The sequence below is a fragment of the Girardinichthys multiradiatus genome, chromosome 13 (assembly GCF_021462225.1).
Source record: "Girardinichthys multiradiatus isolate DD_20200921_A chromosome 13, DD_fGirMul_XY1, whole genome shotgun sequence".
NCBI classification, from domain to species: Eukaryota; Metazoa; Chordata; class Actinopteri; order Cyprinodontiformes; family Goodeidae; genus Girardinichthys; species Girardinichthys multiradiatus.
In genome coordinates this window covers 35,732,149-35,847,665 of record NC_061806.1, presented here as the reverse complement: position 1 = coordinate 35,847,665, position 115,517 = coordinate 35,732,149, and the positions used below count along the sequence as shown (strand labels likewise).

Here is a 115,517-nt window from a genome sequence, read left to right as displayed (position 1 = left end):
AGTGCATTGTCATCCTGATACACGGCACCACCTTCAGGATACAATGTTTGAACCATTGGATGCACATGGTCCTCAAGAATGGTTCAATAGTCCTTGGCAGTGACACGCCCATCTAGCACAAGTATTGGGCCAAGGGAATGCCATGATATGGCAGCCCAAACCATCACTGATCCACCCCCATGCTTCATTCTGGGCATGCAACAGTCTGGGTGGTACGCTTCTTTGGGGCTTCTCCACACCGTAACGCTCCCGGATGTGGGGAAAACAGTAAAGGTGGACTCATCAGAGAACAATACATGTTTCACATTGTCCACAGCCCAAGATTTGCGCTCCTTGCACCATTGAAACTGACGTTTGGCATTGGCATGAGTGACCAAAGGTTTGGCTATAGCAGCCTGGCCGTGTATATTGACTCTGTGGAGCTCCCGACGGACAGTTCTGGTGGAAACAGGAGAGTTGAGGTGCACATTTAATTCTGCCGTGATTTGGGCAGCCGTGGTTTTATGTTTTTTGGATACAATCCGGGTTAGCACCCGAACATCCCTTTCAGACAGCTTCCTCTTGCGTCCACAGTTAATCCTGTTGGATGTGGTTTGTCCTTCTTGGTGGTATGCTGACATTACCCTGGATACCGTGGCTCTTGATACATCACAAAGACTTGCTGTCTTGGTCACAGATGCGCCAGCAAGACGTGCACCAACAATTTGTCCTCTTTTGAACTCTGGTATGTCACCCATAATGTTATGTGCATTTCAATATTTTGAGCAAAACTGTGCTCTTACCCTGCTAATTGAACCTTCACACTCTGCTCTTACTGGTGCAATGTGCAATCAATGAAGACTGGCTACCAGGCTGGTCCAATTTAGCCATGAAACCTTCCACATTAAATGACAGGTGTTTCAGTTTCATTGTCCAACCCCTGTAGTTCAACGTAACCGGCCACTAGTTGAACATTTTAATATTAACACTTTCAAACAAAATAGAGCCCCTTTGTAAAAGTAGTTGGTAAAAGTGTCACTGGGGCCACTAAACGGAATGGGCCCAGTCGTTATAAATCTAAGAGAAAAGAGGACAGCTGTCAACGACTTGTAACAAATTCATTCAATCCCAGCATTATTAAATAGAAATTATGTATACTAGCCCTTAAATATGCAGATTAATTGGACATAAAATTTTAACTAGTAAATTTGTAAACATTTTGATCTATACTACTTAAGTCAGCATTTTAGGCAAACTACTTGGTTGACATTTTTCAGTTGCACAGTCTAAGAAGATTTTTTTTAAAAAACATTTAACTAGCCAATGATCATTCAGGTCATACTAAATAACTGATAAGGTCAAAATTAGAGTTACTAGTAAAAATATTTTTGCTGACATTGGTGAATTTGGAATGTTAAAATGCTGTAACTAGTCAACATGTGTGCATAGTAAGCTTTGCTAATGCCATGTCTCTTATAAACTAGAAGGCTGTCTAGAGAACCTTTTAGGCTGTATGATTTCAGCTCAACTAATACGCAGTATACCAATACAATAAATAGTTAATTAGTTGGGCCATAATATTTTTAGCACAGGACAAAAATAGTAAATGGCTTGTACTTGTGTAGCACTTAATCAAGTCCCCAGAGACCCCAAAGCACTTCACACTACATTCAGTCATCCATTGACACACTGACAGCAGTGAGTTACATTAACTGAAACACTAGTTAGCAAAATAATCTAACTGTTCAACATGTCCAATTATGCAGCATAGTCACAACCTAGTAGATGGATCAAGGATAAATACAGAAAGGCTTGCCATAGATCTAGCATCAGGTGTTTCTCACATGAATAGTACTCTGGAAGAGCCCCTTTTGCTGCCTCCCCTCAAATGATTAAAATCCAAGAAATTAGATTTTGGGGCAGGATAACATGCAGTGAAGCATGCAGAAAGCAAGTAATCTTAAAAAAAAAAAAACTTGATCAGGGCACAACTAAGTTATTTTATATAGTGCTCATCTTCCCTTTCTAATGTGCCCCATACCAAAAACTGATACTGGTATGTAGGTTACACCTGCAAAAATGACCCTGGAAACAGAGCTCTTACTAGCTACCTATTTAAAAGTTGAATAACCATTTATAAATAGCAGAATGTATATTTGAAACATAGGGATTGTAAAAATGCTTTTACAGTTCAAGCACTTTTCAGAAACTCAACTGTGGTAAACATTTAAATTAATTTTATGCACTAAAGTTTTCCCAACACAATTGAATTGCGTTTTGGTGTACATTTTTAAGTCCAGCGGTTCTTTTGGCTCAATTTAGTCAAATTAAAATGTTTAAAGATATTGGGTCAACTGAAACCAAATATTGTACATATTTGTGACAGAGCAAATCTGACATTACTTACACCCAGAAATGTACAAATTTGAAGCATTTTGTAGTTAACATTTCTGTAAGAACTACACTAAAAGCATCAAGTTTTAGAGTGCCATTTAAAACAGCTTGTCGAAATTTTTGTTTTCCTGAATGAAAAGGTTTAGGCCATCATTTATAGAGTAATTTAATTATTTTATTGTCATACTGATCAGAGAACAGACGGATTAGATCCTGATCACAAATCAGGATTGCAAGGACATATTTCAACACTGAAGCATATTCTGCAAATTAAAAAAAATAAATAAATAAATAAAAAATAGAGTTGAGACAGAAGTTAGTGAAGCAAATAAGACCAGAGCAACTCATAAAAAAATTAAAATTAAGAGCCACGGCTATGAAAAAAAAAACTAAACAAGCAAATCTATATTATCGATGAGCAGAGCAGCGGTGTGAAGGACTCAGAGCCATCAGAGCAGCCGCAGGTCTTTTGAGCTCCTTAATCACCTGCAGACCCAAAGCCTTAACGGGCTGCAAGCTGACCCGGGACCGACCGGTACCCTCAGGTCCAGCAGCAGCAGCAGGAGGAGGAGGAGTAGTTCCCGCTGGACCGCCATCGGGTTCCGCATCGTTCACAGTCACTTTAACGGGTCTGTTCCGATGAAACAGGGACTCCCTCCGGCTGGTGTTTGGAGTCGTGGCCAACACGCCGCGGAAGCCGTAAGGTGTGGTGACCTTCGGTACGTGCGTCAGCGACATGGCCGCTCGCGTCGTCGGGTCTGCGTCCGCACAGTCAGCGGCGGCGTGGTGAGGACGACGGCCCCGCGGAGTCCGCAGGCGAAGCCGACGCCTGGAGGAGGCGCCGGGGTTAGTCGGGGTCCCGAGCGGGCTACTTTCAGTTTGGTCCTCATCGTCGTCTTCTGACAGCAGCCTTGAGCGCTCCGAGGAGTTCCTGCGGAACATCGGAGACGCCAGGAACGGACTGCGAGAGGAGGGGATGATGAAGCTCGGGATCCGCTCCGGAGTCAGAATCAGAGCCCGCAGGGAAGCTCCGGATTTCATCGCCGACATGACCGAGGCTGGAGACACAAGGAGACGGATAACTGACCTCCTAGAGACAGAGCTTTTAAAGTTAAGACTGAACTTTGTTCCAAGATTTTCAGAGGAGAACCACAATTTTTATGTTTTAGAAAACGAGAAGCAAACTTTTACAGATTCTTATATTCCACACAAAAAAACAAACAAAAAAAAAAAAACAGACAGGAACTATAAATGTAATTCTCTGCAGAAACTAACAAAAAAAAAACTGCTAGTCATCGGTCACATTTGAATGAAAAACACAGCTCAGTTTGTCTATAGCTTTTGGTCAAACGTTAAAAGCCATTGAAAGGCCTACAGAACCTCTGGTTATGGACTCACAGTTTGCAGAACCTCAGGTCTCTGTAATTGATTGACTCATACCTGCAGAGATCACAAAATACACAACTCTAGATGAGAGGATTGCTTTGACATAACTGGACCTGCATGGTGTCGTTTTTATAAGCAGCTGCAGGTGAGGTCAATCAAACACTAATCAGAGGGCTGACCATAACCCAGAGTTCAAATCAACTGATTAAAACAGTTTGACTGGACTCAGCAGGACAACAGATGGTGGATTCCTTTATCATGACTGAGTTCATTTTAAAAATACCTCACCTGCACAAAGAGCAGGGCCTCCACAGCTGTCATATGCACGTATTACTTTTATTTTATTTTAAAATCAACCTGTTTAAGATGATGAATTATGAAGTATTTTTTAAACCTTATTGTAAACCTGTTTCAAACTGTTTCATGTTGAAAATTAAAACATAAATAAAAACTTCAGTCTAATCAATAACGTCTAATTTGATTTCAGTTTGTGACACTTAAAAATTACATTAGAAATTTTGAAATCTCTTTGTTAGATGTTCAGGAAATATTTTAACGGATGCTCAGGTGCCTTTGTGTTTCTTCATCCTCATATTATAAGCACTTTTTTTTTCCAGACACAAATTTCCTGATGTTTATAATACAATTATCTACTGTTAAAGTAGATATCTACAGAGTTAAGCCACTTTTATTTTCTTCAGCCACATTTGAGGGTTTTCAAGCCTGATCAGCCCGTTTAAGGTCATGCCACAGTATGTCAATTAGCTTTAAGTCCAGACTTTGACTAGGCCTCTACAAATCTATTTTAACCACTCAGAGGGGGACATGCGGGTGATCTTTGAGCCATTTTCCTGCTTCAGGTCATAAACTCACAGCTGGACATAATTTATGGTTTCATCAGTTGCAGCACGTTACAAAGATCCTGTCCACCCCATACCACTACCACGTTTAACTGTTGGTATGTTCTTTTTCTGAAATGCTGTTTTACAGATTTAATAGGATGCACACCTTGCCAAAAGTTCAGCTTTTGTCAGTCAACAGAATATATTTTCCATAAAATTAATACAGAATAAGCTCAGGATGTTTTCATGACAAATGTTAGATGAGCCTTTGTGTTATTTATGCTGAGCAGTGGTTTGAAACTCTCCTCTGGATGCCATTTTTGCCCGGTCACTTTCTTATTGTTCAATCAGGAAAACTGGTCTAAAGTAAGTGAGGCCTGAAGTGTTTTAGATCTTGTTCCAAGTTCTTTTGTGACCTCCTGGATGAATTGTGGATGTGTTCCTGGAATACTTTACCCAGGCCAGTCATTCCTGGGAAGCTTCATGTTTTCTTCATTTGTGGATAAAAGCTCCCAATGCAATCGCTGGAGTCCCAAAGCTCTAGAAATAGCTTAGTAAGCCTTCCCAGACTGATAGACGTTAGTGTTCTCGAGTTTCTTTAGATCAGAGCATGATGTGATGCTTTTTGAGATCTTTTGGCCTACTTCGCGTTGTCAGATAGGTCTTATTTAAATGAGTTTTGTAATCAGGGCTAGATGAGGCTAGGGGATTTTTCATTTGAAAACAACATAACATTCACTCGGGATATTTTTGGCTGACGTCAACAAGTGTTTGACAATTTGAAGCAAAAAAAAACTGCAACAGAAAGAAACTGTATGGAGAAAATATCTTTTCACACCCCTTTTTGCAGCTTCCTGGAAAGCAACTGATTTTGATAGGTTGAGACCGATCCATGAATGAAAACAAATATAATTGGATGTAGGTTTAACATCATTACACAACAATGCCCAATAAGACTTAATTCTTCAGCAATCATTTTAGTTTGTGAGCCCTTTCGCACAGCTTCTAGGCAGATAATCCGGTTCCAAAGACATGCATGAATAGATAAATGGTCTCTGCAGATCCTCTACAAACATCATCCATTTATTATTTTGCACATCCTGTAAAAACAGCTCTCTGCCTGAACCAGTTAAGGTTTCTGCAATGACATATGGTTGTAAATAAAACTCTGGCAGAAAACTTCTGCTGTTTTCTGACTTGGCTTTGGAAAAGTTCAGTTTCAAAGATCCTAAAAATGCAACCCTGTAAAAGATATTCGACAATAAAAAATACTTTTGTTGATCTACATTGGTTTCATCATGTTTTTACCAAAAGTCAGAAAAGATCAGAAGCTCTGGATAAAAATCAAACCACATTTGAGATTTTCTTTTGTACACAACAATAATACATTGAAAGGTTGTGGAGATGCTGATTGTGTTGCCGTTGTGCTTATAAGCAACCCCCACTTTACTTTCCAACCCAAACTCCAAGTAACAGACAAATGAGACCCTGAAACCATCATTTGTTTTTATGAAGAACTCATCTGACATGAAGAAACAGATGAAACCTTTTTACTGCAGTGAGACAAACAGGAAGGAGCTGCTGAAAACAGCAGGAAGTCCCAAGTCCGCGCCCTTCCAGGAAAAAGTACAGGGGTCAGTCTCTTCATGTCCACTGTTTAAAACCAGACCATTTGGATCAAGAGTTTGTGGTTTCTGCACCCAGTGCATCATGGAAGATAAGCCCACCAGAACAAAACCCAGCAGTCGCTCCTCGTCTCCATGGGAACAACATCAATCTCATCATGAGGAAGTCGGTCCATGACATGGATTTAAAGTCCCACCTCGGTGGCTCCTCCGGGGTCTGAGCGACTTGTTGGTTGGCGGGTGTTTGTTGCCGTCTGATTGGTCAGAGGGTTTATCAGTCGCTGTCGGAGCCAACCGCTGACGAGCCTTTCCGCTTCCTCTTCGGAGCTTTGGGCTTTGAGTCTTCCTCCTCCTGCAGCAAACAATAATGTTATAACTACATGTAACGGAGGTGGCTCCTCTGTAGCCGAGCCCGTTTTTCTAAACTGAAAATCAACGGCCAGCTTTCAAAAAAAAAAAAAAAAAAAAGGTTAACAGATTTAAACAAATATTCGTTCATGTATAAAACATAATATAGCTGGTTTAGACAAGCTCAGCATGCCCAAATAAGGTAATCAAAATCTTTGTGTCTTTCTAGAATTTGAAGTATATCTCAATAAATTAGAATATCATCGAAAATTTTTTAATTTCATTAAGTTCAAAGAGGGAAACGTTTTAGGTAGATTCATTACATAAGGATTATAGATGTCAAGCTTTATTTCTGTTAATTTTGATGATCATGGAATACAGAAAATAAAAATCCATAATTAAATTTCTCAGAAAATGAGAATATTCCATCAGACCAATAAAAATGTTTTAACACATAAATATTTTTTACACAACCACGATGAAGACTAATGTCTTGATGGTTGTTCAGCAGACAGCCACTAACATCCTCCACAAGGAGGGCAAGGTACCGAAGATCAATGCTAAAGAAGGTGGTTGTTCAGAGTGTCCTAGCGTATTTTTGGAAAGTTTGGTGGAAGGAAAAATGATGGTAAGAAAAGGTTCACATAAAACCAGGATAACTGCAGCCTTGAGAGGTTTGTTGAACAAAGGTCATTCTAGAATTGGAGAAGCTTCACTAGGTATGTCCTGCAGCTGAAGTCAGTGCTTCACGAGGCACCATACACAGATGTATGGAGGACATAGGCTGCAAGGATTTCATCGAGTATATCAGACAGGCTAAGAAGAAAAAGTACTAGACTGTTGCTCAGTGGTCTAAAGTCCTCCTTTGAGATAAAAGTAAAGTTTGCATTTCATTTGGAAATCAAGGTCCTAGACTCTGGAGGAAGAGTGGAGAGGCACACAATCCACGTTGCTTGAAGTCCAGTGTGAAGTTTTCACAGTCAGTGATTATTTGGATTACCATGTCATCTGCTGGTGTTGGTCGACTATGTTTTATGAAGTCCACAATCAATGCAGCCTACTACTAGGTCAATTTAGTGCAATTCCTGCCTCCATCTGCTGACAAGCTTTATGGAGATGCTGATTTTCCCCTTAGGACTTGGCAGCTGCCCACACTGCCAAATGTACCAATACCTGCCTTAATGCTCATGTTGTCTATGTGCTTGATTGACCAGACAACTTGCATGACCTCAACCCCACAAAGAATCTATCCGGTACTGCACAAAAGAAAATGAAAGACACTAAATCCAACAATACAGCAGCGCTGCTGACTGATCGCCCCCATGCCATGCTGCAATGATGAAGTAAATCATACAAAAGGACTCATAACCAGGTGTTTATGCATATAACGAAATAGAAAATCATTCACTAGGCTGGCACTAAACATTCTATATTATAGGTTTTATGTAATATAATTACACTAGATGTTTTAAAATTTGTTTAGATGCACCAGCGTTTATGTCCGTGGGCAAAAGATTGTTGCATCTTTGTAAAAATACATTTATATAAAAGCTAGTTATCTCGTTTTGATTATTTTATACAGAGTTTAAAAAGAAACCTGTAAATCTGTTTGTATCGCCCCACCACTGATGGTCCTACAGGCATCATCAACTGGGACAAAATAATTTTCATACTTAAACAGCTCAGGCTGGACGTTAATGACGTAGCTTTCGTGTTGATACTCACTGAGGCACTACTGGAGGCACTCTCCTCCTCGTTGTTGGTGGGCGGAGCTGCTCCTTTCTTGGAGCGAGGCGACGAGGCCGGAGCTTTTCTCCGAGACTTCAGAGGCTTTGCCTGAGAGTCCTCATACTCCTCCGCGAGGGCGAACAAATCGCTGAACCTGCAGAGGGGAGGTGGTTTCAAAGCATCAGTCATCAACAGCCTGTGTAATGTCATGATTACTGCATGTTTTTCTATGCGTACCTCATCTTGTGAACTTCGTCACAGCTGGCCTGAACGTGCTGCAGAGCCTGAAGGATTGGAGTCTGAGTGAAGACTGCAAGGAAAAAAGTGAAAAAGTCTCATTGACCTGGGCAGGATCAGTGATTGATCAGTTACTCTTTGAGTGCATGTTTGTGCTCACAGTTGTTCTTCATGTTGCTGAGACTGAGTCTCAGATTGTCCAAGTGCTCCAAGATCTGTTCCAGGGTCAGCTGAGCCATTTTACTGCTCGAACTACGAAGACTGAAAACAGACAGAGAGGAAACTGTTTTACTGTTATGCTGAAATGCATTTTCTCCAAAAGATGCAGTTTTACTCTGGAAGTCTTCATTTTCCACTACAGGCAGGATTATAAGCTGCAAAACATCCCCATGTGTCCATGTTATATTACATTAACAAGGCAAATTAGATCCCCTGCTTTAATGAGATACAGTCCCTTGCAAAAGCATTGAACTTTTCCGTACTATTGATTTATTTTATTTTTATATTTGAATGAGATAGACAAAAACAGAGAACAGATCAAAACTGAAGCCAAAGGAAAATGATAGCTTTCGAATGTTTCACAGATAAAAATCTGAAAAGTGCGGCGTGTTCTTTTGCATTCAGCCACATTACTCTGATGTCCCTAAATAAAATCCAGTGCAACCAATTTGGGAGTCACATAATTAGTAAATATAGTCCACCTATGTGTATTTTAATCCCAGTAAAACTACTGGGAAGGCAAGGAGGAAGTCAATCAGAGGGGAAAGACTCATGGTAACTGTGGAGGAGCTGCAGAGATGTACTGCTCAGATGGAGGAATCTGTCAAAAGGACAGTCATGCAGTCCCTTATGGTGAAAAGGTAACAGTGGTAGCTTCATGCAGTGAGATTGCTCTACCTGAGCAACGCCAGAGGGAAACCTGTAAGAGGCTAACTGGGATGGAGCTTCACCATCCAGCAGAAAAACAACTCTAAATATGCAGCCAGAGCTACAATGGGATGGTTTAGCCCAAAGCATACTCATTTGTTAGAAAGGCCAAGTCAAAGTCCAGGCCTAAATCTGACTGAGAATCTGAAGCATCATTTGAAAATCGAATCTGAATCTGAATGAGCTTGAGCTCTACTGTAAAGAAGATTGGGCAATACTTTCAGTCTCTTTCTGTGCAAAGCTGTAAAGATGACCCAAAAATATGCAGCTGTAACTATAGCTCTATAAATGTACTTTTTTACATTTAAACTATGTATAATTTTCCTTCCACTTTACAAGTATGCAGTCCTTTGTGTTGGTATAATCACATAAAATCTCAATAATATACAGTGAAGACAAAATGTGGCAATGTTCTAGAGGTATGAACACTTCTGCAGGGCCCAGTATGGGCCATTTGTCTCTCAGTTCTTTAGTCTCCCCACCTCTGTCTCTTGCGGGGCTGGTTGTTGTTCTTGATCAGCTGAGCCTTGATGTGTTCTCCCAGCGTGTCGTCGTATTTTGACGCCCAGTGTCGGAGGATGCTGGTGGTGAACTGGTCCTCGGGGTGACAGGGACGACTCAGGACCATCTTTACCATTTCCTCACTTGGCCTGAAACAAGAAGAAAGACAAAGATGTTCACTCAGGCAACAGGGTCTGTGGGATAATGTGAAACCAGGTTTTTTGGGTCATACTTTTCTCTGCGAAGCTGCAACAGCAGACAGGACAAGGCCTCTGGATGTTCTATGAAACAAAAATACAAAAGCTTGTAAAAAACGTGTCTTAATCTCATTTTTGTGGCTATTAATGACAACGTTTCGGTAGCCACCTTTATATTTGAGGTGCTGGAGGATGGGGATGATGGTTTCCAGGGGGATGCTGTGGGCCAGAAAGAGCTGCCAAGTGCTGTACTGTTCAAAGGTTTCCCATTCCAGAGATTGAACTGAAGATGGGAGAGAAACAGAACATGTAGACAAACTGGAGTCCACAAGCCAAGATGAAGAAAAAACACACTCTAAATATTTGTTCCTTACTGAGGATGTTTAGAACCGAGTCTTTCCGGAACATCACCAGGTTACCCATCATCACATGACACATCAGCTCCTGTAACTGAACACAGACAGACCGCATCCAGATTAGTGGGAACCCCCGCCTCACAGCGGCAGAAACACTTTACTTGGAACCAGTTGCTGTTACCTGCATGGAGTCAATCACAGCTACAATCATGTTGAGCAGCTCGCCGCTTCGCAGAGTTTCATCTGGAAACTAAACAGAGACGTTTAGTCACACTGTGTTCTGGCTCTCAAGGACAAAACCTGGACAACATGTGGGGGAGGAGAGTTCAAAACGCCCTCAGATGCACAAACATTTCAGCTCTGTGGATACTTTTCTGAACAGAGAACCTTAATGAAATAATCCAAACTTCCAGATTTTGACAGACTCAAACTTCTGGAGTTCTCAGATTTTTACATTGATTTAAAAATAGTGAAGGTGACAATTCATTTTTATAGTTTACAGGCTTTAAATTACGAACCTGGAAAGAAGCGAGGGAGGAATGGAGTGAGTGAGGGAGGGAGGGATGGAGGGAGGGAGGGAGGTAGGTAGGTAGAAGGTAGGTAGGTAGGTAGGTAGGTAAGTAGGTAGCTAGAAGGTAGGTAGGTAGGTAGGTAGGTAGAAGGTAGGTAGGTAGGTAGGTAGAAGGTAGGTAGGTAGCTAGAAGGTAGGTAGGTAGGTAGAAGATAGGTAGGTAGAAGGTAGGTAGGTAGGTAGGTAGGTAGGTAGAAGGTAGGTAGGTAGGTAGGTAGGTAGGTAGAAGGTAGGTAGGTAGGTAGAAGGTAGGTAGGTAGGTAGAAGGTAGGTAGGTAGGTAGAAGGTAGGTAGGTAGGTAGGTGGTAGGTAGGTAGGTAGGTAGGTAGCTAGAAGGTAGGTAGGTAGCTAGAAGGTAGGTAGGTAGGTAGGTAGGTAGGTAGGTAGGTAGAAGGTAGGTAGGTAGGTAGGTGGTAGGTAGGTAGGTAGGTAGGTAGCTAGAAGGTAGGTAGGTAGGTAGGTAGGTAGAAGGTAGGTAGGTAGGTAGGTAGAAGGTAGGTAGGTAGGTAGAAGGTAGGTAGGTAGGTAGGTAGGTAGCTAGAAGGTAGGTAGGTAGGTAGGTAGGTAGAAGGTAGGTAGGTAGGTAGGTAGCTAGAAGGTAGGTAGGTAAGTAGGTAGGTAGAAGGTAGGTAGGTAGGTAGAAGGTAGGTAGGTAGAAGGTAGGTAGGTAGGTAGGTGGTAGGTAGAAGGTAGGTAGGTAGGTAGGTAGCTAGAAGGTAGGTAGGTAGAAGGTAGGTAGGTAGGTAGAAGTTAGGTAGGTAGAAGGTAGGTAGGTGGTAGGTAGAAGGTAGGTAGGTAGGTAGAAGGTAGGTAGGTAGGTAGCTAGAAGGTAGGTAGGTAGGTAGGTAGGTAGAAGGTAGGTAGGTAGGTAGAAGGTAGGTAGGTAGAAGGTAGGTAGGTAGGTAGAAGGTAGGTAGGTAGGTAGGTAGAAGGTAGGTAGGTAGGTAGGTAGGTAGAAGGTAGGTAGGTAGGTAGGTAGGTAGGTAGAAGGTAGGTAGGTAGGTAGGTAGGTAGAAGGTAGGTAGGTAGGTAGAAGGTAGATAGGTAGGTAGGTAGGTAGAAGGTAGGTAGGTAGGTAGGTGGTAGGTAGGTAGGTAGGTAGGTAGCTAGAAGGTAGGTAGGTAGGTAGGTAGGTAGAAGGTAGGTAGGTAGGTAGAAGGTAGGTAGGTAGGTAGCTAGAAGGTAGGTAGGTAGGTAGGTAGGTAGGTAGGTAGGTAGCTAGAAGGTAGGTAGGTAGGTAGGTAGGTAGAAGGTAGGTAGGTAGGTAGAAGGTAGGTAGGTAGAAGGTAGGTAGGTAGGTAGGTAGGTGGTAGGTAGGTAGAAGGTAGGTAGGTAGGTAGGTAGGTAGGTAGAAGGTAGGTAGAAGGTAGGTAGGTAGGTAGGTAGCTAGAAGGTAGGTAGGTAGGTAGGTAGCTAGAAGGTAGGTAGGTAGGTAGGTAGAAGGTAGGTAGGTAGAAGGTAGGTAGGTAGGTAGAAGGTAGGTAGGTAGGTAGGTAGGTAGGTAGAAGGTAGGTAGGTAGGTAGGTAGGTAGCTAGAAGGTAGGTAGGTAGGTAGGTAGGTAGAAGGTAGGTAGGTAGGTAGAAGGTAGGTAGGTAGGTAGGTAGCTAGAAGGTAGGTAGGTAGGTAGAAGGTAGGAAGGTAGGTAGGTAGCTAGAAGGTAGGTAGGTAGGTAGAAGGTAGGTAGGTAGGTAGGTAGCTAGAAGGTAGGTAGGTAGGTAGGTAGAAAGGTAGGTAGGTAGAAGGTAGGTAGGTAGGTAAAAGGTAGGTAGGTAGGTAGGTAGAAGGTAGGTAGGTAGGTAGGTAGCTAGAAGGTAGGTAGGTAGGTAGGTAGAAGGTAGGTAGGTAGGTAGAAGGTAGGTAGGTAGAAGGTAGGTAGGTAGGTAGGTAGGTGGTAGGTAGGTAGAAGGTAGGTAGGTAGGTAGGTAGAAGGTAGGTAGAAGGTAGGTAGGTAGGTAGGTAGGTAGGTAGCTAGAAGGTAGGTAGGTAGGTAGATAGGTAGCTAGAAGGTAGGTAGGTAGGTAGGTAGAAGGTAGGTAGGTAGGTAGGTAGCTAGAAGGTAGGTAGGTAGGTAGAAGGTAGGTAGGTAGGTAGAAAGGTAGGTAGGTAGAAGGTAGGTAGGTAGGTAGGTGGTAGGTAGAAGGTAGGTAGGTAGGTAGAAGGTAGGTAGGTAGGTAGCTAGAAGGTAGGTAGGTAGGTAGGTAGGTAGAAGGTAGGTAGGTAGGTAGAAGGTAGGTAGGTAGAAGGTAGGTAGGTAGGTAGGTGGTAGGTAGAAGGTAGGTAGGTAGGTAGGTAGGTAGGTAGGTAGAAGGTAGGTAGGTAGGTAGGTAGGTAGGTAGAAGGTAGGTAGGTAGGTAGGTAGGTAGAAGGTAGGTAGGTAGGTAGAAGGTAGATAGGTAGGTAGGTAGGTAGGTAGAAGGTAGGTAGGTAGGTAGGTGGTAGGTAGGTAGGTAGGTAGGTAGCTAGAAGGTAGGTAGGTAGGTAGGTAGAAGGTAGGTAGGTAGGTAGAAGGTAGGTAGGTAGGTAGCTAGAAGGTAGGTAGGTAGGTAGGTAGGTAGGAGGTAGGTAGGTAGGTAGCTAGAAGGTAGGTAGGTAGGTAGGTAGGTAGAAGGTAGGTAGGTAGGTAGAAGGTAGGTAGGTAGAAGGTAGGTAGGTAGGTAGGTAGGTGGTAGGTAGGTAGAAAGGTAGGTAGGTAGGTAAAAGGTAGGTAGGTAGGTAGGTAGAAGGTAGGTAGGTAGCTAGAAGGTAGGTAGGTAGGTAGGTAGAAGGTAGGTAGGTAGGTAGAAGGTAGGTAGGTAGAAGGTAGGTAGGTAGGTAGGTAGGTGGTAGGTAGGTAGAAGGTAGGTAGGTAGGTAGGTAGAAGGTAGGTAGAAGGTAGGTAGGTAGGTAGGTAGGTAGGTAGCTAGAAGGTAGGTAGGTAGGTAGATAGGTAGCTAGAAGGTAGGTAGGTAGGTAGGTAGAAGGTAGGTAGGTAGGTAGGTAGCTAGAAGGTAGGTAGGTAGGTAGAAGGTAGGTAGGTAGGTAGAAAGGTAGGTAGGTAGAAGGTAGGTAGGTAGGTAGGTAGAAGGTAGGTAGGTAGGTAGGTAGAAGGTAGGTAGGTAGAAGGTAGGTAGGTAGGTAGGTAGAAGGTAGGTAGGTAGGTAGAAGGTAGGTAGGTAGAAGGTAGGTAGGTAGGTAGGTAGGTAGAAGGTAGGTAGGTAGGTAGAAGGTAGGTAGGTAGGTAGAAGGTAGGTAGGTAGGTAGGTAGGTAGGTAGCTAGAAGGTAGGTAGGTAGGTAGGTAGGTAGGTAGAAGGTAGGTAGGTAGGTAGGTGGTAGGTAGGTAGAAGGTAGGTAGGTAGGTAGGTAGGTAGGTAGGTAGCTAGAAGGTAGGTAGGTAGCTAGAAGGTAGGTAGGTAGGTAGGTAGAAGGTAGGTAGGTAGGTAGCTAGAAGGTAGGTAGGTAGGTAGGTAGGTAGAAGGTAGGTAGGTAGGTAGAAGGTAGGTAGGTAGAAGGTAGGTAGGTAGGTAGGTGGTAGGTAGAAGGTAGGTAGGTAGGTAGGTAGGTAGGTAGAAGGTAGGTAGGTAGGTAGGTAGGTAGGTAGAAGGTAGGTAGGTAGGTAGGTAGGTAGAAGGTAGGTAGGTAGGTAGAAGGTAGGTAGGTAGGTAGGTAGGTAGGTAGAAGGTAGGTAGGTAGGTAGGTAGAAGGTAGGTAGGTAGGTAGGTGGTAGCTAGAAGGTAGGTAGGTAGGTAGGTAGGTAGAAGGTAGGTAGGTAGGTAGAAGGTAGGTAGGTAGGTAGAAGGTAGGTAGGTAGGTAGAAGGTAGGTAGGTAGGTAGGTAGAAGGTAGGTAGGTAGGTAGCTAGAAGGTAGGTAGGTAGGTAGGTAGAAGGTAGGTAGGTAGGTAGAAGGTAGGTAGGTAGGTAGGTAGCTAGAAGGTAGGTAGGTAGGTAGGTAGGTAGAAGGTAGGTAGGTAGGTAGAAGGTAGGTAGGTAGGTAGGTAGGTAGGTAGAAGGTAGGTAGGTAGAAGGTAGGTAGGTAGGTAGGTAGAAGGTAGGTAGGTAGGTAGGTAGGTAGGTAGGTAGGTAGGTAAGTAGAAGGTAGGTAGAAGGTAGGTAGGTAGAAGGTAGGTAGGTAGGTAGGTAGAAGGTAGGTAGATAGAAGGTAGGTAGGTAGGTAGGTAGAAGGTAGGTAGGTAGGTAGGTAGGTAGAAGGTAGGTAGGTAGGTAGAAGGTAGGTAGGTAGGTAGGTAGGTAGAAGGTAGGTAGGTAGGTAGAACGTAGGTAGGTAGAACGCAGGTAGGTAGGTAGGTAGGTAGGTGGTAGGTAGGTAGAAGGTAGGTAGGTAGGTAGGTAGGTAGGTAGGTAGGTAGGTAGGTAGGTAGGTAGAAGGTAGGTAGGTAGGTAGGTAGGTAGAAGGTAGGTAGGTAGGTAGAAGGTAGGTAGGTAGGTAGGTAGGTAGGTAGAAGGTAGGTAGGTAGGTAGAAGGTAGGTAGGTAGGTAGGTAGGTAGAAGGTAGGTAGGTAGAAGGTAGGTAGGTAGGTAGGTAGAAGGTAGGTAGGTAGGTAGAAGGTAGGTAGGTATGTAGGTAGAAGGTAGGTAGGTAGGTAGGTGGTAGGTAGGTAGAAGGTAGGTAGGTAGGTAGGTAGGTAGAAGGTAGGTAGGTAGGTAGGTAGAAGGTAGGTAGGTAGGTAGGTAGAAGGTATGTAGGTAGGTAGAAGGTAGGTAGGTAGGTAGGTAGGTAGAAGGTAGGTAGGTAGGTAGGTAGGTAGAAGGTAGGTAGGTAGAAGGTAGGTAGGTAGGTAGGTAGGTAGGTAGAAGGTAGGTAGGTAGGTAGGTAGAAGGTAGGTAGGTAGGTAGGTAGGTAGAAGGTATGTAGGTAGGTAGAAGGTAGGTAGGTAGGTAGGTAGGTAGGTAGAAGGTAGGTAGGTAGGTAGGTAGGTAGAAGGTAGGTAGGTAGGTGGTAGGTAGAAGGTAGGTAGGTAGGTAGAAGGTAGGTAGGTGGTAGGTAGAAGGTAGGTAGGTAGTTAGGTAGCTAGAAGGTAGGTAGGTAGGTAGAAGGTAGGTAGGTAGGTAGAATGTAGGTAGGTAGAAGGTAGGTAGGTAGAAGTTAGGTAGGTAGAAGGTAGGTAGGTAGAAGGTAGGTAGGTAGGTAGAAGGTAGGTAGGTAGGTAGAAGGTAGGTAGGTAGGTAGGTAGAAGGTAGGTAGGTAGGTAGAAGGTAGGTAGGTAGGTAGAAGGTAGGTAGGTAGGTAGGTAAGTAGGTAGCTTGAAGGTAGGTAGGTAGGTAGGTAGGTAGGTAGGTAGGTAGGTAGGTAGGTAGAAGGTAGGTAGGTAGGTAGGTAGAAGGTAGGTAGGTAGCTAGAAGGTAGGTAGGTAGGTAGAAGATAGGTAGGTAGAAGGTAGGTAGGTAGGTAGGTAGAAGGTAGGTAGGTAGGTAGGTAGGTAGGTAGAAGGTAGGTAGGTAGGTAGAAGGTAGGTAGGTAGGTAGAAGGTAGGTAGGTAGAAGGTAGGTAGGTAGAAGTTAGGTAGGTAGAAGGTAGGTAGGTAGAAGGTAGGTAGGTAGAAGGTAGGTAGGTAGGTAGGTACCTCAGAGTAAATGGAGGGTGTGAGGTAGCAGAGCAGCCGGACATCGTCCTCCTGGCACGCCTTCATGTCCATCATTAAACACGTGTGCAGGTCACCGAGTGCCGTCGCCTGAGCAAACGACTCATACAGCATCATCTTGCCGTTCGCTGCTTTGCTGTTGGTGAACACAGACAGATCACATGTTTCACATTAACAGGCTCATGTTGGATATGTTGGATTCTGCTGAGTTCAGGTTAGAGGTTAGAGGTGCACCAAGGGAAAACAGTTGGTAACCACAATATTTTCGTTTTCATACTGAACCTCTATTTTATGTCAAGTCCTCTTTTAAACATGCAGTGCAACATTGCCTCTGCCCCTAATATAAATAACTACTAACCACTCACAGCAGCAGAGATTCGAATCGGCTAAAATTGCTCTCAGAAGCTCAGCGCTTTAAAAAAAAATGGAGGCTGAAAATTGGCCACAAAAATGTTGATCAGTACATCTCCAGCTCAGATGTTACACACAGATCACCTGGCTTTCAGGTAGTACAGCAGGTGGTATCCGATCTTTGGCTGCTTCTGGTAAAGTTCTGCCAACATGTCCAGCAGTACTGAGAACCCACTGTTGTCCTCCTGCATGGTAACCAGGTTCCTGAAGATCAGGCAGACGGGTTTGCAAACAGATTCCTCCAGAGACCTGCAGAGAGGAGCAGGGCAGAGAGTTTAAACAGACTGGTTGCTACGTACAGCCATGGCTTGTCAGTTACGGGCCTTACTCTTCAGTGATCTCCTCAGGGAGGACCTCCCCTCTAAAGTGATCCTTAAACAGTTCAGCCAGACAGGAAGCCAGAGCCGACATCTGCTCTGTATCAAAGTCGTCCTGAAACACAAAGAGGGAACCATTTCACACAGATTCTACGTTAACATAAGAACTTTACAATGAGGCCATTGTTGGTCTGAAGCAAAGTTAAGCCCCTGCTGAGAGTCCCATCTGCTAGAGGCAGGAAGCTACAGCGACCACTATAGTCTCTCTTTCACTGCGAACATCTGTCTAAAGAATCCAATGACATTTTGATTATTGGAGTAAAAACATTTGTTTGAGTGGATTACGTGTCAAAGTGAACTGACCTCCAGGATTAGATCCACGATCTCCTGCATAACCTCACACTGCGTCTCTGTGTCACTGAGAAGAGGACAGTTTGCTGTCATAAAATCCTTCTGGTGAAAGTCGTACTTTCAGACTGAAACTGAAGGGGGCGTCCTTCTGATCTCACCTTGTCTTTTGAATCTGCTGCACCTTCTCCTTCATGGTGTCATCTAATTGGTCGAGCCAGGGCGTGATGTCGGCAGGCTCCTCCACCACTGCCTCTTTGATTGGATGGAACCGAAACTCCCTCTTCTTTCCTGCACAGTGATTGGTCAACGGTTAGAGTGATGCAATGCACAAGTAACAGGTGAGCATCTCCTAGGTGGGACTAAAACAACCCAGTGTAGAGATTAGAAGAAATCCCATAACTACTGGATTAAGCTGGATTAAACCAGAGTTTTACTAGTTAAACTAGTTTAAAGGAAATGGTTCCACAACTGATTTAAAAAGTCTTTCAAACCCATTTACCAGACCTAACTAGTTAGGATGATGTGCCGGTTTGTTCAAATCAAACCTTTATTGTTGACTTCATCCTCGTCATCACTGAAAGCTGCTTCCGTGTGGTCATAGCAACCCTCCTCCTTGTCCAGGACGTGATTGTCCATCTCCATGGAACCAGCCTCCTCCATCTTCACTGCAGGACGCAGAAACATTTAAGATGTTTTCAACCTGCTGTAGCTCAGGTTTCCTCGTGAGTTTTATTGTGAAATGGTTTGAAAGGTGTGCACCATATGGTTGGGTGTGTGTGTATATGTGTTACCTTCGGTGGGAGGGGATGGCGGGCTGCAGAACTCGGGGAACCTCTCTCTGAGCATTGATCGAAGCTCTCGGTCCAGTTTTGGATTATCAAACAGTGGAGCAAGGTGACTGAGAGACAGAGACCAATGATGAGTTATTACAATCATCAGTTGTAGAGAGGAAAACATGTAGATATTCTAAATACTGCAGAGTGTGGTGTATCTCTTACGCCAGCACCCTCTTCTCCATGATGAAATTGAGTGAGTTGAACACGCCCTGACGGACCTGAGACTCCAGCGGAGGGAAGAAGTGAGGGATGATCTGAGGAATGATGGACAAAACAAAGCGGGTAGAGAAGAGGAAGCAAGGAGGAGCTGTGTTACTCAGGAGAACCTTTTGCCCACAGCTTAATTAACCTTTTTCAATCTGAGGTGATTTATTTGTATTTTAGTATTCTGGTTGCATAATACCCTGCACATGAAGTCCAGCAGTGTGGCTGTGATGGCAGGATGAGGTTTCATGGAGTGATGCATCACCAGGATGGCTGGTTCTGAAATAAATCAAGAAGGTCAGCAGTGGACAATGTTTGAACTCCCATTTCAAACAAGTTGCACACTTCAGTGGATTGTTCTGAACAGGTCAGGTTTCTAAACTGGACATTTTAGGTTTGGTTTAGGTGGGCAGTGCAGCCAATAATCCCTTTTTTAACTGGGATTGGTGATCAGCAGGTCAAATACTGAAAATGTTATTTACTTTACCACATTCCTTAAGTGCATCAAATTAACATCCTCCACCATCTTTGATCTATGAACACATCCTAGTAAACAGCATGTACTTTAATGCCCTAAAAATAAGATAAAGGTTAGGAATATATGCTTTCATGCAATAGTGGGAATAATAATTATTTAATTTTCAGCTGGATTCAAAAATGCAACCTCATTCACAGAATCTGCAGCGCATTTTTTTTAAATGTGCCAAAGAATCAGCAGATCAGACCTCAAGGAAAACAAAAGTCTGTATCAGCCATGAAAAACCCTGATTGATGCTTCTCAACAATCAGGAAGTATAAGACAGAACAGGCCTCAACTGCACCGTCTCTGTAAGTCGTGACGTTGTTCATGAAGCCAACAAGGGGACGGCAAATTAGACTGAAATTAGTGGGTCAAAGCATGAAAGGTTTAGGGGAACCTGCTTTAAATACTGATGTGCGACAGATGGTAAAATAAGGAACAGAATCAGAACTCCTTGCAGATAAATGTCTACTCTTGTAGCATAGTGTATGGCTTTGACTTTGGAACAGAGGCCTATTCTGGCGTTCAGACCTGGTTTCAGCATTCAGCAGCAAAAAGGGTTGGAGTGTGTTTTATTGTTACCTATATTCATGATGCTGTCTTTCTCTGGGTTGAAGAACAGCCAGTCGTAAAACAGAGCCAGCTTAGCGTTGGAGGCTGCCACATTCGACTGCAGAAAAGCAAACCAACCGATTAAAAGTCAGTCCGTTTAAATAATTGTCACTTTCACACTGAGACCCTGGGCTCACGTCCTCTTACTGTGCAGGTGGTGAGCAGCCAGCCAATGATAGCCCAGCGCGGCAGGATATCAGAGCTCAGCACCTCATTGGAGGGATGGACAACCCCGCAGATGTATCGGATCAGATCGCAGCGCAGCGATTGGCTCTCCGCAGTGGACAGGTACTGCCTCTGAAACCAGTCCTGGTACCGCTTCTGCTGCCCAAAACGCACCTGAGCACATGTTGGGACACAAATTAATGAGTCAGAGGTGGACAAAAAGAAACACACCTGAGTGAGACGAGTGAACACACAACCACATGAACAATGCCTTGCAAAAAGTATTCATATCGTTCTGTCAACTTACAGCCACACACTTAAAAGGATTTCATGTGGTAGAAAGCAGGACATAATTGTGAAGCTGAAGGAACATCATACATGGGTTAATAAGAATTTAACATATACTTAAAAGTGTGGTGTCCATTTGGTTCAAGCTAGTATGGCACACAGAAAACATGGAAACAGGAAAATATGTGGCAGAAAACAAATACTGCATGTCACCCTGAACACTTCACCCCCATGATAAAATATGGTAGTGGCAGCATCATGCTGTGGTGTTTCTTTTCTTCAGCAGTGACAGGGAGGCTGGCCAGAGTTGATGAGAAGATGGAAGCAAATAAACAGGACAATCATGAATGAAAACATGAAAGACTAGAAACTTGGGCGGAGGTTCACCTGGCCTAGTCAAAGGCCAGATCTGAAACCAAAAACTTCGGTCTCTAGATGTGCAAAACGGAAAGAGACTTGCAGCTGTAACTGCAGCAAAAAGTGGTTCCACAAAGTCAGTCATTTTCTACCGCTTATTCCATAGTGGGTCGCGGGGGAGCTGGTGCCCATCTCCAGCATTCTATGGGCGAGAGGCAGGGTACACCCTGGACAGGTCGCCAGTCCATCGCAGGGCAGCACACAAACAACCACACACACACACTCATTCATACACCTAAGGGCAATTTAGAGTGACCAATTAACCTAACTGGCATGTTTTTGGACTGTGGGAGGAAGCTGGAGTACCCAGTGAGAACCCACGCATGCAGGGGGAGAACATGCAAACTCCATGCAGAAAGATCCTCGGCCGGGAATCGAACCCAGGACCTTCTTGCTGCAAGGCAACAGTGCTACCAACTGCGCCACCGTGCAGCCCACAAAGTATTGAATTAAAAAAATAATCACACCCCACTTTTCAGATTTTTAATTAGTTTCAAAACCATGTATCGTGTCCTACTTCACAATTATCGAATCACATAGAATCCCTATTAAGTACACTGAAGTCTGTGGTAGTAACGTGACAAAAAGTGAAAAGGTTCGTACAACCAGAATTTGCTTTTTACCCTGGAGGTCATGAACAGCAGCTTAGTCTCCATGTCTGGAGTCAGTCGACAGGCTAGAAATTTACGAGACGTACGAGCCGTCAGAAGCTGGAGGATTCCTGCAACATGGACATCACCCACAAATCCAGAAGTTAAAATATTACCACAAATAAAACACGAAGAGGTAACGTTAGACCGGCAATGATCCAGGTAGCGCAGCTGAGCTCACCTGTAAACTGAGGGCTGAGAACTTGCGGGTTGTGCAACAAGTCTCGCCACAGCAGCTCCATCTCTGGGATCCGAGCGACATTTTGTAGCAGACGAACCAGATCTCTGCCAATGATGAGGCACTCCATGAACTACAATAAAACAAAGAGACAGGGTTTCCAAGGTGATCTAAGATGAGACCGTAACTCTCTTCCTCTTGCTTTAACGACCTTTTCTCTCAGCATGCTAATGCAGAAGTCCACTTCTTTCTGACGCAGAGGCAGCAGGTTCGGCGCTCCGTGATCGACAATCAGACGGAGGTAGGTGTACACCGACATCGCTATTAGCATCCCACTCTTCAACACCCACTCCCTTCAGAGTACAGAAGATTCAGCCACTCAGTAATAAAAATGTCCAACCGTTTCACCAAAATGTAAGGAATGGATGTGAGTGAGATCTACTTTTGCTCGAGCAGGATGTCCAAGACGCTCTCGGCCAACCAGAGGTTCTTCGTGGAGATGTCTCCACCTGTAGAACCAAGCAGGAACATTAGAATACACAAAGTGCTCGATTTTTGAAATTAAAGAAGTCTGTTTAAGTCTTACCTGCGATCTGTTTCAGAAGCGTCATAATGACGCCGTCAGCCCCAATAACACCACTCTTTACCAGCTCTCTGACCAGCCACACCAGCTGCACACAGAAACCCCTTCATTAACAACAACACCATCACCCTGAGGACTTGGAGACAGGTTTGGATATATCGACGTGTTTCACCTGTGTTCTAGGAATGTCCTGCAGTTTGAGAAACTTCTCCATCAGGATCTGGTTGATTTTTACCAGGACTATGTTCATCCCATCTCTGTTAACCAGTGTCAGATCTCTGTAACACTGTTCCAACAAACACATCCGATGAGAAGGTTAATTATGCGGCAGTTACAGTCATGTTAAAGATCCAACACAAAGTGGTGACTCACCCTCTGGGCCTGGGCCGGCTCTGTGAGGACCAGGGTGAACAAACCCAGACAGACCTCCTCATGCTGCTGCTGGCCTTTACACACCTGCAGAACAGGTGCACAGGAATTAGTCGTGTCATAATGCATCTGTATTACAGTGAAGGGCCACATATATTGGCCTTTCAGGTAAAAGATGTTCAAGAAGTCCTAAAATAAACTCCCATTTCACTGCAGTACCATAATTTCACACTGAAAGCTTCAGAAAACCCAACCCTTACTTTGACCACATGGCTTCAGTGGAGAAAAATGTCCCACATTAATTCTCTAAAAAGGTTGTCAGGGTCTTTGGAGGAGAAACAGGCCCACAGCATCATAGATCCTCCATTGTGTTTAATAGTTAAATGAGGAGCTTCTCCTTGTATTCATCTGTTGTTTCGCATTAAACCAACCAGGATTGACTATTCCAGTTAAAGTCCTGGCAGATGAACGTATTTACGTTTTTGATGTACACTGCACACTCCTAAAGAAATGTCACGCACCAATATTTCGTTGGACCGCCTTTAGCTTTGACTACGGCACGCATTCACTGTGGCATCATTTCCATAAGCCTCTGCAATGTCACAACATTTGTTTCTGGCCAGACTTGTTTTCATTTTTCGCCAAGATCTTGTACGGATGATTGGAGAGTCGGGCCACTATGCAAATTCTACTCCAGCACATCCCAAAGATTCTCATTGTGGTTAAGGTCTGGACTATGTGGTGGCCAATCTATGTGTAAAAATGATGTTTCTTGCTGTTTCGTGCTGCTTGAACCACTCTTGCACTATTTGAGCCCAATGAATCCTGGCATTGTTGCCTTTGGAATGTGCCCAAGCCATCAGGGAAGAAGAAAATCACTGATAGAACAACCTGGTCATTGAAAATATTCAAGTGGCTGACCTCATTCTTGGGGCACATGAATCTAGATGTGACCATCTTAAGCAACCCCAGATTACAGCACTACCCCACAGGCTTGTAAGGTAGGCGCTAGGAATGATGGGTGCCTCTGGAACAGTTTAAATCTGGACTCATCAGACATGACGTTCTTCTATTGCTCCAGAGTCCAATCTTTACGCTCCATTGAATTTTATCCTCTGTGATCAGTATCCCTTCAGTTCCCTTCACACTGTGAATGGAAATGCTTTTACTTTCACTATCGAACAAATCCGTGAGTTCTGCCGTTGTTTTTTTTACAATTTGACTTTTAACATTATAAGTCACCGATCTTGATCATTCAAAATCGTTTTCAACCACATTTCTTCCGTGAAGATGATGGTTCTCCACTATCCATCCAGTTTTTATAAAACTGCATAAAAACAGTTCTTAACCCAGTCTTAGTAGTTTTAGCCATCTTGTTTCATTTGCTTGATGCAAGCAAATTATTTCACCTTTCCTAAACAGATGAACATCTTTTCCATAACCGCAGGATGCCTCTTCCAACATGATTAACTTCAAGTTGCCAGTTTTTGCTGCAGTTTTATAACAGTAAGCTTTTGAGAATATTTCTCTTCCTGTAGTATCCTCCTCAGTGTGTAAATAAAACCTGCTTCTCTTTGTGCCCAAGTGCACGGTAGCTGCAAGAAATAGGCCTCTGTGTCACGACATATTTTTACCACAGAATAACAGAAGGAAATAAGTTCCTAGAAACTCAGATGAACTTCAGTTGAATTTACTTTAAAGGGAGCTTAGGGGAGTTTTTAAACACATTTATTTAAAAATGAGCATCAACGTCATGTAAAGCATAAGACCAGACGCCCACGGCTTTCAGGCAGTTGTTTTAAATAAGAGTAAGAAAAGGCAACAGCATGAAATACCACAGACTTCGCAGATAACCGATACAAAACACTCTAAAACACAGTTGCCATAGTTAGAAGTAACAGACGCTTGTATTTAAAAAAGAAAACTCAGATTTCTTTTAAGGTTTTATGTAAATAACATAAGCAAAGTATTCACAAATGAAAGTTTTAACAGTTTGCGCAAGGCTTGTTGGACTAGCTGGTGTCTTAATACCAGTATTGTGTCCTTCATGGGAAAGTTGGTGAAAGCACTAAAGGTAACATTTACATTTGTTGAGATAAAGAGTGTTTCTTACGTTGGCAGTGAGTGCATCATTGGCCTCCCTTTCTGACAGCCCATTGGTCAATGCCTGGACGATACCGACACATCGTTCCAATCTCTGCACATAAACACATAAAACAAACATGAAAATCATCCAATACACCAACACTGACTTCTTTATTTAGGGTCTGCACATGACTGAGTGATAACGGTGGAGAAAATCTCCCAGTAAGGTAACAGAAAAAAGAAGCTAGCATACGCTAGGGGAGTAACTGCCATAGAAGGTACCAAGGTTAATTGGTGCTTGACTTCAGTAGAAAAAAGACCGCTGAAGATTCTGTACTGGAAATCCAAAGCTTTATACAAGAAGGGCATGAGAAGATGCTGCTTTTTGAGGAATGTCTGATCCTTTAATGTTTAGTTTATCAGCTTGTTTCTATCGGAACAAGAGATAAATATCAACAAATAAGGAACAGCTCAGTACTTATGGCTTAACCTAACCTGCCGCGTCTCCACCTCCTCGGACTTTTAGGGGTCTGCAACTCCAGTCCTTGAGTGCCACGGTGCTGCAGGTCGTGGATGCAGCCGTGCTCCTTCTGTTTCAGGTGTGGTGGAACAGAGATGCATCCAAAAGATGCAGCATAGTGGCACTCGACGGCTGGGGTTGCAGACCCCTGGGTTAGATGAATCATAAAAATTAATAAAAAGGCTCTAAGATACAAACACTAAACAGAACAAAAACATACCACTCATTAAAGTCCTACAAAACAGAGTAATTAACAATCAGAAACAAAATAAGATCATATTCACTTAGTTACTGACTACAAAGCCGCTCTTTCTTTCTGTTACCTTACTATGAGATTTTCTGGACTGCTTGAGTTTAAATCAGAGCTACAAATTATACATAAACACAATTTTTAATCACAATATTACACAATGTTAAAATCAAACAGATTTGATGGGATATTAAATTTCAAGCATCATGCATCACGCATATCCATACGAGGTCAAATGGATGAGCTCAAACTGCACTTGATGCCCTTACTGATGGAAATGTATAGTGGGTAAGATGCTAAAGCCTACAGAGATGGGTGGAGACGCTGTAATCATTAAAAAAAGAAAACCAAGAAAAATTGTCATTCCAATTTTTAAAAACCGTTCTGCATTTACATTTTTCCTCATAGATTTCAGCCCTATTCTAATGCCAGTCGGAGTTAGGTTGTAATGCTGGAAGCAAGGAATCTAACATCTGACCTTCTGTACAGAGGAGGCTGTTAGTCCCGGAGGAGTTTTAAGTAAAGCCTAATTACAATTCCCACTAGATGCTCCACGAGTTACTGAACAATTTGGTAGAAGCACAAGGTCACTACGCACCTGAATAACCTGTTCGTGTAGGTATTTAAAACTAATTTTGAGGTTGGAGAATTTAATAAAATGTTCAACTTTACCCTTCTGTGGTGGCTAGAGCACTGTTCCATTATGTGCTTTGTTATGTGAGCAGCAGCAAAGCCAGTGACACAAACAAACTAAATTAACTGGTAATAAAGGGTGGCTCCAAAACTGGCAGCATGTTAGGCACAGCCCAGTAGCCGCAGACAAGAGACAAGAAGGTTTTAAAATAATCACAGTTTCAAATTTCCTCGTGTTTTACCTCAAGTCATTACTACACTCCAAGTATTTTTTTTATAGGCTGCCCAAGAAAGTACCAGAGTTACAGGAGTTTTCACTGACTTTAAGGAGCTAAGAGTAACATAACTGCCCCTAAATCCACCTGTTACTGCACCCTGCAGGTCAGTTGGCTGAAAGATAACCCGGCTGTTTGATTTCTGCTAGCGAGTATCTCAGACAGTCATGGTGTGAGAACTAAAGCAGCAATACTCGTCACTCTTACCAAGGTAATGCCGTTTTTAAATTACCCTTGAAAAATTATGAGCGGCATGTCTAATCTTTCACCTGATACCAAGAGCATATGTGTAGTAAAAAACTTAAGACAACAGCAGCATTTCAAAAGCTAATATTCTGGGGTAATTTATCTTGCAATTTACACTACAAGCTGTAAAACGATTCTATAAAAAAATGCTTAATTTAATTGTTTTTTTTAGGTAATGACATGAAACATTTCATAAATGATCTTTGATTGTTTTGTCTTTTAGTAGGTAAAATAAATGCCAGTTAACTGTTTTTCCATACATAAAAAAAGTTATTTTTATTATTGTAGTAAATAATATTGTAGCAACTTAAAACAGCAACAGAGAATATTCTGCCTTGAAAAAGACATTCATCTTGCATTTATGTTCAATACAAACTATATAGATAAACACTGACAATAAGATAGTTATTTGTAATTCTTTATGGAATCTGGACCTTGTCTTAGGTTATTATTAATATGCCCATAAATTATCAGTTATGTTTTGGTGAACAGGTTTAAAACATTAACTATCAGACTATTTGGGTGACGTCAAATATTCTGCTAAAAATTCAGTTTTACTGGACTATGATTTCAGCTATAATAAAACAAAACAAATGATAGTATGGGTATGTTTACAATATTATTGAAAATTCCTGAAAATGCAACCCGCAGTTGCAAAAGAAAAGCTAAGCTGAGGCGGTGGCACAACGCGTAGCTTAATCACTAATCAACTGGCTAGAACAGAACCAACCACCGATTTCTGCATACTTATTGTATATTTACTGGTAAGCAGCTGACTTCGGACCAAGTAGAGAATCTGACTATATAACCAGCCAACATTAGACCGGGACAAGTAGAGAATCTGACTATATAACCAGCCAACATTAGACCGGGACAAGTAGAGAATCTGACTATATAACCAGCCAACATTAGACAAGTAGAGAATCTGACTATATAACCAGCCAACATTAGACCGGGACAAGTAGAGAATCTGACTATATAACCAGCCAACATTAGACCGGGACAAGTAGAGAATCTGACTATATAACCAGCCAACATTAGACCGGGACAAGTAGAGAATCTGACTATATAACCAGCCAACATTAGACCGGGACAAGTAGAGAATCTGACTATATAACCAGCCAACATTAGACCGGGACAAGTAGAGAATCTGACTATATAACCAGCCAACATTAGACTTCCAGACCTAAAGTGCAGAGTTGTAAAAGGGTACAATATTCTATGCAGAAAGCAACTACTGCATACAAATCAAAACAATAAATACATGTTATTGATGTAATAATAATAATAATGAGAATAAGAAGAAGAAATATGTAAGACAGTACAAACGTTTGTCACTGGTTTGAAGAATCATATTATAGATTTTAGTTTTGAATATTCGTTTTAATACCATGATACTGCGGTATTTTTACTCAAGGTAATTATAGGGCTTACAACTAGTGCAGACTGTACAATTATGAAGTGAAGCAGTTGTCCATCACAAATAATCATGACCATCTTTTTCACCACACACAAGACATAAATAATATTTACTGTAAATCTGCAATCTGTTCATCGATAACAACATCCACTATAGGCTAAAGTCTAAAAAGGAAAGTATAGACACCTATCTTTGGTAACCCAACTGTCGGTGATTCCTACAGTTATTTTAAGTCATAAAGAATATTTAAGAAGACAAACCTTAAACATCAATTCTTGGGGTCTCAACAGTTCTGACATGTGAAACAAGGCGCATGCGCAACTGTCACATAGGTCTCATCCATATGTTTACGTAGCATTAGCATGCTAGGATATATGTCATGAACTTATAGACTTTAAATAACAGAAGCAGCGTCTCTAAGTGACCACATGCCAAAAACAAACACTACAACTCCATCCCATTCAGCTTCATGTCTTTAACAATGTGTCTACACACCTCACAGGTCTATATCTCCAAACTACCGCTGCTAACCTTCAGCTAGCGATGCTAACTAGCTTGTTAGCAGCAGCACTTGATAAAATGGTTCCATCATGTCTTTGTACCTTTGGCTTTTTTGTACAAATTTCATTTAATCGACTCTCTTATACCTCCGTTTTGTCCCGGTTTATTCAGTATAGATTCCAGTATCCAGACAACCAGCCCTGATCTCCCTACCTCTTCCAGCTCGTCTTTGGCATCCAGCAGGGTGGAAACCAGGAGCCGGCCCTGTGGCTTCGACTTTGCCGGTGCAGGCTCCATCTGCTCCCGCCGCGCCTCACCGGGGCCCCGCGGAGCTGCGCTGGGACTACCGTTTCAGCGATGATGTGGGTGTCTGTATCGATGTAATGGAGGGTCACGGGGGCTGTGGCCCGGGTCAGAGTCTCGCTGTGAATCACTCAGGCCAGTTAATATGTGTTTTTCAAACTTATGTGGAGGCAGATTGGAATATCAGTCCGACTCCGTAACACCGTCCGGCCACAGTAACATAACGGACATCCGCACAGACAGAGCTGGGCTAAGGGGCCTGAACAACGCGGCCCAATGACCAATCAGGTTATGCGTTACGCTGAGTGACGTCAGTAACAACCAATAGCAGGCCAGAGTATCAGGAGCCAATCCCTGCAATACTATCCAGACATTCACCTGCATGGAAACCACTTTACCTTGTTTACAAGAAACTTACAAAATTAAACTTGTAAGTATATTTCATTTCCCTGGCAAAGATGCATAGAAAAGCTTAAAATTCATGTACCTTTTATTAAAATATTATCTCATACGGAAGAAAACAAAAAACAACTCTGGTTTGAAAACATTTATTCATAGGGGAACAATATCCATTTAAACAAATGTTATTTTGGGAGAATCACAGGTTTTGTACGCTTAAGAACCCTTTAAAATGAATGTAAATGAAGCACTTTTTATTTTTATTTTTATGGTAATCAAAGTCTATAAGTTTTAATAAGTAATTGCGTCTTTGGGATTTAAGTAGGACATAACAGAAAGGCCATTTTGACAGCCACAATGTCCCAAATTGATCTTGTCACCCAGCATAGTGAGCAGAATGGTAAAGGAGTTAAATACAAATCTCCAAAGCCCCCTGTTAGGTGACTGCAGGGTGGTATCTTGGTATCACCAAATCTCCAGAACAACCATTGAATGTCCTTCCATCACAAAACTGAATAGGTAGAGTTTGCCGTGTGCTACTAGGACATAAGCTTTGATCTGTTGAGACTAACAGTAAACATAGGTATGAAACAACGAATTGATAAGTGAAAAAGCACCTCATCCACCTGTTAAGTATGGTGGAGGATCTGTGATGCTGTTGGCCTGGTTCTCTTGAAAGGCTCAGGGGACTTTTTTACAGTGCATGGCAACAAGAACTCTTTTATAAACCAGGACATTTTAAATAAAAATCAGGTGGCCTTTGCCAGTAACCTGAAAATGGGCTGTTACAGAGTCTTTCGACAGGATAATGATTCAAAAGATACGAACAAATCAACACTGAAATAGTTCAGACACAAAATTTACTTTATCTTATAGTTATTTAAGTCCCCAGACCTAAATTCTTTAGAAAACTCATGGGGTGAGTTGAAGAGAACAGAAAAGAGGATCCATGACTCTGGACAATCTAGAGAGACTGTGTAAAGAAGGGTCACAGATTTCTCTCTCCTAATGCTCCAGCCTTTTTATAGGAGATGACTTAGGCTCTCCTATTCTCAATTGGGGGTCTGTTGCACTGACAATAATTTTGCCACCAAGGATGATTTTTTAAACACTTTTACCCTGAAGCAGGTCAGCTCTAATGGAGTAAGGGCACTCAAATTTTTTTCAAATTTTCTATTATGCTATTATGTGCATACAATAAAATAGGAGTTTATTTTAAGACTTTTCGCACATTTTTACTAGTGGTGCTAATAAATGGGGCAGGCAATGTGTGTAAAATATATTGCAATACACTTAAAACTACACTATAAGTCCTATTAATGAGTTTCACATATGTAAGTAGCTAAACACCATTTAAAACTATTCTTAAACTGATGATACTTTAACTATATACGTTGTTTTTCTTGTGCACTGTTCCAATATATGTTTATTGAATCTTACTGCTCTTGGTCTTGTGAATCAGAAATCCTGTTTTATATTTTATTTATATATTTTACTGGTTACCTGGTGGAACTTAGGTGTTTCTCAGCATTTTTTTACACCGAAACTTCAAACTTACATGTAAAATTCTGCTTTTTGAAATAATTATTTTGTCTTCTTCGTCATCAATGTTTTGAATTGCTTGGTAATAACCTTTCCATTTATACACCGGCTTCACACAGGGGTGCAGCATGGTGGTGGCAGCATCATACTGTGGGAATGCTCTTCTTCAGCGGGGACAGGGCGGTCCGAGGTTGCAGGGAAACTGGACTGAGCAAAATTCAGGACAATCCTGAAAGAAAACTTGTTAGGTGCAACAAAACACTTAAGACTGGGACCGAGGTTCACCATCCAGCAGGACAACAACCGTTAATATATAGCCAGAGCTACAATGGATTGGTAAGGATTAAAGCATATGTCATGTGTTAGAATGGTCCAGTCAAATCCATACTTAGGTCCAATTAAGGATATAACACTGATTTTCACAGACCATCTCCATCCAGTCCAACTAAGCTTGAGTTATATGGAGAAGGATGGGCAAAACATTCAGTCATTGGTAAAAGGTGGTAGAGACATAACACAAAATCTTAAAAAGACAAAGGGGTATGAATACATTTGTAAGATACTGTATACCCGCATCTCAAGGGCAAATGTAAATCTCCAAATAACATCAAATGCATGTTTTTGCACGGTGGGAACAAAACAAACTCACTCATGTATTGGGAAAAACACAACACAGAAAAGCACCAGGAGACATGAACAAAAGTAACAATACCAATTTTATTTTGTATTTACACAACTTACTTTTGGATGTTTTGTCTTACAGTGAAACATTCACCATGTCTGTAACAGTTTTTTTCTGCAGTTTATCTCTAGTGGAACCAGGTTGGATCCGTCAGTGAGTAGCTGATTTGTCACTTAAATGGACATCAAGCAGGAGAAACAGAAAGTGTTTGACTCTCAACCGTCAGCTCTGTGTCAGTTCTTTTCATTTTCTCCCAGTAGCCAGTATGTCCTCATGCGTCCTTTGCCCTTCACTTCGATCTCCCCTCTGAGTTGTAGCTGGAAGCAGCCAAACTCCTGCAGGACCTGACGAGTCGCCTCCGACACGTGAATCTTTAAGGCTAAGAGGACACAGATATCTGGAATTAGATGGCTGAATGAAAGTATTCCCTCTCCAATAATCCCATTTCTAACTCTGTACATCCCTGACTCATTTTCTCACAGCTCATGACCTCCCTTCTGAAAGAAGGCAGGAGAGACATGCAAGGAGGAAAGCGCCAGTTAAGGAAATGATTCACCCCTGTTCCTCGGCTTTCATTCAGAAAGCAGTCAATCTGATGCACACATTGCAGATGATGAAAAGACCTTTGCAAAAGACTGATGTGCATCTTTGTTTTGAGCTCCTGGATTTTAAAAACCGGGACACTCTTCTGAAGAACTAAAGACCTTTTTTGACTCTCGTGGCATCAGCCATCTTCTATGGTGTAGTTTGTTGGAGCAGTAGCTTATCTACAGCTGAGAGGAAGCGGTTAGATAAGCCCATCAGGAAGGCCAGTGGTGTCCTAGGATGCCTTCTCAATCCAGTGCAGGTGGTGGGAGACAGAAGAACAATAACATCACTGTTGGACAATGTCTCCCACCCCATGAATGAAGCCGCTGCAGAACTGGAGAGCTCCTTCAGTAACAGACTGCTGAATCCTAGATGCACAAAGGAGCTTTATCATAGGTCCTCTTTCCCAGCAGATATTACACTTTATAAACATCATTGCTCCCAACAAACTTTTGGTTTTCATATGTTTTCATATGTTTTACCTTTGTGTGTACCTGCATGCTTCCATTTGCCTTTTATTTTGCTTCTGGTACACATGAATTTCCCCACTGTGAGACAATAAAGGATATTTCTATTCTAATCTATTCTTATGTTGCAGCAAATCATTTCAAGCTTACGTAGAGGAGAACAGAGGAAAGGAAACATTAGGGTTAAAATTACAAATATGAGAAAAATGTGTTGAAGTCCAGTCCTCCCTGGCAGGTTTCAGGCATTTTTTCTTATTAGAAAAGATTGGAAACTCATGGTGTCAACCCTGATAAGCTAATTAACTCAAAACACCTGGAAAGATTTCCTGAACCTCTACATGGTCTCTCAGTCTGGGCCAGTACGCTACCCCAGCATGGTAAAGAATGCTACACCCTCCACAAGGGTCCAATGTCAACTGATTAATTAATGAGTAACAGCTCTAATGGGGCATGAATGGTAAATGGCCTGCACTTGTATAGGTCACCAGAGACCCCAGTGTATGTATGTATATATATATATATATATATATATATATATATATATATATATATATATACACACACACACAGGTGTTGGCCAATGAAACTGACTGAAACACCTGTCATTTTAGTGTGGGAGGTTTCATGGCTAAATTGGACCAGCCTGGTAGCCAGTCTTCATTGATTGCACATTGCACCAGTAAGAGCAGAGTGTGAAGGTTCAATTACCAGGGTAAGAGCACAGTTTTGCTCAAAATATTGAAATGCACACAACATTATGGGTGACATACCAGAGTTCAAAAGAGGACAAATTGTTGGTGCACGTCTTGCTGGCGCATCTGTGACCAAGACAGCAAGTCTTTGTGATGTATCAAGAGCCACGGTATCCAGGGTAATGTCAGCATACTACCAAGAAGGACGAACCACATCCAACAGGATTAACTGGAGGAAGCTGACTGAAAGGGATGTTCGGGTGCTAACCCGGATTGTCTCCAAAAACATAAAACCACGGCTGCCCAAATCACAGCAGAATTAAATGTGCACCTCAACTCTCCTGTTTCCACCAGAACTGTCCGTCGGGAGCTCCACAGGGTCAATATACACGGCCGGGCTGCTATAGTCAAACCTTTGGTCACTCATGCCAATGCCAAACGTCGGTTTCAATGGTGCAAGGAGCGCAAATCTTGGGTTGTGGACAATGTGAAACATGTATTGTTCTCTGATGAGTCCACCTTTACTGTTTTCCCCACATCCGGGAGAGTTACGGTGTGGAGAAGCCCCAAAGAAGCATACCACCCAGACTGTTGCATAACCAGAGTGAAGCATGGGGGTGGATCAGTGATGGTTTGGGCTGCCATATCATGGCATTCCCTTGGCCCAATACTTGTGCTAGATGGGCGTGTCACTGCCAAGGACTACCGAACCATTCTTGAGGACCATGTGCATGTAATGGTTCAAACAATGTATCCTGAAGGCGGTGCCATGTATCAGGATGACAATGCACCAATACACACAGCAAGACTGGTGAAAGATTGGTTTGATGAACATGAAAGTGAAGTTGAACATCTCCCATGGCCTGCACAGTCACCAGATCTAAATATTATTGAGCCACTTTGGGGTGTTTTGGAGGAGCGAGTCAGGAAACGTTTTCCTCCACCAGTATCACGTAGTTATCTGGCCACTATCCTGCAAGATGAATGGCTTAAAATCCCTCTGACCACTGTGCAGGACTTGTATATGTCATTCCCAAGACGAATTGACGCTGTATTGACCACAAAAGGAGGCCCTACACCATACTAATAAATTATTGTGGTCTAAAACCCGGTGTTTCAGTTTAATTGTCCAACCCCATACACATACATACACATCTATCTATCTATCTATCTATCTATCTATCTATCTATCTATCTATCTATCTATCTATCTATCTATCTATCTATCAATCTATCTATCTATCTATCTATCTATCTATCTATCTATCTATCTATCTATCTATCTATCTATCTATCTATCTATCTATCTATCTATCTATCTATCTATCTATCTATCTATCTATCTATCTATCTATCTATCTATCTATCTATCTATCTATCTATCTATCTATCTATCTATCTATCTATCTATCTATCTATCTATCTATCTATCTATCTATCTATCTATCTATCTATCTATCTATCTATCTATCTATCTATCTATCTATCTATCTATCTATCTATCTATCTATCTATCTATCTATCTATCGATGTATACATACACTGCTCGAAAAAATAAAGGGAACACTCAAATAACACATCCTAGATCTGAATGAATAAAATATTCTCATTAAATACTTTGTTCTGTACAAAGTTGAATGTGCTGACAACAAAATCACACAAAAATCATCAATGGAAATCAAATTTATTAACCAATGGAGGCCTGGATTTGGAGTCACACACAAAATTAAAGTAGAAAAACACACTACAGGCTGATCCAACTTTGATGTAATGTCCTTAAAACAAGTCAAAATGAGGCTCAGTATTGTGTGTGGCCTCCACGTGTCTGTATGACCTCCCTACAACGCCTGGGCATGCTCCTGATGAGACGATGGATGGTCTCCTGAGGGATCTCCTCCCAGACCTGGACTAAATCATCCGCCAACTCCTGGACAGTCTGTGGTGCAACGTGACGTTGGTGGATGGAGCGAGACATGATGTCCCAGATGTGCTCAATCGAATTCAGGTCTGGGGAACGGGCGGGCCAGTCCATAGCTTCAATGTCTTCATCTTGCAGGAACTGCTGACACCCTCCAGCCACAAGAGGTCTAGCATTGTCTTGCATTAGGAGGAACCCAGGGCCAACCGCACCAGCATATGGTCTCACAAGGGGTCTGAGGATCTCATCTTGGTACCTAATGGCAGTCAGGCTACTTCTGGCGAGCACATGGAGGGAAGAAATGCCACCCCACATCATTACTGACCCACTGGCAAAACCGGTCATGCTGAAGGATGTTGCAGGCAGCAGATCTCTCTCCACGGTGTCTCCAGACTCTGTCACGTCTGCCACATGTGCTCAGTGTGAACCTGCTTTCATCTGTGAAGAGCACAGGGCGCCAGTGGCGAATTTGCCAGTCCTGGTGTTCTCTGGTAAATGCCAAGCGTCCTGCATGGTGTTGGGCTGTGAGCACAACCCCCATTTGTGGACCTCGGGCCCTCATACCATCCTCATGGAGTCGGTTTCCAACCGTTTGTGCAGACACATGCACATTTGTGGCCTGCTGGAGGTCATTTTGCAGGGCTCTGGCAGTGCTCCTCCTGTTCCTCCTTGCACAAAGGTGGAGGTAGCGGTCCTGGTGCTGGGTTGTTGCCCTCCTACAGCCTCCTCCACGTCTCCTGGTTTACTGGCCTGTCTCCTGGTAGCGCCTCCAGGCTCTGGACACTACGCTGACAGACACAGCAAACCTTCTTGCCACAGCTCACATTGATGTGTCATCCTGGATGAGCTGCACTACCAGAGCCACTTGTGTGGGTTGTAGAGTCCGTCTCATGCTGCCACGAGTGTGAAAGCACCACCAACATTCAAAAGTGACCAAAACATCAGCCAGAAAGCATAGGTACTGAGAAGTGGTCTGTGGTCCCCACCTGCAGAACCACTCCTTTATTGAGTGTCTTGATAATCGCCAAAGATTTCCCCCTGTTGTCTATTCCATTTGCACAACATGTGAAATTGATTGTCAATCAGTGTTGCTTCCTAAGTGAACAGTTTGATTTCACAGAAGTTTGATTCACTTGGAGTTATATTGTGTTGTTTAAGTGTTCCCTTTATTTTTTTGAGCAGTGTATATACGAGCGTGTACCCCTGGATTGGAGGAGACCCAGCGGAAGACCCAGAAGGGTCTGGAGGGACAATACAGGTACTTCTCAAAATATTAGCATATTGTGATAAAGTTCATTATTTTCCATAATGTCTTGATGAAAATTCAACATTCATATATTTTAGATTCATTGCACACTAACTGAAATATTTCAGGTCTTTTATTGTCTTAATACGGATGATTTTGGCATACAGCTCATGAAAACCCAAAATTCCTATCTCACAAAATTAGCATATCATTAAAAGGGTCTCTAAACGAGCTATGAACCTAATCATCTGAATCAACGAGTTAACTCTAAACACCTGCAAAAGATTCCTGAGGCCTTTAAAACTCCCAGCCTGGTTCATCACTCGAAACCCCAATCATGGGTAAGACTGCCGACCTGACTGCTGTCCAGAAGGCCACTATTGACACCCTCAAGCAAGAGGGTAAGACACAGAAAGAAATTTCTGAACGAATAGGCTGTTCCCAGAGTGCTGTATCAAGGCACCTCAGTGAGAAGTCTGTGGGAAGGAAAAAGTGTGGCAGAAAACGCTGCACAACGAGAAGAGGTGACCGGACCCTTAGGAAGATTGTGGAGAAGGGCCGATTCCAGACCTTGGGGGACCTGCGGAAGCAGTGGACTGAGTCTGGAGTAGAAACATCCAGAGCCATCGTGCACAGGCGTGTGCAGGAAATGGGCTACAGGTGCCGCATTCCCCAGGTCAAGCCACTTTTGAACCAGAAACAGCGGCAGAAGCACCTGACCTGGGCTACAGAGAAGCAGCACTGGACTGTTGCTCAGTGGTCCAAAGTACTTTTTTCGGATGAAAGCAAATTCTGCATGTCATTCGGAAATCAAGGTGCCAGAGTCTGGAGGAAGACTGGGGAGAAGGAAATGCCAAAATGCCAGAAGTCCAGTGTCAAGTACCCACAGTCAGTGATGGTCTGGGGTGCCGTGTCAGCTGCTGGTGTTGGTCCACTGTGTTTTATCAAGGGCAGGGTCAATGCAGCTAGCTATCAGGAGATTTTGGAGCACTTCATGCTTCCATCTGCTGAAAAGCTTTATGGAGATGAAGATTTCATTTTTCAGCACGACCTGGCACCTGCTCACAGTGCCAAAACCACTGGTAAATGGTTTACTGACCATGGTATCACTGTGCTCAATTGGCCTGCCAACTCTCCTGACCTGAACCCCATAGAGAATCTGTGGGATATTGTGAAGAGAACGTTGAGAGACTCAAGACCCAACACTCTGGATGAGCTAAAGGCCGCTATCGAAGCATCCTGGGCCTCCATAAGACCTCAGCAGTGCCACAGGCTGATTGCCTCCATGCCACGCCGCATTGAAGCAGTCATTTCTGCCAAAGGATTCCCGACCAAGTATTGAGTGCATAACTGTACATGATTATTTGAAGGTTGACGTTTTTTGTATTAAAAACACTTTTCTTTTATTGGTCGGATGAAATATGCTAATTTTGAGAGATAGGAATTTTGGGTTTTCATGAGCTGTATGCCAAAATCATCCGTATTAAGACAATAAAAGACCTGAAATATTTCAGTTAGTGTGCAATGAATCTAAAATATATGAATGTTGAATTTTCATCATGACATTATGGAAAATAATGAACTTTATCACAATATGCTAATATTTTGAGAAGGACCTGTATATCCCATCTAACCTGGAAACGTCTTGGGATCTCCCAGAATGGGCTGGAGGATGTTGTATGGGAGATGGACGTCTGAGTTTAGCTGCTAGACATGTTACCCTTGCAACCCGATCTTGAATACATTGAAGACAATGGATGGATGGATGAGTGGATGAGGGGTTGGTTGGATGGATGGATATAGTGTAAAAGCATAACTGCAATACATATGTCGAGTTGTTATGTAGGTATGAATATTTATGAATAGTGTAAACTGTGTACCATGGCGTGTATATAAGGTAGGTTATATAGGGACCGGATTTAATAAACATTTACTTCCTCCTACTTCTTTTTGGACAATACATAGAAGAAATCTATTTTATCATATATAATCTAATAGATAGAGACTGACATGGTTTTTTTATCATATCAATAAGATGGTTTTACATCATGTTTTTTACTCCCTCTAACCCCCAACCCTGGAGAATCTTTATCAGCATGTTTGGTTGTATGTTTGAGATAATCAAATCTAGTTTATAGAAATATTAAAAATAAAAGAAATGTAATACATTTATTCATTGAAATTCATCATCAGTGAGCAGTTCTTCTGCTGCTTTAGTCAGTATAACTGGTATGACACAACCAGTCTATTGTCAGGGTTTACTTGATGAGCTGCAGTGACAGAATAAATAATTTCATGGGTCACTGTAACACAGGAAACTAAGCAGAACATAAACCAACATAAAAATGACTTGAAATACAGTTTTTAAACAAATATTGATTCTACTGTCCCAGTCGTTACAAATGTGACATTCTGTTAGTAATATAATCAATTCTGTTAATCTTCTACATAAAAATATCTCCCCTGTTTTCAAGATATACGGATATATATTTATTTCCAAGATATATATTTTATATAAATAATAGCTAGAATAGTTTACACTTTTAGAGAAGAAATATGATTATTATTAGCTGCCACAATTAATAAATTAAAGTCTGCTAATAAAAGTGATTTATAAATGGGTTTTGAATTGTTCTGTGTGAATTTTGTCAATGCTGCATTGTGCAACAGACAAAATAACCTTTATAAACACATTTGCATGATTATATTTATGCAATATTGCTTCAACCTTACATGACAATAATGTGAAGTTCTGAGAACCTGAGATTTTGCCGTTTTAGAAGCATGCTGCCGATCTATGTGAGATGTCCTGCAGGTCTTACCCTCTCCTGTGGACTCCATGCGTGACGCAGTGTTGACCGTGTCTCCAAACAAACAGTACCTGGGCATTTTTAAGCCAACCACACCTGCACACACAGTGCCTGGACAAAAACACACCAACATATTAATGCATTTGAGTAGTGATGTGTCTTTGTAGTTTAATGCTGTTTCAGATGAGCGTCCTGGGTGCAGCTGTACCACTGTGAATGCCGATGCGAAGCCGGAGCTGCTGATCGGGCCTGTGTCGAATTTTGAAGCTCTTGACTGCGTCCAGCAGAGCCAGAGACATTCGAGCAACCTCCCGACCGTGTTGTTTACCGTTCCTGACCGGCAGACCTGAGACCACCATGTAGGCGTCCCCAATCGTCTCCACCTGGAGAGACCAGATGAAACTAATCTTTTAACTACATTTAGCCAGACTGGTTAGTCCTGAAAGAGATGTTTATATCGAAATATATTTTTTACCTTGTAAACATCAAAGTGGTCAATGATGGCATCAAAGCATGTATAGAGATCATTTAGCAGGGTCACAACCTGCAGGTAGACACAAATGCAACTCAATATCTTTTCAGTTATTTCAAATACAGTTGCAAGACCGAGGCACTAAAAAAGTTGTGTTTTCATTATTGTATATAAGACAAGTTTCAGAAAAGATATTGTCCTGCAGTGTTGACTTCTGGAAAAAAATGTCAAAATGTGAAAAATTATCTCAGTTAAGGATAAGAAATATAAATATGATTCAAAAGAACAAGGGGAAATTTGTTAGCTTGCAAAAGTATTCACTGACCTTGAATTTTCCACATTTTCCCATATAATAACCATGAATGAAGTTTGTGGTTGTTACATTTATTTTTCAGGGGATTTTATGTCTCTGGATTTTATGATGGCCTATCGCACAGTACTGCATAACTGTGAAATTGACTGAAAATTGAAGGTAATTTTGTTTAGATTTTCTGTAAATATTTTTTCATAGTTTCATAGTCTTTCTATAGTTTCTCATTTAGATGTAGGTCTGAACTTTGACTGGGCCATTCTAACACATGAACATGCTTTGGTTAAAACCATTCCTTTCTTCCAGCCTCTAACAGCTTTTCCTCCAGAAATGTTCCAGATTTAGATTCCTCCATCATCTCTGTCCCTGCAGGATTAAAGCATCACCACAGAATGATGCAGCTACCACCAGGTGGTGAGTGTGGAGACTGTGGAGATAGTCTGCATGTAGGCCAAGAAATTCAATGCTGGTGGAAAGGTTAATTTGGGTCTGATTGCTTTTGCAAATCAAGTCTGAGGTGTAGTTATAACTTTTACACCACTAGATGGCAGCTTGATTCCGCTCTTCAGATGTTTTTCTTTCATTCTTTCCAGTTGAGCAATGATGTATGGTTTCTACCAACCTGCAGTGGTGTGCTCTCAGCAGACAGAGCGGTGAAGCCGATGATGTCGCTGAAGTAGATGGTGACCGAGTCAAACGCTTCTGCCTGAACCGACTCACCTCGTTTCAGCTGGTCAGCTACAGAGCTGAAACCCAAATGCATTTCAGTGGTATTACAGTAGCTGATGTTTCTGAGCTGCAGTGTTAAACTGTTGTAGAAACACATTATACACAGTTTAATTGAGATAACTGTAAAGCATAGTTACTGTGGTAGTATCTGGTACAGTAGCGCCTCGGCCTTGCGTTTCTCCTCGTTATAGGCTTGAGTTCGTTCCTCCACCAGTTCCTCCAGGTTGTTGGCGTACTGCTCCATACGAGACAGCAGGTTGTCCAGGATGTTGGAACCATAACCTCTAAAGAAACAAAATCCCAAGAACATAGAGCATGAGAAAGTGATAACGTGGGCTTCGCTGTTTGAATTTTTCTGTGATTTCTGATAAATTTTACATTTTAATCATAAAAGTCACTTTAATTTCATAAGGAAACCCAATTTTGAACTTTTGATTTTAAGATTATCTTCTTGAGGTCACACAGAAACCAAACTGCAACTGGCTACATTGTTTGTAACGATTAGTAAATCAGTTGACAGCGGAAACCTTTTTGGCCGTGGCTCAGACGTAAATATTTACTGTTCTCCTAGCTTTTTGTGATTCAAAACTGGTAAAAAAAAAAAAAAGAAAAAGAAGTGGTAAAAGAAAAAAGAAGTAAAACACATACATTTTCCTCACCACTTGACTTTCCATTAATATACATGGACACAGCACTTTGAACAGCAAGCTGCTTTAGCAGTGACCTTTTTGTGGAGGAATTTGTACATTTAACAAACAGCGGTATTGCGGTATAGTATTGTGTGAGAGAATTGTTCACAACCACAACAGCCTGGCCTCTCCTCCTCCTCCTGCTGGTCATTAGTCTGGTCACACACTGATGTGGGATGCCATACCATTCTTCACCCAATGTTTGTAGCAGGTCAACCAGTGTGGTTGTGTTGGTCAGACTAGCAGGAATAGCACGGCCAGGCTGATCTTGCAAGTGTTCAATGGGATGAGGTCATCCTCAACACTCCCTAATTCTGGAGGTAGCCTTTGATAACCCCTACTCTGTGGGGTTGAGCATTAATTCTTGGAGGATAGAGTTTGGTCTCTAAAGGTGGAGATATGGGATTTCGATTGGTTGCAGCATCTCATGTCGATATATATATATATATATATATATATCTAGATGCACCAAAATTGCCTCCAATGATGACTAGCCCGATTTTCCAGCGAGGGACATGTTGTCCCACACCATCACATGCCCTCCACCAAATGCTATTTGGCATTGGGAGAGGGGATTTGGCAAGTCTTTTTTATGCTCACACACCACACGCCCAACTCTGCTGCTCAACCTTAAAATGCATTTTCTTCATACTAGTAGCACCAGGCTTTTGAATAATATAAGATTTACTGCCAAGAAGTATTGTTACAACATATATACGAATAAAATTGATCAAACACAAATTTCCTTCCTTTTTATGTTAAGTTTATATCATAGTTAAACTTTTTAAAGTCAGTCAGTCAGTCAGTCATTTTCTCTACCGCTTCTTCCATAGTGAGTCACGGGGAAACTGGTGCCTATCTCCAGCAGTCTATGGGCGGGAGGCAGGGTACACCCTTGACAGGTCGCCAGTCCATCACAGGGCAACACAAACAACCATGCTCAAACTCATTTACACACCTAAGGGCAATTTAGAGAGACCAAATAACCTAACAGTCATGTCTTTGGACTGTGGGAGGAAGCCGGAGTACCCGGTGAGAACCCACACATGCATGGGGAGAACATACAAACTCCATGCAGAAAGACCCCAGGCTGGGAGTTTAACCCAGGACCTTCTTGCTGCAAGGCAACAGTGCTATTAACAACGCCACCGTGCAGCCCAACTTTTTTAATTGAATTACTGAAATAAATCAACTTATTCTAATTTATTCAGATGCACCTGAATAGAGAAGTTATGAAAAATATAATTTTGTTTACCTGTGCTGCTTTCTTAGGAGAATCTTTATGGTGTTAAAGTCAGGCCTTTCACTCGGCTCCTCGTTCCAGCAGCGCTGCATGAGGACCCCGAGCTCCTCGCTGTGACTGTGGAAGCAGAGGGAGGGACGGAGGGGAGGGACGCCACCCTGAATCACTGCCTGGATGATCTCTGTGAGTGTTGGACAGAGGGAGATCATGTTATACAGGTCCTTCTCAAAATATTAGCATATTGTGATAAAGTTCATTATTTTTCATAATATCATGATGAAAATTTAACATTCATACATTTTAGATTCATTGCACACTAACTGATATATTTCAGGTCTTTTATTGTCTTAATACGGATGATTTTGGCATACAGCTCATGAAAACCCAAAATTCCTATCTCACAAAATTAGCATATCATTAAAAGGGTCTCTAAACGAGCTATGAACCTAATCATCTGAATCAACGAGTTAACTCTAAACACCTGCAAAAGATTCCTGAGGCCTTTAAAACTCCCAGCCTGGTTCATCACTCAAAACCCCAATCATGGGTAAGACTGCCGACCTGACTGCTGTCCAGAAGGCCACTATTGACACCCTCAAGCAAGAGGGTAAGACACAGAAAGAAATTTCTGAACGAATAGGCTGTTCCCAGAGTGCTGTATCAAGGCACCTCAGTGAGAAGTCTGTGGGAAGGAAAAAGTGTGGCAGAAAACGCTGCACAACGAGAAGAGGTGACCGGACCCTGAGGAAGATTGTGGAGAAGGGCCGATTCCAGACCTTGGGGGACCTGCGGAAGCAGTGGACTGAGTCTGGAGTAGAAACATCCGGAGCCACCGTGCACAGGCGTGTGCAGGAAATGGGCTACAGGTGCCGCATTCCCCAGGTCAAGCCACTTTTGAACCAGAAACAGCGGCAGAAGTGCCTGACCTGGGCTACAGAGAAGCAGAACTGGACTGTTGCTCAGTGGTCCAAAGTACTTTTTTCGGATGAAAGCAAATTCTGCATGTCATTCAAGGTGCCAGAGTCTGGAGGAAGACTGGGGAGAAGGAAATGCCAAAATGCCAGAAGTCCAGTGTCAAGTACCCACAGTCAGTGATGGTCTGGGGTGCCGTGTCAGCTGCTGGTGTTGGTCCACTGTGTTTTATCAAAGGCAGGGTCAATGCAGCTAGCTATCAGGAGATTTTGGAACACTTCATGCTTCCATCTGCTGAAAAGCTTTATGGAGATGAAGATTTCATTTTTCAGCATGACTTGGCACCTGCTCACAGTGCCAAAACCACTGGTAAATGGTTTACTGACCATGGTATCACTGTGCTCATTTGGCCTGCCAACTCTCCTGACCTGAACCCCATAGAGAATCTGTGGGATATTGTGAAGAGAACGTTGAGAGACTCAAGACCCAACACTCTGGATGAGCTAAAGGCCGCTATCGAAGCATCCTGGGCCTCCATAAGACCTCAGCAGTGCCACAGGCTGATTGCCTCCATGCCACGCCGCATGGAAGCAGTCATTTCTGCAAAAGGATTCCCGACCAAGTATTGAGTGCATAACTGTACATGATTATTTGAAGGTTGACGTTTTTTTGTATTAAAAACACTTTTCTTTTATTGGTCGGATGAAATATGCTAATTTTGTGAGATAGGAATTTTGGGTTTTCATGAGCTGTATGCCACAATCATCTGTATTAAGACAATAAAAGACCTGAAATATTTCAGTTAGTGTGCAATGAATCTAAAATATATGAATGTTAAATTTTTATCATGACATTATGGAAAATAATTAACTTTATCACAATATGCTAATATTTTGAGAAGGACCTGTAATAGGTTTGTTGTTGGGGGAAGGACTATATTTTGAACTCTCATGATATAACTTGTTTTGTTCTTCCTGTGCAGCACTTTGGGGCAACATGTTTGTTATAGAGGGCGATATAAAAAACGCTGGCACTGATGTTAACATTCTGTTTTAGCTACAATATTTGCAACTCTAGAGGGAACTAGATGACCTGTAAAGCTCCAGGTTCATGTGTTTGACCAGTCGATTGGTGTATGACAAAGTGTTATGATTCTTAGGTGTTTGGTGTCTCTCTGTCTCTGTTTTAATCATTTCCTGTTGTCTTTGTTCTCTAAATCTTTTTTATTAGTGCATTCCATGTGTTTAGTTTCCTAGTTTATTTTTATGTTCTTTCTTACGTCTAGAATTATTCCTGCTGGATCTCCGTTAGATTTTGTCCCCTGGGCTTCTTTGTTTCTCTATTCAGCTCCTCTGTGTTAATTAGTCTCCCTCCCTCAGTCTCCCTCCTCATCTTTTGCCTCAGGTGCTCTAAGTCATCCTCTTATTAACACAGCGGCTTCTAATGTCATTCTCCACACCTCCCTCAGCATATAAACTCTCTGTTGGTCATTGTTCTCCACTGGAACCTCCTGCTCATTATTTCACGTTATTCTCCCCGTTTTATTGCCTGTAATTCTTTCCATGCTTTATGTCCTGTTCTCCTCATGTTCCGTGTCCTGTAAGTTTTCTATTTAGAATTAAACATCTTCAGTGTACTTATTCCATGATCCTGCCTTCACCTGGGTCCTATTCCAAAATCACACTTTGTGACACAAAGCCCCTTTTTGTCTTAAATCCAACAGATTGACCTTTTTTATTTATTGGGATTTCCTCTGTTTCACCCATTTCTTTTTGTTGCAAACACTACAAGTTGCAGAGATTGATTGACATCATACAATCTCATACAATATAAGTCTGTGTTTGAATGGAAAGGCATCCAGTTGCATCTGGCTATATAAAGGGTAAATAATACTATCATTATCATATTACACCAATTACAGTCCTAATTAATAAATTAGAATATCCGTTCCAATGAGTCTGGTGTGTCAGATTAAAAGTATCTTTTCAAAATAAGCGTTAAGCAGGTATTAAACATACTATTAATTAAGCCCGAATTTCTGTATTAAAATGTTTTTTATTGGTCTGATGTAATATTGTGATTTTATATTATATTTTCATTACCTGTAAGCAGGAAATAATCATAATTAAAAGAAATAAAGCTTGAAAACATCTGTCTGTGTGTAATTAGTCTATTAAATGTGTTTCACTTAGTGAATAGAGTTAATGAAATAAATTAACTTTTCAATGATATTCTAATTCATTAAATGGGTCGTTACAAATCTCACTATATTAATTTCAGGAAATTTAGGCTCCAATTTCAAGCCTTTGCTTTCTTGTAAAACCTGCAAAAAGCATTTGATGATTCAGATTTAAGGTTAGAGGGACTTTGTTAAAGTGAGAATCTTAAAGTGAGTTTTCTCTGTCCTTGAAGCTGACCAGACAGCAACATGTGTATTTCAGAAGTCAAGATAACACCTGACACCGGCGGGGCATGAGCTGATGAGTTAGTGACATGCCGATGGCGGCGGCACATCAAGCTGCCACGTAGGAATGTAAACAACACGACGCTTTCATCACATTTGTGTTTTAGCTAAGAGATTAGACATCGGGCTCCGCTCGGGTCTGCCTGCAGTTCAACACTGACCTTTGGGAGAAAGGGAGTGCGAGTCGAGGTAGAAAACTCCCTTTAGTAGAGCAACCTCCTGCAGGATCACACCAAAGCTGTAGACGTCCCCCCTCTGCGTCCCGCTGGCGGGTGGACACTCTGTCCTCAGGAGCTCAGGAGCAGTCCACAGGTTTCCTGTCCAGTGATTTAAACAGTTAACTTTGAATTGTTTTGAAAAATTTGGGATTTTTTACAGTGGCCAGCAAAAGTATTTACACCCCCTTAGACATTTAGTCACTTTACTGAAAGTGAAAAGTGTGTAACACTTAGCCCTCCATCTAAACTTAATGGCAGAGCAACGAGAGCATTATTCACAGAAGCAGCTATAAGGCCCATGGTAACTTTGGAGAAGCTGCAGACATCCACAGCTCAAGTGGGAGACTGTGGACATGAAAATATCAGTATTGCATGCCATATATATGGCCTTTATGGAGGAGTGGCATGTAGAAATCTGTTGTTGAGAGAAAACCAATAGAAAATCTGTTTAAAGTTTGCCACAAGCCATGTAGGGGACAGAAAACATGTGGATGAAGGTTGCTCGGGTCAGATGAGACCAAGATTAAACCTGGAAAACACTATATGTGGGGGGAAACTAACACCATAGTGGTAGCAGTGTCATGCTGTGAGCATGCTTTGCTTCAGCAGGAACAGGGAAGCTGGCCAGAGCTGATGGGAAGAAAGATGGAGATAAATGCAGGACAATCCTGGAAGAACCTTGTTAGAATCTACAGAAGACTTGAGAAGAACAAACAGGGCAGGAGGTCCACCTTCAAGCAGGGTTATGATCCTTAACATACAGCCAGAGCTGCAATGCAGGGGTTAAATTAAAACACATCCATGTGTTAGAATGACAGTGTTTTGACAGCGCTCTGCCCAGTCTGACCAAGTTTGAGGTATTCTGCAAAGAATATGGGCAAAAATATTTTTCAGAATTTGTAAAGCTGATATGCTCCTACAGACCTGCACCTGTAATCACAGCAAAAGGTGATTCCACAAAGTTCTGACTCTAATTGTAAACAATTACGCACTACTTTGTGTTGATCTATCACATAAAACCCAAATAAAATGGTTTATTCATCCCTAACCAAACACAGCTGCATGTATTAAACACATTAAGTAGGTGAGCATATGTTTGTGCGTTTTTCATACGTGCATAGTAGGCGTGTGTGTCCTCAGGGAAGCTGCTGGTCCGGAGACTCTGCAGTCCATAGTCTGTAATCTTCAGCACAAACCGGCTGTCCACCACACAGTTGGATGACTTCAGGTTGCCATGGGAGACAATGACGCTGTTGTGAAGGAAAGCCATCCCCTGAAGAGAAACAACCAGACGAAACAATGTTTCTGATTGCAAATATATGGCAGAGATGGGAAATAAATGCGGGATGTTAATTTGGAACGTGATAGATGAAGAATATGTTTCATTAGTGAAGTCAAAGAATAAATGCTGTCAGAAAACCCACAGAAGCTGAAACAAAGTACTAATCATGAGGCCTTTTGGACTGGGATTAAATATTTTTCTCCATTTGATAGAAAAACAGGTACTCGTACTCGTCATCATACGCTTTATCCGGGACCGGGTCGCGGGGGCAGCAGACTCAGAGACGCCCAGACGTCCCTCTCCCCAGACACCTCCTCTAGCTCCTCCGGGAGGAGCCCAAGGCATTCCCAGGCCAGCCGAGAGACATAGTCCCTCCAGCGAGTCCTGGGCCGTCCCCTGGGCCTCCTCCAGGTGGGACGTGCCTGGAACACCTCCCGAGGAAGGCGTCCAAGAAGCATCCGATATAGATGGCGGAGCCACCTCAACTGGCTCCTCTCGATGTGGAGGAGCAGCGGCTCTACTCCGAGCCCCTCCCGGATGGCCGAGCTCCTCACCCTATCTCTAAGGGAGTGCCCGGTCACCCTACGGAGGAAGCTCATTTCAGCCGCTTGTATCCGGGATCTCGTTCTTTCGGTCATCACCCAAAGTTCATGGCCATAGGTGAGGTTAGGAACATAGACCGACCGATAAATTGAGAGCTTTGCTTTTCGGCTCAGCTCTCTCTTCACTACAACGGACCGGCACAGCGCCCCCATTACTGCGGCAGCCGCACCGATCCGTCTGTCGATCTCCCGCTCCATTCTTCCCTCACTCGTGAACAAGACTCCGAGATACTTAAACTCCTCCACTTGAGGCAGGAACTCCCCTCCAACCTGAAGAGGACAAGCCACCCTTTTCTGGTCGAGAACCATGGCCTCGGACTTGGAGGAGCTGATCCTCATCCCAGCCGCTTCACACTCGGCTGCGAACCGGCCCAGTGCGTGCTGTAGGTCTTGGCAAGAGGGGGCCGGCAGGACCGAGTCATCTGCAAAAAGAAGGGACGAAATCCTCTGGTCCCCAAATCAGACCCCATCCGGCCCTTGGCTGCGCCTAGAAATCCTGTCCATAAAAGTTATGAAGTTATGCAGTTATGAACAGGACCGGTGACAAAGGGCAGCCCTGCCGGAGTCCAACATGCACCGGGAACAGGTCCGACTTAATGCCGGCAATGCGAACCAAACTCCTGCTCCGCTCGTACAGGGACCGGATGGCCCCGAATAAAAGGCCCCCGATTCTATACTCCTGGAGCACCCCCCACAGGGCATCACGAGGGACACAGTCGAATGCTTTCTCCAGGTCCACAAAACACATGTGGACCGGTTGGGCAAACTCCCATGAACCCTCGAGTACCCTGTAGAGGGTATAGAGCCGGTCCAATGTTCCACGGCCGGGACGAAAACCACACTGCTCCTCCTGAAGCCGAGATTCGACTATCAGCCGGACTCTTCTCTCCAATACCCTGGCGTAGGCCTTACCAGGGAGGCTGAGGAGTGTGATCCCCCTGTAGTTGGAACACACCCTCCGGTCACCCTTCTTATGTAGGGGGACCACCACCCCAGTCTGCTAATCCAGAGGCACTGTCCCCGTCCGCCACGCAGTGTTGAAGAGGCGTGTCAACCATGACAGCCCCACAACATCTAAAGACTTGAGGTACTCAGGACGGATCTCATCCAACCCCGAAGCCTTGCCACCACGGAGCTTATTAACCACCTCGGTGACTTCAGCCTGGGTGATGAAAGAGTCTAACCCCGGGTCCCCAGCCTCTGTTTCCACCAGGGAATGCGTGATGGCAGGATTGAGGAGATCCTCGAAGTACTCCTTCCACCGCCCGATAATGTCCCCAGTCGAGGTCTGCAGCTCTCCACCCCCACTGTAAACAATGTTGGCGAGGCACTGCTTCCCCCTCCTGAGGCGCCAGACGGTTTGCCAGAATCGCTTCGGGGCCAACCGGTAGTCCTTCTCCATGGCCTCACCGAACTCCTCCCAGGTCCGAGTTTTTGCCTCTGCCACAGCCCGGGCCGCGGCACGCTTGGCCCCACGGTACCCGTCAGCCGCCTCAGGAGTCCCACAAGCCAACCACAGCTGATAGCACTCCTTCTTCAGCTTGACAGCGTCCCTTACTGCCGGTGTCCACCACCAGGTTCTGGGATTGCCGCCACGACAGGCACCGCAGACCTTACGGCCGCAGCTACGGGCGGCAGCATCGACAATAGATGCAGAGAACATGGTCCACTCGGACTCTATGTCTCCAACATCCCTCGGAATCTGGTCAAAGCTCTCCCGGAGGTGAGAGTTGAATACATCCCTGGCTGTGGGCTCCGCCAGGCGTTCCCAGCAGACCCTCACTATGCGCTTGGGCCTGCCAAGTCTGTCCGGCTTTCTCCTCCTCCAGCGGATCCAACTCACCACCAGGTGGTGATCACTGGACAGCTCAGCCCCTCTCTTCACCCGAGTGTCCAAAACATGCGGCCGAATGTCTGATGATACGACAACAAAGTCGATCATTGACCTCCTGCCTAGGTTGTCCTGGTGCCAAGTGCACTGATGGACACCCTTATGTTTGAACATGGTGTTCATTATGGACAATCCATGACTAGCACAGAAGTCCAATAACAAAGCACCACTCGGATTCAGATCGGGAAGGGCATTCCTCCTGATCACGCCTCTCCAGGTGTCACTGTCGTTTCCCACGTGGGCGTTGAAGTCCCCCAGCAGAATAATGGAGTCCCCGGGAGGGGCTCTATCCAGCACCCCCAACAGGGATGCCAAGAAGCCCGGGTTCTCCGCACTACCACTTGGCCCGTAGGCGGAAATGATAGTCAGAGACCTCTCCCCAACCCGAAGGCGCAGGGATGCGACCCTCTCATCCACTGGGGTAAACCCCAACACGAGACGGCTGAGCTGGGGGGCAACAAGCAAACCCACACCAGCCCGCCGCCTCTCCCCGTCGGCCACTCCAGAGTAGAAGAGAGTCCAGCCCCTCTCGAGGAGATGGGTTCCTCTCGACCTCCCGCACAAGCTCAGGCTCCTTCCCCCCCAGCAAGGTGACATTCCACGTCCCTAGAGCCAGCCTAAGCATCCGAGGATCGGGCCGCCGAGGTCTCCACCTTCGTCCGCCGCCCAATCCTCTTTGCACCGGAAAAACAGGAATTAAAAAAAATATATATATACTTTACGTACAAGCACAGCTCAAGAAATATCGTTAAAAAGTTTCAATATTTTCTGTCACTCATTTCTGAAAATGAAACCCATATATGTATTATTTTTGTAATTTTGATGATAACTTACAGATCATGAAAACCCAAAATTATGTGTTTCGGGAAATTAAAATTTTAGAAAAAAGTTATAGCATATTTATAGAAAATTGAGTGGAAGGAAAAAGTGTGGCAGGAAATATAACTGCAGCCTTGAGAGGATTGTCATTTTTAATCCATTTAAGAATTTGGGGGAGCTTGACAAGGACTGGACTGAGACTGGGGTCAGCACATCAAGAGCCACTATGCACAAACGAATGGGCTGTTGTCAAGAAGAAGGTGAAAGATACCAGACCCAACAATGCAGATGACCTGAAGGCTGCTATCAAGGCAACCGGACTCAGCAGACTTTCTATGAATTTACTCTGTGAATAACCAGCTCCTTTGGCAATAACCTTTTGTGGATTCCCTTCCTTGTGGAGGATGTCAGTGACAGTCTTCTGGACATCTGTCCATTCAGCAGTCTTCCCCGTGACTGTGTAGCTCACTGACTGAGACTGAGAGACCATTTAGAGGCTCAGAAAACCTTTGAGGTGTTTTGAATTATTAGCTGATTAGAGTGTGAAACATTGAATTTCCAATACTTAACTTTTTTCAGTATGCTTAAATTTTAAGACACTGAATTTTAGATTCTTGTTATCTGTCGTAATCATCAAAATTACAAGAAAAAACGGCTTGACGTATTTCCTTTTATGTGTAAGAAATCTATATAATATATGAGTTTCAATTTCAGATGTAAGTGACAAAAAATATAGAAAAGTTTTGCGATACTGAAATTTTTTTTAGCTTTATTTGTATGCTTTATAAATAACTATTATTAATGTTCAGATGTTATACCTGTGATTTTATTTTTTTTATTCCTCTAAGAGTTGTTATACCACATTTTGTCTGCTAGGGGTGGTAGAACAGATAAAGTGCTGTGCGATTGATAGTATCTGTTCTCACTCCACTCGCCCAGCAGCACTCTCGTTAATCTCGACCCAGGTCGTTACCTTGACGATATCAGTGATGAGAGAGTATCTGAACATCCAGTCCAAAGTGATGCCATCGCTCTCCATCAGGTCCTGGAAGACAAATACACACACAGATTGTTCCGGACTCTATATCTACAGTTTTAACTTCATCTTTACTACATGTGGGCTCATAAAACGGCCCCGACAGCTAACAAGTGATGCCCCGAAGGCGATGCTGGGAACTTAAACAAGCACGCCCACACAGAGGTAGTGCCATCAGGGTCATATCTGGCATACAGGATGTTATTTCTGCTTCACTGCACTCATACAGCGAGCAGAGAAAGGTCCTAAACTCCATGAAATTAATGCAACTCACAGCTTATCTGAGGACAGACACAGTTTTAAAGTAAAACGTTTTAAGCGAGTTTGAAGATAGAGCAGTTGCTCATCCAAGCAGGAAAGCAGGAAATAAAAATTATTTCCTTTTCATAAAAAACAATAAAATGTTCTGAAATGAAACTGACTTCATCCTAAATCTTCAAACTGTAGACATGTCTTTACTTTGACAGCTTTTGTAAGCAGTGTGGATATTTTTGCACGCAGTGGAAACACTTCTGAGGGCGTTTTAGCGAGGGCATCTGCACGAGGACGACGCAGCTTTCAGTCTCCTCGCAGATGTTCCACCATGGTGCTAAAAGCATCTCCATCCTCTCAGGGCAGAAAATAACTTAAATTCAGCGGTCATCTGGCAACAACCCAAACCCCACGCAGCCCACAGCAGCTGTTGCTAGGTTACGTTGCCGGCAGGTTGCTAGGTTACAGTGCTGGGAAATGACTGTAACTGTGCAGAGGACTTCTGGATAGCCAACAGGAGCTGATGGTTGGAGGGGCTGGAGTGGCTGGTCATAATGTAAAAGAGTGTGATGCGGGGATGATGATAGGTAACTGATAAAGAGGCAGAGATGTTTCTACAAAATCTTGGATTTTGAACAGTGGATAACAAGTGGCAAAGTTTAACACCACTAATGTCACCTAACCTGACCATGGAGCCTATTATGCAGTGAGGATGTCAGACCTACAAAACAATGTTCAGCACATCTAAAAATCAAATCTTGTAGAAACAGGAAACCACTCAACCAAAGACACTGATACTCTGGGATTTTTTATATCAATTAAAGCCTCTTGACTGACTTTTCTGTAAAATCAGTCAAATCACCTTAGATGCACTTAGTGAACAAAAGAACAACAAGCCATGGTCGGATTTTCAATTTATTTTGCTATTTTGTTGTAAATAGTTTTCTGTTCTCTCAAAAGCTTTTAAGCTCACATGCCTCTGGTGACATCACATAAGGCAGTGGGGTCCAAACCTTTTTCCGCACAGGCCATAAAAACGTTCATTTTTTTCATTAAAATGCACAAATAAATTCATAGGGATATATATTTTTACCTGCTCAATAATAAACTAAACATGCAATATTTTTATTAAAATAAACGTTGCCTGTCTTTTGTAGAAAACGGGTCTGTATATCATTATAAATCTGAAACAGAAAGGTGTATGATTCTCTAATTTTTATTTAGTTAATGTTTTCTACTTTCTTAGAAAATGTTTAGTCTTTTATAAGCAACAAAAACCAGGATTTTGGTCAGTCTTTCATCGAGAACATGTGCTGTACAGGTCCTTCTCAAAATATTAGCATATTGTGATAAAGTTCATTATTTTCCATAATGTCATGATGAAAATTTAACATTCATATATTTTAGATTCATTGCACACTAACTGAAATATTTCAGGTCTTTTATTGTCTTAATACGGATGATTTTGGCATACAGCTCATGAAAACCCAAAATGCCTATCTCACAAAATTAGCATATCATTAAAAGGGTCTCTAAACGAGCTATGAACCTAATCATCTGAATCAACGAGTTAACTCTAAACACCTGCAAAAGATTCCTGAGGCCTTTAAAACTCCCAGCCTGGTTCATCACTCAAAACCCCAATCATGGGTAAGACTGCCGACCTGACTGCTGTCCAGAAGGCCACTATTGACACCCTCAAGCAAGAGGGTAAGACACAGAAAGAAATTTCTGAACGAATAGGCTGTTCCCAGAGTGCTGTATCAAGGCACCTCAGTGGGAAGTCTGTGGGAAGGAAAAAGTGTGGCAGAAAACGCTGCACAACGAGAAGAGGTGACCGGACCCTGAGGAAGATTGTGGAGAAGGGCCGATTCCAGACCTTGGGGGACCTGCGGAAGCAGTGGACTGAGTCTGGAGTAGAAACATCCAGACCCACCGTGCACAGGTGTGTGCAGGAAATGGGCTACAGGTGCCGCATTCCCCAGGTCAAGCCACTTTTGAACCAGAAACAACGGCAGAAGCACCTGACCTGGGCTACAGAGAAGCAGCACTGGACTGTTGCTCAGTGGTCCAAAGTACTTTTTTCAGATGAAAGCAAATTCTGCATGTCATTCGGAAATCAAGGTGCCAGAGTCTGGAGGAAGACTGGGGAGAAGGAAATGCCAAAATGCCAGAAGTCCAGTGTCAAGTACCCACAGTCAGTGATGGTCTGGGGTGCCGTGTCAGCTGCTGGTGTTGGTCCACTGTGTTTTATCAAGGGCAGGGTCAATGCAACTAGCTATCAGGAGATTTTGGAGCACTTCATGCTTCCATCTGCTGAAAAGCTTTATGGAGATGAAGATTTCATTTTTCAGCACAACCTGGCACCTGCTCACAGTGCCAAAACCACTGGTAAATGGTTTACTGACCATGGTATCACTGTGCTCAATTGGCCTGCCAACTCTCCTGACCTGAACCCCATAGAGAATCTGTGGGATATTGTGAAGAGAACGTTGAGAGACTCAAGACCCAACACTCTGGATGAGCTAAAGGCCACTATTGAAGCATCCTGGGCCTCCATAAGACCTCAGCAGTGCCACAGGCTGATTGCCTCCATGCCACGCCGCATTGAAGCAGTCATTTCTGCCAAAGGATTCCCGACCAAGTATTGAGTGCATAACTGTACATGATTATTTGAAGGTTGACGTTTTTTGTATTAAAAACATTTTTCTTTTATTGGTCGGATGAAATATGCTAATTTTGTGAGATAGGCATTTTGGGTTTTCATGAGCTGTATGCCCAAATCATCCGTATTAAGACAATAAAAGACCTGAAATATTTCTGTTAGTGTGCAATGAATCTAAAATATATGAATGTTAAATTTTCATTATGACATTATGGAAAATAATGAACTTTATCACAATATGCTAATATTTTGAGAAGGACCTGTATTGAATGGGTGCAACCATGTCTGCTTTTTAATAAAATTTGCTGAAGGTACAAATAAATAAAGCAAAAAAAAAAGTTAATAAAATACGAATACTTTTTGTTTACCTAACATTTTCAGTTAGTCTACCTGTATCAACTGCCTGTGCTAGCAGGCCAAATTTGTACTATTAATGAGTTGTAGTCAGGGGCCACACAAAATCATACCAAGGGTCACATGAAGCCAGTGGGCAGCCCTTTCGACACCTTTTTGTTTGTTTTTCCACTTTATTTGCATGTTTTTTTGTTGAATTTGACTGAAAAGAGTAATAAAGTTTGGAGTAAACCTCTTGGTTAAATTTAACTAAGTTACACTGAGTGACAGGAGAGTATTAACCTGTTGCTGCTTATGTCTTATGTGGCTAATTTATAGCCATCCAAGCAAATATTTTCTTAAAAGACAGAAAAGATTCTGTTTAAATGTCATAAAGTAAAAGTTAAAAAGATCACCTAGTTGAAATATCTAAATCTGGTTGAAGAGTTAATCCCAAGTCTGTCGACATTTTTGTTTAGGGCAAATTTGAACAGTACATATGAGCTAAAAATAAAAATTTTTAAATATTTTTCTTTGTGCTAAATAAAGAAAATGACCCAAAATTGCCATTAAAAACATCTCCACGGACACATTTGGACGGAAGTGTTCTGCGTCGATATTTATGGCTACTTATAGAGATAATGATGGATGAAAGATGCGTGTTGATAGCTGATAGATGTGATGGTTCTGTCCACTGGGTTCATCGGTGCAAGGGTGGGTGAGCCTCACCTGAAGGCTACCCCTGGGGCAGTACTCTGTGATGATGCACATGTTTGATGGATCGAGGCAGGCACCAATAAAACGAGTCAGATGTTCGTTATGAACGTCTCGCATCTGCAGAAAACAAGAAACTCAAATCACATTAAAGGCAGCAATAGTAGGATACTAAAGTCTAAAAACAGACGCTGGGTTCTCAATGACTGGATCCTTACATGTTTCAGCTCAAACAGAACCTTCCTCGTCAGCTCAATACGCTTCTTGCTGATATACTTGATCGCTGCCAGATTACCCTGAGGGGAAGAAAATCTTCATGTTCATCTTCTTATTCATGGCAGTCTAACTATGCGTTGACCTACAGCATTATAGGATATGATTGTTTTAATGTGTTGTGACTGTCACACACCTTGTAGTATCCAGTTTTAGTGTAGATCTGAAAGTTTCCTTCCATGGTCATCAGCGAACCATAGTTTGATCCTTTCTGAAGACAAACAACCGTCAAAAATTTAATCATTATCTGCACGAGTAGCACAAGTTGTCTGAAATTACAGCCAAATTCTTCAGAACTAAGAAATGAAGGTAAATAAACAACAAAACCAGTTCCTAGTAAAAGACAGTTTTAACATAAATGTGCAAAAAAATACATAAATTGCTCTAATTATGACCTATTTCAGAAATACAAAAAAATATATACACAAAAAACAACATTTATAACAATAATTATTATTAATAATAACCCAAAATAAATAATATTATTTTTTGCATGTTTATATTAAAATTTACTGAATATTTTAATAACAAAACAACATTCTTCATAATTCCTCAAGTGGATCAAAATTTTATTTTACAACCATCTGCCCAGAAAAACAAACTTTTTAAATGTGGAGATTGAAGATGCAAGATAAAATCTGAATACAAAGCCCAATTATGGACAATAACCTGTTATATCCCATGATTAATTATCTTTATTATCAAGTCCTTTTATTACTGTTTTTTATGTAACTATGGTCTTCAGTTTTGACTTATAAATTAGTCTGGAATCAAATACAAATGTACATTTTGTCATTATGGGCAATCTTGGACAGACTTTTTAAATTAAAAACTACAATAAAATATTTTTAAGAATAATATAACGTAACAGATTATGCCAAAACTGAAGGGGTGTGAAAGATTTTTGGTGGCACTACATTAAGGTTAACCAGAAGACGAAGTCAAGATGTGAAAACAAAACTTTCAGACTGTGACGTTTGAGTACAATAAAAAAGGGGTCAACCCTAAAACAGTTAGCATTTTACCAGAGACATGGTGAGCCTGCTGCAAGTTCTTCTCATGGATTTTTCCAGGTTACTCATCTGGATGTCGTCCCAGGAAACTCTCCACAGCTGAGCCGCCAGTTCGCTCTCGAGCTTCAACTTCCTATTCAACAGACAGGAGGACAGGTGTGTGTGCGTGTGTTTGCAGTGCCCAGACGTATTAGTGTGTGTTAAAATATAAGGGGAAACACTGAGAGAGGTGACAGGAGAGTTTACCAGAGAGAAAAGACAGAAATGTAGGATCTCAGCGATTTCCAAGGTGAAATCTATTTTTGACACAGACTGTGCTGTGCAGCCACTCAGATGAACAATTTGAACAAGAATAATGAACGGCATTGAGATATTTTTTACTAAGACACAGCTTATGGTACTCCTCATACATTGTACAGTGAGCATGGTGGATAATTATTTTTTCTACAGAAGAAAAAGCAAATATTAACCCCAAATTAGCTCAAATTACACAACAATTAACTGCATATTTATTGTTATTTGCTCTATAAACTACTCAGGTCATTTACCTAAAAAGTCACCAACAACCCAAATATCTTGCTTGACATCTTTATTAATAAGCATAAACAAAAACAGCAAAATCACTAAATGCAAGATTTATTAGGTTTATTTTTTTCATAAACCAACTTGCTTAGTCACTATTTAGAAGAATTTTATGGGCAAAAATTGCATCAGAAATACTGTACACTGAAAGCTTTGCAGTTTTGTCAATAAAGTAAAATTAAGCTTAGCGAAATTATAGAAAATAATCTGCATGTCTTTGTAAAAGTTTTGTATTTGAGATGATGAAGTTGTGGTTGGGTCAGAAACTCTTCCACCTTGAAGCACAAAAGACAAGTCATTCTTTCTGATCCACAAAATGCAAAGTAAAAGATTAGCACTATAATGCACTCAGTGAAGCCAAGGAACACAGAGCATAACAGAAAGCTGTTTTTTTTTTTTTGGACCCAGGCCTAATTTTAATATCCACCTGAAGTCTATTACGGCATCAGCTCGTTATAATCTTAAAAATGATTGCAGAATGAAGGACTACCACTCAAAAAAGGCTACAAAGACACTAGCTGTGTGCTTTTACTTTTAGATTTGTTTACTGTAATGGTGTCTTTACTGGTCTTTATAAAAGAAAATATAAAAAAAATCAGGCAGTGCAGTTGATCCAAAATGCTGCTACCCAAGTCCTGACCAATTGCAAGAAAATCAGTCATGTCTCCTCAGTCTTTTAATCGTTGCTAAAGGTGAGGCAGCATTTAGTTGTTATGCCTATCAATTCTGGAACAAACTCCCTAAAATAAAAAAAATTGCAGAAACATAAAGTATTTCAGTGCTTTATCAGGTTATTTTAATTGATTTAGGTTTTTTAATTAGTAATTAAATGTTTTTCTTGTTCAATGCTTAAATTTGACTATTACTCTTCATGTATTTCTTGTTTTAATGTCGCTTTTACCTCTGTTCAATAACCTTTCTGTAAAAGACTTTGAGTCAACTTGTGTTTAATTAGTAAATGTAAATGCAACAAAACAGTCTCTCTTCTGAATAGATTATTTTCCAATCAACTTTGCATAAATCCAGAGGAAGATGCACAGGGCAGCTGAGTTATACACAGATTTCTGCTTTGTATCTGTAATCAGATGGACACAAACTGCACAGAATTAAATCTCAAATTCAGATCTACGCTAGCACAAACCGTAATTTCTCAAGCACTTTATTCCATAATTTTACAAAGCTGAAATCTAAAGTCCACAAATGAAATCCCTCCCTCATCATTATTTCCTACTTCTTTCCCATTTCATATAATATATATATGTATGAATAAAAATAACCACTTATTACAACAAGATGATCCATAAATTTTAACAAAGATATTCATTATCTGCCACAAACACACATCAGTATCAAGATCATATAATTACAACAATGATGATAATTTCCAAGTAAATTGTGTCTCAATCTATAACAAGAAGTGAATTTTGTATTTTCTAAACGTGCACATGCAGATGAGGTCAGCTTCCAACACTTGTCATAAAAAGTGCTGACATTTTTAGAAAGGTCAGAACATCTTTTCTGTTAAAAAGGCAAACATTCAGGTCCTTTAAAATCCTTTTTTTAAACATTTATTCTCCACCCTCTGACTTTGGGCCTCCTTGTGATCTCTCTATTAATGACAGACAGAAGGAGAGAGAGAAAAAAGACATACAAAAAAGACAAAGGAGGATGTGTGAAAAAGTAAGGAAGTGATAGAGGACAGGAGAGAGAAATAAAAAATAAAATGGAGAGAGAAAAAGAGAGAGAGGTGCTGTGAGAGACTGATCTGCCACAAAATTTTTTCCTTTCTATCCTTGTGAGAACCAAAGTGAGTTTCTAAGTTTGAGAATCTCACTGACTGACAATGTGCAAAAGTGTAAAAGTCTTTGTTGTTCGGTTTCCAGTCACAAGCAAAGGAAACCTTAAACAATCTTTTAAAAAGCTGTAAATCAGACACTTTTTAATTCATCAGAGCAAAGCAAATAAACACAACAGCAAGAGCCACCAGATGGTGGCGGTAAAGGAAGTGTTGATTGGGTCTTTAAGTCTGTAAACGCAGTAGAAGAAGCAGAAAAACCAACAAAAATATCATGCAATACCTTTTCATCTTGTGTATTTCCACACCTTGAAAGAGAAACTAGTTTATCCTCTTTAGGTAAAAGTACTCTTAGTAAAGATCCACTGATCAGGTCTTTTCTGACCAAGGCTGATTTCTTGTTTCTTTAAGGTCTAAACTTCCAATTCAGACCCATTCCAGTTTTTTTCATATAATACCAAAGAAATACTACATTTCCCATGATAAAGGTAGTAATTTTAAGTCTAATAGAAAAAAAGGATTTACAAGATGTTTGTGGCCCTACCTAATATATTAAAATGAATGCACAGAAACATGGCTAATAAAGATAAGTCTGTGTGTTGAACCTCATATTTTCCATTTAAGAATACATAAATTTGTGAATAAAAATCGTATCCTGAAAAAATTGCATGAACTTCCTTTGCTGGCCAAATTTGAACCATTCTTGATCTGTGGTCGGGGGCCACATAAAGCTATTACATGGGCTGCAAATGGCCCCTAGGACAAACTTTGCAAACCCCTGTTCTAATCCAAAGATTGCACTGTGCTTGAGTAACAAAACGAAGACGGGTTTGTTTGGTTCTGCTGAGTTCAGCTTTTGCACAATTTGATGGAGTATTGCTTTCTGCTGGCTCTGCAACACCAGAGCCCAGCTTGCAATCTTAGAGGATTTCAGTGCCAACTTGCTCTTTTGTCTGTCAATGCTTGGAGTTGCTCCTGAGAGGCATTTCCTACTTTTAGTGAAGCCAGAGACTAAGAAGCATTTTTTTAGTATTAGTAAAACTGCATATTTTAAAGCTGTTATTGTTTTAACTTTCTGATTTCCATTATAACATATCTAGAAAGACTCTGGTGAGATTACTGTTTCCCACCTCAGTCAAAATCACAAAAATAAATTACAAAATTTGTTTAAAATTCTTCCTAAACAGCTATCTTATCTTATTTGGCCAGGTTCTTAATACAAATTTTTTTTTTTTTTTTTACATTTTCTAAATGAAAATCAAAAACTAAAACGCAGTGGACACCTGGATCCTTTAAGTGCGTGTGTCTCACCTGTAGATAAAGATGGTGATGATGACGAAGATAACAAAGACAAAACACATCACCATGGCAACCATCTGATGCATTGTAACTGTACCTGTGTGGGCGGGAAGAAAAAGCAGCCTGCATCAGCATGGGAAGAAGACACTTTTCATATCAAACGGGGAAAATAGAGGTCTTTGCAAGGAGCAGGATCTTACACTGACTCTACAGCCACATAACGCTTTATGAGAACATTTAGAGTGTGTTCATGCCTAAAATTTGTTTCTGTGTCTTTGTTTTTTCTTATATGTGTGCTTGCTCATGGTAGTATATATATGTCCATCTGTATAGATGTCTTTCAATATACTAACAGTCACTGAGTGCCTTGCTGAAGAATCCGTAGTCTTCAAACCCTTCCTCACATTTTGCTAAATTAGAACCACAAATTTTAAAAGATCTTGTTGAAATTTTATATGATAGACCAACACAAAGTTGTCAATTACTGTAAAGTTCAGCTCAGATGGAACAAACTGTTGACTGGACAACTGTTAGACCTCCACTCCACAAATTTGGAAGAGAAGGGAAGCATGATTAAAGGAAAGCCATAAGAAGTCATGTTTGCATTTTGCAAAGAGTTCAGGTGGCCTGCCCGGAGGCCGTCCCCGGCAGACCCAGAGTTCAGGCAGCCGGCCCGGAGGCCCAGTCAAAGTCCAGAGTTTGGGGCGAAACCTTGCTGTTCATAGCTGCTCTCCATCTAATTTTGTTAATTAGTTTTTGCTATTTTGCAAAGAAGCATGGGCAGTAAATTGAGTAGATGATCAAAACTGGTAGAGACACACCCCAAAAGACTTGGTGGTGGTTCTACGAAAGTACTGACTCAGGGGGTTCAATAAAGATTTAGGCAACTCTTTTCAGAAACAATGAGTCCTTTCACTGTGTGTTGGTCTACCAGATAAAATCTTAATACAATAGACTGAAGTTTGTGATTGTAACATAAACGGTGATAAATAATGTCAGTCGGTCCATCTTCAACAGGTTGAATCCACATGTGTTTACAGTTAATATTTGAGGCAGATTTCTATATATATGTTGTGGACTGTGTTCATACGTGTGAGGCAGGCTGGGTTGTCGTTCTTTAAGCCACATTCAGGGAGATCTGGTGGTGGCGAGCCTCCGGGCCACTGAAAGTTCAGACCTTCCTTCAGGACCAGCTGCTTAATGCCGCCTTTATACACAGACACTAGCTGAAAATACACAACAGCAATAATCTGGATTTACATGCCAGTCTAACACAACTCCACTACTCTCTAGTTTACTCTCCAGTTTGTGTGTCTGGTATTAGTGTCTTGTTACATTCAGTTACTTGTGATATAAAATGATTATTATCTCTTTCTGCATCATATTAACCATTAGTTAGAGGAGCTACCTGGTTTTAGATAGCCCTGGATTATATAAATTCAGCCTCAGATGAAAAACAGCACATGACATGTTGCATTATGACATAATCTAAGCCAGGGGTCCCCAAATGCAGTCCTCTAGACTACTTTCCTGCAACTTTTAGATGCATCCCTGTTCCAACACCCCTGAATAAAATGGCTACATTTGGTTATCAGCATTCAGGCATTCAGCTTTACAGAAGTGTGGTAATGAGCCATTTGTGCATTCATTCTGTCTCATCAACACAATGCCAGGGTGGAAAGATATCAGCGATGATCTTCGAAAAGCAGTGAATCTGTATGATGCATTATTCTACAGTAAGAGAGAACATTCAGTAAGTAGCCAATTCTGCTGCATAATCAACCAAAAATGCATTTATCACTGGTGTTTCAGTGTGCTCAATATCAGCATTGCAAGTAACTGCTTTCACTACAATTAATGTCTGGCTTTTAAATTTCTAAGCACATACCACGACTATATTTGGCAGATCATATGGGCCCTCATTGCCCTGTTTTTACCTAGTGCAATTAAGATGATTGTAGTAAATGTTGAACTCTGTTTGTCTATTACGTTCTGCATATTTTCAAGCATCATTCATCTCTAGTACAAATTATTCCAGACCATTACCAATGGTCTACAACTTTATGGGCCTCAGTCAGGAGGTTAAATATTAACTTATATCCTAACAATTGAAAAACCCCTCAAAAGGTATAAGAAAGGAGAAAAAGAATATGACAGCACCACTTATGTTTGCAAAGCTGAATCAGAATAAACAAAAAGGATTCTGAAACAACATCCGTTGGAGAGGTAAGACAAAAGTAAAGATGCTTGGCAATAAAGCACAGAATCCAAATGAGTGAAAATCAAACTTGCAGTTGCAGTTGTTGAGTCAACCATAAACTCATTTACGTATCACAGTGTTCTGGAGTCCAAAGGATCCCAAACAGAAAAGCAAATTTACAAGTAAATGGGAAGAATCAAGGTTTTACAATGTCCCAGTCAAATTTAACACCTCAACTTGATTGAAATGCTGTATATAGACCTTATACCTCTACTGCACTAGGACATGCCTTTTATTTTAATGGTGTAGAAAGAAACAATGCCACAGGAAAACAATGTCTAGCATAACATTTTTACACATTTGACCCACTTGTGTTCACAATTCAATCACCAGGCCAGGCTGCCATGATTTTTTATTTTTATTTTTGGTAATGCTGAAAAGCTTCACAAAACAAGCAGCGTGGACCATACATGACATGAGTAGTGCACATGTGCTCCAGTGCAACAGCATCGATGCTGCTGAAACTCAAATACTGCAGCACTGACCATTCCAGACGCTTCACTCCCCTCTGCATGCTCAATGCTTGAAACCAAAAGTGAAACTGACTTACTTTCTGGTTCCTTCGATTAATAATTTTCTGACAATTTTAGGGAACTCACAGCAAATTGAAATTTAATTCCCAGACCAGTTGATCTTTAAGCATAGGGGGAAAGAAAAACAAGACCGTGACACCTCAGCAAAACGAATATATCCTAGTCTGACCTAGTTGAATAATATGATTCCCGCAGCATGTGCCAGAATACATAGCAAAATAAGAAACCGCAGCTCAAGAGATCTGAGCACAAATGAATATCTGCAAAACACAAATTTATTTTAAAAATGCTGTAAAGAGGAGTAGACCAAAATTCCTTCGCAACAATTTGAAAAACTAATAAGGTCACCCAGAGCAGCTAAATGTGGACTTACAAACGATTATATTGTAGGGTCGATTGCATTTTGGTTACGTTTTGGTAAAATAATATGTCATATGCTGGTCTTCATCTGAAGATAAATTTATCTCATTTAAAGAGCTGTGAAAGAACCCCATGGGTGTTATGTCCTGGTGTAAAACTAACTAAGCCTGGGTGTTGGGGCAGACAAGACTGCAAAGTGTTAAGACAAACACCAATGTTGGATTTTTCTCTGTATGTTTTTATCTAAACAGGAAATTCTTTCAATGTTTCTCCTTGCTAAAAATTGCCCAATACCCTGTCAGGTTTTTAATATGATGAGGTATATCAGACAGAGGCTTGAAATTCCCTTTTAGGTAATAAGCAACATGTTTCAATGATAATCTCACTCTTAAGGCATAATGTTAGAGCGTGAAGTTCAAAAACTACTGTCATTAGTTAGTGTTTACCTCACACACCAATAATCCCTCCAATTATTATCCTAACAGACCCAGAACTAGTTTGAAACAACTCCTGCTGCCTTAGTCTGACCCAAGCTGCAAATTCACTCTCATCCTGCTGATTTTTAGTCACACTGGAAGCATAATCTTTAATCAGGCTTTTTACCTGAAACTCTCCAGAGTCTAAATCTGTCATGTCCCACACAGCAAAGTCCATTTCTCTGTCTCCAAGCTCGTCCATCTCCACCACTCCTGAGACACCTGTAGAGATATCACATGTTATCGTGAAGTTTCTGTGGGTTATTTTTCTGACAAATCGTGTTTTCCATGTACCAGGGTCAGTGATTATTTGTTTGCTTTTTCTCCTGAACATGTTTCATTATTAAAGACAGTTATTTGTGTTGTTTAAATAAAAAAAAAAAAAAAATACAGAGTGATTAAAAACAGTTGGTGCTTTTTTTGAATAAAATCCAACAAACTGACAAAAGCCAAGAATGTGACTGAAAAAGTTATGAGGAGGAGGAGACTCTCGGCTTTCATTTGTGAGGGTGGGAACAACCGTAGCATCCAAAAAAAGTAAAAGAAAACACAAAAAAAAAACACATTTGGAGTTAACATTCATCATTTTAATAAACAGGCTGGTACTGATTCCAGATGTCCTTTGCTGCATAAATTACCCCTTTATTCTGCTCATGTTTATTTATTGCATTCAGCTGCACCCCGAGAGGAAATCTACACCTGACAATCTGACTCATGTGAATGTTTTGGTGTGAGAACTTTGCATTTTTTACACAGTGCTGGCCAGTAAAACCTAACACCTGATTAATTACTTTAAAACAGATACAGCAGAAAAAATATTTTAGGTTTTAAGGCACAGATGGATCTTTCATTTCAACAATGACCCCAAGCATACCACCAAATTAGTCACAGCTTAATAAGGACAACAAAGTCAATGTTCTTAAAAGGCCACAATGCCCTCATCTCATTCTCATATAAATTTGTGGGCAGAACTGAAGGATGTGTGTGAACAAGGCGGCCTACAAACCAGACTCAGTTGCACCAGTCCTGTCAGGAGGAATGGGCCAAACTTCCAGCAAACTATTGTGAGAAGCTTTTTTAAATGGTAATGCTGCTAAAAACAAAGGGAAAGTATAAATAGGAATCATTTTAGTAATGCTAACTAACCTGAAGCAGGAAGAATTTTGTCTCATTTAATGTTAGAAAGTGAGAAAGACTAAAGGAAATTCTCACAGTGAGATAATTAAACAGCAGCATCATTCTGCCTGGTTTAAAATCAGGATAACTATGGACCTAATAAGCTTCAGGCTGGGAAGTCAATTAGAGGTGTCAGTCAATAGGGTTTCAGCAGCTTTCTTCCCCAGGATAATCAGATACTTTATTTTATTGTGTTACAGTCACAGCAGAGTTTATTAGGAAATGTATTACCTTTACAGTGCTCTTTTAACAAAAAACTAAACCTTTTGTGGATTTGCTATGTTCTGACAACAGATTTATCAGCAGACTTATCAACTAAATAGTTTTTCTGTGTATTCCTTCTAGTGACTGAATGAATATAAATCATTAATATGAATCTGAAACTGAAGTCAACTTCCTTGTTTGTGCACACAACCATGGCGAATAAAGTTAATAACAGTTATTCTTGAGATTTCTTGAGCCTCAACAAGCTCTTTACAAGACCAGCTGGACCTGATGTGTCTTCCAGGCGTCTCATTTTTGTCCCATGTGTAAGGACTAGGGAAGCATGGGGGTTTAAAGTAAAACAAGGCCCTGTTACCCTTTGACCTGGCAAAGCAATTAGTCGCAGAGCAGTTTCTTAGAAATCCTTACACTTAAACTGCGAATGTTTAAATGAAAACAATTAAAAAATGCTAGTTCATTCAGATAAAGTCCAACTTTTCATGACCCATTTAAAGCTTTAAGTGGCATTTCTTATGTTGTTTCTTATTTGTATTGTAGTTTGTACATGAAATAAATTTCCTATGCGATAAAAGAAATAAACGAATTACCCAAGCAGGAAGGTAGCAGAACATTTATTTCACGAGTGACAAAAGTGTTCAGCAATATCTCTTTGTTGGAAATATTTGAACTGATGCACATCATGTGTCGCTGGTTTGTTAGTGCCCCTTAGAGCTCCCTCTACTGGGCCACATTGTCAAGTACTGCAGTCACCTTGTTGCTCCTGTCCAGCATCATCCTAAATTCAAACAGCTTCAGTCTGTCCAGCTCTGACGCACAAGACCCGTGATTGATGGCCGCTGACTTTCAGTGTGTGTTGGTAGATAAAAGCAGTTCAATCTAATAAAGAGCAAGCAGAGTGGCCTGTTTATCAGCGCCATCGACACACTGAAAGATACACTGAAATGACAAGGCTGTGTTTTCATGGACCTAAGTGTCTGAGTTCTCAGTGTGATCCTGGTTTTTATTATATTACAGTTCAGGTATAAATTTAGCTCCTATATATGGGATAAATTAAATGAGTTTTTGATGCAATTATGGTAAATACCAGTTTCAGTTTCCTAGTGTACAAACTATAAATATAGGTATCTACAGGTTAAATATAATCATCATTGGCTTGAATGTCATGAATTTATACTGGCTCAAATATATGCATACACTTCTATGATTATTAGATGAAATGTCTGTTAGCACATTGCACCTCTATCATTACTATCATAATGCTGTCTGGAAATTTGACCACCGTTTTTGGAAGAATTGGTAGAGCTCATTTAGGCAGGATGATAGTTGCTGAATTTGTGGGTTTGGGAACTCAGTTCCAGAAGCTTAAAGTATAAAACCAGGAAAAAGAAAGAAATGACTATAAAATGCCAACATTATTATGAGAGCTTTTTGTTTATTTTCTTCATACAGGTCCCAGCATTGTGGCTGCATAAACATATCCGCGATCACAGCCATGAATAATGACACAGTGATCAGATTAGTGGTTCTCTCCAGCTGAGTCCGTGGACATTTCTCCCACACCTGGACCCCTCCCCCCTCCTCCTTACAGTCCTGTATTGATCTGCATTTCTTGTTTTGTGCTCTTTTGCCTCTTAATGTGAGCTATCTTTGTAGTTATGTTGCTATAGGCCTGGACTACTTTTCATCACTATGCTACTTTCTCCTGCTACTCTATTTTTATGCATTATTTGCAATTATCATTGCTATTACCTTATGTTCTCTATCAATTGAAAATCCATTTCACCCAGTGATTATGTGTTTCTGAAAAGGAAACTGACTGGCTATTTTTGTTTATATAAATGTTAACCTCTGTTTTATCCTGTAAGTACAAAGGATCCTGAGCTTCTCTACCACTAACTATTTGTACTTTCCTTTTTTTTCCCAGTGAAATTTTTCCTGGACCACTGTATTTAGTGTGTCTGCTTTCTGTCTTCTCTACCCTCAAGCATGTGCTTCTTCCTGTTAAATGGGAGTTGTTCTTTCCTAGTGACGCCACATGCTTGCTCAGGATTGGGGATTGCTGCAGAGTCAATGACTCAGTGCAATCGGCCGGGCTTCGTAGATAACGTTTTTTTTCCCAACTTGTGCTTGTACCAGTTGTACTGTATAAAATTAGGACTTAACTGCACTGTGTGCAACTGGTTCTCAAACTGACTTTATGGGTAGACTGTACTGGGCTGAACTGAATTCTATATAATTGGATATGTCTTTTAAAGTCACTTAAGATTACAGTTGTTTTGAATTGGTGCAATAAAATTAATTGAATTGAATTAAATAGAATTTTTGAATTTTTTGTTTTCTTCTGGTGCTTTTTAGCATACAGTTCTGCATTGTGCTGTTTTCTTGTCCTCTATTTCCTTTTGTGTTACCTTGATATTTTGCTTTTTCTGTTTTGGTTATTTACCTCAGATTTGTCGTTTCCTGTTCTGTTCAATGACTTTCTTGGTCTTTGGATCCTCCTGTGCCTGTTTGCTTTGTGGTTCTTATCAATGAAAATGGATAAGTATGGGATAAGATCGCTGTCAAAAACAATGTGTATGTAAAGATGGAAATATGTGCATATTAGTCAATAGTTGTACATAAGTAAAATCCACAAGAGGTATTGTGTATTTTTTCTATAAGAATACAAAATAAAATGTTACAGCTTCAAGAAATTACAAAGTTCAAGTTTACAGTTGTGGTTTATTCTTTATGAATACAATATGATAACAGTTTGTGAATACAATTTCTTTTCTATGAGAATACGAATTTACATCAGCGACTTGGTGTCACGTGATCTCAGGCTTGTTAGTGGAGCACAGAGCTAGTCGATTCGGGTTGTGTATGCGCTGTCGCACTCCTCACCACTAGTAAACGTAATGCCAGGATTGGATGACGGAAAAAGGTAATGGGAGATAATTCAGTCTGAAAGGAATATTAGGAACAGAGGGGAGGGTTTCTTGGTCCGTCATCTTGGCGCTAGTGCTGCTTCTTCTTCTTCTTCTGCTGGCGGTACGCAACAATTTCAGAGGTACATACCGCCACCTACTGTACATCATTGTATAACTCCACCCACTATATTCTATGTTTTAGTTTTGTATTTCATAAAAACAAGAACAATGCTTTATTTATAATACTCTTGATTTCCCCCCCTATCTACCCTCTGTTCCTAATATTCCTTTCAGACTGAATTATCTACCATTACCTTTTTCCATCATCCAATCCCGGCACTACGTTTATTAGTGGTGAGGAGTGTGACAGCGCATACACAACCCGAATCGACTAACTCTGTGCTCCACTAACCAGCCTGAGATCACGTGACACCAAGTCGCTGATGTAAATTCGTATTCTCAAAGAAAAGAAATCGTATTCACAAACTGTTATAGCATATTGTATTCATAAAGAATAAACCACAACTGTAAACTTGAACTTTGTGTTTGTAATTTCTTGAAGCTGTAACATTTTATTTTGCATTCTTATAGAAAAAATATTCAATACCTCTTTTGGATTTTACTTATGCACAACTATTGACTAATATGCCCACATTTCCATCTTTACAGACACATTGTTTTTGACAGCGTTCTTACCCCATAGTAAAGAAAACCACAAAAAGCACACAAGCATTTGAACTTTCAGAATATGTTTATCTTGTCTCTTTTCATTAATGTATTTATATTTAATTCTCTTGTTTGTCTCACAGATTGTTAGTTGGTTCCCTCTCATTGTCTCTGAGTTTGTGGACACCCAGTTATATGTCTCACAGTGTTGGCCTGACTCATGCTTTTTAGCTGTTTGAGTTAAGAATGATGAAAGCTGTTATCTGTTTGTCTTTTAAACATTTCACAAACTAAAACAACAGAGGAGTTATTTCTTGGAGGTTTGACTCAACATCTAAATCTGACCGACTGAGATGTTTTTTATGGGCCATAAACTTCAGGTCGGATTCAGCTGCTGCTTTGATAGATCACATTCTGTCCCTATTATTTGTTCAGCAGTTTTTCTTTCTCTGTTTAGTGTTGTGGTGAAACAAGAAGTTATTTCAGTCCCAACGTCCAAATTCAACAAACGCTATCTATTGCTCTAAGGTTTTTAGGCAAAAACTTTTTTGACAAAATCTAAACAGAAGAGACAAACGCCCTAAGAGGATGAGATCAGGGGAAACATTTCCGATAATATTTAATCTCAAAATTGTCGTCTGGGTTATTTTTGTAGTAAACTGGATCAAACAAAAAAGTTTAAAGTAAGACAGAGAAGCTGTTATCACACTTTTTCCTGTCGTGTCAATGTAGGAATTTAAGAGTATTGTTAGAAAAACACGGTATCCATAAAAATAGATTTAATGAACTAGGAAATGGGGAGTTAATTTTAGGTTTGGGGTGACCAGTTTGTGTGGGTATTACACAAGGCCAAATCAGACAAATAAAATACCAAATTAAATTAAAATCCACTATTTAAAAGAACAAATATCTTAATAAGAAAGCTTCTGCGCTTTTTTAACAGTGAGGAAGATGCTTACTGTTTTTTTAGTCCAACTAAAATGATTTCACAATCAGATCAGGTTTCTATCTGATGGTACTAAGACTTTGGCACAAGCTTTTGTTAATAACTCATTATTTAAGTATGTCTAAAACTTGTTGACATAAAGTGAGTAATAAACCTGACTAACAAAAGGAAATTTTCCCTGAGGAACAGTCAGCCTTCGGCTTTCATAACTGTATTTAGTTTAAGAAAGTAAAATAATTGTAAACAACACACACATCCTCGGTTTTCCTGTGTCAACAGTGTCAGCAGTAAAATTAGGCAAAACATTTTCTCTTTGTTTTTATACTTGCAAACTGTTTCCTGAAGCTGTTAGGAGCTCTGAAAAAACTTCCTGTGTGTGCTAACAATGTAAGGCGTTCAGCCTTGACCATTTACCTCAGACTGATTCTGATCTCCAGAACATGGGCCTGGGTCTGCCTGACATTCATGGTTCTCCACAGTGAACCACAAAACCTTCCTAACTTTCTTTGTCCGTTATGCCAAATAAAGGCTGAATTATTGACCAGGCAGAACAGAGAAAATTGAAACTTTTTCTTAAAATTTCTTGTGGTGTGACTTTCCTGCCGTGGTTGTTGGTTTGGGCCTACGACATCCTGTTCCCAGTATCAATGCCAGCTGGTACAAATTTATGCTGCATCTCTGGGCTAACACACCAACTCCCTGCTGACACACATCACAATCGTGAGAATGTGATGTGTGTCAGGCTCAGATTCCCATGCTGACCTTCTGAGAGCTCTGGGGGGTCCTTATAGGTCTTGGGCACTCAGTAGTTAATCAGCTGCATGATTGATGGGTGGCAGAGAGAAGCTGGCTTCTCTCAGGTCATCCTGAGCCAACTTCAGGCTTTAGAGGATGTTTTTGGTTCTGACTCAGATCTGCTCCAGTAAAAACAGAAATCATAAAAAGACTAAATTACTATATTTGGGAATTTTATCATGCGTTGAGTTTGCGACAACTCATTATGATGATTGAAAAAATGTATTAGACCTCTGTCAAAAGTTTTTGTCAAACAAATATCATGCTAGTAAATGTTTTTCAACACAGTATAGTCCAATTTTTGTTAACTTTTAATCACATGTGCTTTGTCTCAATTTTATCAAGAGTTTGGATGTAATAATTACACATAAAATTAATATGTCTGCTTATTTAACAAACTGACATGGCGTTAAGGAATCTGAGTTTTATATTCTAGGTTTTTACAAGGCTTAATATATATATATATATGTAGTATATAGTATATATATATGTATATATATATATATATATATATTCATATAAGTAACTACTATTTAACTAAAATCTATTTTTAATTTAGAGGGATGGTATTAAATGTTATTAATCACAGCAATACAACAAATTAATATATAATATATAAAATACAGATACGTATAACAAACTTAAGATAATGTTTAAGTAAACTTAGCTAAAACTCTGCTAAAAGACAAACAAAAAACATGAGTCTTAAGTATATATATAATATAATAAATGGTCTCAGTTGCCGTCAGATCCGCAGGAGGGTTAGTCTACAGGCGAGGGCCTAGAATAAGAAAACGATACCTCACAGTGGGCTTTTGTTCTTACTTTGCGTATTATCTAAAGACCTTTTTCAAACGAGCTGATTTGGGTTGCTTATATCATGAAGGACATCTAAAATCAATCCTAAATTTTACAGTTAGCCTAATCATGGATTTTAAAATTGGTCTAAAGTGAACTCTTTTCCAGGTCTTCTTTAGACTTTATGGAGCTGAATTTTGTAGTAGTTGTAGAGGGGTTACATTCTTTTTTAGGATGAACAGAACACAGGCTATTGCATTAATCTAAATCTGTTAAGATTTTTAATGTGATCTCAAGGTTTGTAGTTTTACTCTAAGTTTCTCTCTCTGCGTAGGCCATTGCCAATTAATAAAACATAATTTTTTTGGGATTGAGCTGAAGGCATGGTCGTTGTTAACATCGAAATATCTAAAATATACATAAAAAGTGCATTAATTAGCTGTGGGTCTGCTTAGCTATGAAAATTAATGCTGTGTCTCCTGATGATCTTTCCCAGTGGCAGCATGCATATATCAAAAAGTATAGCACCCAGCACAGATCCTTGGGGAACTCCATGTCTCACTTTATAATGTGTCACAGTTTCACAAAAAAATGTTTTGTCAGAAATTATTTAAACAACTGAAGAACAATTCATTGTGAGTGTATTAAGTAATTTGTTGTGATCAACTGTATCATAGGCTGAGAAAGGAATCAGTATTCAAGGAAAGACGGTTAAACGTTAAAATATTGATATTAGATGCAAATCTAAATCCAACTGTGGATTGAAGTTTAATTTTAATTGTTCATTTCATCCAAATCCAAATCCAAAGCTGTTGTAAACACTGTTTTCAGTCCTGGTTTAGTGGTACCAACATTTTCTGCACATCTGAGAGTTTGTTCCAAAGCTGAGAAGCATAAAAACTAAAGGCTGCCTGAGTCTGGTTTAGTTTAGGTCCTGGGAAAACTGACCAAGTAGGTGTCTAAAGAGGGGTCTACATGGTTCATACTTAACAAGCAAGTGAGAAATATTTTTCAGCCCAAGACTGTTAAGTGCTTTATAATAAACCAACAACAGAATTTTAAAATTCATTGTTTAATAAACAGGGAGCCAGTGCAGTGAATATAAAGACGATAGAGTTTGAAAATGTCTCATGGGGCTACGTGGAGTAATGAAGAGATGCACAAAACCAAAGTAGCAACAGAAACCCAGATGAGACAGACTTTCTTCTTCATGTTTTTTTTCTTCTCGATCAGTGCAACACTGCCCACGAAACAAACCGTTGCAACTGCATAATTTTTTTGGTGCGGCCTAAAAAAACCTCTGTGTGAAAGCAAACCAGGCCAACTAAAGGTGTGAATTACCAATCCCAGGACCGGACCAGCAGTGTGAATGCACCCTGAGTCTAGTTGAGTACTGATCTCAATCCTTGCATTTTTGAGGCCAAAAACAATTATTTCTGTCTCATTCTGGCCCATCAACTAATTTTTATGATGGGTCAGAACCATATTTAGGTCAAGTACCGATGGTTTGTTCAGATCCAGGTTTTTATCTGAGAACATTAACCAACCTAATGAATGTTATCATTGTACTAATACTGGACCTGAATCATGAGTAAATTACAAATCAGTCTGTAGTTATTTAGTATGAAGGCATCAGATGGGGTTTAACAACAGCAGTCTGATACGAAATCCCCTTATCGGAAAATGTTTTTCCAGCCAAAGAAATAAAAAAATGGTGCAGATATTGGATCTGAAAGTTTTCTGTTTTAATTGTGAGATGGTTCTGCTGAGCCTTTCAGCATCAATCAGGACAAAAACCCCTCTAATGTCTCCTCACCAGCTGAGAACGAGTGCAAGGCAGTAATATCTCATTTCTAAAGCTGAGCAAAATGCAACCTTATGTTCAATATTGTCCTTCTGGTGTAGGCAGAACTCTTCACGTTTTAAAGTGATGAAGATAATAGTATAGCGGAAACAGGTTTAATTAAGCTGTTGAAAACTGAGAAGACCATTTTTTGGATTGTTTAGTAATTTTTATGTGTCTGTATTTCTTGCATCATCAAATAACCATTTTTTCTTCACGGTTGCATAATTCTTTTTCCCAGTATTTCAGTTGCTCCATTCAGTTACTCCAGTGTCACAGGTTGTTCTCAGGTGCTTACACTCAGGCAATCAGTCTCACCGGTTTCTTGTTCATACACTACACGATGTACTATCATGTTAGGGTACGAAGACTGGACAGGAACTGAAAGGAAATGTTCAATGTGAGACACTTTACCTACACTCTTTAATTTATACATGCTGCCACTGTGAACGATCAGAAGACAGAGCAACTGAAAGACCTTAAAAACAGTTGGTGAAAACACTTTATCAGGACTCCTTTAAAGGATTACGAGAACGTTTGGAAAATAAATGACTGCTCTGTACTACATGAAATATCTATAATGGTGTTAAAATTCATTCTTTTCAACACATATGTTAAGTATTTCATGTATGACAAACATATAATTATTCAAACATGTTTTTTTGTGAATAAATGTGTGAAATTAAAGGTATATGTTGCTAGTAATAATCTCATAAAGTGCAGCATTTGTGCAGCTATATTTTAACACAGAGGAGAAAATGAGATGGATATTTCTGCTCTCTGTGGTTTTCTGATTAATAACACACATTTTCAAAGCAGACTGTTCTTGTCCAACACTGTGCTCTGATTGGTTCACCATTGACATTACATTCCTATCCAACCGCCAAGTCTGTCCAGAACAGGCAAACATGAAAACGAGAAGGATCACCTGAGAAGGTCCTGTTCCACATCCTACGGGTCACCAAATCTCCTTTGGGTCTCTTGATGGGTCCTGGTCCTGTTCTCTGCTGGCTCAAAGTCTCATTCAGAGCCTGAGAGTACAGCATCACTCCATCGTAGAAACTTGCTGCTACCAGGTTGTACTAAGAGGGGCACATAGACATGTCAGGTTAACAGGATACATCTGCTTGACATCCTCTTGCATGCATAAATCATGGTAAATGTATTTACCAGAGAGTCTTTGATGGTGAAGTTGAAACTTTCTTTTGCATCTCTTTTCAGAGTTTCAACAAACTGGAAATACTCTGGGTTGTGGGGCTCCATGTATGTCAGCACCTTCACACTCTGACAAGAGACATGCAGGATCGTATATTGATGAGTTGCAAACCAATCAATCAAGTCAGTGATTGTTTATGTACTTTCTTTGGAACAGAAAGTTTCCATTACTGTCACATAATTGGGGGAAAACAAAACCAAGGAAACCCTTGTTACTTAAAATGGAATAAAAGCTTCAGTGGCTTTAAAGTGTTGATAATCAGATCATTTGATAAATTGATCTAGAGCATACAGATGTGTGTTAAGTCAATGTCAAGTAGGAAAGACATTAGCAATGACCTTAGCAACTGTAGGAAAGGTTGTAAGGTCAATTCCAAGACATTTGAAGCCTCTAATTCTGCACCAAGAAGTTTTATGCACAGGGGGAAAACATTTAATGCAGCTGCCAAACCTCTTAGATGTCACTGTAAATTAAACAGTCAGATCATGCAATGCTAAGAGAAGATGACACTACAGATCAGATACTACAGATAACTGAAGTTAGCAAGGTTACATCTGAATGAATCACAGTGTGATACTACAGTATGTCATTTCGTGAGATATGACTCAAATAATTTTTTTTAGCCAGAAAACTGAACGCTGCAAATTAAACAACTCACACCAACTGTCAAGCACAGTGGTGGAGGGGTGATGATGTGGGCTGATCTGTTGAACTGATCTGTATAGCAACTTATAAACAGAGTCAAGTCTGAGGCCATCTGCCTGGAAGGTGAAGTTTGGCTATAACTGGGTTATCAACATGATCCCGAAGAAAGGTGTAAATCTACAACAGAAGGGCTGAAAAAGAAAAGTCTCAGGATGATGCAATGGTCCAGTCATAGTTCAGTCCCCAACCAGACGGAAATGCTACACCGGGACTTTAAGAGAGCTCCACGGAAACATTTACTGTATGTCGGCCGATGACAAGGTTGTAAAGAAGAGCCTGGCCAAAATTTCTCCAAAACAGCGTGAGATAACAAAAACATACAGAAAACAACTACTTCAAGTTATAGCTGGTAAAGGTACTTCTACAAGCTGTTAAATTAGGGCTGGACTTAGTTGTTCGTATAATTGTACATCTTCTACAACAAAGCTGAGTTTTCCTAGCAGGGTTTTTCATTTTAGTCATAGTCGCATAGAAACAATCTTATCTGTAAGTCAACAACAGGAAACAAACAACTAGAGAACATCAAACAAAAAACAGAAAAACTCCTCACCCTGAAGGCCAGTTTGGCTGCGTAGTCGTCCTGATCTCCTCGGTACCAGGGCCTGGCGGATCGTCCACCACCGAGGCCCTCAGCAAAAAGATCAATGAAGAAGAAGACAAAGTTCTCCAGGTCAGCCCCCTCCTTCCAGAACTGGACCATCAGATTCCTGAAGATGTCCAGGGGGCAGCAAACGTACACCACTGCCAAAGAGAGCAAACTGACTTCATTATGAGGAGAATGAAGATCCTTTTTACAATGCAGAAACCTTTAGCCACTAAAGAAAACTTGTTTTCTCCATATTTTCCAAATGGGAGAAAACCAACCTGGAAACAGAATGTGGGATTTTTCATTGTTATGCTTTTGTTCAGCTTAATCCTCTTCAACCACTTTAATTATTGTCATTTAATTTGCGTTTGCAGTTATCCTGTCCTTTTTTGTCACTGTGTTTCTGTTGTATGAACCCTTAAAGCTGCGTGTGACTCCACTTTCTGTCCTTTTGATCAGATTTAGAGGCTCGCTCTACTAGCTTTGTCTTTGGAGTTATTTTGTGCTTTGTGATGATTTTTATTTGTTACACTCACTTCAGCTCTTTTCGAGGCTGTTAAGACATTGTCCTAACACAGAAAATATGGCACTCTCTTTACAAATATTTTCTGTCCCCTTAATTGTTTTGTGTGTTTCTACAGACATTTTGCCTTAGTGTTAATTTTCAAGGTATTGTTTATAGTAGTTTTGTGTCTCTTCATGATCATTTGGTTTTCCATAGCTGTTTTCTGCAGGCTTTAATACATCCTGTTCCATCTGTTCCACTTTTAAGCTGTTCTGATGCTGTTCGGGCGTTTCCTCACATTGCACTCATCTAGCCTTGTTGTGTCATTCTCAAACACATTGCCGGCCACTCAGTGCTTCAGGGCCCAGTTTGACTCAAGCAGATTGTAAACCAGACTCAGTCTAACAGGGCTCATGACCTCAGCTCTCCGTCTCCATGGTGATAATCAAAGAACTCCCTCTAACGAGCTCAGTGGCTAGACAGGACACACTCATCAAGGACGTTGTGAACGATACTTCAGCATAGGTGTAAACTCACCTTTCAAGACACACATAAGTTTCCTTAGAATTAAAAACATGTTCATAGGAGACTAGATGGATTGTTTTTGCCATTACAGACCCTGTTTTATTTACTATTTCACAGTTCAGTTCAGTTCAGTTCAGTTTTATTTATACTGTGTAAAACAGGTATATGGTGGGGGGGGGGGGGGGTTGCGACCCTTGCCGGTACTTGGATCGGATGGGGGGTGATGGTGGAGCTGAGCTGGTTGGTGGTTCTCCCTTGGCTGATGTTGCAGTGTTGGTGATGTTGTGTGTGTGTTTGCGGGGTCATGGTGGGGGACAGTCAGCCCCTGGTGCACGCCACTTGCCAGGGACTGCTTTGCGGGTGATTAGATCACATCTTGGTGAGGTTGGGGGGGGGGGGTCTATTGTGGGCACGGGGCTCGGTGGTCTTGTGCCCTCGCGTCCAGTTGCTTCACACACCAGGTCGTTTGGGTTGTGCCCTGTCCTAGTCTGGGCTGGTTGCCCCTCTGGAGTATCAGCACCCGGACCTGGGAAAATGGAGTGTGTATGGGGAGTGAGGAGTGAATATACGGCTTCTATTTTTGTGTGTGTGGGTGTAACTGTCTGTATGTCTATGTCTGAGGGAGGGAACGTGTGATTGTGACTGTGTGTGCCTGTTGTTTTGTCAGGTTTGGGTCTTGGGCCCCCCCTCTCCTGGATCATTTCAGGGCTCCCATCGGAAGTGGGCCCTATTTCCTCCCCGACACACTCCCTGCCGGTGACTGGTGCCTCTACCTGCTGGTGTGTTTGTGGTTCTCGGTGTCTGGGCCTGGTTGCTCAGGTGTGTACCGTCTCACTCCCGGTGGCTAACATTTTAGTGTGACATTATGCAGCTGCAATAAACAAGTGAATTTAAAACTTTTTACACATCTTTGCTTTTAAGCATACACTGCACTTTATACTGTCATAGCAAAGGTACTGGGCAGAAAAACAACAAAAAACCTTCAGAAATCCCAGAGGACTGTTGTTCAGTGTCACTTAAAAAGGCTGCCAGAATAACTGGCTCCTTGAAAGAAAAATATAAAAGGATCTGGAATGGTTCAAAACATTCCCGCTGCACTGTACGGTATTTTTTTTCCACCAGATAACAAAATATTAATCTTGCATGAGAACAAGTGAAAACATCCTTCCCGCACTCTCCCCAAACATTTGAGCTAGTCCTGTTATACCACATTCTGCTTAAATCTGGACAGACTGAAAATATCTGCCTCCCCAGTGTCACTCAAAGTCCTACAGTGAAAGAAAAATTGCCCTCCCCAGCCCGCTCCACTTACTCCCCGAGGTGGACTCCATAATTGCGGGCAGCGAGTTTCACATGTGAAACCCAGAAACTTCCACAATGTTTGTCTTTAGTAAACTGTTTTTAATAAAACTTAAGAAAAAAAAAAAGAGTTTGACAGGGGGAGACTTGTTGCTCTGACACAAGCACATGTTTCCTGTTTCCATGGCTTCAGAGGACATTAATCTGACTTACACCTATTTCTGAAAAACTTTCTCCAGTCGTTACCATAACTACCACTTGACTAACCCTTTCCCCAACCTCAACTAAACAATAAATGTCTTCACTTTAATATGTTTTGATATACGATATGTGGAACCGAAGACACTTCCCCATAATGTGGCTGTGTAAACGGATTTGCATCCCCGCAACATGAATTATATCTGCCAAGCGCACAGACACACACCGAGGGGTAATTACTTTGAGGACGTCCAACATTGCCGAAGGGCAGCAGCTGGTGTCGGTTAGAGGAAAGCAGGAGCAGTTAGCGAGTCTGTGATGATGTCACGCCAAACATCAAACTGCACCCAGTATGTTTTGGTCCTGCTGGGGTCTAAATGGTTATTAACACTTCAATAACATCTGAACAGGATTTACATGTAAAGGTCTTGATAATATGCACACATAGCAGCAAATTTATTGCAAAATTGTAAAAAACAAAGTCCAGCCAGTGTTTTATTTAGCCACACACATGGTTATTTATATGATTTAGAATAAGGTTTTATATAAAATCTTAAAATACCTAATAAAACAAATGTTAGATCATGTGCCTGTGCTAGGACTGTGTTCAGCTGCAAGTAAACAGAAATAAAAGGTGTGACATAAATGTAGTGAACTAATGTTCAGAGGATTTACAGTGTAGTGACCAAGAACACCTCAGATTTGACCCTTCACATACATTTACAGTGCTGAGAAAAAAATATTTCCTCTTGCATAGATTTGTTCTATTTTTGCTGTTTTTGTCACACTTTTCAGATCATCAACAAATTTTAATATCAGACAAAGATAACTTGAGTGAGAACAAAAAACTATTTTCAAATGCTGATTTCAGATGAAAAGCTACACAATGCACCCTGGTCCTATATAAAAATATAATTACCCCCCTTGTTAAAGACATGAATTAACTGCAACTGGTTCAATTTCAAGAGCCACGCCCTGGTCTATTTAGTGTCACACATGTAAAATTAATAATCAATTAAATAGAACCTGTTTGACATCATGGCGTAGGCTAAAAGATCTCAAAACGTAACATGTCAAGGCCCTGATCTAAAAACATTACAGAACAGCCATTGCCATTGATCAGTCTGGAAAAGGTTGCAAAACCATTTCTGACTGGGATTCCAGTGAACCAGAGTGAGAGACATTATGCACAAAAGAAGAAAACATAGTGCAGCAATGAACCTTCCCAGGAAAGACCATCTGACCCAAAATTACTCCAAGAGAACATCAACAACTTATCTTGGAGGTCACCAAAGAACCTAGAACAACATCTAAAACACTTCAGGCTTCATTGTCCATAGTTAAGGACAGTCATTCTGATTCAACACGAAGAAAGTATAGCGTCCTTGGAAGAGTAGCCAAAACAAGACTTTTGTAAAAATATTCTGTGGAATGACAAAACTAAAGTGGAACGTTTTGGAAGGTGTGCATCCTTTTACATGTGGTGTAAAACTGATACAGCATTCCAGGAAAAGAACATACCGACAGTCAAAAATGGCTGGTTTGCTGCTTCAGGACCTAAATGGTTGGCTGTAATTGATGGAACCATAAAATCTGCTCTCTATCAGAAAATCCTGAAGGAGAACATCTGGAGAACATCAGTTTGTGACCTTAAGCTTAAGTTCACTCGGGTTATGCAGCGGGACTATGACCTGAAGCGAATGAGCAGGTCCACCTCTGAATGTCTTAAAACAACAACAAAAAACAATAAAAAGGAAATAAATGAAGGTTTTGGAATGAACTAGTTAAAGTCTGGACTTCAACTAGATTGAGATGTTGTGGGATGACCTTAAAGGGGTTCTTCACACTTGACCACCGTCCAACATGCCTGAATCTAAACAGTTCCCAAGAAGAGTGGACCAAAGTTATGGTGAGAAACTTGTTCCATCAGAAACTGAATTTGAATTACTCTGACTGAATTTGTATTTGTGCATTTTGAAGTTAAATGCATGAATTTCACTAAACTGAATTTTATGGTTTGAAACTGAATTCGTTGCTTTTAAAATGTATTTCGTTGTATTAAAAATTCAGTTTGACTACTTTCACTTTCAGGTCTGTAATTCAATTTCAGTCCCAAAATTCAGTTTTTGGTGTCACACATCCGGGTCCTTGAGGATAGGCACAGATTAATCAAACACATATTCATCGATTTACGTTTCACATCAGGTTAAACTTCCTTTACGGCATGTTGAACAGGAGCAGTGCAGCTACATGAGCTTAGCGGATGTCAATCATCTAGTCAAATGAGTATCTATAAGAAGCGTCATGTAAACAAATGATGGTCAAACAGTAACACTTATGCTACCTGTAGCTATTAGCTAAACATGCCAGATTAGCTTAGTTTGCCGCCGGTGTTACGTTGGTCTGCGTTTCTCTTGCCCTTACCTCAGCGTCACTTATGTTGCCTAGCAACCGCGTTAGCGTGAAGCGCAGAGCTGTGAAGCCGAACAAATGGAGCCTGAAGGTTAATAACGCTAAATAACTACAGGGTTTTTATTTACCCTTTTACATATTGCTGATGGCTTATAATGCTGTTTTGTTTTAAAATGTTATAGTTTTATGATATTGTTCATTATTCAGCCAATTAAAATGTTGAAAATATTGTTTATGTTCATAGATATAAAAATCTAACACTAGATAAAATACATTGATGACAAATACCATTTGTTTAATTTATTTGCAAAGCTTTCAACAAGTTAAACACTAACATATTAACTTTAGGAACAAAGTTTAAATGAGTTTATTTGCAGAGCATAATAGTAATAATAATAATAATTATTATTATTATTATAAATAAACCAAACATTAATATTAGATTTCATCTGACTGAATTATATCTGTTTAACTTCCACCCATTGGGGAAACCCAGCGGGAGTTTGAAAACAATGTGCCAGGAGTCAGCTGTTCTCTCGGGGTTTAGCGCACCTCAACCACCCGGTCAGCTGACAGCTAGCGAGGCGAGCGGCTGCTGGAGCAGCGGACGAACACATCGACGCATTTGTGTAATTAAACGATATCTTCATAAACTGATCAGATATTTTAGGTTTACACAACTACATTCTCGTCTAAAAACATTGTAAAAGTTCAGTTGTTTCACAGAATGCGTAATATAATTTTATTCACAGCTTTTCTCTCTCCTCCAGCCTTTGCTACTTCCGTTTGAACGATTTACTTTGACCCGCAATGAATCATGGGATAGGGTGAGCCACGGAGGATACACTGGACCCATCTTTCAAATCTGGGGATAAGGACGCATTTGTTGGAACCTTGGAGATTGGACAGCATTCGTCGCCTCATCCAGGACGTTATCGGTCTATAAATGCATCCTTCAACAGAATGCAGTCCTAAATTTGGACACAGCAATAGTGAATGACATCCATGAATCAGAAAATCTGTGTTTGATTAATCTGTGGCTTCAAGAACCCGGATGTGTGACACAAAAAACTGAATTTTGGAACTGAAATTGAATTACAGACCTGAAAGTGAAAGTAGTCAAACTGAATTTCTAATACAACGAAATACATTTTAAAAGCAAATTAATTCAGTTTCAAACCATACAATTCAGTTTCAGTTTAGTTAAATTAATTTTCAAACCAATGCATTTAATTTCAAATTACACAAATACAGTTTGAGCAATTCAAATTCCGTTTCTGATGGCACACGTTTCTTCCCATACAAAGCTCCTACTCAGTGATGCATAAGACTCAAAAACATTATGGTAGATGTTGTCACTAAGAGCGGCACAACCAGTTATTTGGTTTACGTACAATTACTTTTCACAAAGGGCCAGGTTGTTTCAGATTGTTCTCTTCCCATGATAAATAGATTTTGTATTTAATCAGGTTATCTTTGCCTCATAATACAATTTGTATGATGACCTGAAACATTTAAGAGTGACCAAAACAAAACCCAAAACAGAAAAAATCTGTTAGGGGGCAAATAGTTTTCCTCAAAACTGTATTTGCGTTTTTCAGCTGAAGTATTTAAAGCATTCCCTTTATACCTGAATTAAAAAGTAATGTAGTTAAGACAAGGGTAGAGCTATGCATTTTCTTAAATAAAAGTAGTTGAATTGCCTAGAAATTCTAATATTTTATGTGAATAATGTATTGTTTTCCACAATACAATGTAATATTGCACTGCTAACATGTTCACAAGGTGGTAAGGTAATGGACCAAGGTGTTTCCCCAACACCACCAAGCAGGGCTGCTATGTTTAACACAAAACCTGCCAAAACACAAGACAAACTTGAAGTGATTCTGTTTGTTTCTGCAATTGCAGTTTCTTTGGAAAGGGTTACAAAGCTGGGAAAACTATGGCCCTGAGCGAGCAGCATTGTTAAGATATTGTACACCTTTAAAGTTATGTTGTTATGTATTGTTTGATTGGATGACTGAACACAGCAGACTTAGTAGTAGGGTTAGCAAAGGCATGAGCTGAAGGACATGAGTCAAGCCTAACTTTGCTAAAGCAGCAGCAAAGAACATTGTATTTTTTCATGAGCCTAATATGTTTTAATTCTTATACTCTGTCTTTGGGATTTTAGTCTGTAAGAGGTGATATATGAATACAATTTATTTGCTTAATTATGATGTCATTCCTGTTAAGTGGAAGTGAAATTACATTTGGGGTTTTTGTACAAATAAAACAGTAATTTTTAGGTATTGCCAGATTTTCAGTTTTCTTTAAATCTGGACTTTGACTGGGCCATTCTAACACATAAATATGCTTTGATGTAAACCATCCTAATGTAGCTCCGGCTGTATGTTCACATCCGTTGTCCTGCTGGTAGATGAATCTCTGTCCCAGTCTCAACTCTTTTGCAACCTCTAACAAGCCTTCTTTCAGGCTTGGCCTGTCTATTCATCTCCCCATTGCCCTCCCTGGTCCAGTTGAAAGAAAAGCATCCCAACAGCCTGCTGCTGCCACCACCATGTTTCACCATGGAGATGGTACATTTAGAATACTGTGTCATGTTTTATTTGCTCATCTGATCAGTGCATCATCTTTCAGGTGTTTGCTGGGTCTTCTACATGGCTTGTGACAAACTGTGTATGGGACCTCTTCAGGATTTATTATAACAATAGCTTTCCTCTGGCCATTCCTCGATAAAAGCCAGATTTGTGGAGTGCATGTGTAGCTGTTCTGTGAAGAAAATCTCTGCTCTGAGCTGTGGATCCAGGAATATTTGCATAATAATCAAATCATTCCCAGTAAAATTGAATGGCATTTGTTGTTGAAATGTCCAAATAGAATGTAAGGTTGAAGCCAGTGTGTCAGCTCACTGATTTAACCAATTTGTATCAGATTATCAGGTTTCATGTTGGAATAAGCATTCATACATGTGGTTATACATGATACCGTAACTTCTGCAGTTACTTCACTCCGTGACGGCAGCGGCATGTTTCACATCAAATAAACAGAGGATTAAAGGGACAGATTCCTTTTCCCTCCACATTTAGATCCTGATTACTTACAGGTGCAAACAACAAATGCACTCACATTAGTCTTCCCAACAGAGGGGATCACCAGGAAAATACACTCAACTGATTCTGTTGCTGAGCTAAAAACTGAAACTTCACACAGAGGTCCAGCCAAACTGTTCTGACGATGCAGGAATGTCCTCCTTACAATGCAGGAATGTCGTCACTCCCGAGGCCCTAAACTGAAATTACTGCCAATAAATGCTGGATGTAAAACAAAACAAAAAAGCACACAAACTCAAATGGGCTAACAGATATAAAACTGAGGTCAGTCATTAACCACTACGTAGAAAAATCAAGCAATAATTAACTTTCATTTACCGGCATCAAGGGAGGGAGAGAGATCCAAAACAAGGGAGGTTGAGGAAAGTACGACAGGAGGAAACAAAGGGGAAAGAGCACATGGGAGTGAAGCGGAATCAAAACAGGGAAGTCAATGCTGGACCTAGAAAGCTCATGCAAACCCGACGGATGAGTGATCATAAAGGAAAAATGAAAAGAAAACAGGGAAAAAGTAGAGAAATTATGAGGAGAAAAAGTCTTATTTTACTTACTATCAGATAAAGATAACCTGAGTAAATACAAAAAGCAGTTATTAAATTTTCATTTTATAAGGAAAAAAAGCTATTCAAACCAGCCTATATATGAAAAGACTATCATCAAACTACTACGACTCTTTGACATCATTGTGGAGGAAATTTGTCCCCAATTTTATCAATGACATGCTTAAGGTCATGCAACAGCATCTCAATCACATTTAAGTCTGAACTTTGACTTGACCACATTGTCCTGCACAACACCCCCCAAATGTTCCTTAGTGATTTTCTGGCAGAGAGCAGAATTCATGGTTCTATCAATTACAACAAGTCGTGCAGGTCCTGGAGCAGCAAAGAAGCCCCATATCATCACACTCCCCTCCCCATGTTTGGCTGTTGGTATAATGTTCTCTTTGTGAAATGCTGCGTTGATTTAACACCAAATGTAATGGGACACAAACATTCCAGAAAGTTCTACTTTTGTCTCATCAGTCCACAAAATATTTTAAGTCTTCCAGATCATCAAAATGTTTTTGGTAAATGTGAAACGGACCTTTGTGTTCTTTTTTGTCAGCAGTAGTTCTGGGCTAAATTATGGACTCTGACCTTAACTGAGACAACTGAGGCCTGCAGAGCTTTAGACATTGTTCAAAGCTCTTTTGGATAAGTCGTTGATGTACTCTTGGAGGACGTTTGGAGGCTCACCACTATACAAACTTTTCTCCATTCATGGACGATGTGGTTCACAAATTTTCTTTGTGACCCTTTCCAGGCTGACTTTGTTTCTCATCTCTTCTTGAATTTATTTAGATTGGGTCTGTTGTGTTGCTTTGTGATAGATTTTAGCCTACTTCATGTTGTCAGACGGGTTCTGTAATTTCTTGATTAGGTGTGGCTGGTGAAATTTAACTCAGCCTTTTCAAATATATATGGTTAATCATGGTTATCGTATGATTTAATAAAGGTGGGGCAATTACTTTCTCACATAAATGTTGGTTTGGACAGCTTTTTTACCTTAATAAATGAAATTGTTATTTGAAAACTGCTTTTTGTATTTACTTGCTTGTTGTTTCATTTGTTTTCTTTTAATGACATGAAACATTTAAGTGTGTAAAATCAAAATATGTACATTAAAGAACTTGCTGTTGATTGATATATAGACTGAAATGGGAGTTTTTAGTGTTGAAGCATTCAATAAATAGAATAAAATAAATAATATTTTGGAGTATTTATCCACTGGTCAGTTCAGATCAAGCAAAAATCTGCCAGTTTTCCATGAGAAAACCATAAAAAATAAAATAAAAAATAAACATAGGGAAGCCGATTTATCCAAGAAATACGAGGGTCAATGAAAAATAAAACAGGAGGGAAATGAAACCAGTGACGAAAGCAGTTGAAGCTTGCACATTGCCATGATCATGAATCTCCAGGACAACAAATCAGTGAAAGAGTGGATTAAATGAAGTAATGAAGAGGAAGTTCCAAGACTTAAGCAAACAGTGAAAGCAGCTGGAGTGTCAGAGTTCAGATGCCCCGAAAGATACCTAGAGATAAAGCAGGAAGAATAGAAAAAGGAAGCAGACCTCTGCCGTTCTCTCGGATCTTTTGGACCACCAACTTATAGTTGATGTCATTCTCCAGTGAGTAGTCGTAGGTGCTGATGTTCTGGATTCTCAGCAGGTCATACACTCCCTCCACAGCAAAGTAGTACGGCCTGTCGTCGTTGCTGTCCTTGTTGTCGCTGTAGACAAGCATGGCATGCCGCTGCCACCCAAATGTTTCCTGGATCTTCAAACTAAACTCACCCAACTTCAGATGTGTGGGGCCCGTGTTTGTGACTGCTCCATAAGTTTTAAAGCCTATGGCACGGGCCCCAGCAGTCACCATGGGCACATCCCAGTGGGTGGTGAAACGAGCAACAGGTGAAGAAGAGTAGTCACAGCCTGGACCAATGAAAGCCCAGGGATCGTGGGCTAATTTCAGGTCAACAGCGACCAGTGGTGCCATTGAATCCGAACAGTAGCCAGCGTTGTTCTCAGAATTGCCATGAACCAGATGTAGCTTCAGACCTGGGAGTAGCCAAGGGTCACAGTTCACCCGCGAGATTGCCTGGTTGAGGGCTGGCGCCACCCGAGGCCACGACCATGGATAATCCGTGTTGGTCGTAGGCAAGATAGCTGCAAGAGTGACCTTCTGACGGTCATCTGTCATGTTGCCAGAGGAGAAGGAGCACCCATCGGATTGGATGAGAGGCACAAAGAGGAGGAGCAAGAGGCGCAGCCAGAAAGGCATGACGACGAGGAGTTTGGTAGCCTAACAGAGAATCTGCAGGGAACAGATAACACTTTTTAAAACAACCTATTAGACAACCAATGGGGAGAAACACAACACTTGGATAATCCAATATTTTGTTATGCGTAGTGCAGAGTCTTAAAATGTTCTGGTGTTCTGAATGAATTATACATTTAATAACAGAAAGCAGCCATTCTGAATAAGCATTTATACATTTATACCTTAACTAAACAGATTTGGAATTCACTGATGCGTTCCAGCTATTTTAAAATGGCAATAAAGTCCATCTCTAGACAGGCAAATCTGACAGAGACATGCCTCAAAAGCCTTGGTTTTACAATGTACTGACTCACGAGGGCTGAATATAAATGCTTTTAGATTTTGACTGGTAAAGAAAATGTAAAATCATGTATCAGTTGCTTCCCCATCTCACCTATGCATGCTTTATCTTGGTGTATCACATAAAATCTCAATAAAATGCACTGAAGCTTGTGGGATTGTGGCAATGTGACAAAACGTGAAAAGATTAAAGGGGTTTAAATATTTTTGTCTGATACTGTAAATTTTAATTTGTCTGCTCCTTGTTTTATTACTAAATAGACTTATTTCAGTTTTAAAACAGGCTGCCAGACAAGTGAAGGGGGGGGAAATGCAGCCTGTACAAGGTAAAGAAAAGTCAGTTCAATAAATATTTATGAATAAAATAGTTTTACCTTCAAAAATAGTTTTTCCATCCTGTTCACTTCTTTCTCTAAATAGAAAAACCTGTTGCATGGATAAAACCTATTTTTCTTCTGCCCAAAAACCGCTCACTCCATGGATCAAATTAGGAATGCAAACTTTCTTGTGCTGTTGGAGTAAATCTAAAGCGAGTCTTCCTCTTTTCTGAATGAATTCAATATTTCAAAAATAATGGCTGCTCTTGAGGAACTGTTGCAGCATATGGGACCACAGCCAGTGTTTCCATGTGGGATCTATAAAGTGTTACCCATTAGCTCCATGTGGGACCCATGTGTGTTTGAGGGTCCACAGATATGGAACTAATGTGTGCAAGGGAGCTGTTAACCTGCTAATTGCAGGTTAAACAGAAGGTCCGACCATGTTTACTGTTTGAGTAATGAGTAAACGTTTTCCAATGAACTGAGATGTGCAGAATGATGAAGATTTAATGTGCCGCTCTGTGAATCAGTGAAACACTCAGATGTTAAAAAAAAAAAAGCAGCAAAGATGCAAAGAGACCTGAGGACCACATATGGATGAAAACAGTATACTGTTGTTGCTTAAATGTTCACAGAGTTTAATCTGTGACTCACTGAGGCTGGTGGTGCTTGTAGCAATTCAGAAAATGTTAAAAAGACCATGATGTACCACAAGCACTACAAAGAGTTTCTGAAAACTGACTTTGCTTTTGGAGCTGCTCTAAAACAGCAGAACAGGTAAAACAACCCACGTTTTGAATAGGGGGACTGAAAAACCTGAGGATAAGAAATGATTAATTATACGTGTGATATGTTTTTATCACAAGGAACACCAAAGCAATGCATATGCGTGTGTGTTTGTCATGCAGTAGGTGTGTGTGTGTCATTGTTCTCATGCAAGATTTCAGTCTTATATAAGTCTTGCGAAACAGCAACAGATCAAACAGGACACAAACCGCTGAGGTAGTTTTTCTGATTCATCTTTATGTTTCTTAGATGTCAGTTCAGTTAAATAAGTAAGAAAACAGCAGCATGCACATCTGGGAGGAAGGTCATTCAAATTCCAAAAGACAAAAGGAAGCAGTGTTTATTTGCAGAAGTAATAGTCTTTCTCCAGTCACTGGATTCCAGGTTGAAACAAAAAGTTAAAGAAGTACAACTGGAGATGAATGAAGTGGATTATGACCTGATATGAGTGAGATAAGAAACATTAAGACAATTAGATCTTTGAACAAAAGATGTTTATCTATACAATGGGAATCATTTTAATGAAAGAACTGGCCTTAATAATAATAATAATATCATATTTCAGACCCATAGAGCCTATAAATATAAATGAGATGAAAAATAAGAAAATCCTAATCAGTCTTTTCCATGTTTTTGAACGCAGATGAGTATTTTTAAAAGCATCTTAGGGCAAAAAACGTTGTTTGTAGAATAGAATACAAATACCTTTTACTGTCCCTCAGTTGCAAAATACAAGCATACCAGCAGCAAAGTGATGGGCAAGTAGAATGCGGTAAAAATATTACAGAAAGTAAGAATGAGATACTTTAGTCTAAGGGCAAATTCAAGGCAAAAGAAACAGAATACTGTGCAGTTATTCAAAATAACATGCTCAGATTCAAAGAAATGTGCCACTAAGTAGGATAATTACAATCAATTTACAACGTGTACATGTATATTTGTGCATAACAAACATATTCTTAAAGACAGGAAGTGAGTACCTAAAATGGATGATGATCCATCAGCTGCAGTGATTATTGAATATTGTACATAAGACATGGACTGTTTTCTGGTTAAAAAAAATACCTTTTATTAGAAATATGTCAGATGGACATGTGGGCGGTAATTGGTGACTCAGAAAAGAAATAGGAATGCTCATGTCACAAATACAAACAAGCAGGGAGTAAACAGCAAGACCTCTGAGGTGACTGCTGCTGTTGTTTGTGAGCATAAAGTCTATCAGGTAAAACAATGCTTACATAGTTTTTTTCCCCTACTTTTTATATTTCCTATCTCCATTAAAACTCATCATCAGATTTTGACAGATGACATCTAAATTAATAACTGCTCTCTAAATTATATTATTGCATGTTCAGCCACGATAATTAGCTCGGGCTACAGATGTTTATTTCTTTTGTTTCTAATCCAAATGAACGAGAGTGCTAGACTGCAACTGCAACTGATTATATAACAGTATTTTAACTTCCCTTCCATCCACCACATGTGTGGCATTAGCTTGAAGTGACTTCGCAGAGCTACTACAGTGGGCTTTAGAGTTTGAATTGCTGTAGTGCAGTTGAACCATCAGGAGTAAAACAGACTGATTATGTGGAGAAAAGTGAGACTTGCACAACCACTGGATAGATCTTAAAAGTAGACCAGGAGTGCCCAACTACAGTCCTCAAGGGCTACTATACTGCAACTCTTAGATCCAGCCCTTCTCCAACACACTTGGCTATTCACAGTGGCACAGTTACTGGGATGCTGTGCACATCATGGTAAAAATGCTCGTCAGATCTGGAGCAGAAATTATGTTTGTCTGAATGATGCTAGAATTGTAGTGTTTCACAGTTTTTGCCACAAGAGGTCACTGTGGTGAGCTACAGGCAGACTGGGCACACCACAAAGAGCTTTTGTATCTCTCCAACAGGTGTTGGTTTGTTAGCTCTCCAATCTATGGCTCTCAGACATTTCTCCTGGCTTCCTCCTCCTTATGGGATAATTCAACAATCAATCTTTACTCTATGAACACAAATTTGAGCTGGATGCTTCACTATAACCATTTTATGTTTTGGATGGGTATTCTTTTATACATTGATGCCTAAGTTTGGAGTTCCAAAAGTAACATCCCCATTCTTCTGCAAGAGGACTGAGCAGGTGGAACATGAACTTGTGAGTTTGTGTGAGAACAGGTGAGAGTGTATGAGATTTAAATGCACAAACCACAAATTACTCTTCACTTACATTCACTTACATTAATAGTATGCTCGCTAGGCACATACAGGTCCTTCTCAAAATATTAGCATATTGTGATAAAGTTCATTATTTTCCATAATGTCATGATGAAAATTTAACATTCATATATTTTAGTTTCATTGCACGCTAACTGAAATATTTCAGGTCTTTTATTGTCTGGAGAAGGGCCGATTCCAGACCTTGGGGGACCTGCGGAAGCAGTGGACTGAGTCTGGAGTAGAAACATCCAGAGCCACCGTGCACAGGCCTGTGCAGGAAATGGGCTACAGGTGCCTCATTCCCCAGGTCAAGCCACTTTTGAACCAGAAACAACGGCAGAAGCGCCTGACCTGGGCTACAGAGAAGCAGCACTGGACTGTTGCTCAGTGGTCCAAAGTACTTTTTTCGGATGAAAGCAAATTCTGCATGTCATTCGGAAATCAAGGTGCCAGAGTCTGAAGGAAGACTGGGGAGAAGGAAATGCCAAAATACCAGAAGTCCAGTGTCAAGTAACCATAGTCAGTGATGGTCTGGGGTGCCGTGTCAGCTGCTGGTGTTGGTCCACTGTGTTTTATCAAGGGCAGGGTCAATGCAGCTAGCTATCAGGAGATTTTGGAGCACTTCATGCTTCCATCTGCTGAAAAGCTTTATGGAGATGAAGATTTCATTTTTCAGCATGACCTGGCACCTGCTCACAGTGCCAAAACCACTGGTAAATGGTTTACTGACCATGGTATCACTGTGCTCAATTGGCCTGCCAACTCTCCTGACCTGAACCCCATAGAGAATCTGTGGGATATTGTGAAGAGAACGTTGAGAGACTCAAGACCCAACACTCTGGATGAGCTAAAGGCCGCTATCGAAGCATCCTGGGCCTCCATAAGACCTCATCAGTGCCACAGACTGAATGCCTCCATGCCACGCCACATTGAAGCAGTCATTTCTGCCAAAGGATTCCCGACCAAGTATTGAGTGCATAACTGTACATGATTATTTGAAGGTTGACGTTTTTTGTATTAAAAACACTTTTATTTTATTGGTCTGATGAAATATGCAAATTTTGTGAGATAGGAATTTTGGGTTTTCATGAGCTGTATGCCAAAATCATCCGTATTAAGACAATAAAAGACCTGAAATATTTCAGTTAGTGTGCAATGAATCTAAAATATATGAATGTTAAATTTTCATCATTACATTATGGAAAATAATTAACTTTATCACAATATGCTAATATTTTGAGAAGGACCTGTATAATGCCATAGTAGGATAGTGTGGTCACCTCTATAGCAAGCCGTTATTATCATAAATATGACATTAAACATCTCTGTACTTGTTATTTTTGGACAATAAAACATCAATCATTTTTAACAGGCAATTGATTATCAATTGAAATAGATATTAGCATTTGATTACACAAACACAACCTTCAGAAAGACTCATTTTATTTAGTCCACTGCTGTATTTTCTTATTTTTTGTTTATTTTTTGTATTTTTGTCTTGTATTATGCCTTAGCTTATGTTTTGGAAGTTTCATGTTTAAAATAACAAAGGATACATTAAAAAGATACAGTATTTATCAACTTGTATATGACAGCAGATGTCATCAAAAGGTTGGATTCCTACAAGAATTTAAATCTCTCATACCAAATGTCATACCAAACTTTATTGTTAAACTGGGTGTGATTAAGACAGGAGCAGAATTCCCTAAAGATCAGGGATCTTTTGGTTTTGTCTGCCCTTCCAGTGCATTGATTGAGTGAAATGCCCCAAAATGTAGCGGTTGAGCACTAACAAGACAGCCTCTTGATGATAAAATATGTATGAAACGCCACCACGTTATTAACGCCACCGTTATTAACGCCACTGTACACCGTGCGCTGAGATTCACAACCTGATGTACGTAATAAAGAAAAGGTATTTACGGATTAGAACAACGCGTTAAAATATGAAATTATTTTTGGTACTAATGGCATGCCATACACCTCTGCATCCGAATGCGTCCTGTGTGTCTGCATGTCAGGGTAGAACTCAGCACCGAGCACAGAGAGCAGAGGATTGTCGAGGCAGGTCCATGTAAGGCAGAATAGTGGCGATCACAGTGTTGAGAAATTAACAAATAAGTTCATTTTATTTGTTTTATAAAAGGACTAAGTATAGATCTGTTTTATGTAGGATATGTTACCTTAAATAACTTCAGTTGCGATCCACAGAAAGAAATCTGATATTATTATTAATTTAGATGTCTCACACATACACACGCATGCACACACCCACACATATATGTATATAACAACACACCATCCCCATTGTGAAACACGGTGATGGCAGCATGATGCTGTGTAGTCAATGTTAATGGGATGTAGCAAAACATAGCAATACTACTGAGATAAATGCCTGCGATCTCTTCTGATCATGAACAATCACGTGTTTCTATTTTATTCCAACAGTTCATATTTGTTATGTCCAATCTGGAAAACATACAGAATTTTCTCTGCCTGCGGAAATGCGGGAATTTTAACCCAAACACCCTTTTTAATTTGGCTGTTATAGATAAGGCATTGATAAGGGTAATAGAAAACAATTATAAACCAGGACAGAAGAACATTAAGAATTTGATTTACATTCTGTAAATGCCTGATTGATTTATTGCTTTATCAGGATTAAAACAGCTGTTTGGCCTAACTTTAATTAAACTAACAACTGTAATTAATTTTAATTGCCTTCAATGAGCTTAAAAATGTAATTCAAATCAAAATCCGTCACTCTGTATGAGTTCGGCTGCTTGAAATGAGAATCGTGCCTCTGCGGCTCTGAATTCTGAAAAACAGTCGGTTCTTTACCTGCTCGGGTCCTCAGACCTTCTCTTGCTGCAGCTTCATATTTTCCAGCACCCAGAACAAGAAGAAGAATTTGAAGGAGATGTTTCCTCAGCAGCTTCCAGACCAGTAACAGAGCTTCAGTTTCAGTGGGGACCCGCCGGAGGACCGAGCCCTGCTGCTGCCAGCACTTTTCCGGTCCAGCACAATCAGGAAAAGAGAAAAAGGTCCCGGCAATGTCCCACCTTCCTCACGGCCACGCGCGCACATGCACACATTTCTCTTTTTCAAAGTGGGGGCACGTAAACAGGGCACGAGGGCAGAGAGAGTCCTGAGTAAGCGTGTGCGTGAGCGTGTCCGAGTCCCACCCGTGGGTCTGCAGAGGGGACCTCCAGTCCTCTGAAGAAACGCTCGCTGATTGGTTCCGATGCTTCTTTACAATTAAAAATGAGTTACACTGAGCGGCACCAGACGGCCCAGCAGGCAGCTTGCTGTTTGCTTGGGTCCAATTTAGTAAGTATAGCTGGTGTGGAGGATTTTTATGGGGGGACACGCTGTTCTGGAGCCCCCTTGTGATCAGCTGCACTCCCAAACACAGAACAGCTGCCTTTCCTGGTGTGAGAATATTCTGTGCTCCCAAATCACACCCAGCAGACAAGCATGTCTAGAAGAGACAAAATCAGCCAATAAAGACATAAACTAAGAGCTTAGGAGTCTCTTGGTATAATTAGAAACTCACTGGCTGCAGAATATAACTAAAACGTTTATGCTGATTAATTTAATCAGATCTGACTGGTCCACAAACTGTTTTAACCCTTTTTTCCTTATTTGTTTTAAATAGATTTTTTGGGGGGAGGAAAACAACATTAAATACTTTCCATTGTGTTTCTGATCACCATTCACAAGTGTCTTAAAGTCAAGTCAAGTTTATTTATATATATTATAAACATGAACACACACACAGACAAAACCCAAACATAAGTTTTGTGACGGGCATATTTTAAATTCAACAATTTTTATCCCAAAACATGATCCAAGAAACCTTACAGGTTGGTCATTTGAGGGTTTTTATTGTTAATGCATAAAAGGTGTTACAGTGGAATTTGTAGCAAGATGTATTTTTTCTTATTAATTAGAAGCTGTTAAGATCAACTATGTCACTGCAAAGAAGCTCATAAAGAACTTAAACTACACATAAATGAATGAATGAAAGGTAATTTGAACACATGAAATCAATAAAATGAAAAAGAGGAAAACATGTTCAAAAGGTCACAGTTGAAAGTTTTTGTGATGTAAAACTGAGATCATAAGTCATTTTAAAGTCTTTTACACGTTTAATGTGACTTATAGGGTTACAATTCAGCTGTTTTATTTGCAGGAGCTTGTGAGGACATCTCCTGTCCAGAGCCGCTTGCAGGTGACCCCACAGATTTCTGCAGTTTTGGATTCTGGATATTTTATTCCACAACTTTAATTTGCTTTTGATGCAGCCTTTCCTTTCTCTGGTTGCATGGTTGGAGTCACAGTGATGCTGAAACACATGCATTTTTTTCCTCATCCTCAGCTTCCTAGCAGATACCCGATTATTGTAGGTCAAAAGTATTTGGACCTCTTCCTAATTACATTTAACATGACGAAAACCTCAGTTCTCGTTAAAGAATAATCCCACAGCATAATGCTCCCACCACCATGTTTGTTATGTTCTTTTGGTGATGCTCAGTGTTGCTTTTTGTGTTAACATTCAGTACATGTTATGCATACCCATGACCATAATGTTCAAGTTTTGTTTCATCAGACCATAACACCATCTCCCATGTGGTTCTGGGAGATTTTTTTTCAGGCCTGGGTGTTGTCTAATGGAAGATGTGTTGTTTCTCATAACCCTTCTCCTGGAGACGTATGAAGAATATGTCACAAGCAATGAGCAGTTTCCAGGAATACCTGCAGCTCCTCCAGTGCTGCCGTCAGCCTCTTAGGGGCCTTCCTGACCCATTTCCTTTTTTTTTTTTTAATATAATGTTTTCAAAAATACCAGTTTGTCCCCGTTCTCTTGTTCCCCGAATCTTCAATGCTGCCTTTACTTAGCCATGGTATCTATATACAACGAGGTGGCACATTTTTGTACCCTTCTTTTGACTGATCCATTTATGAGATCCCTTTGGTTCTTTGTAACTTCTCTGAGAAATATAGCTTCAGCTAAAAGACCCAAATGTCAAGAAAAATCCAACCTGGACAGCTGAACTTTTTTTTTTGCTAATCAAATTCCCTATTGTTGATACAACCTGTAGGTATAAACTTAAAATGGCTGTGAATGCTCATATTAAATCAAAGTATTGGTTTAAGGTTTTGCACACATACAGAAAAAGCTTTTTTATTATTTACATTTTTTCTGCACAGATGAACAGCATGTATACTGTAGTAAATTAGTGTGAAAAACGTTTTTTTTTTACTTCACAAAAAATAGCCGTTTTAACCCCTGTATGTATATTTTCACTGTATGTTTAATTTTTTTTCTTATAAATGCAAAACATAATCCATTGGGTTTAAAACGGTCAACATTTTTGAAACCAAAATCCTGATGAAAGCTTTTAAATTCCCATCCTGACATACTGCTCTAAACACGATGCGGTCTGTGAAACCCAGCGATATGTTTGTTTTAATTTCTTAGATTTAGTTTCACCGAGACGGCTGAAGCAACATGTTAACATTCCTGATGTCTTCAGGTTTAATGATTCAACAACCTCTTATTAGACTTTGACCTTCTTCTTCTCTCAGCTCGCTGCAGGTCAGAGGCCATGCTACAAGTTGCCGTTAACCTCACCCCCCCAAAACAAACGTGTCCTCTACTCAGTGATGTTCTGAATGTGCAAATCCTGAAGCAACAATTAGGTTTATCGTCAACAGAATGTGGAGTCAACAAAAACTGTGGCATAACTGTGTGTGTTGTTGTTGATAAAGTTAATGTACAAGACACACACACATATGCATGACCCCCAGGGTGAGTGCGTCTTTGAACAGGATACACCCGGTGGACCAGGAAACCACTTAGTAACACACACACAAACTCTCCCTCCTCTGTACCTCTTCCTGGAAATGATCACCACCCACCCACCCACCCACACACGCACACACACACACACACACACACACACATTAAAGCACACACACTCCCTGCCCTTCACTCTCAACTCTCTTGTTAATGAAAAGACTCATTTGAGCATGTGTATGTTTCTCTTGTCTAATGGTATGTGTTGTAATCGAAGTGTCGACTCAGACAAACACTAGGGGGGGTTCAAATGAAATGCCTCCACAGGCATCCAATTAACAGAGGCTTTAGAAAGCAAATTAAAGAATGCAAAAGTCTTCACCCCTGTACATGCACACCGCTAGCAGTCACAAAAGTTTGTTTTGCACATTTTAAGTCAGGTGGCCGAAGAGATCGGAGAGTTGGGGAGAAGGTTTGATTCCACTTCCTGACTAATTTACTTTTGCCAACTCTATCTTGCAAACGTTCTCTAAATCCATCAGACTGTAAGGGCATCTCCAGTCCACGGCCCTCTTCAGGGTGACCCAACAAATATTCAGTCAGATCTTGTTCTGAACGCGTGCTATGACACTCCAGAACTTCCAATATTCTTCTGATGATGTCATTCTTCATGCTAGTAATAAAATTCTTTGAAGTTAGGTGTTTGTTAGTTCATCAACCATGAACAGGTGGAACACATAGTTCCACCTGAAGAAAAGTAACCCCAGAGCATGATGCTGCCACCACCATGTTTCACAGTGAGTAAGGTGTTCTTTTGTACTCTGCTATTTTCTGGGCCAAACGTAAGTTTTGGAATTGAGGCCAAAAAAGTTGTTCAATAAAACATATAACATATGTCCCATTTAACCTCAGCAGGGTGTTTTCTTTGAAAGAAAATGCTTCTATCTTGAACTTTAGTTGAGAAATACAGAAGATCGTTGTCACATGGAGAACACAAGCAGCACTTGCAGGAAATGTTTGCAGCTCCTTTAATGTTGCTGCTGGCCTCTTGGCAGCTTCCTGACCAGTTTCTGTCTTGTGTTTTGATCACTTTTTGGAGTTTGGTTCATCCTTGGGTATAATATCCAGATGTCTTCAGGTGCCACATTTATCTGTTCAAACAATTATACGCAAGAACAAAAAGCATGGGAATGTCTAGCCATCAAGGGAGACGGGTTCTGTGTCCCAGAGATGAGCCTGCCGTAGTGGAAAATGCACTTAACCTTGATACAAAAGCAAAAAGACCTTGTGAAGCTGCTGGCTGAAGCTGGTAAGAAAGCGCCATTATTTACAGTGAAATAAGTTCTGAAGTGACATTTGCTGAAAGGTCACTTAGTGAGGAAGAAGCTGTTACTTCCAAAGTAACAGGAAAAGCAAAATTTGAGTTAGCAAATGCACTCAGGTACAAAGAACCAAATTTTAACCCTTCTGCCGTTGCCACTACACTCCCCCATGGTCCAGACAGGAGCCCCATATATTACAGCCATGACAACAAACCACTCCAACCTCTTTATTGAATTGACTACTAATAAAACCCAAAAGACGTCATCAAGACTCTGCAATCACTATTTGTAGTTTTTACATTATAGCGAGGTCTTCATCCAGTATGGAAGCACCCTTACTAACAACGATGCTTGCTTCAAGCATGTAAGCATCCCAAACACCATCAGTGTGAAACATGCAGCTCTTTGCTGGTGTAAGGCAATCTAAATGCTAAATTGGAAGAAACATCTCTAAATTGACTTGGGTGCCCTTCTGCAGAACCAGTCAGCAAATATACAATGCAGACCTTACATTCCTCCCTAGGCCTTTGACGAGCACACCCATACTGATTGTTGTGAAAACACCATCGCAGATTAGTGGTGGGTAAGTAAACCCACTGGTTGCAATAATCCACAGGTCAGTCAGGTAAGAATGACAAGAGATGTCAAAGGTTGTTGTAACTGAGCCTAAATACCTGGAATTCCACACAAACCTGTTCAAACAAAGGAAACTGTATGAGAGGCGCAACACAGGAGAAACAAAAATAAGTCAAAGAATCTGCAAAAATCACGTACATATAAATAAATTTTAAATCCAGACACACAGACTCACACCTAGGGGCAATTTACTCTTAAATTAGCCTAACATGCATGTTGTTGGGGAAAAAAAACTAGAGTACCTGTAGAAATCCTAAACATTCACACAACCCGCAGCTAAACATGGATTTGAACCTAGACCATTCTTCCTGGGAGGCAGCAGCGGTAATCACTGCTATGCCACTTCCATAATGATATCAACATTTGTTGTAATACATTTTATTTATTTAGACACAGCTAGGTTGTGAAGACATCAGTCCAGTATGGAGATGGTCACACCTTTCCAGACTCTGTTCAGCTCCTTCTGGGTAATCTTAAAGCATCCCAGGCCAGACGGAACATTTCGTGATTCACAAAGAAATCAAAGCAAATCAATCCACAAATGAAGTTATGGATAAAAGACTCAGTAATGACTCTTTAAAGTCATCTCAGTTGTGGTTTTGACCCATTCTCCCAAACAAACTGCCTTCAAATCTTCTGGGGGTTCTTTCTTTGTCAATCTTCAGATCTTTTCATAGATTTTCAATTAGACACAAGTCAGGTGATTGACTGGACCATTCTAGCAGCTTTACTTTCCTTCTCTGAAACCAATTAAGCATTTCCTTGGCAGTGTGTTTCCAACTATTGTCTTGTTTGGAAATCTACACTCATTTCATCTTCAGATTCTTATCAAGAATGTCGCGGTCCAGTTCTGCTTTCATCCTTCCTTCAGTTATATGAAATCTGCCACATGCCATTAGACAGCCCACACCATGATGTTCCCACATTCAAATGCCACTTTTGCCTGCTGGTTTTGGGAGGCATGTGCAGAACCATTCTTCCTCCAAAGACATCCAAACAGTTCAGCTTTGGCCTCATCTGACCAATTATACATTCCCTGTATGTAACTGGCGTGTCCAAATCTTCTGCAGCAAACCTTAAACTTTTTTCTTCAGCAGTGGAGTCCTGCTCAGTGAGTGCGCATAGAGGCCGCTGTAGTTTAGTGCATTACTTACCGTTTCAAGAGTAAAACTGTATCTGTTTCTTGTAGGTCTTTCTGATGATCTCTGAGTTCTTCTTGGCTTGTGGACAACCGTTTTATTCTTTTGACTGCGCTGTCAGAAATCTTATGAGGGGCAACCAGCAGTAGCTTGTTCATGGTGAAAGGATGGTTTCCACTTTTGGATTATGGTTCTGACAGCGCTTACTGGAACATTCAGAAGTTTGGAAATGCAGCTTTAACAATTACCATAAGTATGTTTTGCATCAGGTCAAATTTATGTGTAAAGGTCTCTTGCCTTTTACCAATCATACAACCCTATACAATACTTTGGTTATAATAAAACTTTTTAACAGCCATTAGTTAATATTAAACCAGCTGATATTTGCCCATGGCAGAAGGAATGCTTTCTAAACACCAACAGATTTCAGCTGTTCTTTTTTGGCATAACCTTTTCTTCATGTGTAACATTCCACTTTAAAATACATAGCCATTATTTGGATTGTTACAGACAGGTGTGCCATTGTGCCTTCTAGTTTAATCCTTCTTCAAATCCGATTATTTATCACTACACATTAGTGTTATGTGATCAGGTTTAGATTCAAATTTAGCTCCATACCTTTCGACTGAATCCAGTCGCAATCAGTAAATTACTGACCATAAACAATCAAGTTTAAAAATTAAACTTTGCCTTTTACGATGTCTAAAGTGGAGGGAAGTAAACCAGTAACTAAAGAAAGGGGGGAGGATGTGTCCGCACAATTAAAAGCCGAAATATTTTCTCCCCTGTTCCCAGTTTACTGTGGATGAAGTAAATGTTGAAGGGCACTACAAGCTGTCTTTACCTTCAACCACATACAACACAGAACTAATAATACATTATTTGAGTTAATTATATGATTTTTTTAAAACTTAAATGAAATTGTTTCTGTGATTGTCATAAGGAAGTGTTACAGGTACTGTGTGGTATAAAGGTAGAGGTTCAATTTAAACAGTTCAACTGTAAATGCGGGCTGCACAGTGATGCAGCTGGTAGCAAGAAGGACCTCGGTTCAAGTCCTGACCTGGGGTTTTTCTGCAAGGAGTTTGCATGTTCTCCCCATGCATCTGTGGGTTCTCTCCGGGTACTCCGGCTTGCTCCAACAGTCCAAAAACATGACTGTTAGGTTAACTGGTGTCTCTAAATTGCCCTTAGACGTGTGTGAATGCCTATGTGTCCCTGTGATGACCTGGTGAACTGTCCAGGGTGTACCCCACATCTCACCCAATAAACGCTGGAGATAGGCACCAGCTTCCCCATGACTCTGCACAGAGAAGCAGGTATAGACAATGGATGGATGGATGCACTTTAAATGCTGTAGTGACATCTGGTGGAAAGATCCATTACATTTGTTTTCCATATTATAGTCCGTTGGTTCATACTTCTGTTTGTGCTCCATTGATCCAGACGTCACTAGTTCTTGAAAGGAACAACATGATCATTATAATGTAATGCAAAGTTTTTACACATGTAATATTTTATCAATGACTGAGACAACAAAAGGAGAAATAAGCCTTTTGGTCATGTGTCTACAGAAACATTGCACCACTGTGTAAATTATGTTCTACACAGTACAAATCAAACTTTCTAAACCATTTCATAATTATTTCAGTCTTTACAGACGCCAAAAACAGTCGTCACAGCAAATGAATATTTTTCACATGGTTTGTTTTCTTGTCACTTTTTGTTACATTGTATCAGTGAAACATAAAATACATCAACATAGAACAATAAAAATTGTCTGACCTTATTTACAATGTTCTCTTTTGGGTAAAAACATCTACATTACAGAATGTCTTTATAAATAAGGACTATATAAATGAATCAAATAACTGTTGACAATGCTTATGACATTTCTGAGAAAGCAAAAACAAAAGTTAAACTCAATAAAAGGTTAAATTCAGGAAAAACATAATTGATGGTAAAGATGTTAAACGTTTATCACAAAATTCCAGGAAAACTACTAAGAAAAGTTTTCAATAAATTAGGTAAAGTTTAATTTTTCATTTTATTTCTGTTTCTTTCGGCTTAAAACTCTCAATAATTAATGCGTTTTTCCTTTTTCTGTAAAATGTTAATGCAATAATCTGAAAATAGTCCTAAACAGGTTAAAATTGTGCCTTACTTGGTAGCCTAGTTCTCCGGTTCACTCATTCTTTTTGGTTAATTCCCTTTGTCTCTCACATGATTCCTGTTCACCAGTTTATAAAACCAGTTTGAACTGAACTGGTTCTCTACAGCTGGATGAAGCTTGGCTGAAGACCCTCCTGCCTTCTGATTGGCTCCCTGCTTTCGTGGACCAACTGGTGCACCTTCATGTGGACATCCCGGGAGCGTTTCTCCTGGTAACTTTTCCCGCAGACCTGGCAGCTGTAGGGCTTCTCTCCGGTGTGGGTCAGCAGGTGTTTCTTCAAGTCGTTCTTGGTGACGAAGGCCTTCCAACACAGGTGGCACCCGAAGGCCCGCTCCTTCTTGTGGAAGCGGATGTGGGTCTCCAGGTATCCTTTGGTGCTGAAGCTTTTGCTGCAGAGGCTGCAGCTGAACGGTTTCTCCCCGGTGTGTGTCAGCATGTGGGCATTCAGCCCCCCAACCTGCCTGAAGGCTTTCCCACAGATGCGACAGGAGAACGGCTTCTGGCCCGTGTGAATCCTCCTGTGAACTTCCAGGACTTGGACAGAGACGAGACTCTTGCCGCAAGTCTCACAGGAGACACGGCTGACAGGCCGGTCAGTGGTGTGGTTCCTGACGTGGGCCGTCAGAGAGGTGCTCTCGGTAAATGTCTTCCCGCAGAACTCGCAGATGTACGGCCGCTCCCCACTGTGGATCCTCTTGTGTCGCCGCAGAGCGCCGGGTCGTGGGAAGGATTTCCCGCAGATGCTGCAGGGGTATGGTTTGATGCCCGTGTGGCTTCGCATGTGGGTCTCAATGTTCTGGAAGGTGTTGCCACAGATGTGGCAAACCTTCCCTTCTTCCCTGTGGCTCTGCAGGTGGTCGGCCAATGTCTCAGTCAGCAGCAGACTCTCACCACAGACTCCACAGACAGACTCTGAAGAGTGGCTCTTGGCATGCTTCCTTAGATTACCTTTATTCTGAAAAATCTCCCCGCAAACTTTGCAGCTCGATGATGGATAACCTGACACCTTGGTGTTTTGACCCTCTGGATTGACGCTCTGGACGTCCTCTTGAGACTCTGTGTTTTCTCTCCCATGAACCTGTGGATGCTTGGCGCTGTGGGTCTTCCTGTGTCGCCTCAGAGCTCCAGCTCTGGGGAAGCATTTGCTGCAGGCGGGGCAACGGAATGGCTTGAACCCTGTGTGGATCCGCATGTGCGTTTCCATGTTCTGAAAACTCTTGCCACAGATGCTGCAGGTCCCACCGGTCTCCTTGTGAGACTGCAGGTGAGTCTGTAGGCTGTCTGGTGAATCCAGCTGCTTCCCACAAACTCCACACACACATTTAGAGTCGCTGCTATGTGTCTCTGCGTGTTTTCTTAAGAAGCCTCGGCTGTAAAAGGAATCTCCGCAGACTCGGCAGCAGAGCAAAGCAGAGTTCCCGTCTGTGTTTACTTTCTGTTTAAAGGTCTCTGAATTATTGTCCTCTCTTAGATCATCCCCTTCGCTCTGATCTTTATGTGTCTTCAGGTGCTCCGGGAGTAGCTGGTTCTCAGAGAATGTAATTCCACAGATCTCACAGGTGCTGGGCTTTCTCTTGCTGTGGATCTGCTTATGCCTCTTAAGTGCTGCGGCTCGTGGGAAACTCTTGCTGCAGACGTCACAGCTATAAGGTTTGACCCCAGTGTGACTCCGTATGTGCGTCTTCATGTTCTGAAACGTCTTCCCGCAGACCTTGCAGGTCCTGCTTGTGCAAACGGTTTCCCTGTGAGAGCCGAGGTGGTCTGGTAAGACTTCTGAAGCTTCGAGGCGTTTTCCACAGACTCCACAGAGATTATCTGGAGAGTCTGCATGTGTTTTTACATGTCTCACAAGATTTCCTTTGTGACGGAAAGTTTTCCCACAGATTACACAGCGATTAAATGCGGGTTTATCTGAAGAGGCAGCCTGGCCTCCTTCATCTGCTGCGTTTTTCTCTTTCTCCTCAGAGGGGTTTTTAATGCCAGTCCATTCTTCATCACTCTCAGCGGCAGAAATGTCTGAGGAGGCAGAACTTCCTGGAACTGACAGCAAAGAGAGGCTTTCATCATTTGTGGTCGTCTTGATGGCTGAGCAGCTGATGGAGCCTGACAGAGAGGGAAAACGTCTCAGTTCATAGAAATATTTAAACTTTTTCACATTTTGTTGCATTACAAATTTTTATTTGATTTTATTTTATGTGATGGTTCACAACAAAGCAGTGCATAATTCTGAAGTCAACGGAAAATGCTAAATGGTTGTTTTTTTGGTTTTTGTTTTAGCATTTTTTAGAAATAAAAATCTAAAAGGGTTGGCTCTGTTGGGAAAGCCATGGAACGGAACAACTGAATTACACACAGAAAACCAAAGACTGGTTAAAAACTCTGAATCCCAGAATGCACAGCAGCAACTCACTGTATTGCTATCTGTTTTTTCCAATCTGCTCTTACTAACCTGTATAAAATATGTCCGCATAGTCCTTAAAAAGGTGCTAAACTGTGTTAATATTTGTATTAATGATATTTGAAGGTATGTGTGGAACTCAAAGGTTTGCTAATTAAGCTATTTCCTATGTGTTAGCTGAAGCTAATCTGGACGTGACATCATCACGCTGCCTGCCGTCTGACAGCCAAACAGAGTCTGTAACCGCTTTATGCCACCATGTTGGCAGTCTATCACTCTTTTCAAAAATCATTCAGTGACGGTGTGGCGGTGGGGCAGGGGTTAAGCGTGTGGCCCATGTACAGAGGCCTTGGTCCTCGACGTGGCTATCACAGGTTCGAGTTCCGGCTAGTTTACCGTCGCAGCATGTCTTCCCTCTCTCCCTCCATCCCATTTCCTGTCAGCTTATTGAGAAAGTGAGAAAAATAAAGGCCACTCACTAGTGGCTAAAAAAACATCATTCAGCGTGATATTGTGAACTCACGTGACAGGCTTCACTCCAAATTCCTCAAAACAAACCTTGGTTCTGAAAATAAATATTCACATTAAACTATTGCTGCATCATTTTACTGGTTTCAATTTTATTCTTTTGTTTCCCTTTTTGGAAGTTATTAGTTTACCTTATTTCCTTACTTTACTCAGTAGTTTAGTTGAATGTTACTAGGCTAGCTACAGAGTTTGTCGACTAAAGTATTTTAACTTGAAGCTGAATTATTTTGCTAATAAATTATTTTAGTTTGGAGACAAGTTGTGTTTATTTATTCTGTACATGAGTGCAGTAGGGCTGATCATGATTTCACTCCATCTATTTCAATTCATAGAAGAATAACTGACAGAGGCTGAGAGCTGATTGGCTGTAATTTCCTGATAATCAGGTCATGCCCTGACTTGGTAATTCTGATCTAAATTACGAACTTGGTTAATAATTGCCTTTGACACTTAGTTATTTATAGCCAAACCAAACCCTATTGTTGCACAACTGCACACATTTATATTTAATCCCACACAAACTGACTGGCCAGGCATGGAGGGCATTAATCCGAGAAGCGGAAAAGAGTCCCATAGTAACTCTGGAGGAGCTGCAGAGATGCACAACTCAAATAGGAGAATCTTGGCAGTTGTTTAGTTTTCTACTGTACAAACCTGCCTTTTATGGAAGAGCGGTAGGAACAAAGTTGTTGCTTGAAGAGAGCCATTAGAAGTCCCATTTGCAGTTTAATATAAGCCATGTAGGAAACAATGCAACCATGTGGAAGAAGGTGCTCTGGTCAGACAAGACAGAAATGAAACTTGCAGGCAAAAAGCCATGTGTTGAAGACTAACACTGCTCATCACCTTGTACACATGGTCCCCACAGCAACACATGGGGCTGGCAGCAAAATGCTGTAGTGACGTTTTGTTTAGCAAGGACAGGGATAGAATTTATTGGAAGATGGATGGAGCTAAATACAGGGCAGTACTGGAAAAAAAAGCCTGTTAGAGGGTGCAAAAGACTTAAGACTGGGGGGTGGAGGTTCACATTCAAGCAGAAGAGCAACTCTTAACATACAGCTGGAGCTACAATGGGATGGGTAAGATCAAAGCACATTTATGTATTAGAATGGCCCAGTCAAAGTTCAGTCAAAGTTCAGACACGAATCCAGTTGGAATCTGCAGCAAGACTTGAAAGTTCGTTCGTTCGTTCGTCGTCTTCCGCTTATCGAGGACCGGGTCGCGGGGGCAGCAGACTCAGCAGAGACGCCCAGACGTCCCTCTCTCCAGACACCTCCTCCAGCTCCTCCAGGGGGAGCCCAAGGCGTTCCCAGGCCAGCCGAGAGACATAGTCCCTCCAGCGTGTCCTGGGCCGTCCCCTGGGCCTCCTCCCGGTGGGACGTGCCTGGAACACCTCCCGAGGAAGGCGTCCAGGAGGCATCCGGTATAGATGCCCGAGCCACCTCAACTGGCTCCTCTCGATGTGGAGGAGCAGCGGCTCTACTCCGAGCTCCTCCCGGATGGCCGAGCTCCTCACCCTATCTCTAAGGGAGTGCCCGGCCACCCTACGGAGGAAGCTCATTTCAGCCGCTTGTATCCGTGATCTCGTTCTTTCGGTCATGACCCAAAGTTCATGGCCATAGGTGAGGGTAGGAACGTAGACCGACCAGTAAATTGAGAGCTTTGCTTTTCGGCTCAGCTCTCTCTTCACCACAATGGACCGGCACAGCGCCCCCATTACTGTGGCAGCTGCACCGATCCGTCTGTCGATCTCCCGCTCCATTCTTCCCTCACTCGTGAACAAGACCCCGAGATACTTAAACTCCTCCACTTGAGGCAGGAACTCCCCTCCAACCTGAAGAGGACAAGCCACCCTTTTCCGGTCGAGTACCCCTCCTTGAACCGTCACCTTAACGTGGTGGAGGGGTTTGAGTGCTCAAATGATCCTAGAGGCTATGTTGTCTGGGGACTTGAAAGTTGATGTTCACAAATGCTTTCTGTCCAATCTGACTGGATATGAGGTCTTTTGCAAAAAAGAATGTGCAACAATTTCCGCCTCTAGATGTTCAGAGCTGGCGGAGACAAACCCCAAATGTTTGCAGCTGTAACTGCAGCAAAAGGTGGTTGAACAAAGTACAGATATGCTTCTGGTAACTGTATAAATTTTGTTATGTATGAATTAATATATTATTTTCTTCCTCTTAGTAATTATTCTATACTATGCGTTGGTCTTTCACATAAAATCCCAAATGAAAACATTGAAGTCTGTAGTACTAATGAAATAATCTGAAAATGTTCAAGGTATGTGAATCCTCTTCAAACACTGTAACAGCATCTGTAAATAACACTGGATGAAAGTATATTTAATTGAATACAAGTACATATGCTGTCACTTTTTTACTCATTAAAACAAAACAAAAATCGTAAAGGTTTTATTTTTGTATTTATGAAAGGCATCAGAATGAAAGAGAGAACAGACATATATTAGCTGATACTTCATTCACAGAAATAACCAGTTTCATTCATTCTTCAATTTCTACTTGAAGGTCAAATAGCGAATACTTTTCTTTATTGCTCACTAAATGCAGAAAAACTGAAAGCTTCCCTCTTAATCTGTCATCAGACTCATCAAACAGCACAATGTTTGACCTAATTTGTTTTGAAAAAAGCCACATTAGATTAGGGTCTCATAAATGTGGCTAATTATTTAGTTACTTCATTTTCTGCAGCTCATTTTTTCAATGTTAGTTTCATTTAATTGTTGAATTAAAATAAAGCCTACTCAAATAAGCCTGTGTGTGTTGGAGTTCTTGCAAAGATGATTAGACTCTGGGGCTCAAACCTTAAAGAAAACAGGAAATCAGTATCAGCCAGTAATAAAAATTATCTTTGCCACAATCTGGGCCAGAGAGGAATGCTGCAGAAGGTTTTTTGTTGTGCAAATAAGTTGATTTTAGTTGAAGCATAAAGCTCTAATTTCTCATTTTGTACAATAAAAGTTTAGTTCTGATTGCATTGTAATGGTCAAATCACTCCGATCAGAATCAGAATAAAGAACTGATCATATCATCAGATTCGGGCCTATTTTTAGCCTTGTTAAAGTAAATCTGGATGATGAGAAGAAAAAAAAAAGTTGAAATAAGATATTTTCCAACAACGTAAAAATACAAATAACCCTTTTTCTCACTGCATCATTAAGTAGGACTAAACACTTCCCATTGTCCTAGGATAACCTAAATTAGTTTTATATGCAATGATTTACATACATTTCCTCAGTATTTATTATAATTGCCTGAACACTATAACCTGGGTCAAACGTTTTCAAGCTTCTCACAGCACTTTGCTGGACTTTTGGCCCATTCCATCCAGACAGAACTGGTGTAACTGGGTCAGGTTTGTAGGGCACCTTGCCCAAATCTTCTATTGGATTAAGATCTGGGCTTTTTGATGGCCACTCCAAAACACTGACTTTCATTTCCTTAAGCTACTTTGTAACTAAGCTTCGCGTCTGTACTATAAAGACCCATTTACACCCAAGCTTGAAGTACCTGGTTTATACCTTGTGATGTTCCTTCAATATTTTTACGTAATGTCCGTTCGTTATATCTTAACTCTGAAGAATTAAGAACGTGTTCTCAGACTGCAAGCTGCACCCTTTTTCTGCAGATGTAAGGATAGTCTCATCAAACCACGGGACATGTCTCCAAAAAGTCTGGATTATTTTTCACTTTTAATTTCTTCTTCCTTTCTGAGTGGCCTTTCAGTCAATGTCAGCTGAGAACTTCTTTCACTGTGGATTCTGACACTTTCAAGGTCTTCTGCTTTTTGTTCCTGGGTTGCCACACACATTTCACATCAAAAGACCTTAATCTGTGAAAGAAAGAAACAGTCTCCTTCCTGAACGGTATGCAGGCTGGACATTACCATGGTGTTTATTCGTGCATCATTGTTTAACAGATTATCATGACACCTCAAACACCTGGAAATTGTGCCCAAATTAACCGAATTTATTCTGATTGTTCCATAATGGTGCAAGGATAATTAGCTCAAAAGTTTTAAATTGGCATATCAGACGCTTACAAAGCCATGACTTCCTCATTCGATCTCTCCCAAATTGTTTAACATCATAGTAATCTTAGTTTATGCAAACTTCTGAATTTGAAGAAAGTAAAAAAAAAAAATTTGAAAAAAAACCCCCTTTTATTCAGTGAATGCAAGTACCTGGTTTAATCCACATTTAACTTATACAGCCTCCAGGCTGTAAATTAATCTACAAATCGAACTGAATTGCATCAACATCTGTCCTCAAAATCAAATGTTTTTAATATGGTCAAAGAGGAGTAAAATCAGCAAATAAAAAAAAAAAAAACATTGATTTGTTCTCATTATAAAAGCCTTTTAATAGGCTATTTAACATTTTAATTTCAGAATAATCCTAAACAAATATTTCGGATTTTTCTGTAGGACTTCTGATAAAGAGACAGCTTTTTGCAAATAGTTCTGTATTAGAAGAAAATGTTTTTGGGGATTTTTAATAAATCAGGAAAAGTATTTTTTATAAGTTACAATAGAGGATGTGCATAATGACTATAAATGTTCCTTAACTGTCAACAATCTAATTTGAATATTTAATGTATTTCTGTTTCAGTTAGTTAAACTTTTTTTTCATGAGGATATTTTTTTATTAAAACAATTAACCTAAAAAAGGTTTATTTATCAGCACATGTAGCTCCTATTACTGAATAATATGCACCATACTTACTCGCGTATAAACAATATAAGCTCGATTCATAAATTAATCGATTAGACTTAGTAATCAGCAGCTTGGTTTTGATTGGTCTCTGGTTGCCTAGCAACAGCAGGCCTGTGACGTGACTCCAAGCAGCATCTCACCTATCCGCTTCAGCCGGACCACCGGGCTCAGTACGGCCTCCAGCAGCCGGCTTTGCCGCTCTAGCTGCCGCCGGTACACCTCCACCTCCCGCTCCAGTAGCACGACAATCCGCTGCACAGCTGCTGCCATCCCGTCCGTGAAAAGCGGCCGCAGCAACTGCACCAAGCGGTCCAAACCTCCGAACGACCTTGATTCAACGGCCCGCTTCTCCAGCGCACCCAGGATATCCTCACCGACTGTAGAGAGTAGCTCCGACACAGAGTCGGCCAGCGACCGGAGCCCGCAGCTCTGAGGGGACAGCGTCAGAGACATCCCGGTACAAAGCTCCGGCTAAGGGCCTGCAGGAAGGAAAATAATCGGGATGGAGTTGATCTGTCCGGGTCATCGATGATCACAGAAAGGAGTAGCTCCCCCTGCAGGAACGGAGGAGCTAAACATGTCCAATGCTTGCTGTTCTATTTCATTTAACGTCCACTACAGTAAAAAACAAACAAAACAAAAAGATTTATCAAACTTAAAAAGCCTTGGCCAGTAATGATGGAGAAAACTAATACATAAAAACTAAATCTCTCATTTTGGACACGAAAAATAATGAAATCTCTTTCTGAATGAGAAGAAAACTTTTCCCCATGATGACAAATATAATTTTTTAATGAAACACCTGATAAGAGGTCTGATTCACACTGCTGACCAGGGCACCTCTAGGGTCCACCTGGCAAAGACCACTCAGATACAGAGTATGAGGTTCTCTTTGGAGATCCGTCTTTTATTGTCCAACTAAATAAAAAACAAAAACTAAACTATATTTAACATATTATACTCCCTGTAACGGCTTGAAACGTCACAGTTGTTTGTTAAACCAGATCCAGAAGAACATGCTGCTGAATTTCTGAAGCATTCTGAATCCTCACAGCTTCAGAATCAAGTCTTTAAGCTGCTATCCTGCCTGAAATAACAGAGATGCATGTCTGCATGCAAAGAAAAGAAAAACAAACACATACGACTGCTTCTGTTCAGTAAAACTGGACCCTCATAATATCCCATAATATCTACTACTGAGGTAAAGAAGGTGATGCAGTCCAGCCAGTCTGGGCAACAGAGAACAACCATCATCAATCAACATCAGGCTTGTACTGAAACAAACTTTACAGAAAAAAACATTTAACGAGAAGTAAAACCTCCATCAAAATTAAGATCAATGCTCAGTCTTGTGATTTTTTTGGAAAACTATTTCTTTCAGTAGAAACAAATATCTGATCAGTTTTTATCATTTGTTTTAGCTTCTTATAAAATTTAGCACCAGAGGTGCAATTCATCCAGTTTCAGCCCGTTTCAGTGTCTCATAACCAGAGATAAATCTGATCACTACATGTGTGATCAATTAACAAATTGTTAAGCCTTTAAAATGACACTAAAGGCCAAAATATAATAAAAAGAAGAGACAAAAATCACCAAATCGTAAAATCTGACTAAATGAAACAGAAATATTTACAATTTCTCTTAATTAGAAGAGAAAATGCCTCTACCGTAGAACAAAATGGCAAACTGAGGATAAAACAAAGAAACCAGGAAAACTGAGTGACGTTTGCAGCTCTTACTGGAAGTTCTCCACACTGCAAATATGTTTCACACTGGGGCCACTAAAATTCAACAGACCAACAGATGTTTCTATAAAAGTCCTTTACCACCAGTTACTACTGAACCAGTTCCTAACCAGTTCTGCAGAGGAATTGGTTTAGTTTTTCGATTCTAGAGATCCAACTTGGACCCACACCACTCTATCCCTTACACGCCTGTTCTTGTAAATATTTCCTATCCTTATTTCATCCTCTGAAGATGGTTTAACTAAAAAAATCCCATTAATCATCTCAGTATATCTAACAGATATACTAATATCACCTTTTAACCACCATTTAACACGTGTTACCATTTGGCAGAACAAATGTACTAAAATCAGTGTGTATCAGTTTATTTTGTCATTGCAATAAAGTTTATTCATTAATTACAGAGATAAATAATCAGAAAATGTTGACATTTTTTGTATAATTGAATACTATTGTTTCACTTCCACTTATTTTGACTCTGGTCCTCATTTGAATTGGAATAAGGCTGCAGGTCCAGATCATGTCAGCCCTAGAGTCTTGAAGGCCTGTGCAGAGCAGTTCTGTGGGATTCTGCAGCATCTCTTCAACCTTAGCCTGGCCCAGAAGAAAGTTCTAGCGTTGTGGAAGACCTCCTGTCTTGTTCCGGTACCAAAGAAAACTCACCCATCAGTCCTCAATGACTATAGACCTGTTGCCCTGACATCTCACATCATGAAAATCAGGTAAAAGTTGGGGGCATTTGCTTTGATGCATAAGTGAGGATAATCTATTAATTCCTTCATTTTTTTGCTTGGCTCAAAACAACTACCTCTACTGATGAACCTGCAGCATTTCTTTCACTTTTGTATGTTTGAAAAAAAAAAAGAAGTAATTTTTCAACATCTGGATTAGCAGATCAGACCAAAAATAAATGCAGAAATCTGTGTTCATCTAGGAAAACCCCGACTGCTGCACCTCTAATGGACCATCTAAAAACAGTGTCTAAGTGCGCTGCTCCGTGGTGCATTGCTCTGCTTTGAAAACAGGGACAGCCAGATCAACAGAAGCGGGACAAAAGACAGAAGCTTTTGTTGGTCTGTCCTAACTTTGCCAGATTAAAACTAAAATTACGTCAGGAGTTTTAAACATGGCTCTTAAATAAATCTCACTAGTTGTTGTTCTGCTTAATCTGGCCTTGAGCTGCTGAGGATGCGTTTTTGTTTTTATCCACTAAACCAGCCACATGGTGATAGAAACAGGAGAAACTGGTGCTAGTTGTGGAACCAGTTTGGTGGAAAAAAAAAACCTTTCTGGGGAAAGAGTTTGGTCCTGGTCTACAGCTGGAGGCTTCCAGAAAAAAAGCTGTCCGTCCTCTGATACTCAGCAGTGTCCACATTCCCACCAGCTTCGTGCACTTTGACATGACCGTTGAGCGACCGTCTGGCCTGGAAGCTCTTTCCGCAGACCCTACACACGTAAGGCTTCTCTCCGGTGTGGATAAGGATGTGTCTCTTCAGGTCCACGTCCTGCATGAAGCCTTTCCCGCACACCTGACAAAGGAAGCGCCTCTCCTTGTTATGGAAGCGGATGTGAGTGTCCAGGCTGTTTTTTTGGGTGAAGCCCTTCCCACAGATGCTGCAGGAGAAGGCTCGCTCGCCCGTGTGGATCTTCAGGTGCATTTTTAGGTTGCCAATCTGGTTGAAGGCCTTTTCACAGAAGCTGCAGGTGAAGGGTTTCTCTCCGGTGTGGATCCTCAGGTGCATTAGCAGCGCCGATCGACCTGGGAAGGATTTTCCACAGGTCTCGCAGGTTCTGGCAGCAACCCGATGGAAACGCAGGTGAGCGATGAGGCTGTCGATGGAGTCGAACTGATTTCCACAAACTCCGCAGCAGCTGTTTGGTTCCTGCACATGAGTCCCTGCATGTCTAACTAGCAGTATCTTTCGGTCAAAAGCTTCCCCACACACTTTGCAGTTGGACAACACTGAAGTGCGGCCTTTGTTTGATTTACCAATGCCATCCTCATGAAAGGTCGCCATGTGTTTACGCAGGTCTTTCCGCTTGCTAAACTCCTGATTACAAAGGCTGCAGGAGAGGATCAGCTCTTCATTGTGCTCCTCCATGTGGCGCTCCAACGAGGTCATGTGGCAGAAGGCGCGCGGGCACTCTTTACATTTGAAAGGTTTCTCTGCAGCGTGGACCAGCAAGTGAGACATCAGGTTGCTCTTCTGTCTGAATTTTTTGCCACATTCAAGGCATGCATGTGGCTTCTCTCCGGTGTGGATACGGAAATGCAGCTCCTGTGCCCTGATGGAAGTAAATGTTTTCCCACAGATGGAGCATGTTTTAGTGTTCTGCTGGTGAGCCTGCAGGTGAGCCATCAGACTGTCAGCAGAGTCTGAAAGCTCGCCACAGAAGCCACAGCGCAAGTCCGGATTGCTGCCACAGACCCTTAGGGCGTGTTGCAGCAAGAAGCCTTTGCCAGGACAAAAGCGCCCACAGACGTAGCAGCTATAACTTTCTGTAGGAGGAGTTCGCTTTCGTTTTTTCACAACACCTAAAGGTTCAAGACCCAGAAGTTCTCTCTTCTTTTTCCCCAAAGATCCAAAAGGTCGTCCTCGCTTCTTTTTTCCAATAGATTCAAGAGGTGGACTTCTTTCCTTTCTCCCAACAGATCCAAAACACCGGCTTCTCTTCTTTTTTCCAACTGATCCGAAAGGCCGTCCTCTTTTCCTTTTGCCCTCAGATTTGAGAGACCGACACTCCATCCAGTCCTCATCTTCATCGGTCCCCGCCGAGGCCGGCAGGCGGCAGGAGGGTGGAGAAGAGCATGGTGACGACGAGCAGGAAGCATAGCTGATGTTATTATCAGAGTCAAATCGATTCAGGTTTGGTGGGTTGAACTGGGGCGGGTGGGGCAAGAGGTCCGAGTCATCTAGGGTCACAATCCTCAGAAGGTCTGAAAATAAAAGTCAAGCATGTGATTAGACTAAAAACATAAACAGACTTTAAGAAAATCAATTCCTACAAACCTGTGAGTGGTTTTCTGTCCTTTCGTGGAATCCCAATTTTTTAGCTTTTGGTGATAATTTACCCCTAATAAAGAATACATTTCAAGATGGATATTTAAAAAGGAAATCCCACAAGATGGATCATATCAGTTTTAAATTGTGAGTACAACAGACTGTAAAGATGTATAAATAATTAACAGGGTTAGTTAGAGATATTTGGCATGATGATGGCATCTTATGTATGGCTGTGATGTTCCCACCTGTGTCTTTAGCCTCCTCAGGCTCCTCTTCACTCTGATCTGCAGGGCTTTTATTGTGAAGTTGACCGGAAGTGGACGAGTAACCGCTGGCTGCAGGTGTTGCAGCGGCTCCTGCGGCTTTAAAAAGCTGTGGTTGTTCAGATCGGTACAGTCGAACCTCAGGTTTCAGCAGAGCATCCAGCTGCTTCCTGTGGCGGAAGATCTCCTGTTCTGACCGCTGCAGTTTCTCCTCGTACTCCGCCAACGTTTCCTTAAACAGACCGAATATCTCCTCCGCCACAGCCGTTAGCCGCGCAGTTATCAGAGCGCTCTGTGTCCGGAGTTTAGCCCCTTTCTTCCCGTTTTCCAGGTGCCGTAGGACGTCCTCAGCAGCGGCGCTGATCCGCTCATATACCGACATCCGCAGCAGCTGAACGGAGCTCATTCTGCCGCAATTTGAGCTCTCAGAGCCGCCAAAACACGCGAGAGGCTCGGAGCATTTAAACTGTGCTTTTTAGCATTCTATGGAAAACCCTTCCGTTTAGTAAACGCGAAGCGTACAGCGACCTCTGCTGGACTGGATGAGTCTATAAGTGTATTTCTTTTCTTTATTGACAAAAAGAAAATTAACTGAATACAAAACTCTTGTATGGAGAAATAAACGACTTTAAACAACAGATCATATAAAACATAAATGGAGGAAATAAATATAGCTAGAGCAAAAGGCTGGGAGAAATCAAAACACATTAAAGTAACAAGTATTTAGACATATTGTACACTTTTCTTGCAGTTCTCTTAGTTTTTAATGTCTTATTGAGGTGAAATAATTTTTAAAATTATTTAAAAAACAATTAAATGAAGGCTTGCCTCTTTTCCACTTATAGCAATGAACATGATATTTACCCATCAATTGATCATATTAACGAAATCTGAAATGTTCAGTTCTAAATTGTCAATATAAAGTGTATATTTCTCAATTCAAAATTTGGAATATCAATTTTAAGTGATATCCAAACGAATAAATCAGACAAGAAACTTTT

The 115,517-nt window shown here is 40.9% G+C and overlaps 5 protein-coding genes across 8 annotated transcripts; all 5 read right to left on the bottom strand.

Annotated features, from left to right (window-relative positions):
- Nucleotides 1-2,526: 2,526 nt before the first annotated feature.
- LOC124879321 (C2 calcium-dependent domain-containing protein 4C-like) lies at nt 2,527-5,524 on the bottom strand. Of its 4 annotated transcripts, none has more exons than XM_047383824.1 (2): nt 3,754-5,524; nt 2,527-3,431 (listed from the first exon to the last, which is right to left on the bottom strand). In XM_047383824.1, exon 2 carries the CDS (start codon nt 3,421-3,423, stop codon nt 2,782-2,784), a length of 642 nt encoding a protein of 213 aa, XP_047239780.1. In that variant the 5' UTR covers nt 3,424-3,431; nt 3,754-5,524; the 3' UTR covers nt 2,527-2,781. The 4 variants fall into 4 exon arrangements, with proteins under 4 accessions (XP_047239780.1, XP_047239779.1, XP_047239777.1 ...); XM_047383823.1 differs by having other exon boundaries at nt 2,527-3,463; nt 3,772-5,524; XM_047383821.1 differs by having other exon boundaries at nt 3,772-5,524.
- A 139-nt stretch (nt 5,525-5,663) lies between these two features.
- ints3 (integrator complex subunit 3) lies at nt 5,664-29,015 on the bottom strand. The gene is made up of 29 exons (XM_047383797.1): nt 28,714-29,015; nt 24,684-24,767; nt 22,574-22,657; nt 22,374-22,487; nt 22,205-22,289; nt 22,061-22,127; nt 21,830-21,971; nt 21,622-21,751; nt 21,414-21,511; nt 20,068-20,259; nt 19,891-19,978; nt 18,988-19,067; nt 18,747-18,838; nt 18,540-18,646; nt 18,294-18,413; nt 17,907-18,036; nt 17,761-17,815; nt 17,409-17,512; nt 17,165-17,329; nt 16,652-16,805; nt 10,702-10,770; nt 10,539-10,614; nt 10,334-10,447; nt 10,200-10,248; nt 9,949-10,116; nt 8,700-8,800; nt 8,540-8,612; nt 8,300-8,456; nt 5,664-6,578 (listed from the first exon to the last, which is right to left on the bottom strand). Exons 1-29 carry the CDS (start codon nt 28,795-28,797, stop codon nt 6,501-6,503), a joined length of 3,060 nt encoding a protein of 1,019 aa, XP_047239753.1. The 5' UTR covers nt 28,798-29,015; the 3' UTR covers nt 5,664-6,500.
- Nucleotides 29,016-31,442: 2,427 nt separating this feature from the next.
- On the bottom strand, nt 31,443-94,108 carry LOC124879306 (atrial natriuretic peptide receptor 1-like). The gene is made up of 22 exons (XM_047383796.1): nt 93,611-94,108; nt 86,403-87,144; nt 76,199-76,389; nt 74,898-75,011; nt 74,656-74,809; nt 64,497-64,591; nt 61,831-61,966; nt 60,753-60,837; nt 57,077-57,197; nt 56,188-56,262; nt 55,997-56,074; nt 55,794-55,898; nt 51,752-51,823; nt 47,298-47,457; nt 46,128-46,283; nt 42,603-42,771; nt 40,796-40,942; nt 40,552-40,675; nt 39,623-39,691; nt 39,356-39,530; nt 39,160-39,258; nt 31,443-31,805 (listed from the first exon to the last, which is right to left on the bottom strand). The coding sequence occupies exons 2-22, from the start codon at nt 87,109-87,111 to the stop codon at nt 31,660-31,662; spliced, it is 3,180 nt and encodes a 1,059-aa protein (XP_047239752.1). The 5' UTR covers nt 87,112-87,144; nt 93,611-94,108; the 3' UTR covers nt 31,443-31,659.
- A 7,195-nt stretch (nt 94,109-101,303) lies between these two features.
- On the bottom strand, nt 101,304-112,109 carry LOC124879310 (zinc finger protein 345-like). The gene is made up of 2 exons (XM_047383801.1): nt 109,644-112,109; nt 101,304-103,945 (listed from the first exon to the last, which is right to left on the bottom strand). The coding sequence occupies exons 1-2, from the start codon at nt 109,954-109,956 to the stop codon at nt 101,943-101,945; spliced, it is 2,316 nt and encodes a 771-aa protein (XP_047239757.1). The 5' UTR covers nt 109,957-112,109; the 3' UTR covers nt 101,304-101,942.
- Nucleotides 112,108-115,009, bottom strand: LOC124879312 (zinc finger protein 879-like). The gene is made up of 2 exons (XM_047383804.1): nt 114,499-115,009; nt 112,108-114,186 (listed from the first exon to the last, which is right to left on the bottom strand). Exons 1-2 carry the CDS (start codon nt 114,920-114,922, stop codon nt 112,562-112,564), a joined length of 2,049 nt encoding a protein of 682 aa, XP_047239760.1. The 5' UTR covers nt 114,923-115,009; the 3' UTR covers nt 112,108-112,561.
- Nucleotides 115,010-115,517: the final 508 nt, after the last annotated feature.

Excerpts from the sequence above, each read along its gene's own strand:
- LOC124879321 (XM_047383824.1), bottom strand. The coding sequence starts at position 3,423 with ATGTCGGCGATGAAATCCGGAGCTTCCCTGCGGGCTCTGATTCTGACT.
- ints3 (XM_047383797.1), bottom strand. The coding sequence starts at position 28,797 with ATGGAGCCTGCACCGGCAAAGTCGAAGCCACAGGGCCGGCTCCTGGTT. Across the intron at positions 10,615-10,701 it reads CTGTGATTGACTCCATGCAG|TTACAGGAGCTGATGTGTCA; the intron begins GTAACAGCAACT and ends GTCTGTGTTCAG. Across the intron at positions 8,801-9,948 it reads CAGCCCCGCAAGAGACAGAG|TCTTCGTAGTTCGAGCAGTA; the intron begins GTGGGGAGACTA and ends GTCTGTTTTCAG.
- LOC124879306 (XM_047383796.1), bottom strand. The coding sequence starts at position 87,111 with ATGCCTTTCTGGCTGCGCCTCTTGCTCCTCCTCTTTGTGCCTCTCATC. Across the intron at positions 39,692-40,551 it reads CTGAGAGCACACCACTGCAG|GTTGTGACCCTGCTAAATGA; the intron begins GTTGGTAGAAAC and ends GTCTACCTGCAG. Across the intron at positions 31,806-39,159 it reads CATGGAGTCCACAGGAGAGG|CCTTAAAGATTCACGTGTCG; the intron begins GTAAGACCTGCA and ends GTGTCCTCTTAG.
- LOC124879310 (XM_047383801.1), bottom strand. The coding sequence starts at position 109,956 with ATGTCTCTGACGCTGTCCCCTCAGAGCTGCGGGCTCCGGTCGCTGGCC. Across the intron at positions 103,946-109,643 it reads GGTCCGGCTGAAGCGGATAG|GCTCCATCAGCTGCTCAGCC; the intron begins GTGAGATGCTGC and ends CCTCTCTGTCAG.
- LOC124879312 (XM_047383804.1), bottom strand. The coding sequence starts at position 114,922 with ATGAGCTCCGTTCAGCTGCTGCGGATGTCGGTATATGAGCGGATCAGC. Across the intron at positions 114,187-114,498 it reads TGAGGAGGCTAAAGACACAG|ACCTTCTGAGGATTGTGACC; the intron begins GTGGGAACATCA and ends TTTTATTTTCAG.